At 39.0% G+C, this 144,179-nt stretch overlaps 1 protein-coding gene across 1 annotated transcript; it reads left to right on the top strand.

The window, feature by feature from the left end:
- The first annotated feature begins 1,949 nt into the window (after positions 1 to 1,949).
- On the top strand, positions 1,950 to 103,646 carry LOC131044666 (uncharacterized). Its single transcript, XM_057978037.2, has 14 exons — positions 1,950 to 2,685; positions 4,079 to 4,566; positions 78,166 to 78,247; positions 78,454 to 78,654; positions 78,783 to 78,847; positions 78,926 to 79,085; positions 79,190 to 79,432; positions 79,522 to 79,644; positions 79,832 to 80,023; positions 80,136 to 80,217; positions 80,318 to 81,327; positions 102,038 to 102,551; positions 102,651 to 102,841; positions 103,022 to 103,646. Exons 1-14 carry the CDS (start codon positions 2,092 to 2,094, stop codon positions 103,463 to 103,465), a joined length of 4,389 nt encoding a protein of 1,462 aa, XP_057834020.1. The 5' UTR covers positions 1,950 to 2,091; the 3' UTR covers positions 103,466 to 103,646.
- The last annotated feature ends 40,533 nt before the right edge of the window (positions 103,647 to 144,179 follow it).

Consider the following 144,179-nt stretch of genomic DNA (forward strand, 5'->3'; position numbering starts at 1 on the left):
ATCTAGTTCTTAAGGAGGCAAAGCTAGGGCCAATTTGACACACTATACTTGTCATACAACCTAAATAAGCAAAATTTCATAATATAGCACCCAAAAAATAAACATAATTAAAAAAAAATTACTTTCAAAATCGGGTACGTTATTTTTGTTTAGCCAAATAAATTATTGAACTTTACTGTGCATTTCATAAAATGCTATGAAGCAAAATGCCATTTCCAACATGATTCTTGCAGAGAAAAGGAACACATAGTATGCACCCATTAGCCCAAATCATCATCAGTATAAATCATATGCCAAGCCATGTTAGTAGGAAGCCCATTTATCTCTTTTAGCTTTGTGGGGTGGGAGTTATCATTTATGACTGTCTGTATATCACTTGGCTGAAAAAACTTGCAGTTTTCTTTGTTGTGGACACGTCTCTTGTAGACAATTTTTTTGGCATATGCAAAATAGTAAGTATTGTTATGGATTTATGAACAAAATAGGAAAAATATTCTAGGAAATTTGTATTTCTAAGGACTAAGTTCTTTTAATCTTATCTTTATCAAATTTGGTTCTTTTGAAATCTTTTGTTTCCATAAAACAAATGATGTTATTAAATTAATTTCAGCTCATGCCCAAAGCCCTTGGGTTTCTTTGTGAACTCATAGGAATTGGGGATTGGGAAAAAAACATGGTAAGAACTATGACATAAAATGTTTGTTTAACATTCCACAATCAAATCATGTAGCAAAATTGTCTCTCATAGGTTTTCCATGCGACTTCTTTGTAATTGTAATGGATTGCAAAGGTTGTCACAAACTTATAAATCAATCTATTTATAAACCTAGGGTTGTAGGAGGGTTGTCCATGACAAGAAAAATAAGTAAAACTTTGAGTCCTCCAATGATATCTTAGCATATAATATTGGGGCATATAGGAAAAAATGAATCCACTAAAGAAGGGGAAAAACTTGAAGTCTTGATCATTCATATTGATGGTGAGCCACAAATCATGAAAAAGTACATTCCTAAAATTTATTTTAGACAATTTTTGTCTGAAATCTCCTTTCTAACATTACACCAGGGATTGCAAAACCATCAAATTAGATAGAATACAAACACAAATGCAGAACACAAGCCCATGAGATTATGTGACACATACCTTTGAAAAATAGTAGAGAAAAAATGTTGCCTTTGTATCAACGAACAAATGAAGAAGCAAGACTAATTTAGCTTGAAGCGAAATGTAGAACAATTTTCACAATGCTACAATTAATAAAAATATTTAGATTGTAGCTGGCATTTACTAACATTTACTAATGCCAGTTGCAACTTAACATTCACATTAAAAAACTGCCAATGCTCGTACCATGGCGGAAGCAGATATTAATAATTATAATTTTTTTTGATAAAATAATAAAATAAACCCCAACAAAATATCAAACATCCAATGATAAATAAAAAATTAATGAATTTTAAAATAATTTAATATAAATAAATAAAAACTTTTGCTAGGCTTAAATTTTGATAATAACATTAATAACAGGGACTAATAAAGATGAAAACATTAAAAGCGCTAAGTTAGGATGCACAACTAATGAGTCCCCTCTCCTAATGTACATTTTCCGAAGGAGAACATTAGTATCTGCTTATACATACAGGCACCAGTAATAAAAACAACGAACATTACTAAGGGGAGACACCCCAATTGAAGGTCACTTTACACCCCACAAAAGTAAGGCAATATCTACCCAGCCCCTACGATGCACCGACATGCAGTTATATATATACGTAACATGTATTGTATGCAAAGGATGTGATAGACGTTGCCATGCAGTTATATGTATGTGCAACATGTAATGTATGTATAACATTTATTGTATGCATAAAATGTTGGCGCATCATAGGGGCTGGGTACATGTTGCCCAAAAGTAAGTGTATATATACATAGTTATCGTTTTGGCGGGAATTTTAAAACCCACTCGCGCTCCGGCACTGCCATTCAGGGCTCTGGATAATTCTACTGAAACTTGTCAAAATACTTATACATTCTAGTCAAAAGAATTCAGAAATTCCATTTGATCCTAACTTCGAGAGATAAACACAACAGATGGATTTTGACGATGAAATAATTCGGCAGGTAAAAGCCTCAGGCTTCTCAGAGTCTTCCTTTCAGCAGCTGGAAAGTCTAATTTTGTCCAAAGACGATGAAACCATTCTCAACCATCTCGATAAAAGGTCGCGGGGTCTAGACTCGGGACAAGCAATAATTGACTACATCAGAGCCATGTTCTCCATATTGGGGCGATCTGCGAGGGAAGACCAGTTATCCAGGCCTGCCAGGCTTTTGCTATTTCTCGCTATGAAATGTCTTACCTTATTCCAAGCCAAAATTGTTAACAACGACAGAAAATGCATCGACTGTTTTGATTTTATAGTGCAAGAAATGGACGTCCTTCCCAAACCATTATTACCATCTATAACCGAATTTATATGTGTAAATGTGGATTCAATTGACGGTCCAGATGACGGACATGAGCTCAGACTTTTGCCTAGGGCTTTGAGGTTTATTTTTTTGACGCCCGAGGTTAAAGTGCCGGGGCAGGATGGGGACGAGATGGTGAGCACCGGCTCAGAGTATGCAGGGTTTGTTATAAAGCGAATATTACATGCAAAATGGTCCAATACAATGCTAACCAGAATGGTGAGTACAGACATTATTGACTGTATTTTTAAAAAGAATCATATGAAGCCCTATACTTATGTTGGGTATATACATCTAATTGTTCTCAGTATATGTTTTTGGAGTTTTAAATACTTTTAGACTTTAATTTGTGCTGGTATCTATCAAAATCTGCTGGAGTGTTTAGGCATATATATTCTTAATATTGATTTTTTCTGAGCCAATCATTAATTAAAGATTGTTTTCTTAGCGTTCACTTAGATACAGAACCTATCTTCTAGCCTAATTTTAAGAGGCATGCCAGTGCAAAGAATGTGGTTTCTAATATTTTATCCAATTTTAACAATTTATCATGTTTCGTGTAGTTTGAACCTAGGGTTCCTCTTTGATGCTTATTCAATTTCATAGCCGAGTTCCTTCTTATGCACACCTTAAAGGCTGTTGAATGGCGCATTTTCTTTCAGTTAACTGTTAGGTGCACCTGTGCTTACAGTATAATTAATCTGGGGTTTATAATTTTGTAAAGAATAGTTTATACTCCAAGTACTTCTTTTATATTGGATATTTAGGCAATCTAGTACTTTAGAGAATATGATCTTTAATGGAATATAATTTTATGTTGAATGTTGAGGTGCAACTGGACTTGCCATGGTTATTACGAAGTTTATATTTCTTTAGGTATCCATTTGCTCTGATTTTTTCAAGTCTAATGGATATTTAATTATATATGTATTCGGTTTAGATATTCTGGATCTTGAAGTGTCTCATTAGTTAAGGATTGTTTTATGCTTTTTAAAGTATAGTAAATTCTTAAGTACACATTTACTTTTCCTATTATTTTCCTGGAGTGTATTGTTTTTTGAAGGTTTATATATGCAGGTATATCGATTATTTAGGCACATCTGATATTCTGGTGTGCATCACTTGTTAAATATTAATTCATGATAAATCCTTTTTGAGGGTAGTAATAATCAATACATGTCTACTCTAATAAATAGTTTAAGTTTATTATTCTTTAAGGAGTAATTTATGCAGGGCGTTTTTAAAGTATATGTAATATTTACGTACATCTGTAATCGGTATAAAAGGGAGTGTATTTTTTCTTAATTATTGCTCTATGACTATATTTTCTTAGCATGTTAAATATTTAGGTACATCTGTATTCTCAGCAGTTATTCTGTAGCGTCTCATTCTTTCAAAATTAATTTATGCAGTATTTTTGTGGTAGGTTGAGTTTTAGTTACATTTGTACATGGTATAAATATTCTGTAGTTTGTCGGTCCTTTTGGATTGTTTTATGCCTTTTTCTTAAGTACAATGGATATTTATGTCTACCTGTAAAATTAGTAGCTGTAGTGTGTGTTTTCTGTTATTCTCTGCATATTTACAGTTCAGCCATTTTTTTTCATTACAGGTGAGTCTACTGCGTGAAATGCAATTGGACAGGTCCCATGTCGAGGAGTTTTTGAAAAAAATCTTTGGCTGCATGAAGAGAGTGGATCCTCAGGATCTTCCTTCACTTGTTTACCAGCTTCTGCTTTTTGCCTCAAAGGGTTTGCACAAGAAATTAGTACTGGGAGGGATTGTTAACCTGTTTGGTGAAGTCCTGTGTAGGATTTCAGAGGAGAATCCAGTTATTAAAAGGCCAGGTGTGAAGAAATCTTCTGAGGTTTTACGTCAGGTGGAGGGGACAGTGCTATTGCACATGAATTTTGCAATTAAGCAGGATCCATCTCTAGGTCAAGAATTATTGAATTTGGTTCGTGTGGATCATCGGCCAATTGCACCATTTACTGTTGCTTTATTGCTGTCAATTGCACGTATTCAAAGGTTTGAAGAGGTTTCCATGGTCTTTTTGAGGACATTGATGGTGAAGTCTCATCAAGACTATAAGCAAGCAAGGTAAGCACTGCTTTGAATTTCTTAATGCTAGTCCAGATTAAGGTCATTTCTCATGGCTTATAAAATTTAATATAAATCTGATTTTCTGGTTTATCACAGATGCTGTTGTTTGCTCCCATTCAGCAATCCTGTTAAAATGTTTGTGTTAAATCTGGAAAGAAAAGCGGTTCTGTGGAAAGGGGTTCTGCTGAGAAAATTTGGGAGCCTTTGCAGTAAAACTATCTGATGGGCTTCTTAGATTTCCTCAGCAGACACACAGATCCAAAGACACCCCCCAAAATCTAATAGAATAACCACATGCCATCTGCTACTTGGTAATAGATATCTTGAGACATGTTACAAATGCCCCTTCTAATGTTTGAAATTAATCATGTTACAGTGACCTGGGTCATAATAATTCAAGCACCAGCCTACTGTAGCCTGTCCATTTATTTTAGTCTTTCTTGAAATGTTTAACCAGAGAAATATAGACTTGTGCCAATTAGCTTTGATTTATTTTAAGCATCTGTTTAAATTTCTTTAGTTTGTGTATGTAGAAAACTTCAAAATTAAATGAAAATGTCTAAACATCAGGGTAGTCTTCAGTTAACAAAGAGTTTTTTGTGGCATTAAGGCCCCAACGTGTACTATTATTCAGTGGTCTTAAGTAGAGTGTATACCCTAAGTTCTTTCAACAGGTTCTACTTAGTAAATTTATCTATTAATTGAAAGTCCTACTGAAATTTTAGCATGTAAGCTGAGAAAAAAAATGATAAGGAGTTTGCAGTAAAATAGTCACACGGAGATGGCATTTGCAGCTCTGCTTTAGTTTTCTAGGAGCCTGCATCCAATATTATACATTGACATATTACAGAAAAATTAACAAATTTTTAAAATATTTGATTGACTATCACAACTTCCAGCTTCCCTTTCCAATGGTCTCTCAATATCTCAAGCCTAAAAAATAGTTGGCCAGGGTTTTCAGGAAAAGTGTTTGAATTTTGCAGTTTTTATCGTGTGGCAGGTTTAATGGGATATTTTGAATATCTTAGGTCCTTTTGCAATGAAAGATTCACTGGATGTCAGGTTTTCACTTCAGCTCAATGATTTAAGGAGCTTTAGTTAAACTAAGGCCCATTCTGGCAAAAAACACTCAAACAGTTGCGACATATCTTCAACTGCTCTATCTAGAATTTAGTTGAGATTTTCCTACTAAACAGTAGCCTCTGCTATTTTTAGAGGCAAAATTTCATTTTTGCACTTCTAGAATTCATTGCCTTTGATAGTATCACTGAGGTTAAAAATTGGATTGGTCACCCTACTCAATGGGACTTCCCTTTGTTTCCTAGAGAATTTTTTTTCTTATTCTTACATGTGCATTACATATAAGTCCACATGTGGTTGGCAACTTGTGAGTTTTTAACCTTCAATGCTATAACACCAATCAAATTGACTTCCTAGCAAGGTCTGACTGTAGAGATCTAGGTTCTCAGCTTGCATTTTCTTTTAGTTCTGGCTTTGGTGCTCACAATATCTATATGCAAGTGATGCTATAGTTTCGATGCAAATAGCAAGCAGTCATATGAACAACTGGCTGATAGTTGCCCAGAGTTGCACAATGGAAGCACAAGAACAATGAAGATCAAGGAAAACACACTCAATATGATATTTATGTGAATCCTGTTGGCCATTCCAAAATTGTATGGAACCTAACTATCCTATGATACCTAATCAATTAATAGTCAACTGGTGTAGAGACTCTTTGTAGTACATCTAAACCATTTTACAAGGCCAACAATGCCCATGAACCATTATGTTCTCACTCTTTGCTCCAACTCTAGCAATTCATTTGCAACATTTCAGTTTCTTGTGCTTAACTTCAATTGAGACTTATTTCCTACTTTAATAGTAATTTTCCACTTTTATGTTAATGTGGTGATGGTTGAACTTCCCCACATATGTGGAATTGAAGTCTTTTTCATGCTACTTGTTGGTAGCCAAAGCTCCAATAAACTTGACACTTCAGCTTCCATCATGCAACTCTATAGATTCTTTGTCTTTCTCATACGTGTATGAATGCCAATTGAACACTTTTGATTGGTCTGAATATTTTGACATAACCAACAAAAGAGTGTTTGTCATTTTGAACCTATCAGATATAGAATGGCTTCTCAACATATCTAGTCTCCAATGTGTGGACTGTCATGTCCCTGTCAATAAATATAATTGCAGCCATATAAATAAGGTCGCAGCCATAAACTCAGGTGAGTAGGACTGACGAAAAAGATAATAAATTAAATATAGTCCAAGAAGGGCTGACCTTACCCTAGGCAAGATAATTAATGGGAATTCAAAGATCGACCTAGATTTAAAAGATTATAGCAAAGGGCCGACTGAGTTTAGTTAAAGAGTCAGGACTTGAGAGGTCATAACTTAGAACAAATTCTTGATGATGCTTGGTGCCAGAGCCTTGATCCTGCCAACTTGAGGATCAAGAGGAAAGGTTTAGACAAGCAAGCCAAAGAACTCAAAGGGCACTAGAGAGAGAAAAGAGGAAACTTGCAACAAGCAACGACTCTACCCAAAGCAATACAATAAGTGAATAAGTGGGAAGCTCACCTCGTTGGATATGAAGGGTGCAATTTGGGGTGCATGTGCAGCGAGAACTGCAAAAGCAATGGCAGGGCCCACTCCTTTGACAAGAGACAACACAGTCATTGCCTCTTTATGTTGGAATGCATTTGCCGTTGTGCCAAAAGATTGACTTGCTAACGCTTGATACAAATGCTAGAGATAAACAGATCCATGAGAGGCGGTTAGTCCATGTCTCAAATCTGAAGGAGGACACTGGCAATTAGTCCAACAATCCCCCTTCAGCATCACCCGAGGGGATTCAAACTTGTGACCTTGCTCCTATACCAATTATTGGAACATATTTGTCATTGCGCCAAAAGATTGACTTATTAATGCCCGATACAAACTCCAGAGATAAACGGATCCACAAGAGGCGGTTAATCCATGTCCCGAATTCAAAAGAGGACGCTGGTGATGTAATGTCCCCATTCTTGAATCAGTCATACTAATACAATTAAGTACTTCGTGATCAAGAAGAGGCAGATCTGTGAAACAAGGTCAATTTAATCACTAATCCATTAAGACGGCAATTAGTATATTCGGTAGAGGCAACGATGAATCAAGAAGGAGAAGAATTAAAGGTATTATCTTGCAGATAGTATTAGAGGAGCGATTAATGATAATAAGGGAATAACATTTAAAGTGGTGAAGGAAGTAATAACAATTAAAGACAGATTCATTATGCAGCGATCATATTAGTGGTCAGCATTAATCAGCATTAATCGTATACCAGACTGATGTGCAGTACTGGGACTATTAAGTACAGTGACCCATGTGCATCATCCTACATGCTGACAGAATAGTATGAAGGTTGAATAAATTATTAGAAGCCACATATGTTACGATTCATACAAAAGCTCAATTAATATACAGTGACTGAAATGCAAGACAAGTCAGCGATTATTCATTACCATGCAGTTAGTAGTAAAAAGAAGACAAATCAGCATTAGTCAAAAGACAAATCAGACCCATTCATAAATAATGTAGAGATTAATAAGCCTGATAAAGATTAAGAAAGAGTCTGATTAGTTAGTAATAATCAAAAAGTCTTATTAGAAATAGAAGGGTGCGAATTATTGTAACTACTAATAATTATCAAAAGTTAGGATGAGATTACTATTAGTAATGTCTCCTCATAAAGGTGGTGTCTTAATTGTTGACTGATACATTTAAAAAGAAACAATAATAAATAAACAAAAGGGAAGTAAAGGGGTGTGACTGATAAATGATACCGTTCAATAAAGTATTAAAGGAGATAGGAATCACAATTCATAAGGAACCCAGACTACTGGTGTCAGAAAGACTGCCTGCGTTAGAGATTGTCCCCCAGCATTAGACAATGATAATACTCCCAAAGTAACTAATAAGGAAATCATTTAAAGTAGCATCGTATCATATAATCCTATAGAGATAAGAATTAAGGTATTAAGGAAATCTTTCCAGAAATAGGAGGACACTTGAAGACTTTAATTTCTTATTTTCAGATTTGGATCTCTTTAGTAGAGCAGAAGTTTATGCTATAGAAGAACTACTCTCAAGTATATAAATTGGGATAAGCATTGATCATAATCATTCATAATTAGGATTGCATGACAAGGGTACAACATTCGGATTGATATTTTTAATTACTGATATAACAACGGTGGGTAAGAGCAGCGACCATCAATCATTTTAGTGAGCGGCAGAAGCATTCACGAACAAGGGTTGGTAAATATAATTGGATATGTACAGTAATGATTGTGAATTACAGAAACAAGAAGAAGACAAAGGTTATTCCAAGGCAACAATAATATTAAGCATGTTGTGTAAAGAAAGTTAGCTACGACATGTCCATGATGACCATCCAGTTTATAGTAATGAAGAGGATATGAACTGCAATACTGGGCAGGTCCATACCCTATGATAGTAGGATTGATTTCATTAGAAAAAATTGAAGTTATTTAGAAAAGACAAGACAACGTGTAACGCCCCGCCAGGAAACCCCAAAGGGATAAAACTAAAACACTAGATAAGAGTGCAAATAATTTTTTTTTAAAACTTTAATAAGTTTAATGATACATTGAGTTAACATTAAGATTAAATTGCACAACGAAAGACTTAACACCTAAAGGGTTTGTTGAAATTGGTAGCTAGCTCTGATTATGCTAGCCCAGATTATCAAACTTTAATGTTGCTAAAAGCAATTCAAGTTTGATTATTATTCATGTGTTTAAACTCATATAAGGCTGGCCCTATTTGGGCGTATAAGTAGTGTGAAACGTGTTCTAGGGCAGGACCCAAATTGGGCGGGTAAGCAAACAACATATAACGTGTAATAAATATTATTTGTATTTTTGGTGGCAAGTGTACTTAGCCGACCTAGCCTATAAGGCAATGTAATCATGTATAAATACAAGATAGTGATGCCTTGTTATAAAATAAAAAAAGCAATAGCTCTTCCTCAGCAAATATCTCTGCAATATCAGCGAACTTGCCTTAGGCATCAATGAACTTGTTTTGGACATCAGCGAACTTGTTTTGAACATCAGCAAACACACATTAGAGACCAGCGATCACACCTTGGAGGCTTGCGATCTTTATTTGCCGAATCTGCCCTATTGGTTTATCTGCCGAATCTGCCCAATTGGTCTATTTGCCGAATCTGCCCTACTGTTGATTGAAGGATATTAGCAAGTTCAGATCAGAAGTTACAAGTCAGATAAGTTAGTCTTGCCATTGCCTTAGCAGGGTGAATTGTATTTGATCAACTGCTGATATTAATAAATAAGATCTGAACATTGTTGCTGGGTTTTTCCTCCAAGAGGGAGGTTTTCCCAGGGTATATGTGTGTCATGTGTTGATTTTGTGATTGTTTATCTTGCATCTTGATTTTCTATTCTTTAATGCTTATCTGATTACTAAAAACTAACATGGTATCAGAGCTTTAGGTTCATTCTAAGTAATCAGATTAACAGTAAGCTTTCACTTTCAGTTTGTTGTTTTATTTTCAAGATGGTGACAGGTCTGAAAGTAGAGGACAGGCTTGATGGGGCTCTTAACTTTACCTCTTGGAAGGTTAGTGTTCTCCTTGCCCTTGAGGAGATTGATCTGTTGCAATTTGTAGAAGATAAGGATCTGTCTGAGCCCTTAGATCCAGAAGAGTAAAAGCAGTTCAAGAAGAATGCTCTTAAGGCCAAGAAGTTCCTATTTGATTCTGTAAAGGATCATCTTGTCCCAACCATCTCCAAGCTACCTTCAGCCAGGTAGATGTTCAAACACTTAGAGGTAATGTATGAGATCAACAACATTAGCTGGGCACTTACCCTAAGGCAACAACTACTTCAAGTCAAGATGGGTAAGGGAGATTCAGTAATGTCTTTCTTCATGAAAATTTCAGAATTGAAGAATCAACTCAGCTCCATTGGAAATGAAGTTGTGGACAAGGACATTGTCATGATTGCACTAAATGGACTTCCTGATTCTTGGGATCCATTCATTCAAAGCATAAGCGGAAGATCTGAATTTCCCACATTTAATCACCTTTGGTCTGATTGCATTCAAGAAGAATCACTCTTAGCTGCAAGAGGAATGCTCAAGGGCACTCATGGAGGTGACCATCACATGCTTGCATCTTAATATGTCAAAAGGAAGGGTGGTCATTGGAAGAAAAACAACTTCAAAAGAAATAGAGATTTCAGATCTCTTGCTGTTCACGATTCAAGGAAGAAGCCAAGGGATCTTTCACGTATCCGTTGCTTCAGATGTGATAAGTTTGGACACTATGCTAAAAAATGTCAGAATTTGCCCATGCAAGGAGAAACAAACCTGAATGAAGTTACGAATTCGAAGGATAACGAAGACTTCCTCTTCATTTTTGCCTTATCCAACAATGTGCCAATTGACAACAACACTTGGTTGATAGACAGTGGTGCATCCAGACATATCACGGGATACCGGGAGCACCTCTTAGACTTAATGGAGGAAGAGTCCAACCTTCATGTGGTAATTGGTGATGATACTCGGTATTTGGTAAGAGGTTTTGGCAATACTTCTTTAAATTTAGAATTTGGTATCTTCTTGCATCTCAGTGATATTTTATTTGTTCCTGGAATTAAAAGAAATTTAATCTCCATTTCTGCCCTAGAAGATAAAGGTTATCAAGTAGCATTTTCTGAGGGTAGAGTACTTGCATGGCCTAAGAAATCTAGTTTTAAATCTGCTCGTGTTATTGGAAATAGATATGATAGTTTGTATAAGCTTTCAGTTCACCCTGTTCAAGCACTCATTCATGAGGCTCCCGAATCTAGCGAGCTATGGCACAAAAGGCTTGGTCATCTTCACTTCCAAGCACTTCCCTCACTTGAAAAGATGGTTAAAGGTATGCCTAAACTCAATCATTTTCATGATGATACTTGCAAAGGTTGTGCATTAAGTAAGAACACTAAAAGTCCATTCCATAAAAGTGAAAGTAGAGCCAAGGAAAAATTAGCACTTGTTCATTCTGACTTATGTGGACCCATGTCAGTTCCTTCTTCCAGTGGATTTCTATACTATGCTACATTTATAGATGATTTTTCTAGAAAGACTTGGATTTACTTTCCAAGATCTAAGGAATCTGATGAAGTACTAAGTAGGTTCAAAGAATTTAAGGCTCTAGTTGAAAATATATCTGGTAAAAGGATTAAAGTGTTAAGATTTGATAATGGAGGTGAATACACCTCAAGTAGTTTTCATGACTTTTGTGTAGAGGCAGGAATTAAGAGAGAGTTTTGCATCCCCTACAATCCTCAGCAAAATGGTCTGGTTGAAAGGAAGAATAGAGCCATTGTTGAAGCAACTAAAGCTATGATTCATGATCAGGACTTGTAGACTTTCCTATGGGCCGAAGCATTTAAGACTGCAGTGTATATTCAGAATAGATGCCCTCATCGTGTCCTGAAGAACATGACTACCGAAGAAGCCTTCACTGGAGTCAAACTTGATATCAGTCACCTAAGGATTTTTGGATGTCCTGTCTATGTTCATATGCCAAAAGAAAAGAGATCTAAGCTAGAACCATTCGGGAAGAAAGGTATCCTTGTTGGATATAGTGAGTCCTCCAAAGCATTTCGTGTTTACATTCCAGGATAAAGGTACATTGAGGTAAGTAGGGATGCCATGTTTGAAGAAAATATTGCTTTTAAGAAATCTAAAGGTTCCCTTGTCAATAATGATTAAGAAGTTAATGATAATCAAGGTATGGATATTGATACTAACCCTGAGATTCAGAGGGAGTCTGTTGAGCCTCTCAAACCTATTGAGCATGGTGATCCTCCTGAGCCTCTAAATCCAACTGATGGACCTAGAGATATTGCAGTTAGCAAGAAAAGACCACTTTGGGTTAGGAGCACAATTCAAGAAGCAGAAAAGTTTGTAGCTCCCCAAGGAACATTTAGAGAAAGCCGAAGACCTCAAAAATTCTCAAACTATGTTGCAATGATGTGTAATATAATTGAGACTGAACCATCAAGCATAGAAGAAGCAATGAATTAGCAAGCATGGAAACTAGCTATGGACTAAGAGTATCAATCTATCATCAAGAATGATGTCTAGGATATTGTGCCTAGACCTAAAGGTAAGTCTGTTGTTTCTTCTAAATGGTTGTTTAAAATTAAACATGCTGCTGATGGTAGTATTGAGAAATATAAAGTTAGATTTGTAGCTCGTGGTTTTTCTCAAAAGGAAGGCACAGATTATGAAGAGACATTTGCTCCTATTGTTAGATATACTTCTATTAGAACTATTATAGCTATTGCTGCAGCTAAGGGTTGGAAGTTACATCAGATGGATGTAAAGACTGCTTTCCTTCATGGTGTCATTGAGGAAGAAGTCTATTTTGAGCAACTAGAAAGATATGAGACTCACAATAGAGAATCTCATGTATGCAGATTGAAGAAATCTCTTTACGGCCTCAAGCAAGCTCCTCGAGCTTGGTATGAAAGAATTGATAAGTATTTGGTTAGTTTAGGGTTTTGTAAGAATGATGCCGATCCTAACCTTTACTGTAAAGTATTTAATGGTGAAATGCTAATTCTGGTTTTATATGTGGATGATTTATTTCTAACTGGTGAAGATAGTCTCATCATTAGATGTAAGAAATAATTAGCCACTGAATTTGAAATGAAAGATCTAGGTTTAATGCATTACTTTCTAGGGTTAGAAGTATGGCAAAGATCTATTGAAATTATACTTAGTCAAGGAAAATACACCATTGATATATTGAAAATATTTGGTGCGTTGGATTGTAAACCTATGCTTACTCCTATGGAAACTAATTTGAAGAAATTGAATTTATTTGCAGCTAACTCTGATTTTGCAGATCCATCGGAGTACAGGTAGTTGATTGGATCCTTGATGTATCTAGTTAACACTAGACCGGATATTTGTTATGCAGTGAGTGCCCTCAGCCAGTTCATGAACAAGCCGAAGCATGTTCCTCTTGTTGCAGTCAAGCATATCGTGAGATATTTGCGAGGCACAATTGGCTATGGGTTGAAATATCCAATCAACACTATCATCACCTTGGAGGGCTACTCTGGTTTTGATTGGGCAGGATGTGTAACTGATAGAAAGAGCACTTCAGGAATCTGTTTCAGTTTGGGTTCTGCCATGATTTCCTGGGCCAGCAGGAAACAGTCCTCAGTTGCATTGAGTACTGCAGAAGTTGAGTACATTGCATCAAGTGTGGCGTCAAGAGAAGCAGTATGGCTTCAGAAGCTTCTTGCTGGGTTGTTTGGACAACCTTGGGAACCCACAATCATTCATTGTGACAATCAGAGTTGTATTAAAATGTCTGCTAATCCAATGTTTCATGACAGGTCAAAACATGTGGAAACTCATTATCACTATGTTCGTGATATGGTACAGAGAGGTGCCATTCAGCTGAAATATGTTAGCACTGATGAGCAGATTGCAGATGTTCTCACCAAACCTTAGCTCGAGTGAAGTTTGAATACTTCAGAGAGAGGCTTGGAGTTGTGGAGAACGCAACCTTGATTGAGAGGGAGTCTCAGTCTCAGTGATGCAATAAAGTTGCATCTTCCACCCTTTGCGGGCAATGCAAGGTGGAGTCACCCTTTGCGGGCAATGCAAGGTGACATTGTGTCCTTCTTTGGGAGAAGGATGAGGTGTAAAACCTCTTCCACCCTCTGCGGGCAATGCATGGTGGATCCATCCTCTGCGGGCAATGCAAGATGGATGTCATGGAAGGTCCATGACGTGTTATGGTTACTTGGTGTTATCCTCCCTAGCTAAGAGGGAGTGTTGAAATTGGTAGCTAGCTCGGATTATGGTAGCCCAGATTATCAAACTTTAATGTTGCTAAAAGCAATTCAAGTTTGATTATTATTCATGTGTTTAAACTCATATAAGGCTGGCCCTATTTGGGTGTATAAGCAATGTGAAATGTGTTCTAGGGCAAGACCCAAATTGGGCGGGTAAGCAAACAACATATAATGTGTAATAAATATTATTTGTATTTTTGGCGTCAAGTGTATTTAGCCGACCTAGCTTATAAGGCAATGTAATCATGTATAAATACAAGATAGTGATGCCTTGTTATAAAATAAAAAAAGCAACATCTCTTCCTTAGCGAATATCTTTGCAATATCAGCGAACTTGCCTTAGGCATCATCGAACTTGTTTTTGACATCAACGATCTTGTTTTGAACATCAACGAACACACATTAGAGACCAACGATCACACCTTGGAGGTCTGCGATCTTTATCTGCCGAATCTGCCCTACTGGTTTATCTGTCGAATCTGCTCTACTGGTCTATTTGTTGAATCTGCCCTACTGTTGATTGAAGGATATTAGCAAGTTCAGATCAGAAGTTACAAGTCAGATAAGTGAGTCTTGCCTTTGCCCTAGCAAGGTGAATTGTATTGATCAATTGCTGATATTAATAAATAAGCTCTGAACATTGTTGTTGGGTTTTTCCTCCAAGAGGGAGGTTTTCTTAGGGTATATGTGTGTCATGTGTTGATTTTGTGATTGTTTATCTTGCATCTTGATTTTTTGTTCCTTAATGCTTATCTGATTACTAAAAACTAACAGGGTTTCCCAACTTGGTTAACTAGGTTCACCACTAACATTACTTAACAATAAATAATCCAATTAAGTTGATTAAACTTAATAACATAATTACACTTAATCAATGGTTAATTCATCCAATAGTCTCAATTATAGAAAACATGATTAAGTTCATTCATCAAGAAACTAACCATTACATTACATCTAATATTCCAGTGAAACATATGCATTACATTAAATTTCCATACATACATTGTTTGCATCATAAGATAATAAATACATTGCATTTCACTAAATCACTAAGTTACAAAATCAGATAATGTTACATTACAATTTACATCTTGCCATGAAGGCATACAATTTAATAATTACAACCAACCATAAAAGGTCCATGATAGACAAAGAATGATCCATGACACGTGGGAACCAACTGGATAGCAAAACGCTCGAATCCAAGCACAACTGGAACACCTGTGAAACCAACTCCCGCAAGAAGGGACGGATACACCCGATGGAAAGTGGCACTACCACCCGACCATGTGGTTCAAAAAGAACCACCCCACCGTGCTAGGAGATAGAAATAAGACCCACTAGCACCCTATAGGTAAGCACCCACACATGGTCAAACTCACAACATCAGAATGATGCACATGAATTAAAACTCGCAGAACATGACTTCACATCAAAATCAGGTGAAATCAACAAGAATACACACTAGTGACCATAAGGGAAGAGTGTCATCACATAGCTTGGTATGGTTACCCTGGCAGGCCTCCATAGGTCCTGACCCCCATCTTGGGTTACTTTGGTAACCTCTCTTGAACCTTCGGCTCCATCCAAGTCTCATGTGGACCCAAAAAATCCTTTCATGAGGACAAGGTTGTTGGTTTACCATTCTAGGCCTTCTCACTGCATCTTGAGTCTGTACTAGCACTCAACCAAGCCCCCTAATATATTATTAAGTTATCACTTAAGCAAAATTTTGATGGGCTACCCTGCTAACCACTTTGGGTGCGACCCCCAATCGAAAGCCACTCTCCCTTATGACACTTAACCAAAAACCAAACGAACTCCCAAAACCAAGGTATACACATGAAATAGTACATGGAGTTCAAAATGACAGAAAAACACTTGGCCAAACAAGCCCTTACACGAGGTTAACTAACTGACAAATCCTTGACAAGAAACAATAACAACCATGAAGACAACCACATGACAATATCTAATACGTTCGACAAAGGACTTGCAGTTTCGAAAATAAAGGCGAATACAGTAAATAAACATGCATCTTCGCTAATCTAAATTGATAATAATTTCCATTTCATTAAAAATACATGTATGAAGGTTTGCTAATTCATTTATATTTCAATTTACACCATAAAATAAATATCAACACCTCACAATAAATTTAGAACCAAAATCTCATTTATATAATTATATATATATGCTATACATATAAAAATATAAATTAATTAAACTAATATTTTTTTTTCCAAAATAAAATAATCAATTACATTTTTTCTTTTTTAAAATAAAATATCCATTTTAATTTCCCAAATAAATATATTTTTTATCACTAAAAAAAAATTAAAAATTAACTTGAAAATAAATATAAATAAATATAAATAAATATATATATATATATATTTATATTAATATTAATAATAAAAATTTAAATAAAATAATAATAATAATAATTTTTTTTTAAACCCCACTTTACAGCCACTTGGGGCCCCTTTACAAAGGGGTGGGCTCGCTGGGGGACCATGTTGTGGTCTCCCCACAGCCCATGGCTGTGTGGAAGTCACGACATGGCCTCATCGCCATGGCTTGGGGAATCCACGACTCCAAACCGCCTCGCCGTTATTAAAATAACTTTTTTTTTTATATATATCTAAAAAAAAAAATTTCAAACAACTTTCTCATCAGCTATAGAAAATTTTTGAGTCTAAAAAAAAACATTAACAGTTAATTTTAATTTTTCTTTCCCTATTCTTTTTAAAAATAAATCAAACCCCCCAATTCAAAGTATATACAAAAAAATGTTTTGATTCCAATAACTGAGAATGAACAATTTTTTTTTAAACAAAACAACTTCCAGAAAACTAAATCTGGGCAAATTTTGCCAGCATAACCCCATGTAGGGGTGAAATTCAACCAATTTCAAACTTTCCCCAAATTAAAAACACCATATATAACTAATTTTCTATTTCTTAAACAAATGGCAAACTTAAAAAAAAAAGGAAATCTTTTTCCAAATACTCAGTAAACAGCCATTCACCAAAAAAAATCAACTTGAAACTAATTCTTTTTCAATAAATTAGAAATGACCGGGGAAAAGAAATGAAACTAAAGGGATTTAAATTTCAAATCTAAATGCTATCTTTCCATTTCAAACAAAACTAAATTGAGTTTGCAATCAAAAGAATTCAAACACACAGAGGTTTTTCTTAAGACAAATAAACTTGAAAACAAAGGTTTTTACAAACCAACCTCAATAAGCTATCTTGGAAGATAATCTCAGAAGAGCTAAGTCCTGCAACTGAGCAAATTCTTCAACCAGAGATGAAGACCAAATTTTTCCAACCAAAAAAACTTTTTCTCTCTCTTCCCGTGAAAACTTAGATAAATAGAAAAATTTAACCTAAAAGTCTATTCTAGGTTAAAATTTTCTCCAACCAATCAAAATTTTTCTTATAAAGTGCATTTCCAAAAATGCCTTTTCTCTCCAAATTTTATTTTTCCAATTTAAATTAAAACTCAAATTTCTATTTCAAAAAGTCAATGAGGAAGATATTTTCTTTTTCTAATTTCTAAATCACTTTTCAAAATGCATACACATATTTAATTTCACAATTTAAAATAACCATTAATCAAATTCCCTAATTTAATTCATTGAACAAATTGATTTAACAATTTATGATACTAAGGATCTAATTAACTTTTTATCCCTTTATTTAAATATGCAAATAAAATACATTAACTAATTAAACATTTAAGATTTAATAGTTAATTTCACAACGCAAAAAACGCAACTCAAGTAAACCAGATAAACACATGACTTGCATACCAGACATAGGGAACTAACGGACGACTGATGATGCTCACTATTGAGCTTGGCTAGGGTTAAAATGTAGGGCCTTACAACTATCTCTTCCACTTCCATCAGGTCAATAAGGTATGCTCAGACCTGTGAAGCCAGGTGGAGACGATACCCCATACTTTGTACCTGCAATTCCCTGCATCAACGAACCACATATGCATATATATACAACCACAGTAAACACACCGGTGGAGGAGAATCATGACGTTCCCTGTTTCACTGAAGTGAGTGAAGGAAAATCATCTCCTAGCACCTCATACACTTACAAACATGAAGCATGTATATAACGCATTGCATGTATAAAATGAATGTGTCAATCTATGTCAGTAATCCCATAAAACAACATTTAACTGTTAATAAGGAAATACTGTATGAACAACATACACTGCAACTCAAAGTAATGCATAACAGATCATAGCATAATGTCTGAGTAAAATATCACAATATAATGTATCCACTAATATCCACTGAAAAAGTTAACTGAAGTCAAACATGAATCTAAAAAGTCTGATTGAGGGAGGGGTACTACACAACGAATCAAGATAAGTTCAATCTTTGTAGCTATTCTTAAAATGTTTAGTTAAATATTATAATAAAATATATTCATTTTTTATAAAATTATATTTATTAATACATAATAACTCTCATTCTAAGGTGAAATTGTTGTTCCAGGATTAAATTAAGGAAATTCTCAAATGGGGACATTACAGGTGATTAGTCCGACACTTTCAAATTAGGAAGTGCTACAAAGGCCTTTTGTGATGCTTTTTTCACTTCCTCTTCATCCGCTACAAAAACAAAGCTCAAAAGCCTCAACTTGCATTACACTCTTAATTGAGGACACTATACTCAACAATAAAAGCTTATCTTCATACACAACACTTGTCCATTCTATGATCTTTTTGAGCTCTTCTTTGGTAATGTAGGAAGTAGGGTTTCGAGCTTGTAATATAGGAGGAAGAGTCTGCATGTAGGACTTATCCAATTTTGCTAGTTACCGTTTATGCGAAGGGCATAATTGCAAAGCACTTTTCTCCATTGTTCAACATCACAACCACTAAAATCCATCTATATTAATGCGTACCTCCAATAACAACATTCAACTTTTAGTCTCCACTGTAGTTGTTGAGTTTTATTGCTAAGCTGAATTATCAATTCGCACAATAACAACCTTCTTTTCGTGCCCTTGGGTGCACCATCTTTGTTTCCTGAACCAAATTTCACAATAGCATCATCAAGAATTTGCTTTAAGTTATGGCGTCTCAAGTCCATACTCTTTAACTAAATTCAGTCGGCCTTTTGCTATAATCTTTTAAATTTGGGTTGGTCTTTGAATTCCCATTAATTATCTTGCCTAGGGTATGTTGAAAATGTAGCTAGGTCATATCCCTTGATTGGGCCGACCTAGCTTGGTAAATTTTTAATGTGGCCTTTGGCTTTAAAATTTATTGTGTATGGGCCTATTTGGGATATTATGTAACTTGAATTAGGGTTGGGCCCAATTGGGCGCTCAAGATTATGAAACTTGTAAAATAAAAATATGTATTTGTATTTTGGCAGCAACAGAGATGGCCGACCTAGTAAAGTTAAGGCAAGGTACTCATATATATTGAAGGCAAGTTGACGCCTCATAACAATCAATCAGTATTCATTCTACTATCAGCGAATACCTCTGAAGATCAAGCGAATACACTTGCAGATCAACGAATATACCTTGAAGGCCTGCGAACATATCTTGGGGGTCAGCAAACATACTTCGAAGGTCTGCGATCTCAGTCTGAGCCCTAGTGAATCTCTTCCTAGCTGGGCGAACTTCATTACCAGCTGAGCGAACATCACCCTAGGTCTGTCAAGGCTGTTTTGAGGATGCCGAACTTGCTATAGGCAGTGGTATCTGCATTTTAGAGACTTCTTCAAGTCTGATCTCAGGTCCTAGGATCAGATAAGTTTTGTCTTGTCACTTGTGTGTGTGCCCTAGCTGGGCAAAGTTGTAACCTATTTCTGTGATTAATCTAAGGCAGATATGAGACATTAGTTGCTTAATTTTTTCCTCCAGAGCAAGGTTTTCCTAGGGTATATTTGTGTTGTTTGTCCTTCTTACTATTCATTTTGTTTTCTGCTCATTAATTGTTAATCTGATCACCAAAAACTAACATGGTATCAGAGCCAAGTTCATACTAATTGTGATCAGATTATTGAGAAGTCTTTATCCTCAGTCTATCATTCCATTCTTCAGTTAGCATGGCATCATACATTAGAGCTGAAGATAGATTGGATGGTGCATCCAATTTCACTGCATGGAAATTCAGAATCATGATGGCATTGAATGATCTCTCTGAGTTCATCAGCAAAGAGTCTTCCGAGCCCTCAACTGAAGGAGAAAAGGAAGCTTGTAGAAAGAAAGACTTTCAAGCTCAAAGGATAATAGTGGATTCCGTCAAGGATCATATCGTGCCTCTCATCGCCAAGCTAAAGGCAGCAAAATAAATGTTTAGCACCTTGGAGAAGATGCATGAGATCAACAACACCAGTCGCATCCTATCGTTGAAGCAACAACTTCACCACATCAAGATGGCAAAAGAAGAATGTGTAGCTGCATACTTCAAGAGGATTTTTGATCTGAAGAATCATCTCTCTTTCGTTGGGAAAGTTGTTGAAGATAGCGACCTATCAATGATGGCTCTCAATGGTCTTCCATCATCTTGGGAAGCATTCATTCAAGGAATCAGCGCAAGGATTGAACTTCCACAATTTGATTGCTTGAGGACAGATTGTTTACAAGAAGAGTCACGACTAATTGCAAGAGGACTTGAGCGTGATCTTTATGATGTGGAAAATCAAGTTCTTGCTTCGCATATGGAGAAAGGTAAAGGAAGAAAGTGGGATAGAGACAGAGGTTCTGATTCTGCTCCTAAAGCAAAAAGGAAGAAGGATTTATCTCACATCCTATGCTTTAAGTGTAATAAGTTTGGTCATTTTGCTCAAGATTACAAAATCGGGACTTCTCTTGCTTCCTCTGCAGAAGTTGGTATAGGAACTCCTCAGAAGGAACATAAGTCAAATGAAGACTTCCTTTTGTAAAAGGAAGATATGTCAGAAGGTTTTTCAGCTTCAGACAGAGCTTGTTGTATTTTGCTTCAGAGAGAGCTTTGTTTCAGCTTTAGAGGAAGCCATATCCTTGGTTAAGGCAATCTTCTTGGAGAAGATTGAGGTGAAAGCCCTTGGTCAAGGCAATCTTCCGGGAGAAGGTTGGGGTGAAAGCCCTCATTCCACCCTCTACAAGTAGGCATGGTGGTGTTGTATTCTTCTCTGGGAGAAGTCTGAGGTTAGAGCCCTCATTCCACCCTCTACAAGTAGGTATGGTGGGCATCATGGATGAAATTCCATGATGAGTTTGTTCATCCTCTGGGAATAGCCATGGTGAACGTATCATGTGTCTCATCCATGGGAGTAGCCATGGTAGTAGTCACGATGTGACTTGATTGATCAAGTGATCCTCCCTAGCTAAGAGGGAGTGTTGAAAATGTAGCTAGGTCGTATCCCTTGATTGGGACGACCTAGCTTGGTAAATTTTTAATGTGGCCTTCGGCCTTAAATTTTATTGTGTATGGGCCTATTTGGGATATTATGTAACTTGAATTAGGGCTGGGCTCAATTGGGCGCTCAAGATTATGAAACTTGTAAAATGAAAATATGTATTTGTATTTGGCAGCAACTTGGAGATGACCGACCTAGTAAAGTTAAGGCAATGTACTCATATATATTGAAGGCAAGTTGACGCCTTATAACAATCAATCAGTATTCATTCTACAATCAGCGAATACCTTTGAAGATCAAGCGAATACACTTGCAGATCAACGAATATACCTTGAAGGCCTGCGAACATATCTTGGGGGTCAGCAAACATACTTCGAAGGTTTGCGATCTCAGTTTGCGCCTTAGCGAATCTCTTCCTAGCTGGCCGAACTTCATTACCAGCTGAGCAAACATCACCCTAGGTCTGTCAAGGCTGTTTTGAGGATGCCGAACCTGCTACAGGCAGTGGTATCTGCATTTTAGAGACTTCTTCAAGTCTGATCTCAGGTCCCAGGATCAGATAAGTTGTGTCTTGTCACTTGTGTTTGTGCCCTAGCTGGGCAAAGTTGTAACCTATTTCTGTTATTAATCTAAGGCAGATCTGAGACATTAGTTGCTGGGTTTTTTCCTCCAGAGCGAGGTTTTCCCAGGGTATATTTGTGTTGTTTGCCCTTCTTACTGTGCATTTTGTTTTCTGCTCATTAATTGTTAATCTGATCACCAAAAACTAACAGGGTAAGGTCAGCTCTTTTTGGACTATATATTATTTATTCTTTTTGGTTGACCCTGCTCACTTGAGTTTATGGTTGTGACCTTATTTATATGGCTGCAATTTTATTTATTGATGGGGACATAACATAGATCCTATATGCCTTACCAATGCTTGTGCAATGACATGTGACACCTTGGTGATACACACTACTTTGTGCAATTTTGGAAGGGTTTAGTCTATCTTAAAAAAGGCAATAGTTTGCTTTAGCTTGCGTGCTTTGTATGGAACCAATGTCACAATCAATGGCCTTTGGGTAAAAAATTGGATTACTCAAGCTCCTAAACACAACTTCAAACCAAACCACAACTAGTTCACTACATAGACATACCATTGTTAGAATTTTCAAAATAGATATTAACCCAAAACCTAGTGAAACAAGATGTTATATATCAAACCAAAATATCAATTGATATAAAATTGTTAATGCAAATTATATCAAACCAAAATAGTACAATAGAGTTAGTTTCTAATAACATGAGAGACATGCAAATGCTCAAGAGACACAAATTTGCAACAAGAAAAATAACATAAAGAAAGCTCACATGAATACATTCTAGAGGTGGATACATATATAGGAACCAAGGGAGGCAAGACCGACCGATGAGAAATGTAACTCTTGTTACCCAAAAATAGGTGGGAGGCACACTCATGAAAAGATGCCATCTATCAATATTTGACCCACTCATTACAACTAAGTAAGCTAAACTAAGTGTGTAGGAAAATACATAATATCTAGCTAAGAAAAATAACATAAAGAAAGCTCACATGAATACATTCTAGAGGTGGATACATATATAGGAATTAGGAGAGGCAAGATCGATCGATGAGAAATGTTACTCTTGTTACCCAAAAATAGGTGGGAGGCACACTCATGAAAAGATGCCATTTATCAATATTTGATCCACTCATTACAACTAAGCAAGGTAAACTAAGTGTGTAGGAAAATACATAATATCTAGCTAAGAAAAATATTTTTTTTACACTAACATCCCCTCAACGCAACTTTGGGGGGTGAGCGGATGGGTCCAAATAAAGTTTGATGAGGCACCCATGTACATAGAAACACCTAGTCCTCTATCCCTTCTTGCCCAATGTCATGTCCCCATCTTTAACCCAAAAAGATAAACAATTAAATAAGTTTAAATTAATGATTTAAACTTATTATTAAAGGGAGCAAGCATACAAGAGTCTATTATAGAGTTGAAGCTGATATGGAAGACCCACCGTCAGTTCATGAACATGTGCGTGGCACTCAAAATTTAATGATAAACAAATTAAGGATATTATATACCATTGTTGATTGTATCAACAAGGTTGATAATGGAACGAAACATTAATAGCAAACGTCGATAGTAAGTTTGGGAGACGACAACTCATATCCATGACTAATCAATAGTAGCAAATGACTCGGCTAGTTAATAGTAGGAAGGAACATGAGCAATGTGGATATTAGCATCAATACCAAAGAGAATAAAACGACAATTGAGAAGTCCATCGTATTTGAAGGTGTCGTAATAAATGCAAACCATAGTTAACAACTATTGACTGATAATGAGTAATAATGTCGACTCAAACAAGGAGACAATCCAATATCTTTCATTGATAATATTCCTTCTGGAAACTTTAGAGTCTTCTGAAATCGAGCCATGTTAATATCATCGGGTTCCTATATCATCACTTCGATTACCTTCTGGTGTGAATTATTGAAGACCATTGCAAACGAATATTAAAATCATTATTTAAGGGACTATTACGGATATGCTATGTTTCGCCAAAGACATGTCGTGCGAATTGAAACTCAAAATTAATGATTACCTAAAACAATCGAATCCTTCAGAGAAAGAAAGACAAAGATCGATGTCTTCATATAAGATGGAGGTTAGTTTACAAATCGCCTATACAATATACGATGAAAGGCAAGCATTAACTTAGCCAACATTGATTAATAACATCGATTAGACAAGTGGAGATTAATCATGAAAGGCAGCGAACTATACAAGGAATCTAATCAATCATTTGATATGCTTTGGGGAAGCCTGATTGAGATTAATATTAATTATCAATAATAAAACGTGATTTGGCAATAATTAGTCAAGAATTCTGCATAAATTCTGCATATTGACAGTGAATTTTGACAATGCTTTCTATAAGCAATTTGACTTTGACACTCAATTTAACACAAATTTGGAATAAGAACTCTACTAGTTCTTATATGTTAAGGTTCTATAATGTATATATACATGCTTTATCCATGTTTTCATCTGAATATTTTAAGTTTCTCTATATATTTTAATTTTCCCTATTTTTATATATTCATCCCCTTTGCCGTCACCTAGCCATCGCCAAAATTGACAAAAAAAATCACCATCCCCAAAACGCTTACCCCCATCCCCTGCCGTCCTTGTCTCAGAAACTCAGGGTAACATAGTGCATTCTAGGATTAGAATAGGACTAGAATAGAATTCTTAAACACTTTCTTTTTGTATTTTATTTTTAAAATCTTTGTTGGAGATGGGAAAAAGTGGCTATCTTGCTAAATCATAAGTCTTTTCAGAACCGTGGAAAAGTACTTCTATTCATGAGGATTGAATGTTTCATTTGAACAATTGTGTAAGTCCCTTTGTGCATACAACAAATCACACCATACATACATTGAGTCTATTTTGACATAAGAGTCAAGACTTGGCTAAAGGAACCTTGGAGTCGTTTCATTTGATCACATAGTTTAGCATCTGAGAGGTCTTTGTTCAAGAGAGAATAGAATACTTAGTATTTTATTCTATGTTAGAGGTGTCTATAAAACACATCAACACTACCCCCTTCCTACTAAAGGAAAGATGGAATAACCTCAAATAAAGAGAGAAAAGCCCCCCTAGAGTAGAGAGAGAAAGTGAGGACTAAGTAACCTCCTTGAAGATGAAGCCTCCTACACACCCAACAAAGCTTGTACATGGAGATAGTTGTAGAGACTTGCTTTTTGTAAAGGGTTTGGGGAAAATGTCGATAATCTTTTCAAAGTGAGATGGTATTGAAGATCAATTATTTGTCCCTGGATAAGCTTTCGAATGTAGTGCTTGTGAACCTTATGTGCTTGGTTTGTTGATTATGGATTGGGTTCTATGAAATTTGGATGGCACTTTAGTTGTCGCAAAATATGATTGATAGTTGTCAAAATTGGATACTAGACTCAATGAGAATATGTGGAAGCCAAATAGCCTCAATGGTGGCTTAACAACCACCCTATACTTGCACTTAGTGGAAGATAGAGCTTTTTGCTTAATGAAAAAATAGGACTTGAACCAAATGAGTTGTAACTTGAAGTGGATTTCCAATCTTGAGAATCGCTTGCCTAATCTGAATTTATATAGCCCAAGATATCAATATCAATGCCGATTGCGTACTAAATGCCAAAATTGTGAGTGTAATGCCCTTGTTTAAGTCCATTGGAATACCTTTCAATGCCACTTGAATGTCTCTCAACATTTGTAAGAGTCTAACATAGTCAACAAAAGGGTGTTTGTTGTTTTCCACTTGTTGGCTAAAGAATGCCTTCTCAATGTATCCAACCTCCACTTGTGCCTTTCTATGAAGGTTTACTTTGCCTCAGGCAATGGTTTGCTTCACCTTGTGTCCCTCATGTGGTACTGATGCCACAACAAATGGCCTTCATGGTAATGTTGTAGATTACTTAGGTTCCCAAATACACAACCAAAGCTGAATGCCTAAATTCACAATGCATAACAGCTATCCCACCATGTAGACTAACCGATACAAAGCAAAATGAAAGGACACCCTTTCTCGGTGATGCTAGATTACTTAACCCCTAGGATGCTCTTGCATCAAGCTTATGTTTGAATGCAACTAAAATGTTTCGAGGCTTCAAGGTGTATGTTGCACTTGCATTTGATTTGTCTTAAAAATTGTAAGCAATTTATGTTGTAACATACTGAGTTCTTCTAACATGAAATGTAACTTTATATAACTTCAATGTAAGTAAAAGTTGCAAGTAAATTTGCATATGAATTTTATTTCCATTCAAAAAAACTTTTAAACATGTAATGATTATGTACAATGTAACACATAAGAATAACTCTGAAATGCTATGATAAATTTTCAATATGTTTCTAACATGTTCATTCTGAATAACATCATATATTAAATTAAGCAATGAAATAACATAACATGTAGAGGGAGAGAGAGTTTAGAGTCTACTATAATCTGGACTGATTGAGTTGTATCACAAGTCTCAGTGTGATTGTATAAGAGGAAAACCATCATTGGAGCGTTTTACTCCAACTGCAGACCTAGTGCCCCCCTGCACACCTTCCTATTGGAAGTGGCCCTATCCTTCACGAGGGTATAGATACAAGAACTGGTCAAGGTGGCCATTCGAGATTGGTGTTGTATCCTACATAGTTCCATTCGACCATACAACTATAGACACCTGCTAACTATGCATGACCAACTGGTTGGACTATGCATCTAGACTCAGTGAATTGATTGGACACAAGTAGACCTTTGCGTCACTTTGGCCAAAGTTTTTAAACAATATCACTTAACATGAAGTGCAGTCATCTATTCACCCACCCTTACTCGATTTGGGTACTTCAGACATGCAATAGTTTCAGACTTATTGGTTTCGACAAACAAGGTTGACAAGGAACCTTTGGTCATGCGTGCTCACATTCTCTGGCCCTGGCATCTACCTTTGGTTCTCATGTCAATAACACATAAAGGAAGATGCAAACTCATCTTAATATTATACTTGACATTCAAGTTGAGAAAATGCAACTTTATCAGCCCTCACACTCTTGTGACTAAGTGAATTCAAATGCCATTAAAACAGGCAGGCTTATGTTTGACTCATCAGCTTCTTCTAAGTGCCTATCTTGCTACTTCTAGCCATGACTCGGTCTTAGCTTAAAGCTCTATGTGACTCTTATTGAGTTCATTATATTAGACACCTCAAGGGTAACATATACACGGTTCTATATTAAGAAAAAGACAATAATGTAGTACAGCTCTCTTGCTGTCTTCTTTGGTCTTATCACAATTTTCTAGATATTTCTTATCATAATACGCTATTATGATCCCATAGGTTTCGATGCAACCATATGTGAGCATAGAGATCAGCCCTTGTTCTTATATGCTTACATACGATTTTTGATAAACCATGAGTATACTTGCTCAAACATAGTGGACCATATAGAATACACATTTCCACAAGACTGAAAGATAGGCATCATAACAGCTCTTGTTCATATAAGAACCTTTAAGGACTGAGAGATGAGCATTATAGCAAAGCTATGGTTCATATAAGAACCATTAAGCATTATAGAAAAGCTATGGTTCATAACAGAAACTTTTTGAAATAAGATATGATTGTCTTTAAAAGTCTACGAGTCTTGTTCTTCACATAAAGTCATTCTAAACTGGAATATTTCATTCTGCTTTATGGTATATAATAATAGTATTGAAATCCACACTTTCTTCTCATGAAGTCTATGTATTTACAACTAAAACAGAAAATGCGATAGAAGGAGCACATGCTCCATAACTATGGTTTTATAATGAAAATACAATTCATATCTGAATCCTTCTTATGACTGAGTACGAAGGATTCTCAAAAACTCATTCTGCTGGTGAAAAGAGTAAACTAGTAATAAGTAGGAGAAGCTTATGCCTGTAAATCAAAAGCAGATGCGATAGAGAATATAGCATTGCAAAGTTCCCTCTCTCAAGCTCCTAAAGATCTTGTCACACCTCAAAAATTGTCAAACTTCCTCAAGCTCTTCCTGAAACTAAGAAGACTTGGTTCTTTCTAACCTCCAATTCCTTACTATCAACTTTATTTCATATTTCTCCTCCTACTAATGGATTCATTGCCATGTTCTCTAACTTGTACTTCACAAAAGGTATAGATTCTTTCTTAAAGTGCTTCAGCTACTCCCTAATATCGAAGTCAAGCTTTATTCTTCTTCTATCCAAATCGCTCACCTCATTTTAACTATTCTCCCCTTTCAAGAAAGATACAGAATGAACAAGAATTGAGCGTATTCTCTATACCGTTCTTCCTCGAACTTCAACCCAAAAAAATGTTATTAGTTTTGCTTACGGACTTAAAGATAATACATAAGGTTTGAACCAATAATGGTTCAAAAGTAAGATACCTGCATCCAAACCAATGTTCAAGCTATTTAGGTGTAATCAATTCTATACCAAGGAAGCGGTTTGAAGAAACAAAATATCTCTATGTTTCAATACAATAGTAGATATGGTTTTAGGTTGGATACATTGTTTCTATCTTCCATATAATTCTCTTTTCAGGCTACTCATGTATAATTCGATTCCCTTAAGAAACGGTTACACATGCTCAATATCAACTTGCTAATGTACCTTATTAGATAGCTCCCACAGTGATAAATCCACATCTTTTACTTTCAATGCTAATAACTGTAGTGTCATAAAATTGCGACCCTTGCAATTTTAACCACATTTGAGGCCCTCACCTTGGCACCGGTATCTTCTTCTCCAACTGAGACCCCTTTTTGCACCTTCACCCTTGAATTTCTCCCGTTTGAGCCCTGAGATGGCCTTAGGACCCTGTCTGGACCCCAAGATAGGGTAGGACAGGGGCGTGGCGCCCTTGTCCCCCCCTCTTAGGGTGGCCCCAAGATAGGTCCCTCCGGTCCCTCCGGTCCTATCTGCATTTCGGGATTCCAAATCCCTTCGATGTCGGCCTTTGGTGAGATGAATTAATTTTCTGAGGCATGTATAAAAGGGGAGTTGGTCCTCTCATTTGCATATATAGGAAATACATGAAATACAGGATAGGAGAAATTCAAGCGAAAGGTCTTCATCAAGCATTCAAGTCTTCAAGCATCCATCAAGTCTTCTTCTTCATGTGTCTTCTTCATTCATCCATTAGAGCAACATTACAACATTCATTTGCAAGCATATGTGTGTGTTTGCTAGGGTTTTGTCATGTTACATGCCTTTTCATGCAAACACTTGTGATTACATTCAAGAAGCAAAACAATCATCATCAACAAATTGCAGATCTACAAGGTATACATTTCCATTATTTACATTTAAGCATTTGCAATTACTTTGTTTCAAGGTTGATTCCTCAACCGGGGTTTGACTGAGGCAAACCCCTATCCACAACCCTTCTTCCCTTCTTTTCTGTGTGTCGGTTGCAGGTGCGCAATTGTAATTGCATGTTTGGGCTTCATTTGCAGAGACGGAGAAACCCTTTTCGTTTCCCGGATTTTTCGGAGGACCGTGGATACTTTCAGCATGGTCCCGACAACTTTTCCTCAAATTCGCAGGGCAGATCCGTATCAGTCTAAATATCTCAGATTCAAAGTTACAACACGATCCCGAACCGGTAGCTCCTCATTTCACTCATTTTATCTCTCTTTTCTACATAGTCAACAAGTCAACTCTTCTACTTACAAAAGAGGGTAAATTACATTCCAACACTTGCAATTCACTTAAAATTCACATCCTTGTTTCCCTTGGATTTGGATCTGGTGGATTCAACCCCTCTTTTGAATGTAAAGTATCTCCCAAGTGAAAATCATCCTAGTGATTTCTTTTCTCTCTCTTAGGTGGGGAATCACTAGGGTTCAATTTTCCACTTTACATTTTGGTCAACTTGACGTCCTACATCTTAATTCTGATTTCTTATTTGTTAGATCTGAATAATTGCAATTTGAACTTTAAAATTTCATTTCCAAGTTTGATCTTTTTGCAACATTTAGAGGTTAATTGCATATAAATCCTAATTTTTCATTTTAGGGAAATTAAGCTTGTGAAGTATAGCATTTTGGTTGCTTGTTTCAGATCTGATTTTTGTTTCAAGATTGCAATTCAAATTTGTCTTTTCATTTTGAAAATTAAGTGGTTAAACAGTAAAACCCTAATTTTCAAGAATCTCTTATTTCAACCTTTGACTGTTTATTTGATCAATCTAGACATCTCTAGATCAGTTGTTTTTTTGGATTTTGCAATAAAATCATAATATCTATCATCCTTGAAAATTTCGGAAAAAGTTGGTCGGATCGTGTGCACTTTCAACACGGTCCCTGACTTTTTTCCCGAAATTTTGGGAGACGGAATTGACTGTATTTTTCTACTTAAATTCAGAAAATTGGCTGATTTTATCAATTTTTAAACCTCCTAAGGTCGAAAGCAAATTCAAAATTGAATGTTTGATTTTCTTGCAATTTACAAAAAATCTAGTTTGAAATTGAATTTTTGCAAAACTTGGATCTTACTTCAATTTTCACATTTATCATTGTTGTTAGACTTGTCTTCTTGCCTAAAATTCAAATTTTCAGTTTCCCTCCTTTTCCCAAAATTCAAAATTTCAAAATTCAGTGGTTAGGTCTTAAAACCCCAGTTTTCAAATTTAATTGGATTTTGTGCACATTTCAATCAATCTCAACCAATTTCAGTTTTCTAAACATCATCTAAGGTGGCCTTATCCATTAGGTGTGACCTTTTTCAAATTTGCAATTCAATTCCTCATCTTTCTCAAAACCCTAATAGGGTCCTATTTTCACATTCAAACCTTAATTTCGCCTATCTAGAGATTGTAAAATCAATCAATTTTTTGGGGTTAGCTCTCAAATCATTGTAGCTTTCATCCCTGAAAATTTCGAAAAAAGTTGGTGGGACTGTGTGCAATTTCAACACGGTCCTTGGCTTTTTTCTCAAAATTTCGGGAGACTGTTGTGACCGTATTCATTTGCTTAAATCCAGAAAATTGGCTGATTTTGTCGAATTTTGATCCCATGTTTGTATTCCTCTCTAGTGATGCTCCCCCTCTCTTCCCAGAGGACAAGGTGAATTATCCTGCTTCCATCATAGAACCACAATTGTAGTTAGCCCATAACATATAATCATCATCAATACATCGAAAACAAAACATTAATCACATGCCATTGATCATTAAAGATAAGCATTTCATTCACATAAGCTCATTGAAAATCATCCATCTGATGCAAATCATATCCATAAGTAAATTCACCACAAAAATACCATGCAAGTATAAAGCATTATCAGCGTCATAAAGAGGGGTGTAACGTATGTTTCCATTATGCAAGAAATTCCTAGAGGTTATTTTCATAAATTTATTTCTTGATAGGATACACATCCATCAGTTATCTATGTTAATTGGTATGCTTCAAATATAGGTTGCTTAGATGTTTTGTAAATCACTTATCTACATAAGTATTACATTTGACTATAGATGGCATATGTATATTTTTTTGATAAAGGTTTAATATGTATATTAAATAAAGCAGCTTAAAACCTTCAAGTACATAAAGCTATAAAGCTTTGATATGGTGGGTGACGAAACTAATGTCACTTAACCTTAGTGATTATCCAACCTTTTAACAAACACGATAAAAGTACTAATGATACATCTATTAAATTAAGCAAGAGCCAAAAGACTTATCATCTCCCAATATTTTTGTCATAATTTTATGTTGTCCTACGTCTCAACTTGGTCTATATAACCAATATTATGGGGATATAATTGGTAAAAAATTATTTTTGTATTTACGAATGATCATGAAGATCATTATAAAGAATTACAAAGAAAAACAAAATAGAAAGTTTCTAATAAGAAACTAAAATTACAATATCTTACAATATATTACATTATTGAGCATTAATAACTTAGGAAAATATAATATTAATACCCTCCCTTAATGCTCAATCTATCAACTACACCAATAGATCCCCTGAATTTTACAAACTTATCTGGATTGAGGGGCTTGGTGAGAATATCGGCTTGCTGCTCCGCTGTAGGAACATACAGCAACTGAATGGATTCGTCTTCAACCAATTGTCGAATGTAATGACAATGAAGCTCTACATGTTTGGTTCTTTCATGGAAGATTGGATTCTTGGTAAGTTTGAGAACTTCTTGATTGTCAGAGAACAAGGGAGTCGGACCTGCTTGAGATATTTGCATATCCGCAAGCATCTGACGAAGCCAAACTGCCTCACAAGCTGCCTTAACTGCTCCACGATATTCTACTTTTGTCGAGGAGAGAGCCACTGCTTGTTGCTTCTTACTAGTCCAAGTGACTGCATCGGATCCCAAACTGAACACATATCTAGAGGTTGATTTCCTGTCATCAACTGAGCCTGCCCAATTTGAATCTATGAACTCACTGAGTCTAGGATCATGACTCCTAGTGTAAAGAAGCCCATAATCAGAGGTGCCTTTCACATAACGCAGCACACGCTTCGCTGCTACCCATTGATCAGCCTTGGGGGCTGTCATGAAGCGTGAAATGTAGCTCACTGCAAAACTAAGATCAGGTCTAGTAGCAGTAAGATAGATGATATTAAAATAATACTTTATTATTTTATTATTAATGCTCAATATTGTAAACTTAGTGTAAATATCTTAATAAGATATTGCTCGATCTTATTGGCAGTTTCTTTTTAGAAACTTGCCCTCGTGTAATTCTTTGTAATCCTATTTATTGAGCGTTTGCTCATTGTTAACAGACATTCAATTTTTTACCAATTACTTGTGTAATATGGTATCAGAGCTTGAATAAAGAATTTGTGAATTCTTTTTTGAGATTTTTCGGGCCTCTTGGTTTTGTTGTAGATTTTCGAATTTTTTTTTGTTTTCAAAAGTCCGTTTTTTTGAAATCTTCTATTTTTTGAGGTTGTTAAGGACTGTGTTCATCCCGTGTAACGGGATTCTTCCTGTTTGGGTCTGTCTGGCGAGGGTTTTCAGCATTTTTCGGCGCAGTATAGACCTGCCATTTTTTTCTGCAACCTGCAACTTGGTCAAACCCACGTTTTTTGACTTTTGGCTAGGGTTTTGACCCTCTAGATTCAGTCGATTTTTTTTTTGAGCACAGATTCGTGGTGCGTTTTTCGAGATCTCAACTAGGTCGTTGTCATAATTTTTTGGGTGCCTCAATTTTTGAGCCAACGGATCCAGATTCCGATAGCAGATTCTTTCTGGGTTTTTCGTAGGGATTTCTAGGTTGTCTTCAGATTTTTTTGGGTTAGTTGGAATTTTTTTCGAAATATGTGCCATCCGTACTTCATTTTTTGAAGTATGTACCTGCATCTACCTCTGTTTCTGCATTGGGATTCGAATTTTTTGAATTCTGTGCCAGCGCCTCTTCTCAGTTTTTTTTTTTCGTGCATTGGGAAACGTGCAAGATGGCGTCATTGACCAACTTGATTTTGGAAGGTAGTCAACGATTTAATGACAAAAATTATAACACTTGGAAGCAGCGCATGCTAACAATCTTCGAATATCGCTGCCTAGATGATCTTGTCTCGGGAAAAGAATCTCGTCCTTCTGCAACCGGAGCTGATCAAGACAAATTTGATGACCGCAATAGGGAAGCTGTCATGCTTCTCAAGCTCTCTGTTATAGATGACCAACTACCTCAGATTCCTTCCGGCAAGTCAGCGGCCGAAATTTGGAAGCATTTGAAGGAGTTGCATGAGACATCCGACAAGAGTCGAGCCTTTTTTTTGAAGAATCAGCTGTTCTCCATTATGATGGATGAACGCATGTCCTTACAGGAGCATCTTACAAAGATTAAGGACATTCGGGATCAGCTCGAAGCTATTGGTCGGAAAATGGAGGAAGAGGATATGGTAGTCATCACTCTAAAAAGTCTACCAAACCGTATGAGCACTTTATAGAGACTCTCAACATTACTTCTACTAATGTTGATCTGAAATTTCCAGAGTTATGCACCAAACTTTTGCAGCAGGATCGTTGGAAACAACAGTTTGGTAGCGGTGCTACTTCAGCCTCCTCAGAACATGCCTTTGCTGCCAAATCCTTTCACAAGGATAAAGGCAAATCCCAGTCATCCCAGTCCTTTCAGCAGAAGGGCTCTTCTTACTCTCAGGACGGTTCCAAGAAAAAGAAGGTGCAATGCAAATACCTGTCACAAATTTGGTCATATGATCAAAGATTGCCGTACCAGATTGGCTTCCGAGCAGCGAAAGCAGGGAGGGTCTCAGCTTAAAGCCAATGTTGCTGAGCACACAGAGTAGAAAGAGTTTGCCTTTTATGCCTTCATGGTTAAAAGACCTGCAGATCATGTGAAGTCTTCTGCCTGGTACATTGATTCTGGTGCTTCTCGTCATTTCACTCACAGGCGTGACTGGTTTGTTGAGTTCTCTCCCTACACTGATTCAGTTATTTTTGGAGGTGGTGAAGAGTACACTATTGTCGGCAAGGGCAACGTTCAGATACAGTCTGGAGGGAGGAATCTCATATTCCTCAATGTGTACTATGTTCTTGGTATGGAACTTAGCCTCCTTTCTGTTAGTCAGATTATGCGGCATTCTCCTCAGCTGAATGTCGTTTTCAGTACACATAAGTCCTCGATTGTTGATCGTGCTTCTAGCACTACTGTAGCTATTGGCATTGAGGATCATGGTCTATATAGACTTGTGGATACATGCGATTCTCTTGAGCATGCCTTCGCAGCTAAATCTTCATCTATCAGCAGTCTCTGGCATCAGCGATATGGTCACCTGAACATTCATTATCTTGCACAACTTGTTCGAGAAGACTTAGTACATGGTCTACTTGATATTCAGACTCAAAATCATCGCGTTTGTGAAGCTTGCCAGGCTGGGAAGCAGCTTCGCACACCATTCAAGGATGGTGACTCATGGCGAGCCTCTAAGGTACTGCAGCTGGTCCACGCTGATGTATGTGGTCCTATGAATACTACTTCTGTTACTGGGTGCAGGTATTTCTTGCTTTTTGTTGATGATTTTAGTTGTAAAATGTGGGTGTATTTCCTTAAGCACAAATCAGATGTGTTTATTGTATTTCAAAAATTTAAGGCCTTAGCAGAAAAAGAGTCTAGTTCTTCTATTATTACTCTTAGGTCTAATAATGGGGGGGAGTTTTGTTCTTCAGCTTTCTCTACTTTCTGTGATACACATGGCATAAAACGTCAGTTAACCACACCATACACCCCTCAGCAAAACGACGTTGTAGAACGTCGTAACCGCACCATTACGGAAATGGCTAGGTCTATGATGGAACATAGAAACGTTCCTAAGAAATATTGGGCAGAAGTAGTGTTCATAGTTGTCTATCTTCTTAATAGATCACCCACTCATGCTGTTAAAAATAAGATTCCTGAGGAAGCATGGTCTGGTCGCAAACCTAGGATCAGCCATTTGAAAGTTTTTGGCTCTTTAGCTTATGTGTGGATTCCTGATGCCAAGCATACTAAGTTGGATTCCAAGAGTCAGAAGCTCATGTTTATAGGGTACAGTGACAACCATAAGGCTTATCGACTGATTGAAGTAGACTCTGATCGTCTTATCTTCAGTCATGATGTTGTCTTTGATGAAGAATGAGGCCCATTTCAGCTTTCCTCGTCTCAGCAACATTTTGAGGATCAGCCTTTGAAGGCTTCTGACTTAGGTATCTGTCTTCCATTCGGTTCACCTAATGGGAGGGATGATGCAGATTCTGTATTTGATGATGCACTACCTGAGTTTCCTCCAGAAGATGCTAATCTTCCTCCTACTCTTGATCCTGATCCGCTTCCTCTTCCAGTTATTCCTCCTACTCCTGATGTTGGCACATCTACCCTTCAGCCTGTGGGCTAAGACCATCAGTGCTCTTCGTCCCGATGAGCTCATTGAGGGTAGAACTTCCAGAAATAAGGGCAAACAACAAAACACAGTTAGTTTTGCTCTTATGGCTAACATCCACAGTATCTATGAGCCTCAAACATATGCAGAGGCCAAAGGGATTCCAGAGTGGGAACAAGCAATGGATGCTGAGTTCCAAAGTCTTCTGAAGAATCACACCTGGGTTCTTTCAGATCTTCCTCCAGGGAAGAAACCCATTAGCTATAAATGGGTATATAAGGTCAAGTATCATGTAGATGGTACCTTAGATAAATATAAGGCTAGATTAGTTGCTCGAGAATTCACACAGTGAGAAGGCATTGACTATGAGGAGACTTTTGCTCCTACTGCCAAGATGAGTACTATTCATCTTCTTCTCACCATTGCAGCTCAGTATGGTTGGAAAGTCCATCAGATGGACGTGAAGAGTGCCTTCCTCAATGATGAATTGCAGGAAGAAGTCTACATGATGCAACCTCTTGGTTTCAAGGTTGCCGGTTTGAACCGCAAGTGCGTAGGCTCCGGAAGGCACTCTATGGACTTAAACAGGCTCCTCGAGCATGGTACATAAAAATTGATCAATACTTGGTTGCTCATGGCTTTCAGCGTAGTCCTTCAAACAGTAATATGTATATCAAACACTCTGGTAATGATATTCTCTTTCTTATTGTCTATGTGGATGACTTGATCATTATTGGGAATTCAACACATTTGATTTCAGAAATCAAATAGGATTTGTGCAGCACTTTTGATATGACAGATTTAGGACTTCTTTATTATTGTTTGGGTGTTGAGGTTTGGCAGACTGATAGTAGCATCTTCCTTTCTTAGTCTAAGTATGCCAGAAGCTTGCTTGACAGGTTTCGAATGAGGTTGCAAACCTGCTTCCACACCTATGGAGATTGGTTTGAAATTATCAACGAAGTCTAATTCTCCTCTTGTAGATGAAACACAATTTAGGCAACTAGTGGGCAGTCTCATCTATCTCATTGCCACTAGACCTGACCTCAGTTTTGCAGCGAGCTACATCTCACGCTTAATGATGACCCCCAGGGCTGATCATTGGGTAGCAGCGAAGCGTGTCTTGCGCTATGTGAAAGGCACCTCAGATTATGGACTTCTTTACACTAGGAGTGATGATCTTGGGCTCAGTGGGTTCATAGATTCAGATTGGATATGTGTTCAGTTGATGACAGGATATCAACCTCTGGATATGTGTTCAGTTTGGGATCTGGTGCAGTCACCTGGACTAGTAAGAAGCAGTAGGCAGTGACTCTCTCTTCGACAGAATTAGAGTATAGAGGAGCTGTTAAGGCAGCTTGTGAGGCAGTTTGGCTTCGCTAGATGCTTGGAGATATGCAAATATCTCAAGTAGGTCCGACTCCCTTGTTTTCGAACAATCAGGGAGTTCTCAAACTTGCCAAGAATCCAGTCTTCCATGAAAGAACCAAACATATAGAACTTCATTGTCACTACATTCGGCAGTTGGTTGAAGACGGATCCATTTAGTTGTTGTATGTTCCTATCTCGGAGTAGTCAACAAATATTTTCACCAAACCCCTCAGTCCAGATAAGTTTGAAAAATTCAAGGGGTCTATTGGTGTAGTTGATAGATTGAGCATTAAGGGAGGGTATTAGAATAATACTTTATTATTTTATTATTAATGCTCAATATTGTAAACTTAGTGTAAATATCTTAATAAGATCTTGCTCGATCTTATTGGCAGTTTCTTTTTAGAAACTTGCCCTCTTGTAATTCTTTGTAATCCTATTTATTGAGCGTTTACTCATTGTTAATAGACATTCAATTTTTTACCAATTACTTGCGTAATAGATGAGACTGCCCACTAGTTGCTTGAACTGTGTTTCATCTATAGGAGGAGAATCAGACTTAGCTGACAACTTCAAGCCAGTCTCCATAGGTGTGGAAGTAGGTTTGCAATCCTGCATTCGAAACTTGTCAAGCAAGTTCCTGGCATACTTAGACTGAGAAATAAAAATGCTACCATCAGTTTGCCAAACCTCAACACCTAAACAATAATGGAGAAGCCCCAAATTTATCATATCAAAATCCTTGCATAGATCTTGTTTGATTTCTGCAATCAAATGTGCTGAATTGCCAGTAATGATTAAGTCATCCACATAGACAACAAGAAAGAGAATATCATCACCAGAGTGTTTGATATACAAATTACTGTTTGAAGGGCAACACTGAAAACCATGAGCAACCAAGTACTAATCAATCTTAATGTACCATGCTCGAGGTGCCTGTTTAAGTCCATAGAGTGCTTTAACGAGTCTACATACTTGATGTTCTTTGCCGACAACCTTGAAACCAGGACGCTGCGTCATGTAGACTTCTTCTTGCAACTGACCATTGAGGAAGGCACTCTTAACATCCATCTGATGGACTTTCCATCCAAACTGAGCTGCAATAGCGAGAAGAAGATGAATGGTACTCATCTTGGAAGTAGGAGCAAATGTCTCCTCATAATCAATGCCATCCCGTTGTGTGAATCCTCGAGCAACTAATCTGGCCTTGTATTTATCCAAGGTACCATCTACATGATAATTGACCTTATAGACCCATTTGCTGCTAATGGGTTTCTTCCCTAGAGGAAGATTAGAGAGAACCCAGGTGTTCTTTAGAAGGCTCTGGTATTCTGCATCCATTGCCTATTCCCACTCTGGAATCCCTTTTGCTTCGGTATAAGTCTGAGGCTCATAAATGCTATGAATGTTGGCCATGAGAGCAAAGTTAGTATTTTGCTACTTGCCCTTATTTCTGGAAGATCTACCCTCAACGAGCTCATCAGGACGAAGATCACTGATGGTCTTAGCCCACCACTTAGGCCGGAGAGTAGATGTGCCAACATCAGATGGAGGAGGAATAGCTAGAACTGTAGGTGGAAGAGGTTTTGGAACAGGTGGAAGATTAGCATCATCTGGAGGAAATTCAGGTAGTGCATCATCAAATACAAAATTTGCATCATCCCTCCCATCAGGTGAACCAAATGGAAGACGAACACCTAAATCAAAAGCCTTCAAAGGCTGATCCTCAGAATTTTGCTCAGACAAGGAAAGCTGAAATGGTCCTCGATTTTCATCGAAGACAACATCGCGACTGAAGATGAGACGATCAGTGTCTACATCAATCGGCTGATAAGCCTTATGGTTGTCACTGTATCCTATAAACATGAGCTTTTGACTCTTGGAATCCAACTTAGAGCGCTTGGCATTTGGAATCCAAACATATGCAAGAGAGCCAAAAACTTTCAAATGGCTGGTCTTGGGTTTGCGACCAGTCCAGGCTTCCTCAGGAGTTTTTCCTTTAACAACATGAGTGGGAGACCTATTAAGGAGATAGACTGCAGTAAACACTGCTTCTGCCCAATACTTCTTAGGAACATTATTGTGTTTCAACATAGACCTAGCCATTTCTGTAACGGTGCGGTTACGACGTTCTACAATGCCGTTCTGCTGAGGAGTGTATGTTGTGGTTAACTGATGTTTTATGCCATGTGTATCACAGAAAGTGGAGAAAGCAGTAGAACAAAACTCTCCCCATTATCAGACCTAAGAATAATAATAGAACAACCAGACTCTTTTTCTACCAAGGCCTTAAATTTCTGAAATACAGGAAACACATCTGATTTTTGTCTAAGAAAGTACACCCACATCTTACGACTGTAATCATCAACAAAAAGTAAGAAATACCTGCACCTAGTAACAAAAGTAGTATTCATTGGACCACATACATCAACATGGACCAATTGCAGTACCTTAGATGCTCGTTATGAGTCACCATCCTTGAACGGTGTCTTGTGCTGCTTCCCAACCTAACAAACGTCACAAACTCGCTGATTCTGAGTTTGAATTTCAGGTAAGCAATGTACTAAATCTTCTCGAACAAGCTAAGCAAGATAATGAATGTTCAGGTGACCATATCGCTGATGCCATAGACGGGAGATAGAGGAGCATTTTGCTGCGAAGGCATGCTCAAGAGAATCACCTGTATCCACAAGTCTATAAAGACCATGATCCTCAATACCAACAACAACTGTAGTGCGTGTCACACGATCAACAATAGAACACTCATGTGCACTGAAGATGATATCAAGCTGAGGAGAATGCCGCATAATCTGACTCACAGAGAGAAGGTTCAGTTCCATGCCAGGAACATAGTACACATTGAGGAATATGAGATTCCTCCCACCAGATTGTATTTGAAAGTTGCCCTTGCCGACAACGGTGTACTCCTCACCTCCAAAAATACCTGAATCAGTATAGGGAGTGAATTCTGTAAACCAATCACGCCTGTGAGTGAAATGCCGAGAAGCACTAGAATCAACATACCAAGCAGAAGATTTCACATGGTCTGTAGGTCTTTTAGCCATGAAGGCGTAAAGATAGACTCTTTCTGCTCTGTCTGCTCAACGACATTGGCTTTAGGTTGAGACCCTCCCTGCTTCTGCTATTCGGAAGCTATCCGAGTGCAACAATCCTTAATCAAATGGCCATATTTGTGACAATAATTGCATTGAACCTTCTTCTTTTTCGAGCCTTCCTGTGACTGACTAAAGCCCTTTTGTTGAGAGGACTGAGATGATTGAGATTTGCTTTTATCCTTGTTAAAGGATTTGGTTGCAAAGGCTTGCTCAGAGGAGGATGAAGTGGCACTGCTACCAAACTGTTGTTTCCAACGATCCTGCTGCAGAAGTTTGGTGCATAACTCTGGAAATTTCAGATCAACATTTGTAGACGTAATGTTGAGAGTCTCTATGAAGTGCTCACAGGATTTTGGCAAGCTTTTCAGGGTTATGACTACCATATCCTCTTGCTCCATTTTCCGACCAATAGCTTCGAGCTGATCTCGAATGTCCTTTATCTTTGTGAGATGCTCCTGTAAGGACATGTGTTCATCCATCATGATGGAGAACAATTGGTTCTTTAGAAAGAACGCTTGACTTTTGTCAGATGTCTCATGCAACTCCTTCAGATGCTTCCAAATTTCAGAGGCTGACTTGTCGGAAGGAATCCGAGGTAATTGGTCATCTGTGATAGAGAGCTTGAGAAGCATAACATCCTCTCGATACCGGTCATCAAACTTGTCTTGATTTGATCCGGCTGTGGTAGGACGAGATTCTGTTCCCAAAACAAGATCATCAAGGCGACGATATTAAAAAATATTCAGCATGTGTTGCTTCCAGGTGTTATAGTTCTTGCCATTAAATCGTTGATTGCCTTCCAACATCAAGTTGGTCAATGACGCCATCTTGCACGTTTCCCAATGCATAGAAAATGAAAATCAGAGAAGAGGCGATTGCACAAAATACAAAGCACAAATCCCAATGCAAAAAAGAGAGGCAGATACAGTTACAAACTTCAAAAAAATTATGAAGTACGAATGACACGGATTTCAAGAAAAAATTTCGGCTGACCCAAAAAAATCTGAAGACAACCCAAAAATCCTTACGAAAACCTAGAAAGAATCTGAAATTAGAATTGAAATCCGTTGGCATGAAATTTGAGGCACGGAAAATGATGCACCCACAAAATTCTAAAAACAACTCAGTTGAGCTCTTGAAAAACCCACCAAGAATCTGCAATCGGATAAAAATTTTGACTTGATTTTGAAGGGTAAAAACCCTAATAAAAAATGCAGATTTTTGTTTGAAAATGGCAAAAAAAAAATCGCAGGTGGAAAAAATTGCGTCACGCGCAGAGGATTAATGGCGCCGCGGGACGAAGGTTTGGTTAAAATCTGCCACAGAAAACATGAAGAACAACAGAAAAAACCGCCTGGAAGAAAACCCTTTAGAAAAAAAATTTGAATTTCGAATTCTGAAAAAATCGTAGGCCCTAGATTTGTTTTTTCATTGATGAAAAATTTCATTCGAAATTTTTTAGAAAAAACAAAATTTTTCTTTCTGCTCTGATACCATATTATGGTGACATAATTGGTAAAAAATTATTGTTGTACTTACGAATGATCATGAAGATCATTATAAAGAATTACAAAGAAATAAAAAATATAAAGTTTCTAATAAGAAACTAAAATTACAATATCTTACAATATATTACATTATTGAGCATTAATAACTTAGGAAAATATAATATTAATAACCAAGGGTTTCTTTTGGTAATGTTGTATCCATATCCATTCTATTTGCATTCTTTGATAGGAATACAATTTATTTTTGTCTTAATGATCTGAGTATTTTATGCTTTCCATTAGGCCTTTAGATCTTGGGTGGTTGTTTCCATAGCCAAATCTTACAATGAGGATGGAAAAGGTGACGACTAATAGTATGAGTCAAATAGAAAGAGTAGTTATTATGTTGTTTATAGAAAAGAAGGAAAGAAAAAGAGGGTTATATTTGTTTAGTTTCCAATTTGGGCATACTAATTGTTCACATCATCAATGGTTAACTTGAAATTTCCCTTTAATTGTAATAGAAGTCCCCAATATGATGGCGAGTTTTTAACTAGCAACCAACCCTTCACCCTCAACAATAGTCTTAGTTTATGACCAAGACTTATGTACTTTAAAAGTTGACATTCTCTCCTTTGGATTCCTTAATATTATGTGAACGCTAATTGGACCTGAGTTTCTTAGTGGGTGATATAGATATTAAATGTAGGTTGCTTAGGAATTAAGTAATGATTGAAGTGATCCTTTGGCATATAGTTTTATCAAATGGTTTTGCTTCTTGAAGACATGTACAAAATAGTTTGTAAAGGAGTGTTTTGGTGGAATAAAATTTGCTTGTAATTTTGGGATATTAGAACTAGCTTTAACTCTTTGGAACATGCTTTTGACATTGTAGTGTTGAACCCCTTGGAATGAAAAAGAAACAACTATTTATCAAAATATGAATCATTGCTTTAATGTTCTTCTTCAAGGCTTTAACCCAAATCATAAACGAGCACTGATAATAATCATCAATTAAATGAATTGGCATTGCAAGATCATAGTGCTCTTATAAGTTGGGAAGAGGAGGAGTGAAAATCGACTCCATCGACTATCCATAATTTTAATAAAGTTACTGTCAAGACATTTGGGGGATCATGAGATATTACTCCTAATAGTATAATACAACTCCTATGCCTAAATGTAGTTCTTCCCCTAGGATGAATCAAACTTGAATTTGATGAAGCCTTGATATACAAACTAGGCAATTTAATTGGTTTCTCTTTGAATTTTTTTAGGTCTTTTTATAGCAGCCTATATGCATTGCACATGTAGACAAACAAACAATATGGCTGAATTACCCGTTCTTGAGCAAGGAATGCCAATCATTGGATCTTTCAATAGAAAATTTTATGATTTTAGGGGTTTAAGAAGTTCTTGGTCAAGTTCAAGTAGACAAAAATTCAAAAAGAGCTCAACCAGTTAACAAATGTAGGCGATCTTAAAAGAACCCATCACTTGGCTCCCCAATTTAGAAACATGGGAATAAAACAAAAGAGAGTTGAGCTTTTGCGATGAATATGGTATAGTTTTGGCCTATTTGTTAGAGTACTACCTACAAGGAAATGAACATTTGGAGTATTTGAACAAGAATATTGTCACAATTGTCCACAAGTTGGTAGAAGAGAATCAAAGAACACAACACACAAAATTGTTTGATGTACTTCGGGTTGACCAAATCATGCCAAAGAGAGTAATTGATATTTGTCCTTTCATCACCATGTATGAGATATGTTGGGTCCCAAGATTTTTGCTCACACTCCTAAAGGAATCAATCTTCTTTAGAGCTAGGGAAATATCATTTTAAAGGTGGATTGATCAATTCATCAACAAAATATGAGTGATTTAAGGCCTATTGGTGAGGGTGGATATTCTCTCCTTCACTTTGTGCTCAACTCAACCAAAAGGGGGTTCCTAGAGATATCCTTAACAAGATTGATCACAATAGGTGATATGCAAATTGAAGTAACAACATTGGTATCTATTGTATGGTTGGTCTCAAGGCTACCACTAGGCCCAAGGCTAACCTACTAAACATATAATCTCTCTTAAGTTGATAATGACATCATTGTACAAGTGTAAGATGAAGACATGCAAAACACGACTTTCTAGGATTTTGTTGAAGATGCTTTCTTTGAATAAATCATTGAATCATGTAGTGTCTGCATCTAACATTCCTATTGTTAAACTATTGGTCTAAGATATTTTCATTTGTGGGTGTATGGTGGATCATTAGTTTTTGGGATCGATGCCTTTCTTATTGGGTAACAAAGTGTTTGTTTATCAGAAGAAATAACATATTGAAATAATAATAGAGATATGATGTCAAAGAATTGAACACATTAAATAATCCTTCTCCAACTCTAGAAATTCATTTGCATTAAGGAAAAGACCTCTAGCCCCCATTTCTAGAGGGTTTGTTGAGAAAGTTTGCCTAACTATTAAAAAATTAGTGCACCTATGCCAACTTTATCCAATTCTTTATATTCTTCTAGTTCAGACTCTTGATACCAAGGATTTGTAGATTTATTTCTGGTTAATTCCACATTTTGGTAATGTTCTATTTGGGTGGATGAGGAGAGCCTATTTTAGGTTGCTTTCTTTTTCATTGGTTTGATTCTATTTGCTTTAAAGTTTTTTTTTTTACATATTTTTTTGTTGCTTTTAGGGGCTGCTTTATAACTTTGATTTTTAGGGATAATTAATTATTGTTTTCAAATCCCTAAAATCTTATTCATTAGTTCCCAGACTCGTCGCGAGTTAGGCGAGTTTGTCGAGTCGAGCCAAGCTCGGCGAGTTTTGACAACTCGTGACTCGGACTCGGCAAGTTTTTCTCATAACTTGCCTGACTCGTGAGTCAGGCGAGTTATGGAAAAACTTGCCAAGTCCAAGCTCTAGGACTTGCGCCACGACATGTCAATGTTTTGACTTGCAAAAACAAAAAAAACATGAAGTTGTTTGACAAGTTAGTCTCTCCGTCAGGATTCATATATGGAATATAACATTTAAGTATAAGTGGCATATAAGTTATATTCCATATATATTGTCAGGATGTTTGAGAGTGGTTTCGGACCTCCATGAGTTATAATGCAAAATTTAGTCTTTGGAGGATCCTTCAAATTTCCAGACAGTCAAATTTCAGGTCATTTCAGGATCAGGATGACATTCCACACTTCTAAGGCGAGTTCACTCTGACCTTGATGTAAGGGACGGGACCTAGGAGGACAATATGCATTCAACCAAGGTTTGATTTAGCAACTTGAAGCGTGACCAGATAGTACACAAAAACCCTAGGAATGATCTAAATAACCCCTAATCACTCAACTGACCTAACCTCCTTCACTCCACCTTGAGGAGATCCACCTGACTTGATGACCTTTGAGAAACTCAATCCCTTCAATGCAAAGGCTAAGACACTAAAACGACCAACAACAAAACTAAAAGAGCTAAGCCTAGAAAGCAAAAAGTGGGGGTCCCCTTTGCAATGGGGTGATGTGTGAGTACCTCACAACAAGGATGTTTCTTAAAATTTTGAAAAAAGGGGGTGAGTTGGGGACATTTCCTACTTGTCCCCACATCCCAAAAAATCCCCTTATGGGGCACAAGGTTATTTTTGGCAAGGGACATGTCTCTGAGGAGCATGTTTTCAAACCCTTTTGGCCTCACAATTCCCCCTTCCATCCAACATATATATAGCCCCAAAACTAAGAGGTCCAAGAAAGACCAAGGTCAACTATAGTCCCAAGGTAAAACCTAAGCGTCAAGGAAATCGTTGCAACCCTTGTGACACCAACTCTCACCAAATCTCTCCCTTGAGTGTGCTCTCTCATCACATGTAGAACCCAAGGGTGATTGTAAATATATTTCGTGATCCTCCTTGCATCTTTCACAACTGGAGTCACCCAGTCAAGTTTTCCTGTGTCCTCCAAAAGAAGGTCAAGGACATGTGCTGCATGAGGTGTCCAAAAAAGAGGGGTGCCTATCTTGGAGGATTCTACCTGCAAAAAAAGAAGTTATTCTTAAGAAAGATATAGCCAAGGAAAACAAAGCCACAACAAATGAAAATATTGCTAAAGGTGATAATTCAAAAGGATTCTACCTGCTGCCACATATGCTGCTGCATTATCTATGGTGATTTGCACCACATTCTCTACTCCCACCTCCATGACAATGTGCTCCAACATTCCAGCCAATGTTTTTGCATTTTTCACCATACTAGAGGCATCAACCGATTTCAAGGACACAATATTATCCTTGCAAGCAACCGAAAAATTAATGATGGTGCTGTTTTTGCCATCTGTCCATCCATCAGAAAGAATGGTGCAGCCATATTTTCTCCATTCATTTCTTTGGTCCTCCATTTTTTTTGCCCTATCAACTACATTTGTGAGCAACCTACAAGAACAAAGTGAAATTAGGTCTTAGAACACAATTTTGATTTAATAAACAAGAAATCTAAAAAACAATTAAAAATGAAATCAAGTGGACTATTTACTAACCTCCCACTCAAATCCTTGCGAGAAGGGGCCTTGTACCCCTTTCCTGAAACTGCCATTGCAGTCACCAAATTCAGCCAATAAGAATTGTCTGCCACATTGAATGGGATGTTGTTGAAGTACCAAAAATCAGCACATGCAGTGTCTGTTTTCTCATGTGCCTCCTGTTGATGTGTGTTTTATGCACATAACATTTCAGAATAAAATACCAAGGTAATTTACCCTCTCTTGAACAAAATCACCTTAGATGCTAAGGGTAAGATCAACTAAAATGATTCCAAGGTTTCTACATGTCAGGTCTTGACGAGCGGGTAACTCAATGGTTGATGTGAATTGCTGTGTTCACTTGGGGACTTACACAAATGTTAGAATTATCTTCTTCAATCATGAAATATATGGAATATGTATGCAAACAACTTAGGATTTAGCAATGTAGTTCTAGATTTAATTCTTAGTAAAAAAATGGGCAAAAGGAATAGGGTTCAGGAAATCTATTCTAAGCCTAAGAATGTAGGAAATGATGAACAAGTTCAGTGGAATCAAACTAGGCAAGGTCTCACAAACAGGTATTGACACAAGCTTAGTGCAATCGTCTAAGGTATACTCAAGGATTTTCAGACTATCACCATCAAACGTTGACACCATCCAAGTTGATGCTTGCCAAAGGACACATAATAGTTGAAGTTAAGCTTACTCAAATTTTCGGTCGACCACACAAGGCACTTTTACCAGCGGCAAGAGGCTAGTGGTATGGATTAAGGATTTTACACAAATATATTCAACAAATCTTTCACTCAATCTAATAAACATGAAAACAAATTTTAATCTAAAATTCTAATCTAACTTGGAGGAATTGAGAAGCATGAATGCAAAGACAACATTTGAAGAGCAAAATCACCAACAATTGAATAATGATTTAGATTCAAATAGCTGCAGCATATACCAACAATTCTACAAAAACTCTCTCTTACAAATGAGAGACAAGGAGGTATATATAGAGTCTCTTACAAAAATGGATGGCCAAGATTGATTCAAGATCAACGGCCAAGATCATGCCAACAAAACCCTAGAATTGCCCTAATTAGGGTTTACATAAAAAATGGTGCCACCAACCTATGACCCAATAAAAAGATACCTAATCATCAAATAGAGAATCTTCTAGAAGATTCTTCCCTGCATCTCTCTCTCTCTCTTAGCATACTCCAAGAATCTAGCCAATACAGAATCTAACTCCTCCATGGAAATGCTAGGCAAGGTATCCTGCTGCAAATCAATCACGTCCAATGAATCCGAGCAAATGTCCAAAGTGTTCTCCCAATCTGACATAAGCTTCTGCGAACTATGAACATGAATCAACAAAGAGACCAAATCATCTATCTGACTCTTCTTCAAAGAGTCCAACTGACAGAAATACATAAGTTTCATCTTGTCTCTTAATTCGGCTAAGCGTAAACCACTAGCATCACTAACATCAACACCCAATAACTTCTCAATTGAGGCAAGGATCTTCATCTGAATGTCGTGAATCAATCCTTCCATCTCTGTACAACTCAACTAGGCGTTCTCAATAGTTGATTTCTTCACGGCTAATGAACAATACCAGCCATGGAAATCGTATCTCTCTCCACTGTGCACAATGCTCTCGCTGATCAACGTGGACTTGGGAATCTTCTTCAAAGCTTTGAGGCGTGGAATAGTCTTCTCCTAAATAGGCCAAAATTCCTCCCAAACTCCCTCCAAATACTGGATTTTAAACATGAGCCATGTTGTCCTATCATATGCTTGGACAAACTGAGTAAGGAAATCATCTACCTGTTTTCTTGCATTCTCAATCCACATTTCCACCTCCAAGAGTGCATCTCTCACTGCCTCATAGTGTGAATGTAGTCTATGATCAATCACAATAGGGGAAATAAGGGTGGGATTCTCACGCCTTATCCCCACAATATACTCTCTAAGTTTGATATTCTCTTCTTTGTACTTCTCCTTCTCTTCAATTTCTCTATCTAACCTTGCATTGATCGCCTTGAGGTTATCACCAACCTTCTGAAACTCTTGTTCTCTGGATGTACGACCAAGGGCAACAGAAGTAATTTGGAAATCCATAGGAGTAGGAATGTCCGCTGTCACACCTCCAATAGGAACGACCACCTGTGCAATCCGCATTCCTGTCTCATCTCTAGCTATGTGCGACAAAATCTTAGCTCTCTTGGGTTCTTTCTCCTTATTGCTGCTAGCTAGGTAGTCATCAATGTTATCAATAAGTTGTACCTCTATCATTTTCTTACTCTTTTCCATACTTCTCATCAGCCAATCAGGAATAGCGGCCATCTCCATACCATCATCGAGACACATCTCTCGATCAAGCCTTCTCAGTGCCGAGATAATATTATCATCATCATCAGGATTGCTCCTGGTCAAATCATATACCTCATTTCCCAAACTAACCTCCAAAAGGACAGTAGGGGACCCCGACTGATCATCATTCTCATTTGGTGGAGCAGATGTCTCTGTGGCATGTAACTCCTGAATATTCTCTGGTAGTATCACTGTGTTGGAACATTGCTGGGTCTCCTTGTTCTGTTTTGTTATTTCAATTTCTTTCAGTGATGAGACACTGAGAGGTAGTGAAGGGATGATAGGTGAAGGAATGATAGTCTTTTGTTTCTTCTTTTTCACTTCCTCAATCTTCTTACCTCTGGCCTTGACTCCTCCTGGCGTGTTTTTCCTTCTCTTGGGAGCTTGACTCTCTTCGTCTGCATAAATACCGACATCACTGATAGTCCTCTGATCATCTTCGGAAGTAGACTCTTCTGGCTTCATCCCTTCTTAAGTGAAGGGAACACCCATGTCAACTAACTTATTCATTTGAATATCTAGCCATGTACGAGAGAAAATCAAGACCACTCTCATCAATACATTCAAATCAATCTCTTCTGATTCTGACCAATTAGGCAATAAGATTGTCTTCTTCATTTCATTCTCATACTGTGGATGTGTATGATCCCTGTCATCTAACACCTAATCAGGAATGAGTAAAAGTCCACACTTTCTCATGAAATCCACTAACATTCTGGACCACATTCGTCTCTTCACTGCTTGCTTGTTCATCAAGTTGGTCCAATAATCTTCTATGTCTACCTTGTGGATGAACTTCTCTCCCCTGATCCTTCCAATTTTCTTATCTGGATCAAATCTTCCTCTTTTCTTGAAGGTTGCAAATCGATAGAATGCAAGCTCCTCACTCGCAGTGCTGGTGGCTAAGGCAGACTGACAAACCACCAACGTCTTCCCAACTGAAATAGGGAATGTCATGCCTGTCCTATGCTTCTCTCTCTGAATGGAATCAAACTCTAGAAGCTGTTTCACCACTTCCAACAAGATCATTCTGTTGGACGAATACCTTGGAAGCCAGTAGGGTTCAGATTGAAACCCATGAATCCTAAGGTATATGAAAGTGGGAAACTGAATATACCACGATCCATATTTCTCTATTAGCTCTGTTGCCTTCTTGGACAATCTTCTATGGATTCCGCCTTGCAGCATCCGCGTGATGTAAATTGTGAATACATCATTGAGTCTCTTATAGTCTTCAATTCTATGCATGTTCAGTTGGGGATAGCACTCATGACTCCCAAATTGTCCTTGCCCATTCCTGACTTCACCTTTGCATATCAATCCTTTGTATGAAACAAAACGTGCAAGTAGGTATACTAGGTAGGAAGTCATGGCGAATGACTTGGACCACTCTACATTCCTCAGCTGAAAGTCCAGATTGTCACTTATGATTCTAGACCAATTTATCAGTGTCCCTCTAAGACAATCTTGGATGAAGTAGAACATCCATCCATCGAATATTGCACCCTGCGGCGTCCCCATCACTCTGTTAAGCAGGAATACTAAGTTGCTATATTCCTCTTTGAAGTCTGTGCACATGAGTGTCTTGGGAGGCTTGGAATGATGAAGCCTAGGCTCGATCATCCACTCTTTGTTTATTATACTCTTACACGCATGCATCTTCTTTGTGTACCGCTCTTCATATTCGTCCTTTGTTGCATTCTTCATATCTGCTTTGCGTGGAATTCCAAACACCTCAGCAATCTCATCCTCAACAAGGTAGGCATTGACAACGCCCTTAGGAGTCTTGATCATTCGTGAGCGAGGATCATAACATCGTGCACAGTCTAGGATAAGCTCACTGCATTGTATGGACTGTGGAAATCCAGCGGCCTGAAAAATACCACTCTTCATGATGTTTACACGTTGGGGAAGGAATCTGATTTCCGACTCCGAACATCCACTGTCGCATCAGGTTCAGGCTCAGGAAATGCATGTTTGTATCCGTAATCTCCTTCCATCTGGATGACATCTTAGACTCTGGATAGAATCCAGTCTCCAATATCTTCTGCTGTTCTCTTCTTTCCTTAAATCCGGACTTTGAACTTTCCTTAAATCCGGACTTTGACATCGCACCTGTACGAAGCTTGAAGTTAGAACTTGGGGAAAAATGTAATATTCTTAATAGAATTCTTGACTTTCTAATGATTTAGGCTAATTAGAGTATGAAGTCAGGAAAATAGTCCACACTCTAGGTAGATCTTAACAATTTAAATGCAAAAATGTGACAAGACTAGGGTATGAAAACCTTCATGAAATCAACACCTCCTTATACTTAGAAATTTCGTGCAAATCATAGTGCAAAGGAGTATACCGGATCAAGAGTGACTAGGAAAAGGTGTGAAAGGTTGTGTTTTCACAAAATTTATGTTTGAAGACACCTTCCGCAATCAACAATGGAGGTCACAAAATCTGAAGCAACCCAAGACAGCTCTCCAATGGTCTGAAAATGATCCCAAAAATTCCTCCAAAATGTCCCCAAATACAAATCGCTAAAGTTGCAGCTGGCTGGGCAATAAAATTTAAGTCTGAAAAATGAATGTACAGCCAACAATGGAGGTCAAACCAGTTAAAGTAATGGTGTTAAAACTCAGATCTGAGGCAATGACAACAAGTAGGGAACAATGCGGCATCAAACATGTACGACATCCACCAAAATATGCTCCAAACACTTGCCAAATAAAAATCGAACTTTCCTAGCTATGGCACCATCTTTCACAAGTCTCAAAATGATCTTCAATTGTACCCTCTAATCTGCCAACAATGGTGTGAGGACAACAAACAATTAGGCAATATCATGGAAAATCACCTTTGTTTGGAGATGAAACTCCAAACACAAAAAATCGCCTTACACCAAAAATCGCGATTTTCACCAAAATCATGGCATGGGGGTGGGGTCTTTAATGGCAGCAAACCAGTCTGAATCAGCAGCAAAAAATAGCAGCCCCAAGGAAAATCGCCAACTTAGAGGTAGGAGCCCTCTAAAATGATCAAAGTTGCCAAATAGAAAAAATCGTTAACTCCCCCAAAAAATCGAAAATCTGAAACAATGGAGTCAATAAGCATCAATGGCAGCAATGGAGTGGATTGTCCAGCTGGCTGGAATGGAGGAAGAAATAAGTCTTCAATCAAACACCTCACTTGAACACTGGCTCCAAACACTCGCCAACTATGGAGAAAATCGCCCTGGAATGGAAACACTTGGCAAACTTAATAATAAAATAATGCTGGGACTCCTCCCTTTAAACTTACTTTCATCATCAAATTTCACCACACAAGCAATGTGGGATAAAACACTTGTTCTTATACTTGCTTGGGTGAAACTAACTTGCTTCTAGAAGGTTGAAAACATTAAATGCTCATTGCAAATCATTTATTAATTGTTTTCATCTTTTAAATAATCATTGCCTTTTATTAAAAAACAATTAAATGGGGTTCATTTATTAAAATATTTCAATTTAAATTCAGCTAAGGATTAAAAAATCCTCACAAAATCACTTTAAAAATTGTCAAATATCCCCTTGGGGGAAAATCGATCCCAGTTTGGATGAAAATCTGGACTCAAAATTATCAAATGTGCACAAAAATGGGGCTAGGGGAAAATCGACGAGTGTGGAATGAAAAATTCCACTTAAAATTAAGTCATCGCAAAAAAATACCCCTCTGGTGGAAAAACGACCTCAGTCTAGATGAAAATCCAGACTCAAAATCATGAAATGCATTCTCAGTGGAAAATCGTTGTGAGTCTACATGTTAATCCGAACAAAAATCCTCAAAAACTTGTCATAAAGACCTGGTGGAAAATTGACCCAGGTGTGGAATGAATGCAAACGTCATCTGCAACCTATCCATACCTCCCTGGTGGAAAAACGTGGGTAGTTTGGATAAATCCTAACACTCAGTCAAATTTTAATGCTTCCAGGGGAAAAACGACCCTAGTATGGATTCACAGTGGTGGAAAAAAGGGGCAAGTATGGATTTCAGGGGAAATCCATGTCCAGACCGGATTTTGAGTGGGGAAAACCATGGGTAGTCAGGAATATGAGGGGAAAAGCACCTCTAGCATGAAATTTTGACCTTTTAACCTTTAGAATATGGATTTTACTCCGGAAATGATGATTTTTCCACTCAGAATCAGTTAGAAACTTTGAAACTTAATAAAAATTAACTGGACTTAGGCAAATTCGTCAGAAATTGGAGTGTAACACAAGGGTATCTATCGGAACAAAGTGCGAAATCAACTTGAATAATTCTCTAGGAGCGAGAAAACAACTCCAAAAGGTCTGAAAACACCTTAGCACTCAAAATCACCAACGAGGACATTTAAAAACACGTTAACGCTCCAAAAAGGGTCAACACTTAGATAAAACTAGGATCACTAAAATCTCAATTTATGTGCTCGATCCTATAACCTCAAAAAACCCTAACGACACTAGGCATGATCAAAACTTCGAGACTCGGGCACGAGAAATGCAAAATTGCCCATTGAGCAACCAAAACCCTAACCTAACAACACATAAAGTAAGAAAAGAGGGGGTCCCTGTTAGCAATGGGGCGATGTGTGAAAAGGTCACAACACCTCCCTATTCCATCTAGTCGCCTCTAATGATGGTTGTTGTCCAGGTGTGTTCCTGGGCACAAAATAACTACCTATGGACAGTGTCCTTGATGGTGATGTAGCAGTGCTAGGTACTCTACTAGAGGAAGTAGAAGCAATGGGCGAGGTGGTGTTGGGTTTGCGGATAAGTGGGCCACGACGAGAGCCCACTATGCCCTGAAGTGCTTCTTTTTCTTCTTCAACGTCAACAAAAACACCTAGAGAATCAGCTATGGCTGATCTCATGGCTAGTTTTGCTCTCTCCCTTTGCAATTTCTTCTCTTCCCCAACTGAAAGTAGGACATTCATTGCTCTTTTTATTTAGTCCCAATGCATTCTCTAGCATCATACTTGTCTATGCCTGCAAGGTGGTATTTGAAGCGGTTTATGCCTCCATGAAGTATTTTTTCACATTTTATGCAAATCACTATCCCAGGATCTGGTCCTTCATAGGCATACCTCGAAGTCCTATCTCTAACACCTTTAGGATGAGTGCCTACATATCTAGATGGGCATGGTTTTAGTGGCCAATTAGAATTTGCCATAATTAATGCCTAGTTAACCTACACATACAAAGTGAAAAAAAGAAGTTAATATTTTAGTTAAACAATTTAGGAAACTATCTAAATTAGTTGAAATAATTTTAGACATCATTCAAAGTAAAAAAAAAAACAAAAAAAAAAAACTTTTAGTGTTTGATATTTTGTTGAAAAACTAGAGATTCTTAAAAAAAATAGTGAATAATTCAACAGAAATTGTCAAAAATAGTGTTAAATCTTGTTCCAATGACTAAAAGACTACGAAACCCGGGGACGCGTCCCCTACCTGAAAACCCCCGTCCCAGTCCCGGGGACGTTTCGGGGACTTGGGGACGGCCAGGGGACGTCCCCCCCCCCGTCCCCAAATTGTCAAAATTTTGAGGGGACGTCCCCGAAACGGGGGGACGGCTTCCCTAGCTGTGGGGGACGTCCGTACGTCCTGGGGACGGATTGGGGACGTCCCAGCCGTCCCGGGGACGGCCAGACGTCCCCCACATCTAGGGCTAGGGAAAAATATTAAAATAAAAAATGTCGTATTTTCAATTTTTTTTAATGATGTTTTTTGCGTAATTGAGGGAGTGAAATATCTCATGAAGGGTTTTTTAAGGAGCGCGCAAGGGGCGCTGCCCCTTGACCCCGCAAGGGGCGATGCCCCTTGACCCCAAGTTGGGGGCGCTGCCCCCAAACCCCCGTCAAAAAATATAGGGGGGAACTGCGCTGATGGAAGTAGTGAAAATTTAACCTCTGAGTCTGATTAGGCTCCATTATGTATTTTATTTCTTTAATATCTATTATGATATGCATATTGACAATGTGAATGAATTGAAATTCTGAATTATGAGTGCATATTGAGTATTGAGTCTATTGATAATGTTGTATGTTCGATGTTTGCATTCTAAAATGTTTTCATAGTATCATACACATGCTATATCCATGTTTTCATATGAATATAATGTATAGATGCATGCTTTATCCATGTTTTCATATGAACATTTAGAATTTTCCTATATATTTTAAATTTTCGCTATATTTTATACAGCCGTCCCCTTTGCCGTCCCCCCCGTCCCCAAATTTGGGAAAAAAATTTGCCGTCCCAGAAACCCGTCCCCCCGTCCCCCCGTCCCCCCGTCCCGGAAACTTGGGTTAACATAGCTAAAAGATTTTTGATTGCTTAGGAATGATTTTCTATTCATCTAGATGCAACAAAAAATAAATAAAATGTTTTTAAAAAGCATAAAAAAAACAAGAAAACCTACCTGACAATCTGATTTTTCTTGAAAAACCACCTCAAATCTGCTTACAATCGATGGAAATCAGTAGTCAAGTGTTTGGAAGAGATTTTTCCCCCTCTTAGCAAAATAGAACACAAGAAATAAAAAATAAACTTGTTTTCTGCCTTTTTTCTCCTTATTCCTAGACGATCGAGTTTTTGGCACGGACTCGTCGAGTTTTTTGCAAAAACTAGGCGAGTTTAAGTCACAAAAATCGTAGAGCATAAAAAGTCGGCGAGTTTTCAAAACTCGTTGAGTATTCTTCGAGTGTTCCAACTATGCTTCCTTCTACATGTGCACTAGCTATCTGTCTCCTATTATGCCGTTTCTTGTGATGTAGGGTTGCTTCTATCATGAACTTCCCACAATTTGGAGGTTCTCCAACACTGATCTGGCAATTTGATCCGTGACCGTCGAAAACACAGCAAGACAAATGATGCCGTAGTTTGGTGCGATGGTACCCTTCAATGTCTCACGCCCCATTATTCAAATTCAGATTCGTTCTGCAACTTAACTTTGGACCTGCAAATTCCTTGCTTTGCCTCACGAACTGTAGACTTAGAGACATAATAGAAATTCTCCCATAAGCCTTTATCAACCATTGTTTCCACGGAAGAATACGATTAGAATGATTATGATATTATCGATTTCTCAGACGGAATCAATTTGCTAGGTTAGGGGCTGTCCTAACCTGCTGATGGCTTGGGTTTTTGTCCAATGCCAAATCGCGCACCAAGGAAGAGTGAATTCATCTAAGCATGACCTTTTAAAATTGAAGGCTCCCCTTATATAGTTGATGCGTGCCGAGGTAGAGAGATAGCCAACCTTAAGTCGGCCAACAAAATAACAAAAATAAATTTAAACTTAACCACCAAAAAGAGAGGTTGGCTAGACACAATAAAAAGAAATTTTACAATAATTTTATTTATTTTAAATTTCCAATTTATTGGTTCTAAGGAAAAAGCACACATGGGTTTTATAGAACACCGAATAAGGCTGATTGGCCCCATTCAAAACAGGGTCATGACATGAGATTTTTATCAATGTTTGCAATTTATCTTAGCAGAAACTTTTTTTGTGTCTTAAGTGATTCATTTCCTTGAGATCTTTCAATATTGTGCTTTGTTAGAAGTAGTTTGTTTACCCAATTCTTGTGTATGTGGATTTGGTAGTTTTTATTTACAAATTCTTAGAAAGCATTAGTTGTTTTAGTTTATCTATGTTTGCCTCATACGGTAAACAATTAAATGCAGAAAATAAATGCACAAAACATAATGGAAATATATTAAATAACCAGTCTCTGTATTAATTCAACAGTTCATGTACATCAAGTGCTTATAACATTACACCCAAATACCACTATTATGATGCCACTTCGAAGGAAAGGTACGCAATATATAATACCCGAAGGGGTGTGACCAACCGTCGCGTCCAACTGCCCTTCGGGGCGACTAACTAACTGACTGTCGTAACTCATTATTACCGACGACAACATAAACATAATATGACAACATAACATAATGATTATTCCCGGCAACATCATCCCCCCCAAGAAAAGAAGTCGTCTCTGGACGACTTAATACAAAATAGAGATGACATTTAAACAGAACCAAGGTAGAGAACTGTAGGAACTACTAACGCCAGTCGAGCCCGTAACTCATACACCTACTGCATCCTCGCCTGAAAACCCTTTTCTGCTACCATCAAACTTGTCTGCAAAACACGCTTTTCAGTCTCAGCCTCCACCAACTGCTACAAATGATACTGTTTCCCTAGCCAATTTGTCCTCGATAGCCACCCGCGTTGCCCTCTCGACATCCAACTCCTGGGTACGCTGAGCTAAGTCTTACGCTAGTACTGCCTCCAACCTGGTGGTCAGCTCCTCTCGAGCCCTCTGAGCATCCACCAAGGCAACCTCTTGTCCAACTGAGACATACTCCGAGTTCCTCAAAGCGTACCATTCATGCCTGGAAGTGGTCACAACCCTCGGGCACAAAGGCTAGGAGACGCCTCAAATCCTCCATCACACTCCCCAAAGGCTAATAACTGAACTTAATAACTCCCTGATACCATACGACTTCGTGTGCCTGCAATGCCTTCCCTCAGACTCTGTTTGTTTGCAACCTCCAAATCCGTCTCCCTCTACGGCTTATGGCTTCCCCGCCAATGCTAAGCTTCAGGCTTCTTTCTCATAGTATGGGACAACCCAACACTTACCATGCTTTCTCTGATGCCCTTCGGCCAACTGAAAAAGTGTATTGTAGATCAAAAATAAATTGGGGGTCTGGGGGCAGTGCCCCTAGCAGGGTCGAGGGGCAGTGCCCCTTGCGGGGTCTGGGGGCAGCGCCCCAGGTGCTCTCCCTATCGCTGTACAGGGCAGGGTCGAGGGGTAGTGCCTCCGCCGCCAACACCAATTTACAACCCTCAGAACCACACAAAAGTCCACGACGCACATCATTTCTCTGATATTTTAAGATGCCAAAACCCTTATGCTCGGTACTCTAATATTTTTAGCATCCTGGCTCCACATGTCATCGAATGATTTTTCAATTTGGTCGTCGTGTTTTTTTTTTTTTTTCAATCCTTGATGGCACCTCGGCCGTACAACCTCCCCGTATGGTCAACAACAACACTGACACCTCCAATCGTACGACCACCTTCCCGTGCGGTCAACACCCCTCCACCGTACGAATCACCCCATACGGAATACATGACCAACTGTCTACCATACACACCGTACGGGCCTCATACGCGACCAACCATCCACCACACACTGTACGGGCCTCATACACGACCAATCGACAACCAACCGTACAGGCCTCCTTCCGCACGCCCAACGCAAGTGACAATCAACCGTATTGTAGTGTTCCATCGCCGCCTCCGTCGTTGGTGGTTCCACCGCACGGTGGTCCCACCACCACTGTTTTTTTGTTTTTTTTAAATTTTTTTTTTTTTTCTAATTGTCTAGATTCGGCTCGGGTTTCGTGCCTCTGGGATCGCCCTTTCTTGGTTTGCCTCGCTCGAGAGTCTCCCGCTTTGGTCCCGTGCCTCTTGAGTCACCTGCCCGACCTCTCAGGTCCTCTTCCATCCTCTCGGGTCCCCCTTCGGACTCTCGGGTGTCCTTTCGGCCTCTCGGGTCCCCTGCGCGCTTCTCGTGGTAGGGTTTCAATTTAGACCCGTTGATGGCAAGTCTATTTTCAATGGCCATTCGAAGACCTGGAACCATAAATTCTACAGGAACCACGGTCTCCTTCCTGTACATAAGAAGAAGAATAATAAAGATTTTGAAGGCTGCGGCCTTCCACACAGGGTTCCAATCGTTGCCGACACGAATGATCTTGGGATTATCTACGTCACCGAGGTTTGGGGCGTCTCCCTTCCAATATTCTCTGTATTCCGACAAGTACACCTCCTCTGTTACTTGCTCTGGTTACTCTACTTTGAGCCTGTAGCTTTGGAACATTTCGTAATCCTCCATCTGCCAGTGGAAGAGCCCGTTCAATGACCCCGTCTCATCCTCGGAGCACTCTCCTAGTTTGAGAATCCCTTCGTCGTTGGGCTCCCTGCAACCCCGTCCTTTGTCCCTCAGGTCGCCTTCTCCTTCACCCTCCGATTCTGAAGATGATGCCAGTTCCTCACTAACCAACTATGTCCCTAGGTCTATGATAAACTTCCTTACTCCATTCTCCATAGACAGAGTGTTCTTCCAGTTGTGGGTGGCCTTGGCTGCCACCAACCACCCTCTCCCTAAGATCGCATCATACCCTTTTTTCTTTAGTGGGATTACCACGAAGTCCAGTATGAAGGGTTGCGTCCCGATGGTAACTTGCTGGCCCATCAGTGTCCTGATGGGTTTGATTCCATGCTGATCTGCTCCCAGCAGATTGAATGTAGATGGCCACAGCGTCGGCTTCCCCAGCTTCCGCCAGGTTTCTTTTGGAAGAACATTCACTCCTGATCCACCATCGACGATGGTATTGGTTAGAATGGTGCCAAGGATACCCATCTCCACAATGATCGGGTTCCTTCCAGTGTTAACTGCCAGCAGCCTGGGGTCTATTGCAAACCCCCCAGGAACAATTGTGCGGTGGTTGGTATTGGTGCGTGGTTGGGAGAGATTATTCAGCAACGCCGTTCGTAATTGAGGCATCGTCTGGAGGAGGTCGTGTACCTTCACAGGCACCTCCAGTTTTAAAATTTGATGTAGTATGGCCTCCTCCGCCTTCGGTTGGCTGGAAGCACCCGTCGTACCCTTCGCCTTCGCCGCCTCTCGTATCTCTTTCTCAATTTCTTCCCATGCTTCTCGTACCCTTCGCTTCTCCGTCTTCGGGTCTGGGCACATTGCCTGTTTGGCTTGGGCGCGGGTTACGACCAACACTTCCTCTTCTTTGGTTTCCTGGACATTGAGCAAGTTAACGTTGGACTTCGGGCAGGTGGCATCTTCGTGGTCTCCTGGTCCGCACCATTTGCACAAATATTGTGTGGTCTCTCCCTTTGGGCAGTCTCGGGCGAAGTGCCTCCACTGGCTGCACGCTCTGCATTGTACCATCGGTCAGCCTTTGGAGTCGTATTGGATCCGGTTCCTTGTATTGTTATTGTTGTTTCGTCCTCCCCACCGGTTATCTCGGTAGCCTCTTGATGTTGCATTGTTGTTCGCTTGGGAGCTGCCGGTACCGCCCGATGTAGTTGGTTGTTCCTGCGTAAGCAATACTTGTTGGTTTCGTGTTTTCATGTTGTAGGGGCATTCCTTGGTGGGATGCCCCATCAACTGACATATATCACAATAGGCCTTCTTTTGGCAGGAGCCTTTCGTGTGGCCGTCCGTCTTACATTCCGTGCACCAAAGCTCCCCTTCGTCGGTCTTGCTCGGACCTCCCTTCATAACCTTTAGCTCTTTCATCATCCTCAGCATGTCCTTCTGCAGGGCTTGCACCTTTTTGCCGGACTCGCCATCGCTGTTGCTTCCCTTGGAAGAGTCATCATCCTTGGACGAGCTATCCTCCTTCTTTTTCTTCTTGGATGTCTTGGTCTGGCTCTCGAGATCCATCGCTCTATTATATGCGTCTTCGTACGAGGTTGGTGGAACAATTTTCATCTTCTTCCGGAGGGAGTGTTTCAATCCCTCCACGAACCATCTCTTTTTCAACCCAGCCGCTGGTTGACTCCATTTTCCCCAATAGTTCCTTGAGCCGCCGACTATAGGCTCAAACAGTCTCGTTCTTGTTCTGCTTTGTGCCATAGATTTCGGCTACTATTTCATTGTCCTCTCTGAGGAGGCGGAAGTCTATCCCGAACTCCTCCTTCAGGTCGGGCCATGTGCCGACTTTGGCCTTATCCATATCTGAGTACCAGTCGATGGCCACTCCCCTTAAGGTTGCTGGAAATTGTGTTACCCATTCGTCCTGGTCGGTAACACCGTTCGCTGACCATATGGTTTCGCAAGTGCGGCAATGGTGGACGGGATCTTCCTTCCCCTCGCCGTTGAACTTCGACAGCTTTTGCTTACTTGCCATCCCACTGCTGGGTCTCGCTCCTCTGGTGCCTTGTGTGCTTGTACCTGGTGATCCTCCGCCTCTGCCTCCTGCACCCGACCCTCCACTCGTGGGTCCTCCGGAGAAGGTTGTTGACCCTAAATCGAACATATTGCCTCCCGTACGGTACCCTTGTGCTCCCTCGGCACCGTCGGTTGTACCATCATCTTCGGTCGTCTCCCTCCGGTTGTCCTCCGAAATGGACAAGCTCTTTAGTAGGTCTTTGGTAGTGTCGATCAGGTTTAGACTTCGCCTTGTTTGTTCCACCAACTCTTCGCGACTTCTTACCCTACAGTGGTATTCTGGCGAACTGTAGAGTTCTCCTTCGACACCCTCCGTGACTCCTAGGTTCCCTTCGGGCAACCCTACGACAGTGTAGGGAGTGTAATTCTCTCCGTCTATCTCTGCCTCCGCAACCTCCGTGACACCTCATGGGTTCCCTTTGAGCAACCCCTCGGTCGGTCGTCCCTTGACAAGCTGCCTTAGCCTACGCCTTCGTTCTATTTGTTGTCTGAGATTCAACGCTCTTTGTGCCACTTCCCATTCCTCACTTTGTATCTTTTTTATTTTTGTTCTTATTTAGTATATTTGGCATAAATCACTTCCGTACATAGCAAGCACACACCATGTACACAAAAAAATCTTTTTTATTATTTTGCCTTTTGGCCACGATTTATATCAACAGTGTGCCGGAGTTATTATAGGGTTCAATTTCCCCTTCGCCTCTTGGCAGCATGCTCTGCGTCCACGACGATTGTTTCATTTGTGCGTCGTCGGCCTCTGGGTTAATCTCATCGACGGGTAGGCCCATCGTGTCTGTACACCATGTGCTCCTTCCTTTCCCGAGTATGTCAAGGCAACGACGCCAAATGTTTGCCTCACTGGGTAAACAGAAAGAGTATCGAAGTAATGCAGAAATGAACAATGCAAGTACAAGATAAATACGACAATAAGCTTTCCATTAATGACTCAGAATGCATCCAATGTTCATAGTATGATCTGTCGTAAAACATCACACACTTCAATACCCGCAGGTAGTACAATATGTAACATCTGAAGGGGTGTGACACAACCGTCGCGACTCCAACTACCTACCCGTCGGCTAACTAACGACTAACAAATAACATTACTACCAAAACATAAGATATACATATTTCCCGACAATAGATGCTACACCTCTAGTGTTGGAGGAGGTACCTTCATACCAGCAGGATGCAACAGTATCGTTCCGACAGAGACTTCTGAGTTACCCCTTGGCGCTCTTACACAGATGCCACTTCCATCACGGTCACAGCCTTCGGAGCAAGAGGGGGAGGACATTGAGGCCTATTTAGTTGACATGGTGACAAGGGGTAGGTGAGTGGTGGCCACGGCCCAGATGCGAGCATTACAGCAGGTTGTTGTGGAATTAGAGAGGGTCCTACAGTTTATGCGGGTGGGCTGCCCCACAGCTTTTGTTACGTGCTTTGAGTCTCAGGGATGGCCGACTACTCAGACAAATGAGATGTTACGGGCTTGGATTGTGCGTGAGCCCATTGTGGAGAGTCAGGTGATGGCAGTTGTCCGAGAGATTGAGTAGGTCTACCGAGACGCCTACTATGCATTAAGGCTTACCCAACATGAGTCTGTGGTCCGCGAGGCTTCTCGAGTCGAGTTGGAGAGGGATGTGGCCAGTTAGCAGGACTCGTGGGCAGCAGAGAGGGCACAGTTGTTGGCGCAGCTTGAGATGGCCCGAGCAGAGAAGGCTGAGGTGGAGACTTGCCTTTCGCCGGAGCAGAGTGTGAGGAGCCTCGTGCAACAGGAGTTGGATGTAGTCACTGTCGAGAGGAGCCTGTTGCAAGCTCGATTGGTCTGTATGACGGAGACAGCGGATACGAAAGAGGAGTTGCTGGAAGTTGCGCATATGGTAAAGACGGCTTTGAAGAAAGTGTTGGTGGCGGAGCGTGATGTGACTACACGTACTCAACAGGTTTATGAGCTCTGCGCCTGCTTGGCGGCCCAGACACCAACATCTCAGCCTTCTACTTCAGGGACGCTTCCTCAACCCCCTCCTTAGTTTTGTCTTGGATGTATAATTTGTATGGGTTGCCTTGTCTCCCATTTTGTTGTTAGTTGTCGGAGACGACTTCTTTTTTGGGGGGGATGATGTTGTCGGGAAATATGTATATCTTATGTTTGGTAGTAATGTTATTTGTTAGTCGTTAGTTAGCCGACAGGTAGGTAGTTGGAGTCGCGACGTTTGTGTCGCACCCCTTCGGCTGTTACATATTGTACTACCTGCAGGTATTGAAGTGTGTGATGTTTTACGACAGATCATACTATGAACATTGGATGCATTCTGAGTCATTAATGGAAAGCTTATTCTCGTATTTATCTTGTACTTGCATTGTTCATTTCTGCATTACTTTGGTACTCTTTCTGTTTACCCAGTGAGGCAAACAACATCCCCCTGCTCCTGGATGGTAGAGATGACCTCTCCTGCCTCGTTCCCAACTACTGGTACCTATGCCTCGGCAGATGAAGCATCCACGTCTACGACCTCAGCTGGAGACTCTCGACAGGGTGAGAATACGGTAGCTCCCACGGGTGGTACCACTGTCATCTAAAATCGCTGAGTCAGCTAGCTCTCCATAGCCACTACCAACGGGTCTGTACTAGGGATCCCTGGGACTCTCTGCATCTCTACGACCGGAGTGTGTGTTGCCCTAGCCATGGGCTCCTCCAACAAGGAGGCAAAAATGGTCACCACTGTCTCAAGTCCAACAACATCCAACCGCACTTGAGGCTCCGTATCAACCACCTCCCTCAGTCCCTGCTCCTCATCTACCACTACTCGATGCGGCGACCCATCTGTACACGACTCTGCCATGTCTTCGGTAAGTGCCTCCGTGGCCGGGGCCGGTCCCGAAGGTGGTGCTCGACACTGCGGAGGTGATGCTACCTGCTGTTGGATGGGGCCAAGTGTAACTGGCGTGTGGGTCTGCCCAAATGCCAGAATAGAGGTGCCTCCCACTCCAGATGACGTTACAGGTGTGCCCATCGGTAGCAAGGGTGGGGCAAAAAGGACCCTCTCCACCGTCACCCTACTGCTATCATCCTCCTCATCCTCCGCTTTTGAATCCTCTATACTACTAGAAGTCTCCCTCCCACTATCAGGTTCCCTTGAGGCCATATCTGCCATCTGTTTTTGCTTCGTGGAAGAGTGCCCAATGTCAAGGTGTCTCCAATACATGATAGGAGGCTCACTTGCTGCCAACGGTCCCTGCGGCCGTACCTCCAACTCTGCCTCTGACACTGCTTGCCGCGTGGCTTCCAAGAACAGTCCTATGGTGTAATGGGGCATATAAAACGTGCGATGCTGCATCGTCAAGAACTCGCACATTCTCTCTGCTAGCAATGCAGCCCAATCGTGCACAATGCCGTTCATAAGCCCATTCATGAGCATAATTTGAGGGAGGGCGATGCCCGACGCCCTACCAGATCCCGTCAACCTGCTCTTAATGGCCAGTGGCCCTCTGTAACAAAGGTCTTGCGTATTCCTTGTCCCTTCGTGGCATTAGCCACGCTGTCCAGCTCCGTTGTCGTCAAGTTTCTGGATACTAATTTAATCCAATATTCTTTCTCCTCATGTTTCATCTTCTTAGCCTTTAACTCGATTTTCTTGCCCTGTTTGCCTGGGATGCCGAACACTCTGGTAAAGTCCACAACTTTGAAGGATATGGCGACATCCCTCCCGAGATACTCAAAAGTACTCGTTCGTGTGTGTCTGTCAAAGGTGTCCACCAAGAACTGTAGAGCACCCTCATACTCTCTGATAGGAAACACGAGCATTCGGATAGCCCACTCCACTCCTGCCTTACGAAGGTTCTGCTTCACCAAATCATCGTCGGGTGTGTTCTGCCACCATTTCCAGCATTCAGACCCGTTCAGTCCCTCAAAGGTGATATTCTGAGGAGTTAATGTATTTTTTCCACTTGCTGCAGGTTGTGGTGTTTTTTGCTTTTTCTTCTGACTTGCGCTGGCATCCATTGTGCTGCCTACAACACGCACACCTGATGACAAGACCCTGGTATTTTTATTCATCTGGCTGCCACTAGAGGAAGCCTGCAATTGCTTTTCCAACTCCGTTTCCCAGTCGACTCCATTAATTTCTCGTGTAACTGATTTCTGGTTATAGCCGTACGGTTGTGAAACACTCGTGTAACCACCTTAACTACCTCTTGGATGGCTGTGTATGCTTTGTGTGTGCCTGCCCTGAGCTTGAGTGGGCACTGCGTTGTTGGGCGGACTGCATGTGTGGTGGGCTGGGCTGGGGTTGCGTTTTTATGCGGGCTGTAGCATGGGGTTGCATTTTTATGCGGTGAGTTTATAACCCGCGGCGCCTTTATGCCTTGCGGTGACGGTATCCACCGCACGGTGGTCCCACCGTCGGTGTTGCCACCCTCGGTGGTCCCACCGTACGGTGATTCCATCGTGGTTTTTTTTTTTTTTTTTTTTTTGTGTCGTACAAATCGTATGGATTTTTTTTTTTTTTTCAATCAAACACCTTGATTGGAGGGTCTAGGTTCCCTCCGTTCGTGGTAAACCTTCAATTTGGACCCGTTCACGACTTCGGTCACTTCGCGGCCGTCCAATGTCCACAGTTGAACCGATCCATTTGCTGAGACTTCGCGAACTTTGTAAGGTCCTAGCCACCTCACTTTAAATTTTCCAGGTTTAATTTCATTTTGCCCATTATATTTCAACACGAGTTGTCCTGGGGTGAACTTCATTCGCTTTAGATGCTTATCGTGCCACAACTTCCTCCTTTGCTGCGTTGTCTCGGTTGCCCACTGAGCCATCATCCGCTTCTTATCAAGTTTATTCAGAGCATAAAGTCGCTCCCTCAGGCTCTCCATATCGCCGAGTCTATTTTCTATTGCAATACAAAGACTCGGTACCATGAATTCGGCAGGTACCACTGCTTCTTGCCCATACATAAGTTGGAAGGGCGTTTGTCCCATACTCACTTTGTACGTCGTGCGGTAAGCCCACAACACCGAGGGTAACTTCTCTTCCCAATCTTCCCCTTCGACCCCACACGACTTATAAATGACTCCTACAAGGATCTTGTTCGTGGCCTCCGCCTGCCCGTTGGCTCGAGGGTAGTAAGGACTCGACAGAGAATGGAAGATCTTAAATTCTGTCGTGAGCAACTTAATAACATGGTTGACAAAATGGCCACCTCGGTCACTCGTTAGCTGCATGGGGATACCATAACGAGTAATGATTTGCTCATAAATAAATCTGGCTGTACTCACCGCCGAGTTATCGGGTAGGGCCCGTTCTTCCACCCACTTAGTCAAATATTCCGTGGCTACCACGATGTATCTGCACCGCCTAGCACGACTGACTTTGAGTGGTCCGACAAAGTCCAACCCCCATCGTTCAAATAATTCTTGTGCGTGCGAGGGGTTGAGCGGCATAAAGTCCCGCTTCAATGGTTTCCCAGCCCTTTGGCACGTGTCGCAACCAACGACCCATTCTCGAGCATCATTATATAGCGTGGGCCACCACAAGCCCGCGAGTAGCACCTTCCGTGCAGTAGTGTCCGGTCCCATGTGGCCCCGCGCCGGCCCTTCGTGCGCTTCTCGGAGAACTCCTGGCACCTCCTCCTCCATTACACATCTTCTAAGTATTTGATCCGGTCCCATCTTAAATGACAGTCCATTGACCAATTGGAATGTTCAACTTCGTAAAACCAGTTTCCTTCGTTCTCCTGGTAGCATGCTTGGCGGAAAGACTGAAGTAGAAAGATACTCCCCGATGGCCGTGTACCATGGTGGCAATGCAACAATTTGGAATAAGTGGGCATCTGGAAAATCATCGTTCACCCCTTACACTGGTTCTCCTGACTTTATGCGTGATAATTGGTCCGCTATCACATGGCTTTTCCCAGGCTGCACGATAATGGTGAACGTAAACTCTTGCAGCAAGAGTAGCCATCGACTAATCCTTCCTTGAATTATCGGCTTGTTGACCAAGTACATGAGGGCTTGATGGTCTACGTAGAATGTGAACGGTGTCGCCAATAGGTAGTGTCTGAATTTTTGCACTGCATAGATCATCCCCAATGCCTCCTGTTCTGTTGTGTTGTAATTTTTCTCCGCTTTGGATAACAGTCTACTGGTAAAATAGATGGGATGATCCAACCTGTGATCTCCCACTTGGGCCAGTGTGACACCAATCGCAAAGTTTGAAGCGTCCACATGGACATGGAACTCCCTGTCCCAGTTGGGGTAAGCGAGGATGGGGGCAGCTACCAGCCTCGTCTTCAATTCCTCAAATGCTTCACTCTCCGAGGTCCCCTAGGTGTACGGCTCACCCTTGCGGGTAAGCTTGTCCAAAGGGTGGGATATTTGTGCAAAGTTTTTTATGAATCTCCTATAGTAGCCGATATGGCCTAGGAAGGACTTTACCCTGGTGACATTCGTAGGAGGCTCCATCTCCACGATCACCCGTATTTTGTCTGGGTTCGTCTTCAAACCTGCTTTGCATACAATGTGCCCAAGCAATTTGCCTTGTGGCACCATAAATCGACATTTTTTTGGATTAAGGGCCAGCCTTGCCCTTCGGCATCTCTCCATGCACTCTCTGAGGGCTACCAAATGCGTATCTTGCCCGCTATAGTTGGACCAGTTGTCGAGAAAGGCTTTAAAATTCCCTACCGACATCTTGTCAAATATGTGTAGTATAATTTGCTGGAATGTTGCAGGTGCATTGCATAGGCCGAATGGCATCCGGTTGTATGCATAGACACCAGCTTCGACCACGAAGGTGGTCTTCAGTTTATCTTCTTCGGCGATTGAGATCTGGTTATATCCAGAGAATCCTTCCATAAACGAATACATCTCATGGCCGGCCACCTCCTCTAGTATGCTGTCCGTAAACGGGATTGGGAAGGGGTCTTTAATCGTAACCGCATTGAGACACCAAAAGTCCACACAAATCCTTATTTGGTTAGCCTCCTTTAATGAAATGACTATGGGCGACACCCATTCACTTGTTTGTACTTTGAAAATGATACCGGCCTCCAACATTTTTTCTATCTCTTCGTTCACTTGCGTTGCATAGTTGCGGTTCATCCAGTACGGTCTTTTTCGTACAGGTCGGGCTCCGGGTACCAACGGGATGTGGTGCACGCACAGTTCGGGAGGTACCCCCTTCAGGTCTTTATACGTCCATGCAAAGACGTCTTTAAACTCCAGAAATATTTTGAAGGTCGCTGCCTTCAGCACGAGATCCCAGTCATCCCCGACTAATATATTCCGTGGGTCCTCCTCCTTTCCTAGGTTTGTTGCCTTCAGCTTGGACTCTTTAAATTGAATTGGCTTGTCTTTCTCGAACTGATGTGCAGGTGCCTCGTCCACTTGGGCTTCCCCCTCCTTATATTCTCTGTATTCCGGAGGGAAGACCTCCGGATTGACGGGCGCCTCTATCTGCAACATGTTGCATTGAAAAAGTTCGTAGTCCTCCATTTGCCAATGGAAGAGCCCGTTGAGTGAGCACACCTCGTCTTCAGAACATCCCTCCAATTCGAGTACCCCTTCACTGGTTGGCTCCATCGCGTTCTTGCCTTTGCTTTCGTCGGAACCCCATTCCCATTTATTAGAGTCCTCTGAGTCCGAGTCAGAAGAGGCGAGCTCTTCGCCAACATCTTGGGTCCGTAGGTCAATGATATATTTCCGCCCTTCCTTCTCCATGGAGAGTGTATTTTTCTTCTAGTTATGGTTCACCCTCGCGGTGATCAACCACACTCTCCCCAGGATGGCGTCATAGCCTTTCTTTTTTAGGGGAATAACTACAAAATCTAACAGGAAGGGCTGCGTACCATTTGTCACTTGTTGGGCCATCAATATGTCGAGTGGCTTGATGCTGTGTTGGTCGACTCCCACCAAATTGAATGTGGATGGCCATAGGGTGGGTTTCCCCAGCCTCTTCCATGTCTCTTCTGGTAGTACATTCACCCCAACACCTTTGTCCACAATGGTGTCCTTCAGAATGGTCCCAAGGATGCCCATTCCTACCACAACTGGGTGCTACCACTGTTCAAGGCTAGTAACATCGGGTCAGTCGAAGGGCTGACGGAAACCTCCACCTGCGGTGCACTCGAAGGTGCGTGTGCGGTGCTTAGCACATTGTTGAGGATGGCAGTCCTCAAATGTGGCATGAAGTCTAGAAGGTCTTTTGCCTTTATCGGCACCTCCATCTGCAAGACTTGCCCAATGATATTCTTTTCCGCTTTCAGGCGGGTTGAGGGACTCGTCATCTCCGTGTTCTTCCGTCCTTCTGCCGCCATCTCTCGTTCAATGTCGGCCTTTGCCTCCTGCAGTCTCTCCTTCTCTGTGCAGGGGTCAGGATACGTTGCCTTCTTCGCCTGCATGCGAGTGATTGCCAATACTTCTTTGTCTTCGCTCGTCTTCTCAATATTGAGTAGATTCACCCCCGGCTTAGGACATTTTGTGTCATCGTGATCACTGGGGCCGCACCATCTACACAGGCTCTGGGGGGTTTCAGTATTTTGGCACTCCCGAGCGAAGTGCCCCCATTGTTTGCAGGCCCGACATTGAATTATTGGCCGCCCCTTAGCATCATACTGCATTCTGCTCCGATTGTCGTTGTTGTTGTTGCCTCTCCCTCCTCTTCGGTTACCTCTATAACCACCCGATGATGCAGTGGCGTCAGCTTGCGACTGGGTGGAGCCCGCTGCTGCGGACAGTGAGGGTTGCTCTTGCGTGAAGAATACTTAGTTCCCTTTTGTTTTCATGTTGTAGGGACACTCTTTGACGGCGTGTCCCAACATTTGGTAAATTTCACAGAGAGACTTCTTTGGGCAAGTGCCTTTTGTGTGACCTTCCTTACATTCCGTGCACCACAAGTCTTCGTTTTTACTCGTGCTTCCTTTCATGTTCTTAAATTCCTTCAACATACGGTGAATATCCTTTTGAAGAGCTTGCACCTTCTTACTTGATGATTCATCACTACTGCTTTCTCTCGAGGACTCCTCTTCTGCAGAGGACTTGTCCTTTTTCTTCTGCGATGTTTTGCATTCACTTTCCAAATCCATCGCGCGGTTGTATGTGTCATCGTATGAGGTGGGCGGTACAATTTTCATCTTTCTCCGTAGGGATGACCGCAACCCTTCCACGAACCATCTCTTCTTTAGTCCGTCAGCCGACTGGTTCTCCATCTTCCCCAGTAACTCTTTTAATCGTCGGTTGTATGTTCGCACTGTCTCGTGCTTTCCCTGCTTTGTGCTTAATATCTCCGCCACGATCTCATTATCATCTCGAAGGAGTCGAAACTCCGTCTCGAAAGCTTTCTGTAGTTCATCCCATGTTCCCACCTTTACTTTATCCACATCAGAGCACCAATCAATGGCTACCCCTCTCAAGGTGGCAGGGAACTGCACCACCCAATCCGCTTTGTCAACCACCCCATTAGCTGACCATATTGTCTCACATGTACGACAGTGCCGTACAGGGTCATCTTTGCCATCTCCGTTGAATTTGGGCAACTTCTGTTTGCCCGCCATCGCGCTTCTTACCTTCGACGCACCTTGCCCTCCAGAACCTCCAAGGTTCGTACCTCCCGAGATCGACCCTCCAGGTCCACTACTGCCAGGTACTCCGGAAGCTGGTCCGCTAGGTCCCACCAGATTGCCTTGACTACCAGGGATGGCTGAGCTCGACCCGAACATATTGCTTCTGCTATTGTGCCCTTGTATCCTCCCGACACCTTCGGCTGCACCGGTATCTCCTACTTCTCTGTTCTCGGTTTCGAACTCCTCCTTCCTGGTCTTGTCCTCTCGTTTGAATGGTCCGTCACCATTTTCTTCCGACGTGAGGGAAAGGTCCCCCAGTTGCTTCCGTGTGGTTTCAATTAAATTCGAGACTTGGCCCTCGCCATTTTTGTTGTTCCTTCCACTCAGTTCCTTTGCGATTCCCTTTAACCGTCTCCTATGTTCGGCCTGTTGTTCGACAATCAATGCTCATCGGGCTGCTTCAACCTCTTCCACATATTCCTTTTTACTTTTGTCCTTATTTAATAGATTGGGCATCAATTCTAATGCCGCCTGATGAAACAAAATATCACATTTAAAACAAGAACACCTTCTTATTAATTCATTCTCTTGTATACAATGTATGTTAACATAATTCCTATGACTATGACATTGTTCTTCTGTATTTCTCCATTCGCAGTTCAGGGATTGTTTGTCCTTCGTCGGGTTTCATCACGCTCCTCTTCCTCTCGTTGACACCTCTCCTCGTACTGCCGCAAGATCTGTTGACGGCGGGTTTCGCGATAGGTTTCCTCTCAGCGGTTCTGGAGAGCAAGAAACGCTTGAGCCAACAAATTGGGAAGGTTGGTCATCAACTGGTTCACTGCAGGGCTCACTGATAGGGCAGACCACACAGCACTTTCGGGCACGTCTTCTTGCGTGGCTTCCCTTCGTACGTGGGTTTCAATTGCTGCGTGAAGGATGCATCGAAAGTCCACCGTTAGTGTTCTCTCTTCGTTGAACAATTCTTCCGGCTCTTCTCCCTCAGGGGTGCTTGTCCCTTCATCCAGGTGTTGGCCCATTATCGTCGTGCCATACGGGTTACTCCCATTCCCAGGTTTGAAATCGGCAATGGTGCCAAATGTTTGCCTCATACGGTAAACGATTAAATGCAGAAAGTAAATGCACAAAACATGATGGAAATATATTAAATAACCAGTCTTTGTATTAATTCAACAGTCCATGTACATCAAGTGCTTATAACATTACACCCAAATACCACTATCATGATGCCACTTCGAAGGAAAGGTACGCAATATATAATACCCGAAGGGGTGCGACCAACCGTCGCGTCCAACTGCCCTTCGGGACGACTAACTAATTGACTGCCGTAACTCATTATTACCGACAACAACATAAACATAATATGACAACATAACATAATGATTATTCCCGGCAACAATCTACTTCTTTCTTCTAGTTGCAAGTGTTCTAAATATTAAAAAACCTTATTTCTGGGATAAAACAATTTGAAGACTTGTGCTCAATCTGTGAGATAAAAGAAGGTAGGATAGAATTTTATTTTAGTTATCTCTTTTATGCAAACTTCCATGAGAAAATTGTGCAGCATTAGTAATTGCATATGCTGTTCATATCTTTGATTTAGGTTGTTTGTCTTTTCAGGGTGTCCCCTTTGGTCTAGACAACTTTTTTGAATGGAAAGATAAATTAAGAAGTATATATCAATCAGTCTAGGGGGTTTGAAGAGCATAGGCACGAGATCCATGTATCGAGGTTGAAGGTGGTATTGTATGGCTTGAAGCAAGTACTAAATGCTTGGTATTGATATATTGATTAGTATTTGTTGAAGTTGGGCTTCACCAAAATTGTTGAAGGCCCTAACCTTTACTATCTACTTGATAAATTAGGTTTGTTAGTTTTAGTCCAGTATGGGGATGATTGAGTCCTTAAAGGTAGTATGGGGAAGCTCCTAGCATGGTGCAAGGATGAGCTGGCCTCTGAGATTGATATGAACATCGACCATGTGGACTATTCATTGGGCTGTGGGGTTCTGTGATGCAGCAAAAGAACTTTAATCAGATTTCAAACTCCCACATTTTCACACAATGGTTTAATAATTACCATAATTAGGTTCATCCTAGTTAACTAGTGAATGCATGTGCTTCAAGCCCAATCCACACACACAACTTTGGGATGTTCTAACTCACTTCCAGCATGTTTTGGTGGTTTACACACATTCATTACACAGAACAACTCAATAACACTTGTTTCATGTTGATGATCCTTCATTGCCTAGGCCCAAACATGTCCTTCTCATGCCTAATAGAAGTGCAGACCAATAACTTGATTCAAACTTTCAAATAATAGGCTAGTAAGGCCTTCTACATCATTCCACCAACCAATCACAACAATACTATTATTAACTTAACCAAGAACACCAATATTTGCATTCAAACCCTTATGTAACTAGGTTCTTGACTGTGATATAAACAATTTCAAACCTTCTGTCGAGGATAGCTTTCCCAAATAAAAGAATTAGGAACTCCTCTTTGGAGGGATTGAAGATGACATGAAAACAGAACTTTCCACCAATTTTCATGGATTTCCAATGGTGGAAAGTCAAGATATGAATTATTTTCACCCACTGGAAACCCTAGGTCAATAACAGGGCTGCACTTAGTAAAATTGCCATAACTTTTGCAAAACATAATGAAATCAACTCAAACAAAAAGCATTTGAACCTGAAAACATTTCCCCAACTTTTTCCATTGGTTTCATGCCTGTAAGTTTGTAACTATTCGTAGAAGGCCGTACCAAGAGAATTTCAGACTGCTGCACTCAGAAAAATACAAGTTTAACAATCCCAAAATAATTTTTCTTTTCATTCAATCACTCTCCGACCTTGGAATTCAAGTTGGAAGGCACATTTATACATTATCCATCATTCCACAACTGTTCCAACCACCATATAACCATATTTTAACAATTACAACAATTTGACAACTTTGACAGCTTGTGTTGCAATATTGACAATTTTGTAGCAACTTTTACAACTTTTGACCAAATGACCTATAACTTTCCACAATGGATTAGAATGATCCCAAATGATCTCAAAGGACCTTATTAGACTCAAAAACACCTAACCACTCTAAAAACCAAAAAGCGACATAATGCATGCATTATGTCACTTTTTGGTTTTTAGTGTGTTTAGGTGTTTCTTGATCAAGGGAAGTGCACAAGAGATCACAAAGAGATTTTGGGTGATGGATTGTTAGCCACATGCTACTCAAATGGTTTCAAATCTGAATTATATTGTAGATTCAAGATCAGATTTAGTGGATCCTTTGGTATGGAAGTAGTTGATAGGTTTCTTCATGTATTTGGTGAATACCTAACCTGATATTTGCTTTGTAGTGAATACATTGAGCCAATTCATGGTTAAGGTGAGGCGGATTCATTGGACTGTTGCAAAGCACGTGCTTTGATTCTTGAAAGGTACAAATCAATATGGGCTGAGATATGTTAGAGATGTTATTTGATGTTGCAAGGCTTTGTAGATATATATTGGGCAGGTGATGGTAATGCTAGGAAAAGTAATTCAAGATTCTGTTTTAGCTTGGGATCAAAGATGATATCTTTGCCTAGTAGGAAGCAAGTGACAATTGTATTCCCTTACAATTTCACACTCCTTTTTGGGCCCTTGCTTTGCTGTACCTCTTGGGCCATTTTGAGCCTATTTTGGCCTTATCTCATCCAAACAATTATCATATACTAATGAGATGAATTGATCCTAGGCCTTGTACCTGTGCACTCTGCAACCACCTTTCTGTGGTCCATTTTTGGCTAGACTATGGTGCCTAGCACCCTAGTCCTAGTGGACTATGGCACCTAGTCCCTTAGTCTCTCCAAAAGGGGCCCTAATTTGAACATTTTGGAGTGTTGGTTCCTGTAATGTCCCGAAGTTATCAGTGCCTAAGCTCTGCCCTAAATCACAAGTTCTAGCTAAGAAATGGCTCTTAGAGAGTACCTCAAATTCTGGTGAAAAGTCCTGCAAGTAAGTTAGAGAGTGTTCCAAAATTGTAACCCCTTAAAATAGCTGATACTTTCATTTAGAAAATAACAGCATATATATAAGTTGAAAGCACAACATAATGGAAGCATAAATTTTACTAGTGGGAAGCTAAGACATGGTGAGTTGATAGGGTGTTCTAGAGACCCTCTAACCCATGCCCAAGGGCAGACCTTGTCCCCCTTGGCCTCATGTGGCTCTTGCCAAAATGAGGTGGCATACTTGCTGAGGTATCCTATCACTGTCCCCCTCAATCGTGCCACCAATATATTACTTCCTTAGGTTGGATATCTGACATTCACCATGATAGTGAGGGCGGTTTACCACAGGGTGCCCAGAAGTCCACCCCTTAACAGACCCAAAGGCAGTATCCTTCATACCCCTTTGGCCTCATGGGCCCTTGCCAAATGTTGTAGTGTGTCCAGAAGGTGACCCCATCGCTGTTCCCCTGCTGGCAATCTTTCCTCCTCTATCATGGCTTCGATACATTCATATTATAAGCAAGTATACATATAAGTTTCAGTCAGTTACAAAATATTCATGATTAGATCCATGCTCAGAATACATGTAAACAGTATTATCAGCAATGTATGTATATGCAAAGATAGATGCATATATATATAGTAGCATCATATGTTCTGGATATTTATAAGCATACAGTATATAATTCTGGAAAGTATAGATATAAACAGATTATATATATGCACCATACCAATAGGATGTGCAATCCCACCACTGAAATGATTACCGTTGAAGCCTTCTTTTTTTTTTTTCCACATTGATGCCCTCCTTGATGTTAACACGTACTCTCTTTATACCTCCTTCTAGGTAGGGTGTTGTCTCTTAACTAGGGGTGGAATCGCTTTAGACTAATGCACCCCTTCCAAAATCCGATTGCTCTCTCTAATCACTTTAGTTAAGGTTGGTTAACCTTGATCGCTGTGGGGAAGACTTAAGACCCATGATCTTCATGCTGTGCTATTTGTTGTGAGAAATGTTCATGACATCTATGATGCGCCTGTCTTGTTTGAAGGTGATATGTGATCTGTCTGATCACTAACGTGGGGCATGGCAGTTCCTGCCTTTTTGGGGTATCAGTTCCCACCATTTTGATATGACTATTGGAAATTGGCCAAAATGTGAACATACCTTGAGAACCCTATATAAAGACATCATCTCTAATTCATTTTGATTATCAAGCAATTTCATTCCAAGTCCTAATTCTTTCATCCAAGAGCATACCGGAGTACAAGGATCATCAAGCTAGAACAACTTATTTTCAAGTATGTTTTCATGATGGATTTTGTTATGATTTGTCATGTTATTGCATCAATACTTGGAGGATTTATCTAAAGAGCATTGCATCACCACCATCATCAATTCTAAGGTATAATCTTGTCAATTCAACTTCTCATTTATGATTTAGCCTTTGCCCTTCCAGGGGTAAGCTCTCTTTCTAATCATCATAGTTGTTGTGGAGGTAGAAACACCAACACGGGTTTGACTTAGACAAGCCCCTATACAACACAACATTTTCCCTCTGCGCGCATGCATGTTATAGATCCCACAACAAAAAGTTGCAGGTTTGTGCAGAACAAACTAAGAGTCTAAGACACAGTTTTAGACTTCAAACAGGTGAAAACCTTAGGACTAATCCGGTTAGCTACATAGTTTGACACTTTTGGCTGAATTTTGGAGAGAGTTATCTACAGAACATGCTGATTTGGAATTCGAAGCCTCAACTGACGAAGACACTTGCAGGACTAGGGTGCCTAGCTTCATAGTCCAACATTTTTAGGCTTAGATTTCAGTGACAGGTTCCTTTTTGCATCTCATTTCCACATCTGAATTTATAATTTTTGTATCCATTTGTTTATGCTAATCTTGTCAATTTTGCATCTTTTTACCTAGTCATTTCTCAACATAATCATATCCAATCAAATCAAACACAAAAAGAGGAACTAATCATACACAAAATCCAGCTATCTTGTAGGACTGAAGTTGGATCTTGGTGGCTATTTCCTCCAATGAATGATTTTGATTTGGGATCTTAGTTTATGTCTTTAGGCGAGGATACCATTTTAATACATTTCAAATACATACTAGCTTCTTTTGCTAGTTGCAAGGTTAGCAGGCTTTGGAAGTTGACAAGAAAAGTTATTGATTAGATGTTGGAGCAAAAATTCTGTACTATGAAAATCAGAGTTGCATCAAGCTCTCTAAACATCTATTGTTTTGTGATTGCTTTAAGCATATAATTATTATAGACATTCAACAATATAACTTCATAGACAAAGTTTAGAAGAGAGTAATGATTCTTACATATGCTCCCTTAAATTCATAGGTTGTAGGTATTTTGACAAAGCCCTTGGGAAAAGGGAAGTTTGAGATGTTGAGGAAGAGATTGAGTTTGATGGAGAACACCTTACTTGCAAAGAAGGAATGCGAGTTTTTTTGTACCTTTTCCTTGGTACTTGTTCTCCTACTAAACTCACCAAATACAATGCAAAAAGTCATTTTTTTCTTTTCTTGTTTTAAGCTAGGTACGATCCTTCTATTTTTTAGCATTACAGCACTTGCTTTTCTTCTATTTAGATTGGATTCTACATTCTGTGAGCTACTTGTTGTATATCCAAGCTTTAGGGGCTTCTATGATTGCATGTAGCCTATACATTTTATATTTGAGTCATTTTATGAGATGTATTAGGTAACAATGGATAGATGCAGTTGGGTTGGGGCTATATGCCATGGCTATAAGCATGAGGGGCCTGGTTTAATCCATCTGCATTAATATATGTGATTCATCATTAAAACTCAATTCATTGTTACATTGTGTAATGATTACCTTTTTTTTGCAATATTTCATATTTGAAGCCTATTGATAATAAACTGCAATCCGCATGTATGAATCCACTAGCTAGTAATGCGATCCCTTAGCCTGATAAGAGGAATGGCTTAGCTCTCTAATACAGTTTGGGCAAATATTCTCAAATGATTATGTACCAGTGCACCTGGTTATCTTTTGAGTATTTGGTTATTTGTTCATCTACAATACCATTTAGAAAAATAACAACTTTTAACCCATGCTTTAACCTTTTGATGATTCAAAATATACATTTACGTTGACCACTATAAAAATAGCAAACACTTTCAGCCCATGCATTAGCATTTGGATTATTCAAAATATGCAATTGTGTTGGCCACTAGGCTATACAAAATAGCACACTTTCAGCCCATGTGTTAATCTTTGGATGATTCAAAGTATACAATTACATTGACTGCTAGGCAGAAGTAGAATCTGAATCTGAAATTTAGAACTTTTAAAACTAAACTCTTCAGGTTTTGTATTTTGAACTTTTGCCGATGGTTTGCAGAGACTGCAGCTGGATTCCAGATGATTTGAGATTGCAGTCTCTGCAGATTGCAAAAGCTGTAGAAGAAGCTTTGCTACAAGCGGTAATTCTGTCTTGTCTTTTGGTTCAAGTCTAAGGCCAAGCTTCCTGTATGGTAACGCTAAAATTCAAGCTTTAGCAATAAATGTTCCATCACTTTGCTTACTAATATCAATATAAATAATCCTGTTTTGTTTGATATCTAAAACATCACTATGTTGATTTTTCTGTGCTATTATTTGATGTGATTGCTCTGTTTTTTTGCTTCAGGTGCAGTATAGCAGTTTTGGGCGAGACCATATTATACCAAGTGTAGTCAAGATTGGTTTTGCTTTGCTTGAATTTGTTGAAGCTGGGAAGATGTGTTTTGCAGCAGATTCTGTTAGTTGTAATGGTTTAGTAGGAGTCAAGGAGCTAGGAGTCCAAGCATTGAAAACAGCATTTGAAATTCATGATATGGCACGGAATGAGGTTGGTTTTTCAGTCCTGATAGTCTGACATAAAAAAATGCCTAGTTTTCATTTTCTTAAAGCTGTCGTCCCTCTTTTGGCAAAGTCTATATGCAACTCTTCACTTCAGGGGGATGTTATGATTTGCAGATTATCGAACAAATTAAAATTCGCATTATTTCTCTGAAGCCTGCACAGAGCTCTGTAGTTATCAGGTGACTTCATATGATTGCAAATTGATGTATGCTTGGGTTTGTTATGAATTTTTTTTCTTATAAGAAATAGTCTCACAGGTTACTTGGTGAGCTAGTTCAGAGTTATCCACATCTGATGCTTGAGCATGTTGCTCGTTTGAAGGAGTCCTTAGATTATTTCACCTTATTGAATTTCATAACTTCTTCCTCTTTCATCAAATCTTTATGCCCTCTATTTCAGATGAGCCGTGATCTCCAGGTGATCGTCCTTGCAATAAATTTCACAAGACTAAAAGTTTTTTAACATGCACACGCATATTCTGACCGTTGAAAATTCTCTTATTTGTGTGGTCATATGCACAGAATTATACTGTCTTGGTTTTGAGGAAGGCAATATTTGGACGGGAAGAGACTTCTCGTGTGGCTGCAACTAGAGCCATAATAGATCTGATTATATCAGAAAAGCAGATGGCTAACAGTGATTTAGACTCATTTCCAACTTCAAGTCAGGCTAGCTGCAGTCAGCAAACCAAATTTGCTCGTGGACTGGGACTGAATCTTTTTCAAGAGCTCAAAGGATTATTGCGAAGGTGCCTTTTACAACAGGCATGTCCTATATACTCACTTTACCTGTGATGTATTTCTTCTGTTGCAAAGTACTGGTTGTTAGTCATTTATAAATTCATGACCCACAGGCACGGGTAAAGGAAGCAATGTATAAAGGCCTTGTGAAGCTTGTTCTGGTTGATCCTGCTGCTGCAGGGCCAGTCTTTGATCTACTATGGCCTCATTTTCTTCAATATTGTGTCCCCCAAGAGGTGCTTTGCAATTTTTCCTTTGAAGTTTTAACCGGGCATATAAATTTATCAGATGTGATTACTTTTGGGATACTATTATCTCTATATGATTCAATTCTTGACAGTTTTTTTGTATGGTCACAGAGTCAAAGATAATTACTGATGTGTAGCCTTCCTATGCTTACAGTTTATAAATATTTGATTGCAGGATGGTGGACTCCAGCTCAAATTAAGTACCTGTGTTAAAGTCCGCAATGGGATAATCTGTCTGGAGGAGCCATTAGATTATCTACTTTCTTGTGTGCATCATCTTCTTGTCCTTCAGCCACAAAATAAAACTGTTCAACAGTCTGAATACTCAATGACATGCTTTGGATTTTCATTATCACAGGATAATGAGGTATTTTACCATAATATTCAACCAATTCAATCTGGTCAACATATGATACACCAGGAACTAATGCCAGTAAACCATAAGACATTAGCATTTAACATATCTTGATTCTTTACAGGGTGGAGGAGTCTCATCTGGTGAATCTTTTGCAAATGCCTTCTTAAACCTGAGACAGAGTTTCCGAAGGGGCAAATTGGAAGGTTCATATTCCAATGTTTAATATTTATAAATAAATGTAACCATGTTTCTTGTTAACATGAGTTGCTATTTTGACATCTCAATCATTTTGTTTTGATGCAGGGTACAGTTTAGATAAGACACAGAATTTCAACCCAGAAACGTCAGAAGGAGAAAGGAATATTGAACAAGCTTGTGTAATGTTGGGAATTTTGGAGGTTTTACTAGATATTTCAGTCTCAGAGTTGAGAAATGCAACTGATGCCAACCGAGAAGAAAATAAAACTGATCTTATGTCCTTAATTGAACTTTACGATTCTCTAGAGCAATCTGCATGTAGAAAGCAAGGAAATGTGGCTCGAAAAGGCTCTATGAAGGCTCCTTCAGATCCCAAGGCACAAACACAGGAGACTGGGAACCAATCTCACAGCTTGAGACATAGTTCAAATGCTTTTTCCTCTAGTTGTTCTCAAGATAGAGTTCCTTTCTTGATGACCTCAAACATTGCTCACCTCTTAGAGGCTTCGATGAAGTTAATGAATACTAATATCTCCTCCAGCCAGCCGACTTCCAATCATCGTAGCCAAGGTACATCAGGGAAGCAAATTATTCATCACTTCAAGCTTGTATCCTTTGCATTAAAATCATGTCTTCGTCATCTCAAGTTAATGTTAATTGAGTCATTTGAGCAAACAGAATCCCAAAATCCATTTAAGGTCCTTGTTGACAACGAAATGAAAATCTTGGGAGGTTCTCTGTTGCAAATCATTTGTTTATTGAAATCAACTTTGAGCTCAATTCCAACCCAAGACAAACCAAAGAACAAGGAAACTAAAGGGAAAAAGGCTTCTGATGAAGCCGCAGAGGGACTGATCCATACGGCAATTCTTTGTATGGATATATTATGTAAGTTGTCTTTTACAAAACATGATTTCACCGATATACTTGAGGAAATGCTATCTGTTCCAAGCAGTGAGGCAGATTCTTTACATGAGAGGAATATTGAAATGGAGGATATACCTGAAATTGAAAATGAAAGCCCTGAAACTAGGCTGGTGCACCAATTTTTGTGGAGGAAGATTCATCCACTTCTGGTTCAGTTTCTTAGCTTGTCACACTTCCGAGTGTTTGAGGTAACATTTGTCATTGGCATATCTGGAATAGTGCTTAAAATAGACAAGCTTTTAATGTTCTGCATAATTAATAGTAACACCTCTTGAACCATGTTCAAAGCTACTTTTTTAAATAGCAGCTTTTGCATTCTCTTGTTCATTTCCTTGCCCCTGTTTTATTGTTTCAAATTGTCTACTATATGACATTGGCTTCTGGAAACATCATAACAATTGTGCCATGTATGCTATATTCCTCTCCATAAGGTTTTTATTATAGTTAAACATCACTTGCAGATCAACTTTACCAGAGTTAAGTATTTACAGACCACATCAACGCTGCATAATCAGGCCATGTTTATGCCATTTGCAGGGCTTTTCTGCCTCCTCCTTGAACTTTACTTTATGAAGGAATGTAGTGATAGCTATTCCAAGTTAGAGTTGGCTTTCAAACTTTTGGTATTGTCTCATTTAGAATTAATCTTCCAATTGTGCAGCAAGGAGATATCTCTAAGGGTTTTGTGGAATGCTAACTAAGAATGTATTCTGTTCTAATTGTGGCTGGAATGTTCCCGTCCTGCTTTGGGTAATGAGAGTTGTTTTCAGCTTCTTGGTGGTAATCTAGATTCTATACATAGGCAGCATAAGTAGGGGTGGTTTACTATGTTGCGCCTTATATTTGTGTGGATACCTTCCTCTTTTTTCTTTTTAATCTGATAGAAGGATTTCGTAAATGTTGTGCTTTGCACACACTCCCCGTCGCTGACAAGGTCTTGTTGTGACATATTCACACATTGCCCCATTGCAAATAGGGACCCCCCTTTTTTTTTGCTTCCTGGGGTTTGCTTTCTAGGTTTTTAGGGTTTTGTTCATTAGCCTTTGCATTTTGAGTGTTGCCAAGGGGATCACTAGGATGGCAGGCTCTACTTGAGCCAGGGGGAGTCAGCATGTGCTCCAGGTTAGGGTTTCTTTGAAAGTCTCCCTTAGGCCTAGTCTTGCTCTTGTTGCTAATAGTGTCTTGTTTGAGTTTCAGTAGGTCAATGAAGCTTGGTGAGTGAATATCATCTTTGAAGGTCTGAGTTAGGTCAAGTTGGTGAGTGATGAAGTCTGGAATGTCATCCTGATCTTCAAATGTCCTGAAATTTGGCTAAGTTTGGAATGTCATCCTGATCCTGAAATTTGACTAAGTTTGGAAAATTGAATCCTCCAAAACCTAGATTTTGCATTATAACTCCTGGAGGTCCAAAACCACTCTCAAACATCCTGACAGTATATATATGGAATATAACTTAAAGTATAAGTACTTATACTTAAATGTTATATTCCATAAATGAAACCTGATAGAGAGTCCAAAATGTCAAATTTCGCTCTTGACCCTTCCAAAGGGTCCAAAGCGAATTTCAATTTCGCCCCCGACCCTTCCAAAGGGTCCAAAGCAAAATTCTCCATAAGACATTCTACTTTGACCCAAACTTAGAACTAACTCATTCCTAGGCATTATTTAGGGCAAAACACTTGTTTGGATGAAGAAATGTGAGAAGTGAAGTCAAGATTTGAGCCTAAATGTGAATTTCGCTCCTGACCCTTCCAAAGGGTCCAGAGCGAAATCCTCATTTAACCCTCTATTTTGCCTAGGACATTGGAAAGACCTTGTTTTGAGCTAAGTAAGTGGCAAATAGACTTGATGGTGATAAGTTGAGGTGAATTTGATCAAGTTTGAAGGTGAATTGAGGCAATGGAGTGTGAAATCAACCTAATTTATGAATTTCGCTCCTGACCCTTCCAAAGGGTCCAAAGCGAAATTCTTAGAAGACACCCTTTTCTTCCTGGATTAGACCAAGGTCTTAGTTTTTAAGGCATGTTGTGAAGGTTTTGACATGTTCTTGCCTTGGGAAGTGATTGAAAGCATTAAAAGATGAAGATTTTGCCTAGGGGATGAATTTCGCTCTTGACCCTTCCAAAGGGTCCAGAGCGAAATTCTCCATAAACCTCATTTTCTCCCTTGTTTAGGCCTATACTTTAGCTCCTTGGGCAATATTTGGAAGTGTTTGACATGTTTTTGCCTTAGGGAGTGACTAAAGGTGAAGGAGATGAAGGATTTTAGCCTAAAACTTGAATTTCGCTCCTGACCCTTCCAAAGGGTCTAGAGCGAAATTCTTGAAAACACCCATTTTCTCCTTAGATAAGGTCAAGACCTTGGTTCCTATGGCGTGGATGCAAGTGGAGTGGTGTATATTTGCCTCGCAAAGAAGATTGGAGTTGAAAAGATGAAATATCAAGCCTAGAAGGTGAATTTCGCTCCTGACCCTTCAAAAGGGTCCAGAGCGAAATTCCCCAAAACCTCTCTTTTCTCTCAAATTTATGCCAAGACAAGTGTGGGTCAGGGTGAACTAGGATTGGATATGTCCTTAGGAATGACTTTGAGTTGCTAGTGATCAATAAATTTGAAGGAATTGGGCAAAAACTAGAATTTCACTCCTGACCCTTCCAAAGGGTCCAGAGCGAAATTCCTAAGATCATCTATTTCCCTTGCAAATCAAGTCAAACTTTTGGTTTTTTATGGCTTAGGGAAGAATGGAGCAACGTTTCCTTGACCTTTGAGGTGAGTTGAAGTAAAAGAATGAAGAAATGAACTCAAGAGCATGAAATTCGCTCCTGACCCTTCCAAAGGGTCCAGAGCGAAAATCCTAAAACCTATTCTATCTTCCAAATTTGTGCCAAGCCAAGCCTAGACCAAGGTGAGAGAAGTTGGGAGATGCCCCTAGGATTGCCCTTGGATGGATTGTGGCCACCAATGATGATGATTTTAGGATAGGACAAGAAATTCGCTCCTGACCCTTCCAAAGGGTCCAGGGCGAAATCCTAAATAGGTCCTGTCCTTGGCCATGTTTTTTAGCGAAATTCTCCTTTCTAGGCATTTTGGGGGTCAAGCAAGTGTTGTCAGGTTGAGAGATGAATCCAAAGGTGAGAATCATGGCAAAGCAAGGTAAGAAGAAGGTGGAGTTCAACCTAAAATAGGAATTTTGCTCCTAACCCTTCCAAAGGGTCTAGAACGAATTTCTTCATAAGACACTATTCCTTGCTCCAATCTACAAGCTAGTGCATTCCCAATCAATTTTGAAGCCCAAAGACTTGTTCTTAATGACTTAAGGGATGAAGAATGAAGCTAAGTGAGGGAAAACAAGCAAATCATGAATTTCGCTCCTAACCCTTCCAAAGGGTCCATAGCGAAATTCTCAAAATCACCTAATTTGCTCATGATGGAGGCTAAAATATGAATTCCTAGGCCTTGGTGGAGGGAAGACTAGCATATACTTGCCTTGGGAAGCAATTTGGAGTAAAGAAATGATGGAATTTGGACCTAATCATAAAAATCGCTCTTGACCCTTCCAAAGGGTCCAGAGCGAAATCCTTTGAGGCTTCTAATTTTCACCTTGTTTGAGTTGGGCAAAAGGCTAGTTGTGAGATCATGATAGGATTGATGAAATTTGAGCTAAAATGCAAATTTCGCTCCTAACCCTTCCAAAGGTTCAGAGTGAAATTCTAATAGGGCCTTTCCTTGGAAAGGATATTGAGCAAACTTCATTTTGATGTCTTCTCATTAATGATTTAAGGTGGAAAATGCTATGTTGAAATGAATTCATTATGTGTCCTTAATCACCTTTTGGTTGGTTTTGCAGATGGAAGAAGACCACGCCAGGGCAAGGACGACCTCTTCTAGTCCATAATCATCAAGGACGTTCCACATGCACAAAGGGAGGACTCAAGGTGCTTTGAAGCCTTGGAAGACTAGGGGTGTTCAAGGAGTTCAAGTTATCCTCAAGACCTCATTCTACCACAAGATGACAAAGAAAGGCTTTGCCTGCACTTCAGGGCGAGATATGCTGCTGGAGAAGGAAGACTTGACAATAAGGAAGCCCGGGCAAGCAAAGGAAGTACATCATTCATCATATCAAAGGCAGAGGAGGATCAATTGAGTCACAAGCATTAGGCAAGGTGGCATCCCAGTCATCATTCCTCTGTTCAGATTGGTCCACCTCAACATGACAAAATTCAATGTATCTAATCTATCAAAGGCGGCACAAAATTCGGTGTACCTACCCCTGCTTCCTATTGGTCCACACTCTTGGAATGTAATTTTCTCATTGGCTAGAGGAAGTTTGTTGTAACAAACCCTAATTAGGGTTTTTTGTCTTGTAATCCTAGCCATTGATTCTAAGATGATCAGAGCCGTCTGTTTGTAAAGGGTTCTCTATATAAAGCCTTGGCTCCTTATTTGTAAGGGTTAATAGTTAATAGTCAGTTCATAGAGGTTAGAATAGCAAATAGAATAGCAATTAGAGTAGATTAGGAAGAGAAGGCAAGGAATTGTTGCCTTGATTGTAAATGAACTCCATTTTTCATTGAAGTTATGGTGAAATGTGTTGTTTCTTTGCAATATGCATGGTCTCTTGTTGAATCTTCATTTTAGATGGTAAATAATTAGATTGGATGAAGGAAGTTATTGAATGCACTCACGTGGAATCCGCCTAGTCCAAACCACTAGCCTCCTGCTGATTGTAAGTGTGCCATGCGTGGTCAACTGGCATGGAATGAGTTTAATCTCAAGTCATTATGCGTCTATTGTTCACGCATTAACTTGAATGGTGATCAATGTATGATGGTGTACGATTTGAATATATTCGAAGCATCCCTTAGAAGATCGCACTGAGTTGGTGTGGAATTGTTTAACTTGATGGTGAGACCCAGCCCAGTAGGACTCCAACTAGTCATTCATCCATCTTCTCGTATTCTAGGTCTTAGAGTAGACTTTCTAAACCTTTCATCTTTTGATATTTCTTTATCTTCTAGCTAGTAGATAGGACTCGAGTTCCAGCAAATCATTCGCTCAGGCAGTCAAATGTTAGTCCCCTTGTGATTCCAGCATAATCACATCATACCACAAGAGCTTATCCACAAGTAGAGAACCTACATATAAGAACCTTGGAGTTGCCTCGATTGATCCTTCGGCGAAATCTTCAGCATTCGGGGAAACTTTGTTCAAGAGAGGATAAGATACCTTGGTATTTTATTCTGTGTCGGCATGTGCATGAAAAACACATCAACAGGTCCCCCCCTTTCTTTTTTGGTTTTCTTCTTGCCCTCGGTGTGGGATTTTGATTTTTATTCGCCATGGAGATGCAACAGTTATAAGTATGAGGAAATGATCCTGCAGTAGAGTAAGCCTGCCCACTTCCTTAGTCCTGAGTAGTTCTTGTCAAATGTCAAGCATGATCCCGTTTGTGAAGAGAAGGTTGAATCATGAACCATGTGAAGAGATAGGGCGTTTTTAATTTAAATTGCAAGGCAAAGGGTGAGTGCGAAGAAGGAGAAAATGTCAGAAAGTCTCGTAATTTTAATGTTCAAAATTCTCACAAAGGAGACTATTTCGGCATAAGTTTGAATTTCGGCTAAGTTGGCCGAATTACAAAAGGGAGATGTAAATTTGAAAATCGCCTAAGTACCCGACTTGCAAAAAATGTGCATAAGTTTGAAAAAATCGGCTAAGAAGGCAAAAATGTCAATTATTCATGAGTTTTGCAAAAAGGCCTTTTAGGCCGAAATTAACTTTTAAAAATTGCAAAATGGTCTCTAAACCCGAAAATGAAAAATCGCGTGATTTTTGAAGTAAGGTGATTAGCTTTATTTGCAAAAGGCCTCCTTAGGCCGAAATCGCGGAGGGAGAAAGAGAGGCGTTAATCTTTAAACCTTTGCAAAAAACCTTCCGTAATACGAAATCGTGAAATCACGTGAAAAAGGGCGTTTTCATTAAACCTTTGTAATTTGGCAAAAGGGCCTTTCAGCCCGAAAATGCGAAAGGTAAGTAAAAGGTGTTAAACTTAAAAAGTTTGCAAAACCCTCCTAAGTCCGAAAATCGCGAAGACGGATAAAAGAGGCGTTATGTTTTATTTGCAAAAGTCTTCTCAAGCCAAAGTCGCGCAAGGGATGAAGTAAGGTGTTTAACTTTATAATTTGGCAAAAGGGCCTTTCAACCCGAAAATGCGAAAAGAAGTGTGAGGCTATTAAACTTTAAAATTTGCAAATGCCTTCCGTAGGCCGAAAACGCGAAGTTAGGGAAAAGAAGGCGTTTTCAAAGTTTGCGAAAGGGCCTTGCAGGCCGAAATCGCAAGTAAGGCGTTTAATCTTTAAAAATTTGCAAAAACCCTCCGCAGTCGGAAAACCGCGAAGTGCAAATAGGAGGAAGGCATTTTCATAAGATATCAGACTCCTGAAATCTCCTTGCAAGCATAAAGTCGCATTAAACCAAGAAAGATCGAAGTCGCGTGAGATTTAGGGAAGGCATTTTCAAAGTTTGCAAAAGGGCCTTGCAAGCCGAAATCGCATAAAACCCTCCTAAGTCTTGAAGTTTGAAGAAATCGCGTGGACAAGAGAAGGGGCATTTTAACTTTGAGAGCTTTGCCAAAATTGCCTAAGGTCGAAGTTTGAAGAAATCGGGGGGTTAACCACCTTATCCGCTAGAACGCCCAGAGTTTCAAATTACAAACATCGGCATTTGGCCGAAGGTCATTCTACGTTAGGCAAGGCTTTCCACTAGGTAAGTTCGATTTTCTCCTTTAAGTCATTAAATTTGTGCAAAATTGGTCATGATAGTTAGACAAGGGTTAGAGTGTGGGTGAGAGAGTGAAGCTTTGTGGGTTATGATTTTAGAAAACATCAAGCATGGCATGCAACAACAACCAGCTAGGGAAATCAGCCTTTAGACTGGAATTTCAGACTTAGGGAAATTTTGGAAATTCAAGTCTGAATTTGAACAACACTCTTTTCCAAGTGCATTTTCGAAAGATTAGCAATCGTCAAAACATTCAAACCCTGAATCTCAAGCCAGAACGTTTGCTCTTTCCCCTGCAAGTCAAGCTGAAGTAGCATCAAGTTAAAAGCAAATCAGATGAAATGAGACTGTAAGATTTTAGGGAACTTGTGCGAAACCAATTCCGTCTAACCGTAAGTCCCCTTTGTGTTTCTAGCAAAACACATCAACCGCTGAGCTATCCTGTAGTCAAGACCTGACAACCGAAACCTTGAGGTCATCCCTCATTGATCAATTTAAAACAGCATTAGGGATTTCCTTATCTCAAGAGAGGATAGGATACTTAGCATTCTATTCTGCGTTGGCCGGATGAAGTCGTAGTTCCGCAATTTTAGACTCGTCAACAGTAAGTATAGTGTTGCATTTCCTTACTTGTGCTTTCTTCCCCTTGACTATGCTCACACATATGAACTACTCCATTTGTGCAAGTCTATGTACCTTACCACAAACATTTTTTTCTAAGGTTCTTCTTTTATGTTGACAAGTGCCTCACAAGGTGGGAGAGGGGGATTTTCTCTTCTCTTGCCCAAATTTTTGGGTAGGTTGGATAAATAAGGAACAACCCTTCTCTTAAGCAATCAAAGTGCATTGGAATGACAAATGTGAAATATTTTCCCTCCATTTCAGATTTTCACTCGATGTTCTACTAAGTCATGAAATCTATTCCACTCGCCAAATGTTAGTTATGATACATGTGTTGCAAAGTAAGGTTTGACATGTAGCACAATAATTTGATGGAATTGAATTTGTGCCGAACTTCCTTGAGTTGTTGATACTTGGACACATGCTAGGAAGGAAAATCAAATATTTATCTTAGTTCCATCCTTTTCTGTTTTAGTCCTTTAAATGCATTGAAAATGCTAACAGTGGTATCAACAAAGAAAAATCAACATTGAACACTTTTCAAAGCCTCTTGTAAACCAACAACAAAAGAAGACCCATGTTGAGCTTTTTACATCACCACCTTCTTGTTGAGGGATTTAAGGATATCTTGTAGTTCAACCATAGTACCTTGTTTTGTTTTTGGAATCAAGTTCTCAACAAAGGAAGGGTAATTTCCACCTTTTATGTCAATACCCTTTAGGATTGGGAGTCAATGAAAAAGTTCTATGGTGACAAAGCAATGGAAGTGTGGGATTCCACTGTCGAAGCATGCTTGATTTCCCTTTAAGATTGCCGATTTTAAATAGCAATCTTGGCCTATTGCCTTTTGTTTTTGATTACGGAAAAAACAGGTTTTGAAGGGACCCGAAACCCTTTACATCAAGATTACATAAGATGAATCATTTAAAGCCCATACAGAACAAAACCAACAGACAAAACCCCACTGGGCTGAGAGACGGAAGATACAAACAAAAAAGACCGCCCAACCCGCTAAGACAACAAAAAGCCAACAACCTACCAGCACCGACACAACAAGAGAAACAAAAAATCAACCCAAATTTTTAAGATTCTCAGCAACATTAGCACTTAGTTGATGCATCTTCTTGGCAACATCTTGGGGCACTTCAGTGACTCTCTTCTTTAGGCTAGCTTGAGTACGCTTACCTGGAGGACCCAAATCTTTTGCACCAGCAACCATATCCTTGTCCACATCCACTGCAGTCCTTTCCATATGAGATTTCTCTAACTTGCTAACCATGGTAGACATAGTTTTAGCAGAAACCTTAACAATGTTTTGATTGCTCACCATTATGCCTCGAAGGGTAGCCTTTTGTTGTACCTCTATTGAAATGACTTTGTTCAACATTGTTAGTAGTAATATTACACCTTGTTTTGATTGTTTGGTATGCCAATTTGTGTCATTTTTTGTGATTAGGATGTGTATGGAGCTGATAAAATTGCTGCAAAATTTCTTCATTGTCATTATAATGCAAGTAAAGATTGAAAACAAAAGAAATTTGAAGAGATTTGAGCTGCAAGATCTCCACCAAGCACAACAAAAAGTTAAAAATCAACTTTTTTGGAATTTGATAAAAATTTACATGTGGATGGGTTTATCAATCTGAGTCTGGTAGAGCAATTGGATTTTGGAAAGTTGCCTGGACTCAAAGTGCCAAAAATGCTTCATCAATGTGCCAAATAGTAAGGAAAATGAAAAAGAAAGAATAATAAGTGTTTTTAGGTGCAACAACTGTATTTTTGTACCAAATGGCAAAAGTTCCAACAGTTCCATGAGGTGCACTTTAAGTTTATTGGAATTTGACAAAAAATTATGGGAACAATTAGTTTTTAAAGCTGAATGCATTGGGGCAATCAGATTTTAGAAAAAAGAAGATGAAACTCAAAGTGCAAAAAATGCCCCATTGATGCATTATGTCAAGTGAAAAATCAAGTGAAAGTGAAATTAAAAGAACTAGTTACTTTGGTGGAAAAATTGGACCCGATAGTAATTTTGGGAAAACATGCATAAAATAAGTAAGAACAAAATCAGAAAAAATGCTTAAGATATGCATTGTGCTTAGTATATCTCATTTGCACTCAAGGTAGTCCCTCACAACATCTAAAGCGTGCTCTTCCTAGTCCCTAAACACATCTAAAATGCGCCCAACTTTGTCCTTGAGAACTATGAATTCACGCCCTCTATTTGTGCTTGACTAAGGTGAAAATGTGCTCTTACATGTCCATGGGCATATCTCAAACCCGCCTTGTTGTTCTTGACTACTATGGAAACCGGCTCGAGTCCTTGTGCTAAGGGGAGATATGCCTACTTGTCCTAAAACATGTGGAAATCACGCACCACTTTGATTGTCATGGGAAATTCTTCAACATAAACTAAGAATGCAAGATGTACAATTTAAATTGTCCTATCATCAATTTCTTGCATTTTAATCCAAGGTGTCTTCTCTTTCTTTTTCAAGATTGATGGAATGAAGGAGGAACATTCAAGGCTTGCATTACAACATGAAGAGGAATATCTCAAGGAATCAATATATTATAACAAGTATTACAATGCAAGGAGGAGGTTAAATATTGACAAGCAAAGGAAGGAACCAATTAAGAATGACATTGAGGCCTTTCGAGATTACATCAATATGCAAGGAGGCATCAAGGGAGAAACACCTCAATGAAGCAAATGTAAGGATCAACAAAAAGAGGGATACCATTACAACTATCTTGAATTTCCTTCAAAAATCCAAGATCCTAAGTCAAAGTCAGAGACATTCAAGATGTCATTTAGATGATACTATGTCAAGGAAAATCGAGGAGTTTTTAGGATCAAAGTGAGGATGAGGATATCAAAGATACATTCTACAATTTAGGTCCTACATCAAGGACATTCCACCTTTCAAAATTACATCAAGATTCACATAATTAGGCAAGATAATATTCAAGAAGAGGAAATCCAAGGATGAAAAGGACTTTGCAACAGGACGTCAAGAACTCCATCAAGGAATTCAAGTCCAAAACAAGGAATTGTAGGATCACAGAGCATCAAAGAAGGAAATATGTCAAGATTCCAAGGTTGAGATTTGATATGCATCACAAGAAGGATTCCCAAACATGAAGATGGAAAAGTGAAACGTGATCAAGAATGAATGATAGGTTTAGATGCGTTAATCAAAGTTAGAATCTTGATCACCAAAGATGGTGCAATTTGGGAATATGTACCATCATCATTACATTGGGCTTGGAAATGTTGAGTATCAAGAGATATTGCCCCAACATAAACACTTCTTTGTGATGATCTACATAGTGTATATGTTAAATTGGCGCTTAGTCATCATCAACCAATCAAGAGATTCCAAGTCAGCACGTCCAGGGTCAATATACTTGAGGAGGATAACTACCACATGTGGAGGCACAAAGTTCCAATGTACCTAACCTATTTTCTCATTGGTCCACATTCAAGGAAGGACATGTGTCCTAAGCCTTGTAATAATTTCATTGGCCGAAGGAAGTTAGTTGTAACTAACCCTAATTTGGGGTTTCATCTTGTAATCTCAACCATTGATCTTGAATCAATCTAAGCCATTGAATTGTAGTGAGATCTCTATATAAGGTTCAAATCTCTGATTTGTAAAAGGTTAATAGACAGTACCACTTAGAGCTAGAGTAGAGTAGGAGGAAAGGGGATTGTTGCCAACTCTTGATGGAATAAATATGCTATTTTCATTGAAGATATGGTGGATTTTGTATGCTATTTCAACTTGTTGCATGGTCTCTACTTCTAAAGTTTCAGATGTTAATTAGATGAATGGAAGACATTGTTGTTGATGAATGGTGAAGCCTAATGTTCATACCACTTGAAATTTGTTGATTTCAAGTTACAATGTGTGGTTAGATTGAAGTTATTGAAAAGCTTAACTTCAATTTCTATATGCTCATTGTCCATAATTTTGGTGTGCATAAGTGATGTGAAAATCGTTCTCTTATCGTTAGGAGATTGCACCATCTTTGTGTAGTTGTTTCCTCATGGCAAAGCAAAGCATGCATTGGTCGCATCAAGTCAATAATCATTTCTTACATTGTTAGGATTAGATTAGATTTCCTAACCCTTCATCTCTTTTATATTTTATTTTCCAAGCAAGTTAAGTAAGATTCCACGTTCCAGTTGTGTTCATAAGCATAAGTCCCTTTGTGATTACTAGCAAGATCACATCAAACACATTGTTTCTATCCACAACATAAAGCTGATTGTTTTCATTGTAAACCTTGGAGTTGTCTCATTCGATCATATTATTTAGCATATGAGATTTCTTTTTTAAAAAGAGGATAGAATGCTTAGTATTTTATTCTGTGTTCGAAGTGTCCTAAAAACACTTCAACAAGACTAAGAAAAAGAACAAAGATAGGCCTAGAGAGAGTTAAGGCAATTCTAGAGTTATCCTTGCCGATCAATGAGTTGGTGGTTCACTCTTTGATTGGCAAAGTTTATTTTCTTTGGAGATTGATCCTTGACAACGTTGAATTGTTTGGGCATTTTGTTTGTAAGATGTGAGGAAAGGCTGTTTTTAAATGGAGCAATGAAAGAAAAAAACTTTTGTTGAGACAAAGGATGCTATTGCATAAGTTCGTGTTGTTATATCTAGATTTTATGAAATATTTCATTATTTACAGCTATGCATCTAAACACGTATTGTCATGTTTCCTTGTTTAGAAGAATCATGAAGGAATTGACAACTGATTGCCTTAAGGGGTTGTAGAAAATGAAACCATGAATTCTATTTTTCATAGGTTGAGAAGCATGCTTATTGCCCTCTTTAAAGCGATAAAGCAATTCAGGTTCTACATCCTTCTCACATGTTGATGGTGTGTAACTTTGTAGTGAAGTCACTCCTCACTTAGCAAGGATTGGGGTGAAAAAGAGGAGAATGGATTGCAAGAGTACTAGAATTTGACATGGACATCAAATCAATGAAGCTGATTAGAGGAAAATGATTGTGTCAAATGATTGTAGAGAATAGGCCTAATCAAGAGACCATTAGGTAACGACTTTGATACACAATATTGTAGATGAGTTTACAAACTTTCATTTGAGAGGAAAGTAGGAACTTTGGAAAGCATAGACTGAGATATCATGACAACAAATTGGATTAAGCAAATATTTGGCCAATTGGATTGAAGATTGGAATTTTTTAATAAGGTATCCACAATTTTACGTATTTGGTGACCTAGGTGGAGTTCATTATCAAGATTTTGGAGTTTAGTATCTTCTTAATACCATTTTTACCATCTCCTCGTTGAATAGATCTTGAAATGAAATTGTCGCTAAATTACATGCATATTTGACCCAGAGGTCTTTGTATACTTGACATGAATATCATTGTAAGTTCTACATTCCAAAGTAAAGTGATTTTTGTTCCCACTATCCCATCTGTGCAAAAGACACACTCCTCTTCCGATACCTCTTTTGACCTTTCCATGCACTTGTTTCACTTGAAGACAATGCGATTTATTCCTCAACTAGGCTATGTGAATCTTTGCTTCCAAGGGATATTGACTTCTAAATAGGTGTTTTGTTGATGGCTAGAAGTGGGGTTAAATTCCTCAAGGTAATATTTCTCTCTACCTTGTGCTTTTTCCCATATAGACTTGTGAAACTTATCTACAACAAATGCCTTTATTTCTTTGCTATCATTTGGGCAAGCATTCAAGTGAATGTGCCATATGTCATTGCCATCCTTAAGCACAACATTAGGCCAGCAGTTTGCCTCCATTTGTTTGATATTTTTTAGATATCTTAAAAGCACCATAGCAAGGGGTTCAATAGAAATTGTAATTGTTTCAACCAGAAGAATCTCATAGGGAATCAAAGTTTTTAACTTGAATTTTCTTGTGATCATGCGTTTTTGGATTGTCTCTATTTGCATCTATTCAGTGTTTGAAGTATTGTTAGCCCATATTTCACACTATAAAGCACCACAAGAATTACTAATAACCCAAATAGAGTTTGAATTCTATAAAGTTAATGATATCAGATTTCCACAATCCATAATTTGATATGATTCTAATTTCTAGATTCGATTGTGTAAAAGTTTTCGAATCAACGTTTCAGATCAGATTCCATGATCCATCATCAGGATAAAGACAGCTGAGAAACACAAAATTATAAGCTGCAGACTAGAACCACACATAAAAAGAAAAAGAAGAGGGGAGAGAGGAGATGACATGAGGTCCAAGGAAGGATCCAATACAAGTAAGAAAATGAAAAGCACCCAAAATAAAAAGAGAGACCTAAAAGAAGAAAAATATAAAAAACAAAGTGACATAAGGTTAAAAACCAAAAAATAACAATAATGAAATTAACTAAGGAACAAGAAACCTCAAACAAGAAATAAAACAAAATTGTTAACAAGATGATAACTAATAAAGAAAGAAGACAGGAATTAATAATAAAACAACAACAAAAACAGAGGACGAAAGATAAAAAGTCAAAAAAATGGAAATAAATAAATAATTGACTTAAAAATCAATAAAAGAGGAAATAAACAAGAAATAAAATTAAAATGCAAAGGAGACAAACGAAGAAAAATAACCAAAGAAATCTAAATGGATGGAACAAAGCACAACAAGAGAGCAAAAAAGATAGAAATAAACTAAATAAAAAGAAAGGAGAGAATTAAAATGACAATGATTAACTTACAAGAATGAAGAAAAAGGACCAAAAAACCAAAAGAGAGAGGAGCACAAAAAAGTTGAATTGAGAGAGAGGCAAGAAAATAATTGTAAGAAAGAACTAAAATACTAATCAGAACTACCAACCTAAGAAATGAGAAAGGATACAAACGAAAAAGAACTACAAAACTCAAGACCATCAACAAAAATTGTTATCTCTTTGCATCTATTTTGAAGGGCAAAAAATGTTTTCCACTCTCCCAAATTATGCTTTCTTTTGCAAGTTTCCCAATTAAGCTTCTTGTTTAAATCAATCCAAAGGTGATTATACTCCATAGCTTCCTCTAGAATACTTTCTTCAAAATAAATCGTGTATTGGTTCTTTTTTTTTTCTATTGGAGAAGATTATGATCTTGGTCTTGTTAGTATTAACTTGCATACTATCAAACAAATGCTTTCGTAACCTTTGAGTGGGACCTAGCAATCAAAATAAGACCATCAACATACAAAAGAAGATTGACAAGATATTCTCGTAGAAGAACACCATTCCCACCTTTCAAATTCAACCATTCCCTAAGCTTTTTGACATATAGGTCAAAAAGTGTAGGAGATAATGAGCTTCCTTCCTTAACTCCAATCTTGCTCCTAAAGCTTTTTAAAGTACTTTCTTGAGTTTGATTATTAATTTCTTACTCGAACCTCTTGTAGAGCCTTTGGACAGTCACTCTAAATTGCACTAGGATTTCAAGATCCTTCATTTTACACCATAACTTATTAGTAGGAACTCTGTCAAAATCTTTTTTGAAATCAACAAAACAACAATAAGCATCCTCTTTCTCATTTTAGGGTTTTAATGTTGATTCCATGATCAATTGTTGAGTGCTTTGATTTGAAAGTTGCTTGCCCTTTTGCTCTCTTTTCTTTTTCTTCTGCCCACTTGCTGATTTTGTGTTCGACCATGCTACCAAACAACTTTGCAAACAAAGGATTGATTGTTATGGTTTGATAGTTGGAAGGATGTTTCATATCCCCACTCTTAAAAATGGGTATTGCTAAGTTGGCAACCTATTCTCTTAGAAACCCATGTTGGATAATGTTGAATATTTTTATAATGCAAGGGCTGAGGATTTTCATCCCCCCTTTTAAGTATTTAGCCTAAATCTCAACTATGTCACAAGCCTTTCCTGCACCCATTTATAAACCCCTACCGTAACTTCTTGCAAAGTGAGTGTTGACTTTCCAATGTGGGGGGGTAGGGACCTCAACTCTTAATTCCTCATACAGTTGTTTTACATATTCAAACCGTCAAATGGCTGTTATGTTATTCTGTTTTTACTTTTCTTGATTGAGGTTCCCTCCAAAATAGTTTTGTTTTAGTCTTAGATATATCAGCTCTTCTCTGTGTTAATGAATACCCCTTTTTAACTTACCTCTTTCCCACAAAGACATATTCTAGGTAAGTGTGTGCGCTTCCTTCTCTATTCTCCTTCATTAAAATTCTATGATGATCTTACCTCTTTTTTATAATCTTATCATTCTTGATCATGGTTTTGCATGTACCCCACACAACATATACCAATTTAAAAATAATAACATATTTTGCATCATATATAGCTGAATCATATTTATGCTAGTCTATCGAATGACTTGTATTTACTGCAAAATTAACCCACTTCTTTAATTAGAAAAATTGAAAGGTTGAATAAAATATATGAATAAAAAGTGGCAATAAGTGAAAGCAACTATATACTTAATCTGACAACATTTTCCCAACTATCTTTATTCCATATATCTTCTAAGGAGTCCAATACCACTTTATGTGGTGTATTGATCTATGAAAGCCTCCAAGAGTTGAGCGAAAAATCTGCAATTATCTTGGATAGCTCAACACTTGTCCCATGCTAAATATCGTGTTCCTATCTCCCTGCTCTGTAGCACGGTCAGAATCTGTCATCCATTATCCTGATGCTTGGTTTCTATTAGCATCATGTTCTTTTGTGCTCATTTGTCCTTGCCTCAACATTCTTCGATGGTGAATTGATTTATAATTCCTTTGCTTGTAAAGGGAAGTAGTATGGCCAACAATGGTGAACCAATGAGATTGCAGAAGCCATAGTATTTGTGACCAAGGAGCAGCAACCTAAGGCCTTCCATAGAGGAGGCTTTCACTAATGCATATCCCATTTGCATGACTTATTGTGCTCAAATTTGGGCTTTTAAATATTCCTTTGGGGAAGGAGAGTGGGACGGATGCTTGAATGCTTGACATGACATTTTGATTTAGCTATAACAGGTAAACAAGACAATGAGAGAACAAATTACCAATTGAAGATGAATGGAATAAAGCAGAAGGATCACTACACACAAAACGGAGAAAGGAGTTTAATATGGAGGGTAAACTGACCTTGCAAACTACCAGGTAAAGATTTAGTTAGCTAGACAAGACTCTTAGTTACTCACGAGCATGAGTTGTATGAAGAACAAAGCAAACACAGGCCCACTCATCAGAATCTACAACACACAAATTTTCATGCATACTGATTTTCCTACCTATAACAAAGATACTGATAGGGATGGTTAGGAGGCACCATTTAAGGGGAGAAAAGTCCCCAAACTTTTTCAATAAAATGCATCACCAGAAAAACTGAAAAAGCATTGTTTCATCTTTAGGATGAGAGTAAAAATGGAATAAACAAGATATGATTGTAAATTGTTGGTGAGCAGATGTTGCTGGAGGAGTGAATTGAAGTGAGTTGAATGAGATAAACCATAGAAGCAAATATCACTCTTGGGAATTTAATGGCATTCTAAAAGATAAAGATATTTCCAATTTCTAGGGATATTATTCGAAAAAAATTGGGAAAATATCAGGAACCCCAAAAATGTAGTAAAATTAAAAACAGAGAGAGAAAGAGTTGATGTGTTTTAATGTTTGCAGCCTTCCTAATTACATAGAGAGTTAGAGTAAAAGTAAACAAGAGTGTACATCACAAATTTATGCATGGTTTTTTCTTGTTAGTTTTGAGATTGTGGACTACAGATTATTTAATGTAAATGTCTTTAACAGTGTTAATAAATAACTCTGCCAGAAGAGTAATGAACCTTTAGTGCAATAAAATGCAACTAAGTTAAATACAACTTTTTGATCCTATCGTTCCCTTTAACTATTGAGTTGAAAAGAATACACTATACACAAAATGTTAACTAAAGTTGACAACAAAGGTCTCCCTAAACTCTTCAAATACCTCTTAAGTTTACAGCACTGGCAACATTCATGTCTGGCATTTCAGGACAGCAATATTCTGTCTTAACAATGTTTCATATCAATCACTTCGATTAGCAATATTTTCTTTAATGTTTTTTATTACTTTAGCATGGGTAGGGCCCTGAATCCTCACAAAATAGCAAAACAGAGAGCTACAAAACAGCTTCTGGCATCACACAGCTAGGTGCCCAAACGAAACACAGAAGCTAGCCTTCAGAAGTAATAAAAAACATAAGATCTTAAAACAGCATCCCAAATAATCCTACCATAAAGACTAATATATAAACTAACCATACTAACAGTTAACTGATTATAGTAGTTAAGAACTTAAGAGCATTAACAACAGTTCTCATAACCAAACTTAAAACAGTCTTAGGGGGCATGCAGGCCCTATAAACCACATAGTCCAAAAAATTAGACCCAATACAATTAAATTAACCTGCTGCATCATATACAAAAAAATAACACTAACAGAACTAACTATAACTATAAACATGGGAAAAACGGCACCAAAGTCACACCAACCCGAACAGCAGCCTAATTGTTCTTGAGGATGTCCTAGTTTCTGACCAATCTTTTCATCTGCTCCTGCCATGCCTCTTGACCCAGCTCTTCCTCATTTTGCTCACCCTCCTGCGCATTGTCCTTGCCCTGCTGTTTTTTGGCTTTTTTATTCAATTTACTTTGGCCTGAAATAAATCCCATAGCCACCTTACGCATAATTCCATCAGTGATTACATAGAGAGAATTCAAGGCATCACGCATCTTTCTGTAACCCTGTCTGTACTCCTCCTCTTTGGAATATTGTCTTTAATGTTGACAGAAGTATTCATGCCCATTTTAACTGATCACAGCACTAATAAGGATGCTACTGAGCAGCATACTGATCAAGAATGTATAGGTCACAATAATGATACAATGCTTCTAATCAGTGATCATAAGAATATTATCAATTACAAGAGTAATGTCAAAAGACAATAATGATGACAACAATCTTAATGGATATGCCATTATGAACAGCTGATCTGTAACAATGAGAATACCTAAACGATTACCTCGATCTTATAACTATTTTACAATTGAAATAACAACAACAATATCCATTGATAAGTATGAATGATAGCGATTCAATGACAACACTAACATTTGTGATGCAACAACGATGACAAGTCAAAGGATAGTATGATCATGAATAATGACAGCAGTGTTTGCTGTTAAAAGGCAACAATCATAACCACTTATACCAGGTGTCTTCACAACTATAGAGAACCACGTTCATTTTTGAAATAATGACAGCCATAATTGCCATTGCCCCTTGGCAACAGATCTAACTTCTATTCAATAATAGCAGGTGGAAATCTTAACAGCTACTCACACTGTTCAAGGTGTATAACCTGTTTATAAAAGTTCTAGAATAGAATGAGTAAAAACTTGCAGGTCTGATGCTTATAGAGAAAAAAACGCAATTTAATTTGATATTACCAGTGACACATCGCCAATAATTTATATTGGTGAAAATTTTGGTCCAAGATATACAAAAAAGTTGCGATGTTTTCAAGAAAATGTCTTCTTAGAAAAGATATATCAGATATACTGTAATATTTTAAAGATATCTGCTTCTATGAGATAAACAACTTATGTTCCCATAAAAATTCAGTTGCCATATATCCCTGTCCTCATTGCCCAAAGTGTGAGGTTGAAGAGGAATTTGGTGGGATAGGATAAATCATGAGCACACCCACCTGAGGTGGGTCCTGCTTTTCTCAAGGCATGGAACATTCCCAACAGAGCCTACCTAGCACCCCTCTCCAAATCTATATTTCTAATGTTTTCATAATGGCTGATCACCTTCTCAAGAGTCATGAAAATGCCAATGCCTCAAGGTATGCTCTTTGCTTCATCAACAATGTCAAGGAGATCTTCTCTAAGCCTTCAAGAAATGTCTTAGTGATTCCTCATTTCTTTCCTTGGATGAAGCATGTTTAATGAGGAAGTCTGCTTACCAATTTCTTTGTGGGGTGTGCTCAATCTTATAGTCTCCAAAAGAAATAAGAAGCTTGCAAATGCCTCTGACTGTTTCTCACTCTCAATTGCCACTTTCCATGGCTCATACAGAGTCAACATTTGTAGCCATAATCTAAGGTCTATTTCCACAAGGACTTGGCTAATGTCTTTAATTTTGCCATAGTTTAACTATACCATATTGCTAGTTCTTTAATGGTTGGCTCTTTACCAAACTCTAAAGACCCAATAAAACCAAAATACCAACCCCCCTTTTAGGTGTGACCTAGACCATCTGCACCCAATCACTTGGAAGGTGCCTCTATCGAGGTACTAGGTAATCCATATTATTGATCCCTTAATTGGGGGTCGGTGGGGTACTTGATTCATATTGTGAGATTGCATTAGTGCTTTCTTTACAGTGAATTGATAGAGATGGTGTTTGATTTTCAGTTTTATCCTGGAAAATATTTTTTCATAGAAACTGTACTGTGTTTGTGCATCCTATGCAAAATTTCTTTGATTGCTATCCAGTCATGTGCAGTGCCTCAAGGGGGACTGAATATTTGAAGGCTAGATGAATTTGATGTATGTTATATGGCTGCAGCTATCTGTTAATAATGCAAATATATGTCAACTCTTCTGAATTGGATAGCATGCTGTGCTCTGTTTGTCAATCCTGCTTGTTATGACATCTCTATGCAAGCAGAAACTGGATATTTGACAATAATATCTTTTCAGCTTGATTCTTAACTAGAAGGCGGTCAAATCTCTTAGGAATATTTTTTACGAATATACAATAATTCACATATACCCTTTTATCCTTAGCTAAAACATATTCCTTCTAGAATTACTGGGCAAGGTTACGTTAAATAGTTTAGAGCAGTTTCAACTAGACACAAGTCATTCTTATTTTATTTACTTCAAAGTTAATTTTTATTACTCTACTCTAGAACTATTTAAGAATTATTTTGTTTTATTTTACGTTGTTTATTTTTATTCACTTAAAGAGTCTATTATGTTTTAGTTTACTTAATATTAACTTAAGGGTTATTTCATAGTTATAGTTTAAAAAAATAAAATAAAATGTTGGCTATGTTTTTGTTTTTATGTACACGGTCACAACATGATGCTCCAGACCTTGCTGCCACTCTAGAACACCTCTTGGTGTAAAGATAAAGTTGCTGAATATATCTTACCCTTGATTTGTTATAAATGGCCGGTATCCATGCTCTTTTATTCTTGAATACAAGTTTAAGTATTCCTCCTAGAGGCAATCACATTTGACTTTCAGAGCAGTGTTATCTTAGACATGAATCACACATGCAATCAAAGCTATCAAGATAACTTGGCAGAATGACATCTGAAACACTTTGAAAAGCAAGTATCTTTCCATGAATTTAGAGTCCCATCACATATTTTGATTGGTTTGACCTTTATATAGATGAATATTTTGAAGTTCTGGGGTTTCAGAAGTTTACATCTGGGTTGCTATATCTTTTTTGAATATTTGTAATATTTATATTTGTCATCCTTCTCAGGTGCTCACTGGCACTGCATTATTTTTGGGAGGCAAATTACCTTTGCATCTTAGAAAGCTGCATGGTACTTGGGCCGAGATGACATGCAGAAGTATGAAGGTAATGCACAATGGGGCAGCCCGAGCCTTGGCCACATTGGCACTCTACCTAAGCATTCCACCATTAGATCTTACTATAGGCCAAAGAATGGCTTCTGAGTTGTTGAAGGTCATGGGGTCAGAGGAAAGAGATCCCATAGATTTGTCAGATGTATATGTGACTATAAATGCCTCAACAAGTAATGGTATTGCTACTCTGTTATTGCAACTTGCTGAGGCTACTTTAGTTGATGTGGACTGGCTTATCTCAAAACTGAAAGCTTCTCTTGTAGCTGGAAACTTGCCACTTTTAGATGCTAATACGGACAACCAAAGACGAGCAAATGTTTCAAGAGCCATTTTGGAGGAAACATTGCACACTAGAGTTGAATCTCTTGTTCACATGCTCTCTCTCTTCACAGAGATGAGTCTTCGAAGTAAGTACTAAAACTGCATTCCTTATAGTTGATTGGTTCTCTTTCATTTTATTGTCAAGTGCCTAGCATTCTGAAATTTGTCTTTGTTGTTTTCCAAAGCTTCCCCAGCAGAACATTTCTTAAGAGTGGCTTCAAAGCTTTATAAGAGTTTAGCTGCTGTGACTAAACTATGCATTGCTCCAAAAGGCTATAAACAGCCTTTGCCTAGCAGTAAATTTCAGATGCTTGCAGAAGTTACTTGCCGAAAGATGACTGCCCCTCTGTATAACTTCATGGCTGTGATGCAAAGGGTATGTATGTTCTACAGTTATCATCTTGACTTTTAAAGGCTAGACTATGTAAAATCTTTGGAGAGCCTTATATTTTCAATTTCTATTTTTAAACTTTTTTCTTATTGTTTAACTGAGAAATCGATTTACTTGCTAGGATGAGGATTGTGGGGTTTTAACAGTTTGCTGGGATGGTTGCAGGACCAACAAGAGAATTCACAAGAAAAAGGTGTGGTCAACAAAATCAAAAGGGAATGTAAAACTATTCCCAATCTTATTTTCTATATTGAGGACTATGAAAAATATCTCATCCAGCTTAGCAAACTCACTAAAGTCAACTTGCTGAGACATGCCAAACGCAGTACTGCAAGGGATTTTAAGATAATAGATACTGGTAAGAAAAAAAAGGAGGATGAAAACAATCAGCCTGAAGAACCAAATCAATCAGATGCTCCCGTCACAGAAAATGTATCTGAAGACGAAACTCTAAGACAGGAAGAAGAGGGAATATTGGATGTTCCTTCTGAAGGTAATGTAGTTGATGATGAATGCAAATCTGATAGTGAAAATGACTTGGAAGAGAACACAAATAATGGACGAAAGCGCAAGATCACACATGTTATTCAGGATTCAGATGAAGAATAAACTTATCTCTTGTAAATAGTTTGGACAGAAGAAACATGAATGAAATTAAGTGCCTTCAACAGTTTTGAATCTTTGATATATATGTTGTGATTAATAGTCACACAAAATATGGTTAAAATAACGTGAACAGATAATTCTAGAGCAATAACATATAACTAGCTTATAAACATAAGCAGAAACATCCACATGCGCATTAATCAATTGGGATCTGTCAAGTTGATTTTATGGTAGTATTTGATTTTATTCAACAAAGCATTATGGGCTATATTTTTCAAATGACTATTTTTTGGACTGGTCTATGACGGTTTTAATCATTAATGAAATTATTCTAAATATTAGCCTCACCAAATGCGTGATTGGAGACAATAGCTGCAGTAGATCATAACTTTCGAGCATCATATGGTAATCATAAAAACATTCAGAGTACATAATAAAAGGTTCACACTAAGCACATGCTCTGATGCTAGGCAGAGGAGGATTGTCCAACCATCGTGCATCGTGCAGATCCTGCACAACAGAACTAAAACCTCCCAACTTGGCAGCAAAGTCCTGACGACTGCCTCAACATCACTTTGAATCTGGCTAGAAGTATGACCCTGAGGCAATGGAGTGCAGCTAGAACCAAATCCTGACTGAGAGAATATCTGTGGGCATGGAGTTAATGGTGGTGTTGAGGAACGCTGTTAGACAGTACCCTGCTCATGGTGCAAGGAGCATCCCCCCAGTGGTTGAGGAGGTCATGCAAGTGCCGGAATTCAAGTGCAATTTTCTTTGATTGTGATTGAATTTGAAAGTCAGTAGAGGCGAGCACGCTTTCTTGGTAAGAGAAAAACTTATATCAATTGTATAAGCATTAAAAACAACCTATGCTCCATTGCATTGCCAGGATGGGGACTGCAGGACGTGTTTCAGGGCTGGCAATCCATGGGCCATTTTTGGGGGGATGGTTACATATATTTATATATATATATGAAAATTATGTGTGTGCACGTATATAATGTACATAATGCATGTACGCACATACGTATACATATGCACATACATATATGCATAGAGAGAGATGGAGAGTCAAATTTCCAGAAGTTAATGAACAGTAGTATACCAGCAGCAATGTACCATGCCATGTTAAAATGACGTTGGATGATGTCTGCAGGAACTTGCATGCCAACCACGTTCCAAAGAGAAACTGTTTGTTTGTACTTCTGACAATATCACATTGTACTATATCATGAGAAATGCAATCTCATTTGCAATTGGCATTAATAACTGTAATACCATATCAAGAATTTCGAAGTTTGATGATTTTTTAACAATGAAATCATAAATCCAAATTATTACTGTTAATATGAATTGTTATATAATTTATATCACTAACTATGAATCTGAATCATGATATATTTTTTGCTGCTATTCTACAGTTGTTACTGTCATTGCTGCTGGACATCCCCTAAAGTTCCACCATCCTCAAAATGCCTCAGGGGACGGGGTCGGAGGGGTGGGGTGCATTCTCATGTACCATAGAAAATAACACAATTCCTAACTTTCTACAGCTGAAACAAAATACAGGCTTTGTAAAAATTACAAAATCTAGTAATGAAATCAAGCCATAGGACCGTCCCCAAATAGAGTAGTTTATGGATCCACTTCTAGGCATCTCGGGCATGAGACTGGTCCACACATTTCTAAAATGAGTTTGGTACTATCCTTAAAGTGTATCCTTGTGTGGTAAGCTGCTCAGTTGGCGCTCAATGTGCAACCTAGGATTGAATCCTCAAGGTCCATGATTCAATACATGGTAGGTGCTTTATCTGGTCCCCTTTATTTAATGAGGGGGCTGGGGGTTGAAGGTGGCTTGGTTGATTCTGCAGATGTTAAGATTCCCGTCGTCAAAAAATAGACAAAAGATGACGTAAATGATAAGGAAAATCATTATTAAACCCTAAAACATGACACATTTTTAAAAATGATAAAGCATTAGATTTAATAATGATACAATATGAATTATTTTGTCTGTAAACAGTTCACTTCAACTTTCTTGTAACTACATCGAACTACGTTGAATTATGCTTCACAAAATATTTGGGAGCAACTTAAATAAATGTTAACAGCCTTTGAATTGAATCAAACGGATTTCTTTGAACCCTTGCCAAAAATATCATACAATCTTCCAATTTTTCTAGCATTAAAAGAATAGATCACCCTAAAATCAAATTTCGTATTGGAGGAAAAGAAAAGTAGACTTTTGCCTATTAAAGGATAATGTTCCATAAGAGCTTTAACAAGTCCTCAACATTTCAAAACATGAATCCAAGGATCTTAAAAATGATGGTAACAATTGGAACTTTAAAAACACCGAAAAGTTACTTTATGCTAATCTTTGTATTTTTTCAAGAGAAAGAAAATATCTTTCAAAGCTAACCCTTGTTTCTTGACAAGTCTAGGCATTTCATGAACATTGGTTTTGGGCCTTCAATCCACTTGAGGATCTCTTGAGTATAGTTCATGTTGGGATTTGATCATCACTTTTTTATAAAATATTGGTAAGAGAAAGAATTGCAAGAGATAGGCTCAACCATAGATAATGCATTACCTCCTTAGAGATAAATAATTTCACCAACAAACATTGGTAAATATCAAGCATCACATCAACCATTAGAGAATGCATTCCCTCCTTAGAGACAATCAACAACCTAGGAGTGTTTGGATTAAGGTGCCACATACCTTGTATATCGTATGACATGATTCCAACATCCTTGGAAAGTGTCACAAGGCACCTTAGGATGTATTGGGAAAATAATTTGGAGGGAAGATATTGAAAGCTAAATCAATGTCTTTTCAAGTTCCATGGAGGCATTCAAAGAGTTGTTGTCATGAGTAATGAAGAGTCTTCTTTGAGAACCTTTTGTTGGTGCCCCAAATGGGGTTTACACTGCAATAGGCATAAACCAAGTTGATTCTCCAGACTATCTATGGAGAAGCCAACTCCAATTATCAATATTTTCAAGAACTTGGACCAACATATGACAAGGATTCTGCTAATCCTTCTACACTTTGGGTTCGACAAGACTTAGGAGGGAGATCCTTTGGTGAATTTATAATCTATGTGCCATATTTACAAATTACACCAAAACTAAGCAGACAATCTCATATAAAGGCTCAACAAAGAGGGAGAATGTTCAAGAATGGCGAATTCTTTAGTGATCCTCAACCTATTAGAGCATGAGAGGGATAAAACATGAAATAACATACAAAAACTAAAATGTATTATGATAATCAATAATTTGCAGTAAATACAAGCGAAATTAGCACAAACTGACTGTAAAGACTTAAAACAAGTTGTGACCAGTGCCTTATTCCATTGGGGAGTCGAATTCATGAAATATAAGGTGAATTATAGCAGAATTTATCTGATAGCATACTGATCTAAGAATATATTGCCTTACAATACATCTCAACTATGATCCAAGCCTAAACTACTTATCAAAATCCTTGCAAAAACCCTACCACTTTGAAATTTTGTTCAAGCATTTAATCGATCCCTTGGATCAAAGCATAAACACAAATCACATACATCACAACAATGCACTGAAAGAAAGAGACCATTGATCCACTTTCATTCAAAAGATAGTAGAATCATACATTGGAGAGAAATGAACTTGAATTCTATTTATTCAAATGCTATATCTGCCATAAAACAATATACAATTCATTCCTTCAAAACCTGCATAAAATATGACACAAGACTCATTCTATTTCGCTTTGCAAAATCTTTACAATTTGCTCAATTTCACCTTAAATCTACTGCATGGGACCTGTGACTCTGGCTTAGCTAGACTCAATACACATATCAAATTCAGAACCCTATCTCTTGGCCTTGAATTCCCTTTTATAGAAAATAAGGGAGCAAAACAAGCCACGGGCCAGAGGAGACACCTGTCATTTAAAGATGATTGGTTACCCATAATTTTATTACAAAATATTTCATTTAAGGAACGTCAAAACCAAGACCAAAAAATCTGTAACTGATTCAATCATAGCACTTTATGCACCTTTTCCCTTTTTGTTGTTGCCGATGAAGATCTGGTATGGGCCCACCTTGTTGTTGCTCTTGTCCAAAAAGTAACTATTGCAAAGGAACAGAACCGCCTGCCATACTATTACATCAAACAATTACCTAACTAACTATTCACAATCCTTACTTTTCCTTTAAGTAAGTATTACTCCATTCGCCATATTCTTCGTTTGATGCCCCTTTGAAATTCATAATCTCTTCAGCTTTTGCTATGTACGGAGTATACTTAACTACCACTTGATTTGCCTCTCTTTCAAAAGACTCAAAAAATGTTCTTGTACATATTATCTTGTCTATGTTGTCCTCCAACATGCTAGTATCTAACTCACAAATCAAGTCCATTTCAGTGTTGATGACTCTTTCTGCCTCTTCTCTCCAAAATTGTAAAGACTTAATTGCTCCACTTTCATCTTCAATACCTGGCAGGAGTGTTTCATTCAACTCATTGTAACTTCTCATCAACTTCCTTATTTTTCTTTCTATATTTCTGATAGCATTTGTGCTTCCTGCATTGATTTTACCAACAAATAGGTTGGCTGAAGTGTGGGTGGTCTCTCAGCAAGGTATTTGGAAACCATTAACATTATTCTGAGTTGATTTCCCCTTTGTAACCATTTTGTAAATGAAGGGATGGCCACTTTCTTATCTTTGTCAAAACTTTGAATAGCATTAAACAATAAAGAATATAAAGAATGAATGTTATTTAATCTACTGTCCACCTTCTCATTCAAATGTGTAATCACTAAGCTAAATATCTCCTTTTGCTTAATGGCAGACTGATCTTATGACTCCTTTAAATTATTTTCAAATTCATTTACTTTCTCCAAAATTTGGGCTTTTGTCGGGTCAGTTGATCTAGTGGGTTAAGGCTCTTTATCACTAATGGTGCAGTTGGAAAATCAGTCTCACTGTCGAATTGAATTGTTGTATGTACATGTGAGACAGATGGAGACCTAGACGTTGGTGTGACTGATGCAATTGTAGGAGTTGAAGAAGATGCTCCTATCTGTCTCTGCTCAATAAGTTGAACCTTAGTTTGCAGCTCCACACACCTTTGTTGAACTGCATTATAATCATTGAAAAGCTTTTCAAACTTCTTCATTAGCTCCTCTTTTTCTTTAGTCTCCCTCTTTGAAGTTTCATGAACCAATTTGGCCACATCAACAGCTAACTTTGAGGCCTCAATATTTGATGTATCAAAGGCTCTTTTTATAATGAGACTTCCCCTCAAGTTTGGATTTATATCATTGATATTAGGCCTCCTAGGCCCTTGTTCTAGTGCCCATATTGCCAAGGTTGCATAATCATCTACAAATTTAGACCCTTTCAGTGCCAACCTTGCTTCTTCCTCTGAATTGAATTGTTGATCTTTTGATTTTATGATTGCATCAAAGGCCACGACATCAGTTATATCCCACTCTGGTAAAATTAAGACTCAGGCTTGGTTTATGATCATCCTACCTTCATCTGCGATAATTCCTTTAAATTCTTCCATCATTTCATTTTTGACCTCCTCCCGATTTTCCTGATTAGACATGTCTAGCCTTTTTCCTTTCTCTTAGCGCTTCTTCTCTTGTATTCTTCTATCTTCATTTTCTATACAAATTGCAGGAAGGCCGGGCTTCTTACAAAGGCTTCATCTTCAAGAAATTTATCACATGCCTCCTTCTTGGCATCTCTAAAGGCTCTACCCTGAATATCCAAATGAGTAAGCTCTAATTATAAAGTGGGTGGAACATGAGGAATACCAATCTACATCTATGTATTTGTCACTACAATGGTATCTTCCTCCTGTTGTTAGTCCATGTGCTGCTCCTCTCATTGTTCTTCAACCTGCCTTGGAGGTGAAAAAGGCACATGAGGTGGTGAAGGACTTTTCTCTGATTCTTCAAGATCAATGATCTTGACCCCTTTAAAAGGTTTTACTTGTGTTTTTGGGGGTGGTTTTGTCTTCATCAGCTTCTTTCCTTTTCTTCTCACCAACCTTCCACTATCACCGCTACTCTCCTCTTCACTACTTGCTTCTTCTCTTACCCCTTTTATTACAATACCACCCTTTGGAGGAGGCACATAGCTAGGTCTACCTTCTACTAGCTCAATTGTTATGTGAGGTGGAGGAGGAGGTGAACCTGGTTGTTTCATTCTCATCTGGTGAATCAGGGCTGCTTCTTTCGATGTGATGGGTGTAGGCTGCTGCACATTTCTTCTCTCAACTTGTCGGCCATGAACTTCCTCTAGTCTGGTTCTCTTTTCCTTTAATGCAAGAATTAGTTCATCAAAATTGTTCATGACAAAATCTACTTTGGCACAAAATGGAGACAAGTTTTTTAATGGATTATAACTAGGATCCATTTTCTGTACTATATCCCATAGCTTCCTAAAAGATGTCCATTTCTCCTTCCTCCAATCCTAAAACATGAAATCAAATTCATTTCTTATTATATCCTAAGGGAAATTGTGCTCATGGGGTAATGGGCTTCCTTTTATTCTTGCCCTAAAAACATTGTAAAATCCCTCTGGGTCACTATGTTTGACTATGCTAACCCCTAGATGATATGGTGCAAAAAGCTTGTCAAAATATGCATATCCTCCTTTTATAATGACAAAGTAGGGAATGACAATATAGTTAGGGAAAATAGTCCCTTTGCCTCTACCCTTCAACTCTTTATCATGTATACAACCTATTTGCCACAGTACTTCAACAAAACCTAACCTCAAAGGAACATTAAAAGGCAATACACATGGTTGGCCAGGGAAACCATAAACTCTAATAACTGTACTAACAGGATAAAGGATAATGTCCCCCTAGTTGTGCTCAATTTTCAAAAGTGGCAACCTTTCCTTTGGTCTTACAAAATCATGCAACTGTGTGGGAATCCTTGGTGGATTCACTGTTAATCTCTCCCTCAATCTAGAAGCAAAACTATTATCAAACCTGACAAAACTTGCTTCATGCCTCTCCCAAGACATGTCCATACTCCAAATTTACACTGACACTTCAATATTGTCAATTGTTCTCTTGAGATTCATGGTACCCTCAAAATAATCTGCATTTCTATATAAAAACATGTGCATCAACAATGAATACCAATCGAAATGAGTGCTAAATACACCATTCTCAATATCTTGTAACCCCTCATGAATCTTTTCTTCAAGGTACGTGACAAAGTCAAAAACCACTGTAAAATCTAAATGTTGAATTTGTATGGCCATATACATAAAATTAGGTGGCATGACTGTAATAGGGTTGAACCCTAAACCCTGGCATATAGAGAAGAAAGTGGCCTACAAATATTTGGCAAAAGCACCAATAGGAAAGGGCTCTTCTGAATTAGGGCTAATATGATATGTTGTATCTCCTACTTTTGCCAAATGAGCTGGAAGGAGGCTAGCTCTAATAAAACCCTTCATTCTGTAATATTTTGCCTTTAGTTCATTCAAATCTATCTGAATCAAGGCAGCATAAGGTTCATAGAAATAAAAAATCTCTTGAAATTCCTCCTTCCTAATTGTCAACAAAACTTCTCTCTCATTTCCCCTTATAACTCTAGAAATGGGGTCATATATATCTGCAACAACTTTAAGGAGGTCGACATCCATGAATACATTGGGCACCACTAACCTGCCCAAGTCATATTGCCAGGCACTTGAAAACAAGGATTGCAAATTCCTTTATCCATATCACAACTTAAACAATTCCACCCTAGTCATTGGTACCCTAGCATCCGCGATGTTATATGCCTTATCAGTTAATCCTCCCCTTAGGGTTTTGCCTTGTACAAGTCTTTGCCCCTGATATTTGTCATTTGTTGAGGGCTTCAATTGATCAAGAAAATCATCAAACAAATTCCTCTTTAGATACTCTGTTTGTCCTGAGTGGTTTCGCAGGGGAGCCATCCTATTTGACTAGGGCTTCTAAGAATTACCCACCAAAGGAAAGGAGAAACTAGGGCTTAACACAAAATTATCAAATTCAACAATGAAGAGTGCGAATTCTCACCCGTTCTACTAAATTTCAAAACCCTAAAGAAATTCAATACTTTTTCAATACAATTCCACACAATCTGCACTTTCAATAGCTCTGAAAACACAAAAGAAGGATTTAGCAACTTACAACTTCGTGTGCACTAGATGAAACCCAATTTTGAATTGCGAGAACTCGTATCAATCTTCTTCTGCTCAGGAATTAACTTCTGATCACCTTTGAATCGCTTTGTGAGTGAGAAATGGCTTTGAAAATGCTTTTATTATCGTCTTGGAGTGAAGTATCACTGTTTCATCTGCCATTATTGCTCGCACAAGCGAAGAAATGGATCAAAAGTGCATTTGAACTAAGTTTGAATCTCCACCGTTGATTAATTCCTTGCTGGCAGATCACACGAATAATAGTGGTCAATCTGACATTGACCATCACATGTGGCAAGCGGGCCCGTCAAAGCTATGACACGACACCTCCAACTCACCCTCCACCTTACCTCAGCCAGCAGCCCCCACCTTCTGACATACCTTGGCCTGCCTTGGACACGTGGTATCATCTCGTGAAGTCGCGATCCATAGCCACCAAGCATCTTCAACCGCGGGGTGGCGAGAACCGTTAGATCTACTCGAGCTTTATCTTCTCGACCACGATGTCCACCTTCTTTAGCCAATTAATGACTGAGCATCTTCTTGACCAATATTTAAAGATCTCCATCCATTGAAATACGTGCAAACAGTATGAACTTTTAGTAACTCGACTGTTAAACAAAGACACCAACAAAAATATTAATGTTGAACTTAGGAAAAATCATGCACCTAGGAAAATTTAAAATGCAAACCTAGGAAAATATAAGGGGTTGCTGAACTAATTAATGCCTAGGAAATAAAAGAGGCCCCGTCGATGTTCTTAGACCCTTAGACTTAAGTGAAAAAAGGTAACATGAGATTATAAGACATTTTGGGTTTTCTAACAATGAGATGCAACTAGATGACATAAACCTAAACCCTAGCTTGAAAAATACAAGACAAAGAGCCAAGTAAAATCAAAATGACCAATATTCTGCCTAAGGCATGAAATTTTTTTGCATGGTCATTTTCAGGATTATCACCTTTATTGGTGGTTTTGGAGTTATTGTCATTCTATATATTCAACCTTTGGGTGTAGTTCTTATGTGCAACAAAATGGGGAAAAATTGAATGTAGTTTTCTTTAAAGGAATGAAGGATGGATGAGAGGCATAGGAGGTTGTTCAAATGTACATAGGTGCTACTATGGTGGAGGTGAAGAGGAGAATGGAAATGATTGTATTGTAAGCACTTTTATTGTTGTTAATACAAGCTTGTCCTCTTTTCTTGGTGGAGTTTTTCCTCGCAAGGGTTTCTCCACACAAATCTTGTGTTATGTGTGGATCTTATGTTGTTGATTTATTCCTTATTGTTGCTTTCTTATGTTGGTGTTAATTATTATTTATTGTTGTTAGAATTTCACATAAGATAGGCATATTAAGCATGGTTAACATGTTGATTTTTGGCATCATAAAGAAGGATCTAATCATGGGTTTTCCACAATTAAGGAAACTTAATTTTTAGACTTGCATACAAGTTTCATATTTTCATGTTGCTACTATCCAAGCCTTGAATCTTTTTCTTTGATTAATTTATTGGATAGAGATTGATTTTCACAATCTTTGGTATTGAACATGTTTGTTTCCCAACATTTGGTATTAGAGTTGAAGGTTATTGGTTTTGGGTATTCCTTTATTTTTTGGTTTCTTAGCTTGGAAAGCTTGTGGGAATCATTTAGAATGAATTAAAGGATGTTGGAGACTTTTGGGGCTATAATGAATATTTTGTGAGTAAACTATATTTTGTAGATTTGTGAAATTGGAAACCATGGATATTATCAATGTGATCTATGTTGGGCATATGGAGCTCATGTTTCTCATGCTTATGGATCTTCATGAAGTTTCATAATATGCATGCATCCTCTTTTTTGGTGGTTTTGTTCCTTTACCTTGTGGTCATGTGTAGTGGGAAGTGTTCGCATTGGATGAGTATGGACATCCTGGTCACAAGGAGATACACAAGATACACTAGTTGTTTGGACTATAGAATGGAGTGCTTATGTTGGTTTTATGGTTTTAGCCCATGGTTATTGTAGTGTCCTAAAATGCGCCTAGTGCATTTATGACACTTACGCATGACGCCTAGTGCATTTATGACACTTACGCATGACGCCTAGTGCATTTATGATGATTCTATGATCAAAATCATATTATTTTGGCATCATGGGCTCGAAAAACAAAGTGCCTCGAAATGCCTTGAAAGCCCCTTTGGGCCTATTTTTGGATGGACGAAAGCGTGACACGGGGACATCTGTGCGCTGCACTAACGTCTCAAAAAACTGGTAGAATCTTGAATCTGGCAGAGAGATGGACGCTAGCCGACGCGTGTCCTTTGGCTCACGTTTCGTCGTAACGGCTCTCTGCACCTCTTCGAATTTTAAGAACCCTTCCTAGCTCATTTTGAAGGGTTCCCAATTTGGGTTCTTGGCTCTTAGACTTTGGTTGCACTCTCATTGATCTCTTTCTCTCCTCATGCTCTTGGACATACACTCTACCAATATCAAGCTACAACCATCTTGTGGTGGCTCTTACCAACAAACACTATCACTGGCTTCGCCAGGCTCGTATCTTCAACAAAGAGGGGTTTGGCTTCACATCTCGTTTTCTTTTTTATCTATTTTACTTACATGCAATGGGTCCTTTGCATTGTTGATTTTATCTATCATCTAGGTGCATTCATTATTTCTTATATTTTTAATATTCCCAATATTTAATGCATGCAATAGGGGTTTGCTTCCATTAAGCGTAGCATAGTTTCTATTTGCATATTTCCAAGTTTCCAATTTATCCTTCCAATCTATCTATCTGGTTGTCTATGGCGGTGGAAACACCTAAATGAGGGTCTGACCGAGGCAAGCCCCTATAGAGCTCCTACAATTTTCCCCATCTCGGTGTGTGTGCAGGTGACAAACAGGTTTCGCGTGCAAGAAATCACTTGTAGGCTTCTTTTTGGACTTTTCCCTGTCTGTGGGACGTATGGACTACAACGCGTCGCGTTGGTGTCCGCACCCCACACTAGCGTCTGAAACCCGAGAGCTTCTCGAATGGAAGGTATAACATTCTTTCAACATTGTGTCATCCTATGAATTTAGTTTCTATGTATTTACTGTTTCTGCGTTATAATTTTGTTATTTATCTCTTATAGCATAGTTAGTGTAGTTATTTGTTATTCTCTGGCTCATCTTAGTGCCAGTTCGAAGAGGTAGCGGCAAAATGATTTTCCTTCTAAGATTAATCATCTTGGAGGGGGAAAATCTCCTCCCCTACAATTTGGTGAACTTGACGTGAATGCTCAATGTCAGACCTTTTTCCTCTTAGAGTTCGACGCCTTTGATAAGGCGTTCTCGAAGGATGATTTTGATATGTTGGATGAAGTCTTGGATGACTTCTTTGAAGCACCTTCTCCTAAAAGAGATGTAAAGGGTGAGTTATCCTCCATGACATCCTCATGCAAAAATGAAGGGCCAGTGAATGTCATTGTTGTCTCTGCGTCCCCACAATGGCCTAAGAGACCTTACATCCATGTGATAGCGGCAAGTCCTTCTCCTAAGAGAGTCGAGCATTAATCAAAAATATTTCAAGGGAGAAGCTTCTGATTTATATACGAGATTCATGCAATCCATGCAATCATCTTATAATACTATTTCTCACACATATAACACTCAGAATAACAAACAAGTTCTTGAACCACCTCAAACTTCTCTACCACCTTCTAAACCTATCCTTCCTAAGGCACCTTTGTTGGTGGACAAGCAACCAAGTGATTATGATCTTATCGAGCAACTTAAGGTTACTCTGGCTAAGATCTCACTTTGGGATTTGCTTCAAACCGCCCTGATGTATCAAGGTATGCTACAAGAAGCTTTGCAAAGAATTTTGATACCTTCATCTATGAGATAGACTGATGTGAATGCGCTGATGGATCATATTCGTGTGGATTCGCCGAATATCACCTTTTATCTGCATGAACTCCCACCTCCCAAAGTGAGGAATTTAGCAAATCCATTAATGATCATTGTTCATGTGAATAGCGTTGGTATTAGATGAACGCTTGTTGATACATGTTCAACACTGAATGTTTGTGGTTTATACTTGTTACCAAAGATCAAGGTGGACCCAAATTCTTTGGCATCCTCCTCCTTGTTCATCTGAGGTTTCGATAACATTGGTAAGACCATTGTTGGGGTTGTCATGTTGTCCTTGAAGGTTGGACCAATCACTATTCCAACCCTTGTGCACACTATGCCAGGCCCTTTATCATACAATCTTCTTTTAGGCAGACCATGGCTACATTCTTTGGGAGATGTTTCATCTACACTTCATGGATCTGTGAAGTTCGTGGCTAATAATTAGGTTATCATAGTTAAGGCTGATCCTAAGGCTATGCAGTTATGTCAAATAGCTGCAGTCGATCAAGCTTTTGTTACACCTTCATTTGAAAATTATGTACCCACCTTGTCTTCTTCGATCGTGACTTTTGCTTCTATCTCATCCCCTAAAAATGAAGAGCGCAAGAAGGAAGAGGTCGCTAAGGAAGTTGTTAAAAAGGAGAGATCACCTAAGAAGTTGGATTCTTTGAAAGAAAAATCCCCAAAGGCAGATACTCCCAAGGTGAAAATGCTAGAGTCTACACCCGTAAAACCTTCCCCAGCTAAATCACCTCCAAAAGTGAATGCATGTTTAGGTGACGGTTGGGGTTCTTTGGATTTTACCGAGTCTCATGTTGGTGAGTACAAAGTAGATCTCGTCCACTTAAGTTTTCCTAAGATTTCATTCACCTCAGATACGAAAGATGATTATGCATCTATGAAGCTAGGTGATGCTTATCATGTTGATCACCTTTTCTATATGAAACCACCATCATTTAAAGAATTAAAAAACATCTATGGTCTTGGATACAAGCTTTTGTCTTAGCTTGGGTATGATGGAAAGGGTTGTGGACCTAATGAACAAGGTATTTAGATTCCTTTGGAGCTCGAACCTCGTCACAACAACACTGGACCAAGATACCGTCATACAAGTTGAAAGGCGAAAGCATGGTTAACTGTTAACATGATTTTGGTCGATCCCCTTCCTTTAAATCTTGTTCATTCAAAACTCATCGATGCTAGTGTATCACCTAATGAGATTCCCTTGGATCTTTTCTCTTTGGAAGAATTCTTGAAGGAATTTTTGGGTGCATACGATGGGCCGCCTTCTTACCATCATAAATGTTGATTCTCGTATTGCTTGAATGCTCAGGCATACTTTGGGGAATGTGTTCCGCAAGGGGTACCTCTATCTCACAATGGGGAACAAATGTCTATTCCTCATCTAGAAGACTGTAGTACACTCCTTAGTGGAGAAACTACTAATGTCATCATGAGAGATAAGCCTCTTGACAAGATCATAAAAGTGGAAAAATGCTTTTCCTCCAAATAATTCAAAGAATATTCCAACTTACTACATCAATTCCCTGACATCTTCACTTAGTCTTACAAGGAGATACATGGCATTGATGAGTCCATTGCGGTACGCAACATTGTGCTTAGTCCTGACGCTAAGCCGATGAAGAAAAATATTCTAAAGATGAATCCTAACGTGGCTTTATTATTCAAGGATGAGATAGAGAAGCTCCTAAAAGATGGCTTTATCTGCCCCATTGACTATTCACTTTGGATCTCGAACATTGTTCCGGTTAGAAAACCCAATGGTCATATTTGTATTTGCATTGATTTTTTGGGATGTGAACAAAGCCTCCCTCAAGGATGGATTTCCTCTCTTGAATATTAATATGATCATGGATTCAACCGTGGGGTATTCTTTACTCTCATTTATGGACGACTTCTCAGGTTATAACCAAATCCGTATTAACCTAGAAGATCAATATAAAACTACTTTCACAACCCCTTGGGGGAACTTTTACTATGTCATCATGTCATTTGGGTTGAAGAATGCAGGAGCGACCTATCAATGAGCCATGACCTTGATATTCCATGATTTCACCCATAAGGTCTTAGAAGACTATGTTGATAATATCTTGGTAAAATCCTTAGCACGTGAAATGCATATTGAAAATCTCCCTCTGGTCTTTGAAAGGCTTCGGTTGTATAAAATAAGATTGAATCCTCTTAAGTGTGTCTTTGGTGTTGATGCTGGGAAGCTCCTAGGATTCATTGTCTCCCATTGAGGAATTGAAATAGACACCAATAAGATCGATTCCATTGTGAACATGCCTCCACCTAAGAATATCTCTCAACTTTGTAGCTTGCAAGGGAAGATACAAGCCATTCGTCAATTTGTGGCACAATTGGTTGATCATGCCCTCCCTTTTACATGATTGCTGAAGAAAGATACCTATTTCAAATGGAATGACGAATGTCAAAAGGCATTTGATTCCATCAAGGATTACCTAGCTAATCCTCCTATCCTAATGTCGGCTATGTCTGATATACCTTTCTTCCTATATATTTCAGCCTCATCTCATGCTTTGGCGGCATTATTATCCCAACACAATGATGAAGGGCGGGAAAGAGTAGTCTATTATATCAACTGCACTTTAATAGGATACGATACCCGATATTCTGCTATGGAAAAACAGTGCTTAGCTCTTGTCTTCGTGACTCAAAAGTTGAGACACTACATCCTCCATGCAGAAACACGGGTCATTACTAAGAATGACATCCTCAAGAACCTCTTTGCAAAGTTTGATCTCTTAGGAAGGTTGGCCAAGTGGGTGATGTTTCTCTCTGAATTTTACGTGCACTTCATAACTCAGAAGTCAATCACGGGGAAAGTCATTGTCGATCAGTTAGTTGACGCTCCCTTAGACAAGTTTTTTCCCACCTTAGACCTCTTCCTCGATGAGGATTTTTTGATCATTGACCAGGACTCCGTATGGGACATGTATTTTGATGGTTCGACGTCTCAAACTGGCTCAGGCACAGGTGTGGTTTTCATCTCACCCAAAGGAAAGCTAGTTCCCCTCTCTTTCAATTTAGAATTTCATTTTACCAATAACATAGTCGAGTAAGAGGCCCTGATAGCAGAACTGTGTGTTGTGATTGCCATGGGAATAAAGAACATCCACATCCATGGAGATTTTGAATTTATTGTAAACCAAGTGACGGGTGCCTATTGTGTTAAGAAGTTGAAGTTGTCTCAGTATAAGGATTCAATATTGACCATACTGAAGCAATTCGCTACTTACACGATCGACATCTCACAAAGGGAAATCATCATGCAGATGCAATGGCAAGTGTTGCTTCCCTTGTAGGCCTCGACTTTTGTTAAGACGAATACCACTTTGTGGTACAAGTCCTCTCCTCTCTAGCCGTATCTGATCAAACTCAATTCGATGATCTTATATGTGCCCATGTCGATTCGAGGGAATGGTTCACACACATTTTCAATTATTTAAAAACCAAAATTTTTCTTGACGACGCCAACAAAAGTTGCGCGTGTGTATTCGGAAGTTGGTCAACCGTTACATTCTTCTATCTAACGTGCTTTATAGGAGATCATACAAATGTATTCTTTTGCGATGTCTAAAAAAAACTAAGATCCCCCTTGCCCTTTAGGAAGCCCATTGAGGCTCTGGAGTTAGGCATTTTGGAGGAAAATCTCTGATACAGAAACTGATCCACATAGGGTACTATTGGCAAACAATGGAACATGATTCATTTGCCTTTGTCACAAAGTGCCCCGAATGTCAACAACATAGAAACTTGATTCAAGCCCCTACACAGGAGCTACATAGTCAGGTCTCTCCATGGCCTTTCCAGACTTGGGGATTGGGCGTCATTGGAAAAGTATCTCCCCCTTCATCTAAGGGTCATGTCTTCATTATTACTACTACTACAGATTACTTCACAAAATGGGTTGAGGAAGTGTCGCTCAAATCCACTATCGTTGATATGATTTATGGCTTCATCATGGATAACATCATTTCTCGATTTGGCTTGCCTGTTACCCTTGTTTCTGATAATGGTACGCCTTTTAAGAACAAGGAGGTTAAACAGTTTCTTGAGAAATTTCACGTTCGACACCGCTTTTCTACACCTAACTACCCTCAATCTAATGGTCAAGTGGAAGCATCTAACAAAACCATTGAACAGATCTTACACAAGACCATTGCTAAACATGGTAAAGATTGGCATTAGTTAATATATGCGTTATGGTCTTATCACACAAGTGTTCGTACAGCTATAGGAATGACGCCCTGCAACCTCGTGTAAGGTGTCGATGCTATTATGCCTCTTGAATTGGAGATTCCCTCTTTGCGGGTCTCCTTAAAAGGGGTTATTGATGATGATTCCTATCACACTCTTCATTTAAATCAGCTTGAATTGTTGGATGAGAGCCACTTAAAAGGCCCTTCAACATCTTCAAGCTTATCAAAAGTCTCTATCCAAACAATATAACCAAAGTGTGCTTGGACCTTTAAGATAGGTGACCTGGTTCTTTATGAGAACCAGAGAAATGTTAATGCACCACCTGACCAAAGAGGGAAATTTAGCTCGAATTGGTTAGGTTTGTACATCGTCACCTATGTTTATGGTTATGGTGCCTATGGTTTATCCTCAATAGATGGCACTTCTCTTAAAGAGTCGATCAATGCCACACAGCTATGTAGGTACTATGCATAGAAGATGTGTAGATGTGTCTTGCGCGTGATACCTAGATGCCTATGTGTAAGGGGGGGGGGGGGTTCGCGCCCTGATACATATCCTTCATCGACACGACATTCATCTTTGTGTTTTGAAGTGACTATGCATTGTTACATTCATGTGTGTGTGTGTGTGTGCATGTACATGTGTTATATATATATATATATATATATATATATATATATATATATATATCATAAGATTTAATCATGCATACAAACATATGTAAATTAAATCATGATAAGCATCTAACTCTAAATCATCCATCACATGAGCATATAAAATAACAACATTCATCAATGAGAACACAAGATAGAACCACAATGTTGAATCTCATATGTGTGTGTGTGTGTGTGATATCAATGTACATGTATCGCATCACTACAAAAATATGTGATGTTGTCATATGTGTCTTTGATATACATGAATACATTCGTATGTATATACCAAAACAAAACAATGTTGTACATGGAATGAATAAAAAATGTCTCATGACTGCCCTGGTGGGTGAGTCCCTGAGGTTGCTGGTGCTAGAGGATCCTAGTCTCGACAAGGAGGTTGTCTGATAGAGGTCAATTGTGATCCCATAGTCGTAGTGCTCCGCGAACGTAGGCCCCTCAGCTCTCCTCATATCTTGGTGATAGTCTCGTGATGTGTCATCATCTCCTCTCATGCCGCCATCTCTCGTTGGCATGATGCCTCGAGATCTCCCATCAGCTGGCGCACTCAGGGGTGGTCTAAGTGACTTGTGGCATCTTGTTGTGTGGCATCCACCTATCACCAAAGGTCATCGACCTGACTCTATAGAGCATCATGTGCCCTCTCAGCTCATGTCTTGTCCTAGTTTCTCTCTTTGAGGATAGTGCAGACCTCCTACTCCTGATGCCCCGTCATAGTGGCTAGTTGTGCCACACCCTGCACCAGCTCAACTTGACCCTCCTCATATGTTGTATGTAGTCGTGCTACAGGCTCGAACAGCTGCACATGTCTCCCCGCTGATTGGAGGGGTCGGTAGATGTCCACCACAGGACCCCGAGTCTGCACATTGGGGATGACCTCTGCAAGCGCCTGGCGGATGAAGCTCAACCACTAGGCTATGCCCTCTGCAAGCACAAAACATGTTACATCGGTATCCATCATGTCTAAAAATATCTATATCTATTCATATACAAAGAAAAGACTAAATTACATCAACTGAAACTACAAATACGTACCAGGATCGCCCCTCTGCCAATTTGGATCATGCGGAGGCACCTTAGTAGAGGATCCCTCCGCAGTCACTTTTATTGCTAGTTGTGCTTGTGGTCTGGCTGGTGGTGCAACTAGTGACACTCGAAGAGCCCTGGCCGTCGGTACAGCTCGGCCTGGACTCAGACTCCTCGTTCATTGTCTATGTTGTGGCCTCTCGCCCTCATCGCTCGTGGAGGCTTGGTCATCATTGTCTCCCTTTAGAACTTTGACATCTCCTCCCTTCGCATCTGGCAAAAAGATCAGTGTCAGACCTACTATGCTCCACCATCCTGCGAACACAAGTGTGATTCTGACATCGTCTATATCAAGTTGTGGTGCGATGTCATCATCGTCACTCCCCTGCAAATTGTCTTGTACATCTCTGAGGGTGGGATATGCTAGGTCTTGCGATTGCAATGCACTCCTAGCTGATCGTGCGTAAGTCAGAGCAGCAGGTGGAATAGTCTGCACCTGCCCGAACTGTTGCATGCATCGCCGCCAGTAGTACAACATCACCACGTGGTCTTGGCGGCCAACTAGGAAACAGTCTCTCTGCATCTGTGGAAGTTGTGTGCAATCTACGACCCAAACCCCCATGTCTTGGTATGGCTGCCAGTTCACATCTTCGATCCTAAGTTGGTCGAATGTGACCCTCCAGTAGGTGAGATCTCTCGTCCACCATCCTCTGTGTCATAGTGGACACACGTGCTCGTGGTATGTCTAAGGGCATCGATACCGAAAATCCCACTGGTTGCATGCAAGTGATGTGCTCAAAGGCCCAGACCTCTAGGAGAGTGCACACTGTGAGGCCGTGGTACTCATGGTGCACATATCGGGAGAGCTCATAATATAAATGGGCCAGCATACTACGACCCCATGCATACACCATCCGCCTTTCCTCCATCTCTCGGATCAAAGGGACAAAAATTGCAGCCAACTCTGAACCACGATCGTCTATCAATATTGGTCATGCGATGATTGCGATCATGATGTGTCATACCAGGGGAATCCACACTTGTCCTTGGCCCAACGCTCATAGGTATATGTTTTCTATGGCATCTAACCTCCGCCCGAGGGCCCACTCTTGTTGTTTGCCTAGATCCATTGCAAAAAGGATCGTTGGTGACACTCGCTCCCCCTCGGATAGGAATTCATAGGATGTGGTAGACGTTGATCAGTGTCATCATCATCTCTCCTGTGGGCAGCTGAAATGACATGGTGCCCACGTCCCACCTCTCCATCAATGCTCGTAATATCAGGGAATGGAACTAAAACTCAAGCAACATGTAGGTCCACCATAATCCCACTCTACGGAGGATTTGTCTATCGGCAGCTGATAACTCATTTGCTTGACTCTGCTACATCTGCAACTAGTGCCTTGATGTATGCCCCCGCATGTCGGGCAATGTCTGCACGTAAAACAATTTTGCATTAGTTATGATTCCACTTTTCCAAAAGATGATTGTGCGCCTAGAAGACAACATTGTGTCTTTTGGATGCCAGTGCGTCGTCTGGACTAACGTGCCCATCTAAGATGTAGGCGTGAAAACTAGACGATAGCACGTCCTAGGGACACCTGCACATTCGTCGAACTAAAATGCTCTAAAAAACACTCAAAATACAAAACAAGGCATGTTTGGAGTCGTACTTGGTCAGGCTCACTGCCCTGCTCGACCGAAGTCCGCAACTCCTTGATCCTACTAGCCCTAAGCTCTCGCCTGCATGGCATTTTCGCTCAGACTTTATGCAAATCTCAACTAGAACACCTACAATTAATAGTAACAATGACCCTTCTTGGGGCCCACTTTCAAGTATATAGCCTAATTTTTCCCCGAAATGGCTTTCGACCATTTTTGGACAATTTTGGCTTGTTTTCCTTCTTGTTTTCCCCGCCTTACTGGGGACAAAATATGAGGGGGCATATACTCGCCTTCATCTAATTTTTCTATTTTATCCATACTAACGCTCCTTAAGCATTCCTCTCACCGAAATAGCTTCCTCTTTTTTCCGTGCTAACAACTTTTCTAATCTTGCAGTGTGGTTCGTCATACCAAATATTGGGTTTCCTCATGGATGCTTGGGGGCATTGCTCGTGATCGCTGACTCGACCTCTACGGTTTCTACAATATCCTTTTTAACTAAGTATTTATTAAATCTATTGCATGAGCTTAATGAACATACCTTTCCAAACTACTTTAGTGCAACTGATCCCTACAGTCGATTAGTCCACTAAAGTGGGGGCAAAATGTAGTGTCCTAAAATGCGCCTAGTGCATTTATGACGATTCTATGATCAAAATCATATTATTTTGGCATCATGGGATCAAAAGACAAAGTGCCTTCAAATGCTCTGAAATCCCCTTTGGGCCTATTTTTGGATGGATGAAACTGTGACGCGGGGACAGTTGCACTTTGTGCTAACGTCCCGAAAAACTGGAGAAATCTCGAATCTGGCAGACAGATGGACATTGGCTGACGCGTGTCCTTTGGATCTCATTTCACCGTAATGGCTCTCTATGCCTCTTCAGAGTTTAAGAACCCTTCCTAGCTCATTTTGAAGGGTTCCCAATTTGGGTTCTTGGCTCTTGGACTTTGGTTGCACTCTCACAATCTCATTTCTCTTTTGCTCTCCTCATGCTCTTGGACATACATTCTACCAATATCAAGCTACAACCATCTTGTGGTGGCTCTTACCAACAAAAACTATCGCGAGCTTCGTCACACTCGTATCTTCAACAAAGAGGGGTTTGGCTTTGTTGGCAATATGCTGGATTTGGTTAAGTATGTTCATTGGTGTCAACATTGTATCCTAGTTGGATATGGTTATGATATCCTGGTTAGACTTGGTGTTCATCTTGGTTTTGGTTGTGATTCTGATTTGGTATGATCAAATCCCTGGTTTTGGTTTTGGATGGTTATTCTAGATGGCTATATGATTTCATATTTAGTTGGTTCATGATTTGGTGCTCGGGAAGCTATCGCTTATGTTCCTGGTACAAGTTAGCTCTATCGGTTAACGATATTTCATGATTTGGTTAGGTGATTTTGGTCTGGATTATGGAAATAGATTATAACATGTTGATAGTGCTTCTTTATCGTGTCCCAATTGTTTGGTGACTTTGCATTGGCTGGTGTGATGATATGGTGGTCCTATTTGGATCCGGTTAGATATTTTGTGTTATTGCACTGAGGGTTTCTACCGGTTGGTGAAACGTGTTGGATATTGATCTTAGCATGATTTCTGGTGGATGTAATTGTTTGGGATTTTGAATTAGGTCCATGCTATGTAATGTAAATCATAATATTGGTCTGGTGATATCGTGTGATGTAATTTTTGTAATTATGGGTTTATGGGTTTAGGGTTTAGCTGACCTTATCAGTAAGGTTGATGATCTGTATTTATAAGTGACTTATTCGTGTAATTTGTGTATGGTATGGGATTGATGGTTATGTTTGCATTATCAGAGAAATGTTAATGTGCGAACAAGTGATATATGATTCAGCGGAAGATTGTACAGGTTTTTGGTGTTGTAGGGCAGACATTTGTGCTTAACCGGGACTGTATCAAGCATTAGGAGATGCTAATTTCATAGTTCATTCTTTCTGGATTGTAGTTTGATGCTTTTGTAAGTCAATGAGACTTCTCTTTTGTGATGAGCAGTGAGCTCTAGGTTGTTGGCTTGATTGCAAGTGCAATCCCCATTGCAATTATTTTGCATACTATTGTAGAAGTATTATCTTATCGTGGGTAGGGTTTCCCACCGTGGTTTTTCCCTTTACCGAGTTTTCCACGTAAAAAATATTGGTGTTGTGTTTATTGTGCTTTCATTCTTTATCTTTCATTGTGTTGGTTTCTTTGTGCTCTGGTATAAAGGTTATAATCTGCATTAACTATGAATATAGGTAGAAAAATGATTCACCCCCCTCCCTCTCATTTTTCTCCTGGTATTAGATATGTCTAACAATTGGTATCTGTTGGTTAACAGATTTGTCCTTTATTTAATTTATATATGTATGTTACAATATTGACTCATGTACACCCCTTTTGAAAGGAAAACAAATGAACCAACATTTGGTTGAACCGAATTAAGGTTCATCCTCTGCATTAGAGGGCAGCTCCTCGTGAGATTTACTATGAATTTTTATGCAGTTAATTTAGAAATGAATACACTTTTCACCAGAAAGTGCGAAAGGCTCTCACATTCATTCATCAACACAAAAGAATGCTATAAAAATCTATTTTAAAGTGTAGAGCTCACAGACTTCTACTTCCGCATATATTCATTCAATAAATTCAAAATATAGTAAACTCAAAGAAGTGTAAATATTGATCGATTCTCTCTCATGCTTCACAGGACAAGGGGGATCAATGCCATTTAAACAACAATGAAATTTCTTGTAAACAACAAAAATCAATGAATTCGCAAACACAGAAAGAACTGGTAATGAAATGATATATTTGACATATTAGCAAACATCTCAACAGAGATTGCTAATCCTTCAAAACACACATATTTTAAAGATTGCATCAAAATAGCATTTCATTCAAGTACCCAAAATATCAGTTCTAAGAAATTCAAGGAAAATCAAATTTATTCCTCAAAATCAAATTTTTTCAGACCCTTAAAATGACTTATCCAACCATATAAATAGCCACCAGGCTATGATAGTTTGTTACACATAAAGCCAGAGTTAAAAATTAACTCCATCCCAAAGTTTAGAGAAGACTAGTTTCATAAAACTGAAAAACGATAACTAAACTAAAAACGCGGCATGAGTCACGAGCAAAGAAAACACGATCGAGCTCCAGCAGTTGATGTGGCTTCAGCCTATCAATCTTGTGATCCGGGAGTACTCTGAATGTTCCGCCACTCCAGGTGAGCTATTGAGAAGCTTAAGATGAGCTGATAATGCGGGAGGCCTATATATAAAATTTGTTGCTTCCATACTTCTTTCTTTTTACCGACCCGTGGGACTTATTCTTATGCATCTCCAAATGATCAAAACAAACAACCAACATGGATTCGACTCTTGCGATCTTTGAGAAGTCCTCAATTGTTAAAGACCTTACTTCCTTAACCTATTGTATGCGATCCTTGAAGGCCTGAATCATTTGTGATGAATCCTCAAGCGTTTGCTTATTCTCTCTTAAGAGTTGGAGATCTATGCATTTCATGTCCTTTTGCATAGTATCAGTCAACTCCTTCAATTCCTTTAAAAGCTTGAGGAATTTTTCATGTCCTTGCTAAATGATTGAGTTCCTCCACTCAATGTTTTCTTTGCAAACAAAAAGTATGTTGTCATCTAGGCCATGCACCATCTTCTCAGCGAGGAAATTCATTATCCCATATCTTTGTGTGTGTCTCATCTACTTCAACAGAGCCAACCATTTATTCTTTTCTTTCTCCTAGGTGACCATCTTTGTTTCTAGCTATTTCCCAACAGATTCCACATTTTCAAACACTTTGACCAAATCAGAGATATAACTTGTCCCTTGTTGTGCAATTGATTCGAGCCATTCACTAAAAACATTTGTGATCATTCGGCTCCTCTGAACTTGGTCAAGTAACTTCTGATTCAAAGGTGATTTTGGGTCGACTGATAAAGAAACCTGGGAGAGAGGCTAAGGATTTGGATTCTGGATAGCACTAATATACTGGGCCATCTGAATTATATTTTTCTTCATTTCACTTTTATCTTTCTCATCCTTCTAGGTCCTTGTGAGAATCCTTTTAGTTGAATATTCCAAGTGTTTAGCATCAGTGGCCCGATAAGTTGTCCCTAGATTGATCTTTTCAATGATAAAATCCTTCTCGGTAACATTCTCAATTTCTTTATCTGCTAGAGGTCTAGCTACCTCTGCAACCCAGTGTCCCGTCTGCTCGTCCACATCAATCATGGTCTCTATTTTAAGTCTTTTGGATTTTGAAGTCCTCCCCAAGAATTTGCTAACCATATTATCCATTGGGATCGAAATAGGGATGGCGTTCCTCTTTTTGGCAAATGAGGTACTCAGCCACTTAGGAGTGGTGGGTGTTTCCTTTGGCAACGATGATTGTTGATCACTGGCAACAACGGCCATAGTATTCTCGGACTCTTCAGGTTGCATGGTTTCTTTTCCACTATCTGTTGCATCTAGGAGGGACTGGTCTTGTATTTGGGCATCCATTGTTTCTTGAATTTCCTCTTCAGAATCAAAATCCACTACCAGTGAGCTTGCCAGGGTTTTCTGATTACTTTTCTTGTTGTGTGATATGGCAACACAGGTGGGAACTGAACTTGTGGAGGGCTCTCCTAGACCTATGTTTTTAGTCTTCTTCATCTTTTTTTTCCTTTCACTTGCAATATCAACAACAACATTAGAAGAAGGAATAGATGTTTGAGAAGCTGCACGAGTTCGAACGACTTTCTTATCCTTAAATGCAGGAATAGGCTTTTGCTTGAAACGGTGACCCTTCAACCATTTCTCTGTTCTTCTAATAACATTAAAGGTCCTGGACTGAATGCTATCATCTCCTTTTCTACTCCAATCAATTTCTAGAATAGGATGCCCCTGTATCTTTTCATCAAACTCAGGGTCGACTACCTATTCATCTTCTTCTTCCTGCACCCCAGAAACATTCATGGATAGGCCCATTGTGACAATTTGCTGAATTGTGAGCCTTGACCACAACCTTCTCCAGACTTTGAACTCATCAACATAATTTTCCCAATAATCCTTCAATTGAGGTTCAAGTTAAAAATCATTGTCTACTTCTAAATTCTCTCTAGCAAATGCTCGGCTATCAAATTTGTATCTGGCAACATACGGTTGAAGCTTGAACTTTTTAAATTCAAGTTTAAGGTTTAATGCATCTGAAACAAATGCACAACTATAATGGCCATGTTCCACATGAAATATCACCCCGAACTTTCCTCCACTCTTTTTGTCAATGTGTGCCAATTGACGACAGACTTCAATTATAACATAACTATCTAGTACAAATCGGGGCAACCTGAAAGGCTCACCCTGGAAACCGCGAACTCGAATGTAAGTGAACTGGGGAAATTGGATAAAATAAATACCATAAATGCCGATGAATTCCATGGCCTCTATTGTCAATCTCTTATTTATGTTTCCCTGTAGCTCGTGAACCAATCTCCTTGCAAAGATATCATTCCACCTCATAAAATTCTTTGCATATTTATGTTCTTGCAAGTGAGGATAATATTCATACACCTTTATCCCATCAACCCAGGGTTCGTGATGCAGCCCATTCCAATCTTGGGTACATGCAAGCATATAAAACAAATAGGATGGCATAAAGAAGCTAGTCATTCCTGCAAACTTGTTTAGACTTTCATGCAATCTTTCTGCAATCACTTGCCCCCAGTCCAAGTAGGCACTCCCATTCAACATAACTTGGATATAGAAGTAAATCCAGTCTTCCCAATAGAAGGCATGGTTATTCCCTTTTAACCTTTTCAAAAAAATGACAATGTCCCGCACCTCCGCTATGAAGTGTTCCCTGGTAAGCGGCCTTGGCAATCTAGACCCCCCTTTTTGAATCTTCAGCAACCAATTTCTTGCAATCACACTTCTATAAGTGCTCTTCTTCTCATAGAAGAATGACTATGATGTGCCAATAGTCCAGTCCTCATATGGCTCTTTGTGAGGTATACCCATGGCCGCCATTATAGTTTCTCTGTCAATTTTTAACAACACTTTTCCATTGACATTCATGATACATCTGTGCTCTGCATCATACCTATTCATACATTCTAGTAACAATTTCGAGCATGGTGCAACAATGGGGAATGCAATGTCTTCAACCAAACCACTCTTCACTATTATTTCCATCATTGAATTCAGAACTGGGTTTTTGGCTCTCTCTCGAAAATCAGAGAGGTCCACTAGAGCTAATGAAGTATCTCCCATTTCTGGGAGTGAACTTATCAGGCAAAAATTGCGGCCTAGTTTGGGCAGGTTTGGCATCATAATGGCGCCTCTCATTTAAACAAGCAATTTGTTGGCATTGCACACTCCAATGAGAAATTGTAGGTTATTGAAGGTATTGGCATTGATGGAAACCTTGCAATCTTATGGCACTGACACCAGCATATAGTTTACCGACAGTGGCAAAGATGATTACTGGCACGCTGGCCGACAGGATTTTGTTTATTACATTTTGTATTTAATTGTAATATCTTTTTGTAAGCCGACAAGGCGAATTGTAATAGGACTCATATATAAGTATGAGATTTTATAGATCATTTGTGGAAGTAAGAATGTAATAGACAGATGCGAACATGCAAATATTAAGGCGGATTTTGGAGTAAGGTTTATGGTTATTGTGTGAGCTTAAACCATAGCAGATGTTGAACTGAAGCAGTAAATTATATTCGATTTGCATAATCTATTTTGTAAGTCAGTGAGACTTCCTTTTTGTAATTAAGCAGTGAGGTTTAGGTAGTTGACCTTCCTGCATGTGCAAGCCCCTATTGTAAGTGTAGTCACATAAATCTGTCCATCTTAATTAAATGAATATTTGCTATTTATTTGATTAAAAATCCACTAGCCATGAGTTAATTAAATTAACATTTAATTAATTTATCCTCAAACATTCTCCTATTAATTAAATAAATTATTCAATTTATTTTAATTAATTCATTAAACCAAATTCACAATCAATTAAATGAATAAATCCTATTTATTCAATTTAATCCTCTTTTCCTCTTTTAAATAAATTAAATAAAACATTTATTTAAATCATTAAATCCCCCCACTTGCTTTCTCCTACAAAATCCACTTGCATGCCTAAATCCCTTCTAGATTCTTCTAACTCTTTCTAATTAGCCTAATCCTATCCTAATCATTGTCACATTCCTAAATAAAAGGAAGTCACTTCTCAAAAACCTCCAAAGTCTTTAATAACCATTAAAGGCTTTATGTCTTCAAATAAACCTCTAAAGTCTTCCAAACCATTAAAGGCTCTTACATAACCATTTATGGTTAACTCACATTTTACCTTTGGTTAGAGACTTTCCTCTAACTTAACCATCCTTTTGATTCATGGGTCTCTTCAAAGCATTTATTTCTTTGACTAAGGTAACCATTTAACCCTTGCACATTCATTTATCCCTTGGATAAAAGGAATATCAATTAACCTAACCCTAACCCAACCCCTTAGGGTAACCATCATGTCCCCTCAAGCATTTAATGCTCCTTATCTCTCCTCTCAAGCCTCCTCATGGTGACACTAGTCAACATGGGATTGGGTTGAAAGTCTCACATGGATTGAATATCTTTCAATCCTAACCCTTGTTAAGATTGCTCAATCTTAACCCTTCATTTCCCTATTTTTTCTATAAATAGAACCCTTCTCCTCAAGCAAAGAAGGAAGCATTAGAGTATTGTTGCTATACTGGTATTAGCATAGAGATTTTTCATAGCATCACTATCTACACTTGCATAGCATTTGCTTATCATATTCAACCATCTTGAATCTCCATATGGCATCCATGGCTAGTGCTAAAAGTTGAGAGCTACACTCATGTGAAACTTGGAGAGGAGAGGAACAAGGGAGGAGAAACTATGAGCATCTTGATTAGCATTTGGAGGAGTATAGTTTATCTATTCTATGTTTGTATGCTTTCTATTTCATGCTTAATATCTATCTTGATATGTATGTTTAGGATAATCTTTTGTTGCTAACACTAACGTTTGTTTCTTGTGCTCTTGTGTGTGTTGCCATCAAACAGATTTTCTAATCCTTTTTGCAGAGCATCATTTGGTGAACCCGACGTGAATCTTACTAAATGCATCTTTACGTTTGACAAAAATGATATTATTTAGCTATGGTTCTTTGTTTGACTAAAATATGTAAAAGTTTCTGAAAAGCCTTTTTACCAAATTGGTTTTATGAATATCTTGTAAGTGTGGCAGTTCATGACAAGACATCTTTGTGAGGTTCACTTTGTATGTTGCATGCAGTTTTCCAACATATTGCCAACTTGTTCTCCAGGCACTCTCACAATGACTTCCATGCTAATATTTTGACTACAATGGTTAACGCGCTGCCATTTTTAATCTTCTCTGTGTTTTATTCTTACTGTAACTTTTTGTGCTCTTTGAGTCAGCAGTTTTGTTAACATTGTTTGCCTTTGCTCAGGCTCCCATAAATCCACACGCAGGGTAGTGACTACAAAAAGTCGTGACATACGGCTTTCTACCTGCCAATTTGCCTTTCCTCAACAACTCAAAAAAAAAAAAAAATTCTAATGCCTTGTTTTTGTTTTTAGTTTTTTTGTTACAAATCATTAAATTCAATGTTCTCATTTTATCACGAGCAGGGAAGACACTAACTCCATTATGTATATATCATGCCATCACCACATATCGTGCCATTGCTTGAAATGGATCAAACCATTTTTATACATTCTTGTGGTGCATATCATGCAATCATCGCATTTCCATGAGCTAACATTTATTAGAGGCATTCTACCAAACAACCATACGCAGGGAGAAAGGTTGACAAAGAGTATCCCATTTGCTTTATACCGTCCAATTGCCTTTACTTAAAGTTTTCTTAAGAACAAAAAAATAATAATAAATAAATAAAAATGGCAAAACTTGTTTTAAAGCCCAAGAAGAGTAAAGCTCTTCTTTAATATAGTTTTCCTACTTTTTAGTTAGTAGTTTTAGAGTAGCTTTTTAAAAAAATTATTAACATAGTTTTCATATTAGATTTTTGAAAATAGACATAATTATTATTTTTTTTTTTCTTAATTTAGTAAATTTTGTTTTTAGATTAGATTTCAAATTAGTTTTACTAATTACGACTTTGTTTGTTAGTTAAGTGTGATTTTTTTGTTTGTGTGATTAGATTAATTGGGTAGAATAAAGTTTTGGTTATGTCAATCTACTTTTGACTTTGGAAACTAATTTTGGTCTTACATCTTGTGCAGGACATCAAGGAGCGTTTTTCTAACACATTGCTTGCAGGTTTTGGAAAGACTTTCAACTTTACAATCTTGTTTTTTGTTAACACGTTTTAATGGTGCAAATGGATCAATCCTAGGATAGTCATTCACATTGTGCAATCTTGGTTAAAAGAACATTCACATCTTACAATATTGGTTAAAATAAACAATCACATTGTCATTTTTCTATTAGCTTGATCTAACAACGAACAATCACATTGTCATTTTGCTACAATCTTGGCTAAAACGAACAAACACATCTTGCAATATGGGCTAAAAAGAACGATCAACTTGTTATTTTTTGAATTTAAAAAGAACACTCATTTTGCAATCTTGGATAAAACGAACACTTCATTTTGCTATCTTGGCTAAAAAGAACACCATGGTTATTGGAGCAACATCTCCAAGTAGCAAATAGATCACATTGCGATGATGGGTTAAAAAGAAAAAGTGTCTTTTGTGTTTGGCACACTTGTGCAAAAGAGTTGGTCGAGTGGTCCTACTTCTAACACACACTATCCTCTCCCTTGGCTTTCATGGTCCTAGGTGCAAGAGAAAAGTGTTAGTAACACTCAAGTTTTATCTTTTTAAGAGAGGCCTGCCAAGAGATTGATCACTCTTGGGAACGACCTCGTACGGTAAATCCTTCGAGCCGCTATAGAAATCAAGTGAGAGCGAAAGCTGTAGCCTTGGGTATAGTTGTTCCTACAGTGTAACTTGCCGAAAGGACAAATGGGCCCCACCACAAGTTACAAGGCTCTTAAGTGAGTCACTGCAGAATGAACTTATGTCCAAAGACATCGGAAATTACTAAACACCTTTAAGTAGTAGCCCACCTGTTCTATTGATTGAGGATATTTGTGATAAATTCAGTGCAAGAGCATAGATGGTTTTGCTCCCAAGATACTCACCATACATATTTCCTTGAGTAGAAACATAGCTTTTTGGAAAGTCACTTGTGGCTTGATGAAAGTGATGACTCCCCCATCATAGGGATCATCTATTTGTTATGCTCGTACAAGACTTAGTATATCACATCCTTACCTGCCACGGCGGGATTCATAAGGTATGTAGTACCAAAGTCGAAGAAATATCACGATGTGGGCTGAAATTATCGTAACTGGCCATTTGACCTTAGGGATAAAGAGTGTTTGAACTGTTTTCATTTTAGTCAAGACCAAGTGCAAATTGAGCCGACTTTAGACTTTGGAAAAACACCTAAAATACATTTAAAGGAAAGGGTCATAAAAATTTCAAAAGATTGGGTTGATCTAGACCCACACCTATTTGTGCCTTTTTGAGGCAACATTCTTGTATTTGTGTGCTTGCTTTGTTTTCTTGTCAAAGAAACATCATAAATCCAAAAACCAAAACAAGTATTCATCCAACACAAACATTTTCAAAAACAAAAGATCAAAAACCCAGAGCAACAACAAAAAGTATCAAACTATATGACCATTCTTCACATCTTAAGAAAGTAGAATCTTCATCAACACATCAACTTGAAGAAAAGACCATTGAGCTCAAAGGCTCTTATCAAAAGGAGGAAGTTCTTCTATCTTAATAGACAAATCTTACGCAATATCAAGCTTTGAGTTATCACAAGAACAAAGGAGGCAAGATCAATCCTGCCTTCTTTCAAGATATTTGTATCACATGTAACTCAGCTAGGGAAGAACCACCAACCCCTGAACAAGAAGAGGAAGAGTTTGTTCCTTTTGTAACACAAAGTTTCTATTGAAGTTAAACATCTCATCCATTATCATATTCGTATCTCATCAAATCCATTCTAACTCTCAAAACATCAAAAGGTTTTTGTCCTAAGTTCTATTTTGATATTGCTTGAATCAAACACAAACACATCACTTTTTAGAGTGTCTCTACATCTGGGATAAACTCATCCTAAGAGGCATTTCTACGTAGGTTAAAACTAGTCTATGAGTGAATCCTCCCATTACTAGGTAGTTGAGTCTGTAACACATCTTAGATCTCTCTAAACCTTATCACATCAAACTTTGTCAATCAAACACAACAAGAAATTCAAGAAGGAACTTTGGTACCATCTACCTTTAGTGCTAGAGATTCATATACAAAACGCTTCACCAAACATCAATCTTTCATTTCATCACCAACTTATCATCATTTTCATCAAACTTCAACAAAAACTTGTAAACAAAATGGCTCATACCAGGTCCAGGTCTAGACAACAAGAAATTGAAGAGGAAGAGGAGGAAAATATCAATGAATTCCAAGAAGCCCTTGGACGAAATATAAATGATGAAAATCCAAGTACTCCTACTCCTACAGCAATAGAAAGGGCACAACACAACCCTCTCTTTAATAGACTTTTTGATGAAATACTCAGGAGCAATGTTGATGCTCACTTTTTACGACTTGCTCAAGAAGGGGCTAAACTACCCTCTGACTTTGATGTTGCACATCTAAGACAAGCATCAGAATGCCAAAGTCGCAATGAGGAAGAAAGAGGTAGAGATCACATCAGATACAACCTTCATCAAGGCAATCCCCCACCTCCTCCTCCTCCAAATGAAATAGAAATGTTGCGGCAACAAGTTGAAAATATCACCCAACAACTTCATAGTGGTGTGAAAATTAACTAGTTTTCACTTAATGACATTTGTCCCTATCCCTTTGATAGGACTCTTCATATGCCACCTTTTCCACGAGGGTTTGAAACACCCAAGTTTGAAAAGTATAGAGGATCCTCGTGATCATGTTAGAGAATTCCATTCAGCTTGCCTAGAAGTGGCATACGAGAATACATACCTTATGTGCCTTTTTCCCCAAAGTTTGGGAGGAACAACCACATCATGGTTTTCTCGATTACCAAGTGGCATTAGGACATTTGAAGAACTTATCCAGAAGTTCCTGCCACATTACTCACGCAACATTGAATGTGATATCCCAATGGCTAATCTATGTAACACTAAACAAAAACTAGGTGAACTATTTTCAGTTTTTCTGCAACGATGGCGTCAAATGTCTAGTAGACGTTCTCTTCAGTTGCCTGAACAAGAACTAGTGGAAATATTTATTTCCAACTTAAACGAAGAAATAGAATTTCACCTAGACGTAAAAGACACGGATTCTTTCAATGACATGATAACCAAAGGCTTAAAATGTGAGCGGGCTCTCATCAAGAAAGGGCTTATCAAAATCTACAATGAGCCAAAGGATGGCCCTCATCCACGCTTCAATAGTGACAAGCCTAACTTTTGGAACAAAAATAAAAATGTCATCAATGACGGGGTTGTGGATGCAAGAACTATCAAAAGTGCACAACCTATGGTTCGATTTGCAGGACAAAACCCCCCACCCAAGAATAACACAGTTGCTTCTCCAAATCAAGGACGCAATGAGGAACCCAGACAATGTCAGCAAAATTTTAAACCAAAATGAACATACACTCCCTTAGGGGAACCCATCGAAACAGTGTTACGTCAATTAGCTTCTCAAAATCTGGTTACCTTACCCAAAACATCAAATTATGAACCTCAAGTCAAATCTTCATGGTGGAGGGATACTGACCATTGTGATTTCCATCAAGGGAAAGGACATAAGACAAGCAATTGTCACAGATTGAAAGATCTTATTCATGATCTTATTGATCGAGGTGAAATCGAAATCGAAGGACATGACCCAAAGACGACAAACAATGATCATCTCATGTTTAAAAATCCACTTCCATCACATGATCAAAGGGGTCCTTCCACTTCAGGGAGAAACACAGATACTACCGATTATACACAAGTTGTGTATAATTACACTATGAATCACCTATACGATGTCGATGAACAAATTGCAACTATAACCATCAAAAATCCTAGTTCCACTTGCAATGTTGTTACACGTCGCATTCAAGATTACCATAAAAGTAGCTCCACAAGGCACCCCATCTATACCAAAGTAGTATAACCTTGTGGACCAATTAGACAAAACGCTCGCACTGATATCTATCTCAGAGCTATTACACTTATCTCCGTCCCATAAAACAATCTTGGATCAAGCTCTCCAAGAGGCGTCAGTCCCTGCAAACCTAAATATAGATCAATTCCAAGTCATGGTTGGAAATATAAGGTCATCACCTTGTCTCACTTTCTTTGAAAGTGACAACACATCCTTCCAGCAACCTCATAATGCCTCACTCCACATTGAAGGGTTTATTAACCAACACAGGATCAAGAGAGTCTTGATTGACAATGGAACAGGCCTGAATATCTGTACTCTACAATTAGTCATAGCTTTGGGATATGCAATTGAATCAGTGGATCCCCGCAAGAAGATCACAATCAAAGCCTATGATGATGCAGAGCATTCCTCCAAAGGAATTGTTGTGCTACCAATCCAAGTGGGCCCTGTGGTGAAACACATCATCTATCAAGTTCTAGACCTTCCTCTGCCATACAATTTATTGCTAGGAAGACCTTGGATACACGCCATGCAAGTTGTTCCATCCACCTACCATCAGTGTATCAAGTTCCCGCATAATGGTGTAGAAATCACAATCCTGGGAGATGCAAACTCCTTTGCATATTGTCATAATATCAGTCATCAACCAGAGATTACCGTTCCTAACAATAGAGAAGACATCTCCTCCACATCATACATAAGTCCAGCCTCTCTTTCCAGTTCAAACACCACTATACCCAAGCAAGAGAAGCTCAAGATGAAAATAGCAGAGGAAGGTCCTGGGGAATACAATTTGAGCCAACTCTTTTGTGTGGGACAAATGCCTATTTCTCCTAGAATTCACGGTAAACCTCAATGATTACTTCAACAACCACTGATCAAGCCAGCATGTACTTTGATGCCTTTCATCCTTGGAAAGAGTCAAGAAGAAGAAACTGGAGACAAGGGCTTAGCAGAATGGATCTATAAAGATCCTATCACCATAGAAATCCCACAAGCTAAGCTTCCCATAGATCGGTATGGAAAAGGCCTTCTCATTATGCAAAGAATGGATTATGATGGTCAGAGTGCTTTGAGACCTTGCAAGCAAGGAAGACATGAACCGTTGCAGCCAGAATTAAAGCCCAAGGATAATACAGGCCTAGGCTTTCAAAAGGAGATCCTTCCTAAGCTCAGATTCAAAGGAAAACCCAGCCAACCACTATATCAGCCTATTACAAAGAGGTCACCATTGGTTATAAAAGCTGCGTCAAACACCATAGCAACTACCCCATTGAGGCTAAAAATCCCAACAAAACCATCTGCAACACCAATCATCCCACCAATCAAACCAGCAATCCCATCAACAATAGCAATAACATCAATAGCCCAATTAGCAGCAACAACTGTATCAAAACCCATAGTAGTATCTACAACACCAGCAGAAGAAGCAGAATCAACACTACCGATACTCCCCGTATCGGATTCGTTGATCCCCATAATCCTTCCTGCAGCACTGATCATACTTGCAGGGTTTAACTGAAAGGATATCCCAGTATGGTATAGTAACTGGTTACTGGAAAGTGACTCATAAACTGACTCACATGAGTGGGAATTCGATTCCATATAGCTTAATACTTCAGATGAGGAAGACACATCACCACCTCCACCCCGCAAAGACATCCCTATTTACGAAGAAGCACAGATAATGACCTCTTGGGTTCCTAAACTGGAAACTTCTTCCACAGACCCTATGTCACATCCTATGCCTGATTTTGACAGGGAGAGTACTATCCACGAGCTTCACCACAACGTCTTAACCCTTACTGACACATCTAACGAACTTAACCTAATCGATGAAGTAATGCCCATTATCCATCCTGAACTCATCGAATGGAACCAACCTAATCCCCCATGCCTTGACCATTTCCAAAATGATGAGGCGATCATTGACTTTTTGGAGCTACGGGATCACATACCAAGCGCAGATCACAAAGCTGGATTTTCCATTGAACTTAATAACGCAACATACTTCGGGGTGGATGCCAAACCTTTCAGCTGCAAAAATATAACAATAAAACACGAATCTTCAAGTGAAAACCACATTGTGGCACTGTTTGATCCCGCAAAAGTAAAAAGAAAGAGCGTATCCAATGGTGAAAACCTCTCTGAGGTGCCTGAGGATGAAAGGTTTGACATTCTCCCCTCTAGTACACAGCAGGAAAGATCAATAATTCTCATTGAAGAGACAAAAGAATACAACGTAGGGATTCCTGAAACACCTCACCACATACATCTAGCATATCTTTTAACTCCAGAGGAACAACCTAAGTTTATAGAGTTCTTCTAGAAGCATCAGATCAACTTTGCATGGTCAAACATAGACATGCTTGGGCTTGATCCTGATTTAGTCATGCATCACCTCACCGTAGCAGAAGGAGCTAAACCTGTCAAGCAGAAGCTTCGCAAGATGCATCCTCAGATTGCAATACTAGTCAAAGCAGAACTTAAGAAACTCCTAGACATTGGTTTCATTAGACCAATTGATTATACAGATTGCATATCCAATATTGTGCCTGTCGGCAAACCAAATGGGGGCATCCGTATCTGTACAGACTCTAGAGATCTGAACAAGGCATGTCCTAAAGATGACTTCCCCCTACCAAACAAAGACATAATAGTGGACCTAACAACAGGACATGTCATGCTTTCACTCATGGATGACTTTTCAGGATACAATCAGATAAAGATCACACCAGAGGATCAACATAAGACAACCTTCACATGTCCATGGGGAACATACTGCTGGAATGTAATGCCTTTTGGTCTAAATAATGCAGGAGCGACCTATCAACGAGCAATGACCACCATTTTTCATGACATGATGCATACCATAATGGAAGATTATGTTGATGACTTACTGGAAAAATCACTAACAAGAGAAGGTCATCTAGACATATTAGAGAAAATCTTTGATAGATTGGAACAATATCATGTTTGACTCAACCCAAAGAAATGTGTCTTTGGAGTAACCTCAGGGAAACTTCTAGGATACATTGTCTCAAGAAAAGGTATTGAGGACGACCCAACAAAAGTCAAGGCAATCATGGACATGCCACCACCAAAGAACATCAGTCAGCTAAGGACACTACAAGGGCGGCTTCAATCTATCCGAAGATTCATTGCACAACTAGCAGATAAGTGTCACCCATTTACACACCTGTTACACAAGAACATCCACTTTCAATGGGATACCAGATGCCAATAAGCATTCCAAATGCTTAAAGACTATCTCATGAATACACCATTGTTGGTTCCACCAGATCCAAGTAAGCCTCTGTTACTCTATATTTTAGCAACAAGTACAACATTGGGTGTACTATTGGCACAGTATAATGTAGAAGGGAAAGAGTGTGTTGTTTACTACATCTCTCACACACTAGTTGGCTATGAACTCAATTACACACCTATTGAGCGAGCTTGCCTAGCAGTAATCTTGGCAGCCACTAAACTGAGGCACTATCTATTGACACATAAAGTACATCTCATTGCAAAGATTGAACCACTAAAGTATTTACTCAGCAAAGCCGCATTGACAGGTCGCTTGGCCAAATGGGTGATGATTCTAAGTGAATTTGACATCAAGTATGTGGACCGTAAGGATATAAAAGGTCAAGTTATTGTAGATCAGTTGGCCGATGTACCCCTCATAGGTGATCATCCCCTCATTTCTAATTTTCTAGATGAAGAGATCTTCATGATCACAACAGCACAACCATGGCTCGGGGGCAGGCATTCTATTTATCACACCTCAAGGTGACAACATCCCAAAGTCTTACAGGCTCACATTTCCATGCACCAACAACATAGATGAATATGAAGCCTTGATCACAGGACTTGGGTTAGCCATGCAAGGGAAGTTACAAGAACTACAAGTATATGGTGACTCTCAATTGGTCGATATCAGACCAAGGATGACAAACTCATGTCGTACAAACAAATGGTGGACAAATTAAAGGCATCATTTACTACTATCACCTTTGAGCAGATACCCAGAGATCATAATCAAGTTGCTGACGCTATGGCTACCATTGCATATCTCCTAGATCTTCCACAAAATTCAACATGCTACGAGTTCTTGGTCGAACAGCTTTGGATTCTCGATTATGATATCCCTGAATCGGAGATGATATGTCACCTTGTTGGTTCTGAATCCCCATGGTACGGTGAGTTCTACACCTACCTCCACGATCACACACTTCCTCCTAACCAATCGAATAACCAACGTAAAACCTTCATTTGCCAAACCGCTCAATATACCATTATTGTTGAAACCCCTTACCGACGTAGTCTTGATGGTACTCTCCTTCGATGTTTAGAAAAGGATGAGATAACAAAGGCCTTGGAAGAGGTACATGAAGAAATTTGTGGAACTCATGCAAGTGGCCCGTCACTAGCCAAGAAGATCATACGAGATGGATACTATTGGCCATCTATAGAAAAAGACTCATACTACTTTGTCAGAAAGTGCAAGAAATGTCAAGTTCATGGTGACCTGATACATGCACCAGCACAGGAATTGCAACCAATCACAACACCATGGCCCTTTTGTCAATGGGGACTTGACCTTGTGGGTAAAATTCATCCTTCTTCATCCAACGACCACAAATTTATTATTACTACCACTGAATACTTCACAAAGTGGATAGAAGTTGTTCCACTTACCCAAGTCACCGGCAAGCAGATTGCCTCATTCATCCTCAATTACATCATCTATCGGTATGGTGTACCCATGTCCATCATCACAAATAACGGTCTTCCTTTCAAAAATCAAGATGTCCGTGAACTCTTTGAGAAATTTCACATCCAACATCGCTTTTCCACTCCCTATTACCCACAAGGCAATGGTCAGGTTGAAGCATCAAATAAGAACATATTAAGAATCCCAAAGAAGACAGTCAATGATGCCGACCGTGATTGGCATGTTCAATTGAATCCAGCACTATGGGTGTATCGAACTAGTATTCGAACCCCTACAGGCGCAACTCCCTACTCACTGGTCTATGGTGCAGAAGCTATCTTACTTATTGAGGTCGAGATACCATCTCTATGAGTTTCATTGCATAATCTCATTGATGATGAAGCATACAGAGTATCACGTTTTCAAGACTTGGAACTACTTGATGAGAAACGACAAGCTACATACAATCACCTCAAAGCCTATCAGCAGCACATGGGCTGAAGCTATAATCATCGAGTGAGACCTTGTACATTTGAGGTAGGTGATCTTGTTCTTCAAAAGAATCCTTGTAACCAACCAAACAGAGAACATCAAGGAAAGTTTGAATCAAACTAGCTGGGTCCATATGTTATCACTATTGTCTTTGGGTCCGAGGCATATCAATTGGCTACTTCAGAAGGAGAACTGCTAGCAGATCCAATCAACAACATGCACCTCAAACGGTTTTATACCTAAAAGTTGTACAGAGCATCAGGCTCCCATACATACCAGAAAAACACCAAGAACATTTAGATAAATATCTTGAAGAAAATACAAAAAAAATCAAAATAGTAAAGAAAAATCATGCATCCAAATGGTGAACAACCACTCCAGTGGCACCTTGGGTAAGTGCGATGGTGAAAACCTGGCAAACAGGCCCACTCATAAAGGCTATGGCTCCATTGTCTTTCAGACTTGTTGTGATCACATTCATTACATACATACTATCAATTGATCAACCAATTAAACACAATCATAACGAACAATTACATCAATTGTCTAAGTCTCAATGAGTATTTTTTTTCAAATACCTTGACTTCATCGGGCAATTACATCAATTGTCTAAGTCACCATCAGGTCACTTTGATTCACTTACTCATACTTTATCATGTCCAAGCGAACAATTGACATCAACTGTCATGCTTTGACTCGACCAAGGCAATTAAACTAATTGCACCAGATTGTCCAACCAATTTTGATCAATTGTACAGTATCAATCAAAAGCACAACACCACATTTGTACTGTTTCTCCTGTATAACCTGCGGGTACTCACTGGCTTGCCTTTCAAACTTGTTGTGATCACATTCACATTCATCCACACATCCATCCGTCCAAACCATGGCTTGTTATTAATTTGCAATCAAGAGATAGTACTTCATGCGTCTTCCATCCCGCTTTTTCATAGTCATGTCTAAACTGGGGGCAATGCCCTTAACCTATTGATAGAAGTGGATTCTGCATTACTTGTGATTCATTGGGTTCTTCATTCAAAACTATCTCACAAAATCCAAAAACATTTCAAAAAACTCAAAATCAATCCAAAACATGGCAACACATTGTACATACACATCCAAGCAAATACCAAACAAACACTGTGAAATACTCAAACGATGATCACTTATCACATCAACCAAAAAATCAACATCGACACACCAACTATCTTAACAAGGATGCATCCTTCCTTACCAAAACAAAGAAAAGATGACATTTTCTTTTACAACAAAATTTTGTTTAAGCTAACAAATACTTGGTTGATTTGTAGGTTATTCATTCATTTATATATATCAGGTTCCTACACTACGCCGAGATATCCATAAGTGATTAGAGTGGTCGGGATGGTTCCTAAGCATTGTTTGTATGTCTTCTGCGAATTATTCCAATGAAGTTCTGGGGCATGTACTAATGGTGTCTACGTGGGAAGTTCACTAAGCTATGCGATCATATGCAAAATACAGTCATGGATCACTATGGCTTGCTGACTACAACGTATACCTCGACCATATGAGCATGAACCATTATCGAGGGTCCATATTCTTTATTCTTTATTTATGCTATTTGTTTGCAGGTACAATGCTCCATCCTTGGTTCCTACTACCTCATCCAAACTCGATATTATCATGCTCAATGATGAAAATAAAGCACTATGGATCGTCATTTCATCTCATTTGTATATATTGCATTATGTTGCATTCCACCCATCCATACATTCATAATCGCTGCATATCGTGCATACATAGTCATAACAATGCATACTCTATTTTACTCATCTTCTTCCATAGGACTCGGTCCTAGGTCCTCCATATCTTCTATCTAACACTAAATCCCCCCCTCACCCTCCCTATATTGGTCATCATCATAATCCATTCATCGTTTCCCATCAACCCAATCAAGCCACATTCATCACCATCCATCTCTAAAAAGGACGGATTGTGTTTCCCATCCTAAGTCAACCCAATCAAGCAAGTTACTTTATCTACACAGGCACATCGACACACACACACCTAGACTATCAACCGATACTCTGATCAAGTATCTTCGGGTCTCAACAAGTAATCAATTATGGTAATCCTAGACTACAACAGGCATTTATCATAATGACCTAGTCTCAAAGGGGCTGTTATGATTCACCACAATCATCCATCCCACGCACACACTATCAATTGATCAACCAATTGAACACAATCCAACGGACAATTACATCAATTGTCTAAAGTCTCAATGACTATTTTGCTTCATATACCTTGACTTCATTGGGCAGTTACATCAATTGTCTAAGTCACATCAGGTCACTTTGATTCACTTACTCAAACTTTATCATGTCCAAGCACCCAACTGACATCACCTGTCACACTTTGACTCGATCGGGGCAATTAAATCGATTGCCCCAAATTGTTCAAATAATTTTGATCAATTATATAGCATCACTCACAAGCAAAACCACCACATTTTCACCGTATCTCCTGCATGACCTAAGGGTACTCACTGGCTTGATGTTTCTCTGTATTCCCTCC

The sequence above is a fragment of the Cryptomeria japonica genome, chromosome 2 (genome assembly GCF_030272615.1).
Source record: "Cryptomeria japonica chromosome 2, Sugi_1.0, whole genome shotgun sequence".
Classification (NCBI taxonomy): domain Eukaryota; kingdom Viridiplantae; phylum Streptophyta; class Pinopsida; order Cupressales; family Cupressaceae; genus Cryptomeria; species Cryptomeria japonica.

Excerpts from the sequence above, each read along its gene's own strand:
- LOC131044666 (XM_057978037.2), top strand. The coding sequence starts at position 2,092 with ATGGATTTTGACGATGAAATAATTCGGCAGGTAAAAGCCTCAGGCTTC. Across the intron at positions 2,686-4,078 it reads ATACAATGCTAACCAGAATG|GTGAGTCTACTGCGTGAAAT; the intron begins GTGAGTACAGAC and ends TTTTCATTACAG. Across the intron at positions 4,567-78,165 it reads CAAGACTATAAGCAAGCAAG|AGACTGCAGCTGGATTCCAG; the intron begins GTAAGCACTGCT and ends GATGGTTTGCAG.